Source organism: Tyto alba, unplaced genomic scaffold (genome assembly GCF_018691265.1).
Source record: "Tyto alba isolate M040663 unplaced genomic scaffold, T.alba_DEE_v4.0 Super-Scaffold_17, whole genome shotgun sequence".
NCBI classification, from domain to species: Eukaryota; Metazoa; Chordata; class Aves; order Strigiformes; family Tytonidae; genus Tyto; species Tyto alba.
Genome location: NW_024881279.1, coordinates 20,305,851 through 20,419,938, shown reverse-complemented (window position 1 = coordinate 20,419,938; position 114,088 = coordinate 20,305,851). Strand labels below are relative to the sequence as shown.

Genomic DNA, 114,088 nt, shown 5'->3' with positions numbered 1-114,088 from the left:
CAGTTCCCACCCCAAAAGTGCAAGCAATTTTTTTGGAACCAAGTGAAACGGTGTCAAAAAGCTCAAAGAAAGGGGTGCTACGGTACGCGACAGTCCTGGGGCTGGGCAGCTCTGGTGAGCCAGCCAGTTTAAAACATGGTTTCTTAAAAATTTGAGGTTGTTTTCTTAACAATCCAAAGCTGACACTCTCTAAACTTGAAAATATCCAACTGAATTGTATGAGCTGACATTTTTTTGTAGTTTTCACATGACAGGAAATTTTATTCTGTATTCAAGGCCAACTCCAGCCATACCAGGAGGGTTTATGTTACCGGCTTCACCTGCCGGTCCATGAAAAAAGCAACTGTGTGCTGTTTTCTTACACATAAGAAACGGCTCCTGCTTTTTGGGAGACCTGAGGAGCGGTGCAATGAGCCTGACGTGGATGAGCAGTGCTCTGTGAGCCGAAGATAAGAGGGTCTGAGGGGGGAGTGTGAAGGAAGGCGGTGATCCCGCGGGGTGCAGAGGGTCAGATGCTAAAGCACACTTCGAAATGGGATCTCCCGGCTCTCTAATCTTCAGGCCACAAAATCGCGTCGCGCTTTTATCGTGTAGGACGTGTCGGCTGAAGCAGCACAACCCGAGTGCTGCACGCGTGTCGCCGGGGCGGGTGAGCTGCAGCCCTGAGTCGCAAAACCCCGGCGCTGCAGCCGGCAGCCCCTCGCTGCCCACACCTGATTTTCAGCCTCTTCCTCCTTCTCCCTGGGTGGCGGCAGAATTGGGGCGTCTGGTTTTGGGAGGGGGTAAGAAACCTGCTGAATCTGCTCATTTTTTCCAGATCTTCAGAAAAATCATCACACCTAGTGTCACCCCCGTTTGGCTACAAAATATTTCTTTGAAGGAAGACTAAATGTTTTCATGCTTTGAGTGCAGTCATCCCTGCCCTAACAAGAATGTTTATTTATATCTTACTCCTACCAGCTGTAAATTCAATAATCATTGTTCCGGCAGGAGCATTTGAAATGGATCTGTCCTTGCTTTTCTCACGCTGTAACTCATTACTGGCCATTGAGTAACCTCTGATCCCTATCCAAAGAACCAAATAAACAATCATGAAATCCTAAGATGAAGGTTTTTGAGAGTAGACTATGTTAGGCTGGGGATTTTGGGAAGGCATCAGAAGTTTGGGAAATGGATACCCAGGGAGCTGCTGGAGGATTTGAGCAGCTAGCTCCTGCCAGCTCCGTAACAAATCCCAGAGATTGTGTTGTATTGCCACTATCTGTCTCTTTTTTTTTTCTTTTTTTTTTTTTTAAATCATCTGTCTGCAGCTTTGCTGGACCCGTGGGACTGGGGGCAGCGTCCTTGCCTGTGGATCTGGAGGAGCCTGTCTGGGAGGCACCCGCAGCCAGTCGCTTTTATCCTCGTCCCGTGGGTGTTTAACGTCAGGGGGGGAGCCCTGAAGTAAGGGACAAGCTGACAGGATGGCTGCCATCTGACTGCGCTAGTCAAGGCCTAAAAAGTTGCAGAAAACGGACGCAGGCTTAGAAATAATTCACTTTATTATACAGAAAAGACGTGGGGAGAAAAAAAAAATCAAATCTGATTCTAACTGGGAAATATTTCTCCACTGTGTCAGAGGCTGGAGGGAATGAGGGGGCGAATCCTTCCGTGGCCGCCCCCGTGGCGCTCGCCCGGTCCCGCCGGCAGTTCGCCCCCTCCGCGTGTCTCTGGGCGCAGAGGATCTCAGGTAAGCACGGGGCCCGCTGGAAAGTCTCTGCTGGCGGAGGGCTCACGCAGTGAACACCCAGTGAACACGGGCTTCGAATCATCACCGAGTTTCGGTTGGGGTTCCCAGCCCTTGGCGGTGGGTTGGGTTGGGGCTGCACCCCCGGGGCAGCCCCTCGCGGAGCGGACACGGTGACTTGGGTGCCCTCAGCTTTTGGGACAGTGCTGGTTTCGGGACCCGCGATACAAGCTTTCCAGGGTTTTTTTAAAACACGCGATTAACTTTTCCTTTGATATAGTGAGGAGGTGACATCAACCTCCATGAATTGCACAACGCGGGGGTAGCTCCGGTTTGTTGGCGCCAGGACTGTCCCGCTTCCCCCTCATCCTCATCCTCGCAGGAAAACTGGCAGAGCGAGTCCTCTCGGATGTGCTTCCACCTGAATAAGGTCATCATTAGCCCTTAATTATCAGCTTTGTCCCTGCTCTGCTGAGGTGCAGACGCGTGACACGGATCTGTCTGGCAAATGGCGACACACACACAGAGTTATCGATAGAGCGTCGCGTTAACCCGAATCGGGAGCGCAGGCCCAGAGACCTGCTCCTCAACTTACTGCACTCGTGAGGCTCACGTAGACATGGGAATACAGTGCTCGGCTTCCTTGGAATCCAGTGGGTTTGTATCTCAGCATAAGTTTATCAAAAGCCTGTTTTTTCATCCATCTTATTAGACCTTGCCTTGGACACATTGCTCGGTCTTCACAAGTCACGAGTTGCTCAGAAACTGTTTTGCTTTAACTTACAGATACACGGATCAATATCCCCTGCTCTTGCTTTTCTTGGTGATCTGCATTAACACTAAAAAATTAAGATTTTTTTTTTTTAGAGTGCTTTACTTAATTATTTTCAACATTCTCATCTTCCTTTCATATCACAGAAATTGTTTTTTCCACATGATTAAAAGCAGTCTGCAGGAACTCAAGTTCCCTCTGACAGCTCATGCCATGGTTTCAAAGACCCACGCCTGCTTCTCTAACATGCATCCATCATTGCGATGCATTAACCATTCAGACTGCCAGAATGAGACCACTCTTTCTTCAGATAAATGGAGGAATTTTTTCCTTTTTTTTCCCTTTTTTATCCTCTTTTATGTTTATTTCTCTTTTCCAGTGTCCCGGGCCATCCTTTCCATAGTCAGAAAACTAGCCTGACTGTACAGCTGTACTTTGGAAAGCGCCATGTAAAATGGTATTGTGCTGGTCAGCAAATCTCCTCCCTGCGTATATTTAGACTGAGACATGCTGATTTTTTACTTTGGTGTCACAAACAAATATCTGCTGCCTTGTTTGATCTCCTGAGCGAACATCTGATTACAGCAACAGCAAAAGCAAGCTGGATTTTGTCCCACCTTCTTCTCGGTGACACCTCTGTGAGCTCGCCGAGGTCGGTGGCGTTGCACAACGTGAAGGACGGGGTGCAGTTTGACCTGCGAGTCCTTTGTCACCGGTCGTGATGTGCAGGTGGAGAGGCCTCAGCCCGGCTGCCAGCCTGGGTGCCCAGGTTTGACGGGAAAAGCCCTCGGATGTTTTTTCACATGGAAATGAAGCGTGTGTGGGGTCAGCGGGCGCTTGCACAGCCCAAGCTGACATCAGCGCTGCTGTGCGAGCCTGGGCTTTGCAGTCCCAGTTAGAGGGATGTGGAGGCAACGATGTATTTATGTTCACTTTGGGCAGAAAAATGTAAATGGGGCAGCTTTCAGGGCACATCCCAGCCTCTGAGCAGCAGCAGTTGTTTGATAGGGAAGGAGACCTGCTGCTCTTGGTTTACATTTTTTAATGCTATGAAAAGAGTTTAGACCTCATGATAAATAGTCTCTTAAGCATTTTTGAGTGAATAAAATGCATTTCTGCTGACATAAATGTCCTGTAAAGCAGGTGTTGTCAATAAGAAAGGACTTTGCACCATTTCCACTTGTTCCTACGCCATTTCTTAACCATTTGGCAGAGATTTAGGCACCTAACGGAAAAAAATGCTTAGCATGAAGCTCCCGAGTCCATTTTCATCACAAGCACGGAGTCGCTAGTGCTGTGCTGTTACACCAGGTTGCTGCTTACGACATTTTTGCTTCCAGTTTCCAATGCCAGCCCATGCAGTTGGTCCCTTCTGTCTCACCTGCCGCGGCCCGCCCGCCCGCCCTCGTCACCCAGAGCACCTGAGCTTTCCGTGCCGCCCCCGCGGGCGGGTGCTTGGTGCCTCCCTGCCCCGCTGGCAGCGGAGGATGGTGGCACGAGCCGGACCCTCGAGGTTGAAAAAGCTGCTCGTCGCGAAGGGCTGTGGCTGGCTGATCCGAGTGTTTGCGTGTCTCCGTGCAAGCACAGCGCTTCTCGTCCCCAAGCTTTGGAATTCAGCCCTTCCTGTCTTCAGCTGCCCCAGACGGAAGGTTCCCTCTGTCAAGGACCACGTGTTAATCTCCCAAATGTTGTGCCTGCTGCCTGTCAGCAAATAGAAGTGGGAGCTGGCCCGCTGAGCAGCCGGAGTAGCAGTGCAAGCAGAAACAGGTATTCTGCCTAAAAGCACAGACACGACGGCCTGGCTGAGCGATGCCAGCACGGTAAATCCCGAGGCACACGTCTGCACAGAATGGGACTTACTAAATAAAAGCGTTTATTAAACAAACAGCAAAGCACGCAGAATCAGCACATGCTTCTGCATATCGTAATGCTTTCCTAATTAAGTAGTTTGCAGAAGCTGGTATTTTTCATGGGTCCTACTTTCATTCCTTAACATTACTTAAGAGAAAAAAAAACACTAGGACAAAATGACACCACTTAATCGTTTGGGAACTCTAAAAAACATCATACTAATGAGTGTCTGTGCATTTACTGCTTTATGAGGAAAAGGGTAAAAATAAAATACTGTTGGTGCTTTATTTTGTGCAATAAATGAAGCCCCAGTCTCCAAGCCGGGGTCCCTGCGGCCTGCCCTGGCCCATGGTGGCGAGGGCTCCTCCCTGTTGCACCTGGAGGTTTCTCACCTCCCAGAGCTCGTCCGGGGCCGCGACCCCTCTCGGGTTTTTAACTGTCAATTTGGGCAAAGCGGGAGGAGAAACTCGGCCAGAGGCGCTGCCACAGCCTGCAGCGAGGAGCTACGAAACCAGAGTATCATGCTTTATGAAACCGTTGCTCCTCATAAACCCCAAAATAAATGTTAGTGTGACACTGGCCAGTGCAGCGCCCGACTTCTAAACTCCTTTTGAGCTCCTTCTCCTTCCTCCCCCAGCGTTTCTACTCTTTAATGAAGCGCAGGGAGCCCCCCGGTGCGGCACGGCCAGGGCCCGGTTTCCTCTCCGGGTAAGCCGAAAGGGTTTGGGAGGCGTCTCCTTGTGCGCGCTCCGCAGCTGCCGCGGGGATCAGCAGGGACGGGCAGCCGGGTTTCACTCTCCCTCCCTCGGTCTGGGCGCAGAAGCGGGAGGAGAAGGCGACGCCAACTCCCGGTTCAGTACGGGGTTACCGAGTCCGGCTCGGATAAAACCCGTTTAATCGCCAGCGAGATAAAGTCGTCTGCTCCGGGCGGTCAGCCGGGCCTCCTCCCAGCGCTGCTGACCCACCGAGACCCTGCACCGAGCCCCGCGCTCCTTCCCCTTCCCCGAGCAGGCACCGGGCCGGTCCCTGCGCTCTTCGCGGCCGCCCCCGCTCCCGCGGAATCGCCGCTCCTTTCCGGGTCGCCCGCCATGGCGGCGGCTCCCAGCACCCCCCGCGCGGGCCGCCCCGGCAGCCAATGGCAGCGCGGTGCCGCTAGGGCCGCCGGGAGTTGTGGTCAAGCGCCGCGGCGGTGGGCGGTTCTTCTCCCCTTTCCGAGCGCCGTGACGCAGCGTGCGTGCGTCGGCGCGGCGGTGCGTGCGCGCGGCGGCGGCGGCGGGGCAGAGGGGGGGGGGGGCGGCCGGCGGCGGCGGGGCCTGGCGGGCGGGGCGGAGCGGAGCTGCCCGCCGCGATGGAGCCCGACTCGGTGATCGAGGACAAGACCATCGAGCTGATGGTGAGTGACCCCCGCGCCGCCGGCGGCCCCCTCCGCGCCTTCCCCCGATCCCTTCCCACACACAAGTCCCCGTCCCCCGCCCCCCCCACGCCGGTAGGCCCTGCCGCCGCGCCCGGGCCTGCGGGCCCCGCCGCCGCCGAGGTGAGTGGCGAGGCCGCCCGCGGCCCCGGCCCGCCCCGCTCCTCCTCACGGCGGGGCGGGGGGGGATCCGCTCCGTTCCTCCACCGCGCCCGCCCCGCCGTCTTCCCGGCGCAGGCCGGGGCGCGCCGAGCGCTTCAATTAATTAATAATAATAATAATAATAATAATAGGAATAAAACTAGCAACACGCCCCCCTCACCCGCCACATATGGCAGAGCCGGTCCTGGCAGGCGCGGAAAATCGCGCCCGGTGTTGCGGCCACGCTGTAAAAACCGAAACCGAAATGCCCCGGAGCGCAGCGGCGGCGCCGGGCTCGGGCTCTTGCCGCCCGAGGCCCCCCCGGGACCGCCCTGGGAGGCTGGCGGGCCTCGGGGGGAGGGGATTTAAACTTCCAGCGTGAGGGTTTGGGGCTTCTCGGGCAGCTCCCGGCCTCCTGGAGCGGCACCGGTGCCGCAGCTCCGGTCCGGCAAACCCGACATTAGCTAACTAGAACTAATTGGTGTATTTGTTGTACCCCCTCATTAACGCTTACGCCGCTAAATTCGGGTTCGTGGAGAGGCGGCCAGATGGAAGCAATAGAAAGAGAAGGTCTGGGTTTTGGGTGTTTTTTTTTGTTTGTTTGTTTGTTTGTTTTTGTTTTTTTTTTTGTTTGTTTTTGTTTTTTTTTAGCATCTAAGCAAATCTTAGAACTCTGTAGCTAAATATTAGGGGGTCCTAGTTTTACTGCCTTAGGGAGGAATAAAATTAAGTTAGGAGCCAAGAGACACTAATAATCAGTAAGTATCTTCTAATTTATTTGTCATAAGCGTAATCTGCTTTCACATACAAAATTTCATGCAATACTGCAGAATGGGATGGTAAAATGTAAAAAAAATAAGGCCCTCTGAAGGTGAGCTGGGTTCAGTGGAGACATGAAATGGGGTTTTTAGCCAGTAGAGTTCTTGCTAAACTACCTGATCTGGAAAATACAAACTTTCTTTGAGTGTTGTCTGCTCTCAAGAAGCAGAAATTAGAAAAAGGGGAAACACCCCCCCCCACCCCCCCCCCAAATCTTTGTGATTCTTTCTGTATTTGTCTCTGATCACTGAGGACAGCAGTTTAAAAGCTGTCCTTAGCGAGCCTCCTTTCCTGATCCCTATCGATTCGGTGATCTTGCACTTCACTGGGGGTGACATCAGAAGTGTTTCCGCGTTAGTAGACTGCAGCGTGGAGGATAACGGCTGGGGGCAGCTGTGCGGGTGTCCCTTACCAGACCAGTCGCCTACAGAAAAGATGTCTCCTAAATTTCTGAGGTGTAAAGTGAGTTCTAGTGGCTTTTTTTTTTTTTTCCTACCTGGAACTGAGGGTTACTAATACTCCTCAGCCTGGGGTTATGTGAGGTGCTATAACAGCATTTGAGGCTGGAAGGTATGTTTGCCTTGCTCAACTTTCCTGCTTGTCTTTTTGTAAATGCTCTCCATTTTTAGAAGTCTCTCCTATTTGGGGCCAGACTATTAGCAGGCAGAAGCAAATGTAACTTCTGCTGATAATTGTACACTCCATTTACAGTTGGACCTAGGAAATGTGCTAATTGCTGCAAATATCGATGGGGTTATTCAGATTTTTATTACATAGGAGATTTAAGAAACAAATTTTTCTTTCTTTTGCAAGAAATGAATAAGTATAAAAATTTAATAAGAAGAACGGTTAATTCTGTAGTCTCCAGTGGAAAATGGTACTCTGTAAAACATAGTTGGTAGTTGAATTTAATTTTAACCATAGTGAAGGCTTGCGTAGAAGCACTTGTGTTTGAGTGTAAACATTTCACTAAAATTGTTAAAGTAATTCCTGAATGAAGACACGGCTTGGAGGTTTTGCCTTCTTGTGTGTTGTAGAAGATAAGATTTGTTTAAATACACAAAGCAGAAGTATTGACTGAGTTTTCAGTCAGTGATTTCAGTTTTATATGCAAACTCTTGTATCAGTTGTTAGTGCTGGTGGCAAACATCCCTAAAATCCGGGGTCATCTTAGCATGTCAGACTCAGTGGGATGTTTTTTCTTTTGAAGGGTGTTATTTATTATTTACTAAAAGCAGGATGTTGAGTGCCTCCCTTTGATAGAGGAGATTGCTTTTGGTGTGCTTTGGGTACTCGATCACTTCCCTCCAATGCCAAAGATGAATCTATAGTAAATATAGGAGGAAATGTATGATGCAGAAGTTCTGAGGAGCAAATACATAATAATTCTGAGTGGCTGAGAAACAATAGATAACGTGTCAACACGTTAATTGCATGGAAGTTTTGGAACATGATGTTCTAGCCCTCGACCGTGCCTTTGCTGGATAGATCGTTTGCATTTATTTAAAGAAAAATCAGTCATGGAAATAATACTGTTCTATTTTTAAAGCTGGAATCTAAGAGAAATATTTTAAGGTTTTAGAGTGACAACTTCCATTTGTCATACGAAGTTTTAGTGAGTGTTCTGAAGTCACTATCTTTTAGGACAGTTTAAGGCCTTACAGATCTTGTTCTAGTTCTGTAAATCATGTAATCTAGCCATTTTAGTGGTGATGAACAATTGATTTAGTGATGACATTTTATGGCTTTCATTTGCAGATGGTATCTACCTCTACGGGCAAGATATCCGTTGCCTGTAGAGGTGATTTCGGGAGGCACGAGGCCTTAAAGTTTACCTCGTGTTGACTGTGGGAGGTCCAGATTTAGGCTAACAGCGCATCTGTGGGGTTGTTTAGATACCTTTGTACTTACGCTGTCGCAGTTAAATGCTTTGCGTGAGTGGGCAAACTATTAGAAAATGAGTAGTAAGGAAGTAATCCAGAACAGATGGATGGCTAGCCAAAATGATTGAAAGGGCTCTTTCTTCCTCTGGTTTTCATTCTCTCTGTGAAATTAGGTAACTAACCTTTTTGCTGTTTTAAAGAGCCAAAGAGTTTCTGAGTTGTGTATAAAATCTGTATTGTTCAGTCGCATCAAACCTGTTACATGCATTTGCCTTCAATACCTGCTTAAAAGCCTTGTGTTTTTCATTTTCTCAGGGGGCTTCACTGAACCGTACTTCTGTTTTACCAGCAGACTTTCAGCGTAGAGGGTAATTAGCTTCTTAGGGTCTACCAAAGTGGTTGTAAAAGAATACATAAGTACAACAAATACATTTTTTTTATGCAGGTTAAAAAGTTATGTATTTATGGGTTGAACTGTGTGCAGCATAAGATGTGGATAGTATAAAAACCCGAATATCTGTTGCTCCCAGGCTCCTGTACCCACCAGTCACCTATGGGACATGGTTACTGAAGAAGGAAGCCAACTGTGTGTAAATTCTCACACTTACTGAGCTGCTTCTCATCTGTCCACTGTGTCCTTGGTGCGCATGCTGTTCTCCAAACACAGATCCCCCTGCTACAGAGCTGGAAGTTTAAATTCTATATAACACTGCTCCGTAGTAGTAGCATGAAAGGTTTATGGAAAGTCCATGCCTAGGAATAAATCTGACAAGCGCTTGTTTACACTGTATTATCATTTGTATCTTAAAGTCATGTATATGGAAAATGTTCTTCCTAATATACTACTTCCACTGTCTAGAACGTGTCTCTCTGTCTCTCATAAAAGTGTCCAGTGTTTAAGTGCCTCTGTAAATAATAAATGAAGAACTATAATTGAATATCTTGCCAAAACTCTTTCAGTTTCTCCTGGCAGGACTTTGATGTGAGCTGAAGGTCTTCAAATTCAAAAGGTAACAATCTCAGAATGAAGTATTTCACATAGGCGTGCCTTGCCAGCAGCAACTACTTCTGTAAATCATGCCAGCAGTACCTGAAGTTCCTTGGGTTACTGCAACTGGAGATGGCTGTGCCCCCAAATTATTTAAAGCTTTACAGTGCAAAATAAATCTTATCATTCTCTTTGGAAACTAAAATACAGCTGCTGTATATATCTCAGTAGGGCTGTAACGTTCTGACTTTTTTCTTCCCTGTCTCAATCAGTGCAAGCCAAGCAGGCAGTTGCGTTTCTGTGAATTTTTTTCCACATGTTCTTAGAGGAATCCTTCAAACAGTTTAATTTTGTAGCCATAGAGATACAGATGGACTAGGCAATGATCATCTTTGCATCTGAAACAAAGGAAGTACTGTTCTAGCTAAAATGTGACTGGTTCTTAATCAAAGGCTGGGAGTAGATGGAGAAGTTATTAAGACGTTTGTAAAGCAGCATGTAAAGTAGTTGTGCTTGCTTCAGTAGGATAACAATCTATTTGCTTTGCAGTTACCTCTTTTTAATCTTCATTAGCTGAACTAGAAGAGTTGAGAGCTGCATGTCAGACACTAAAGTGTGCAGTCGGTGTCATGCTGGACAGTTTCATACATGGGGGGAAAAAATGAAATGGCTAGAACAGATATCTGGAGAGGTGGTGGTTAGGTGGCTGTTAGGAAGGCACAGGTGAGCCTTTGGGGCAGGGGATGCAAGATCAGGCTCTCAGAGTAACAGTCACATTTCAGAGTGCCTGTAAAAGGAAGGATGTAAATATAAAAAGAATAGATTGCTGTGACTTTGGCAGCAGTGCAGAAAATGGGAAGGAAGAGCTTAAGAAAATGAATTAGAGCAAGGCAGCTGCATTTCGAGCCAACAGAGTGATGATGAAATAAGGGAAGTGGACAAAGAAGTGTGGAAAGCTGTATCTTTTGGGAAGGGTTAGATGAAACAATAGAGTGATGGGGGAAGTGGGGTGGCAAAGGGAAGGAGGAGAATACGGAGATGCAGAAGAGAGATTATAAAGAAAACTCTCTGAAGTTTGTGGTCATTATGGCCATAGCCATCAGTTTATACAGGTGAAGGGAAACTGCAGATGCTCCAATTGTAGCACAAAGTCTGAAACTAAATTGCTTTTAATACTTAATAGAAAGAAGTTACAGTTTCTTGGGGGGCTGAATGCTGGTATTTCACCAAAGGCTTTTTAAATCTCATTTGACATTCGGAGACTTTTTTATTTTTTTTTTGCCTCACAGTGCAGCCAAATTTTCTAACATCACTAAATTTTCCAACCTTTGCAAGAATGCTGAGCAAGTAAGATGCAGCAGAGAAAGTTCCCTTGCTGCCTGAAACACGTGTATGGCTTCCTGTGTGCGTGAGCACCGCTGGGTAGTTTTCAGGGTGATGCGTTGCCTGTGAGCTCCGGCTTGGGACCAGGAGGTCTTGAATTGTGCTCGTAAATCCAGTGTCCAGGTTTCACTGTGGAATGAGATCACATCTCTGCAGGCACGCTGGTATGTGCACCAGCTGCCCTCTCTGAAGTGCTATTGGGTTGCTCCTTCAAAAAGTTGTAAAGCACATGTATGCCATTTCTGCTTTTCAGACTGTGCTGACTGTATCCCTTAGGCAGAGTTGTTGAATGTTGCTAAAAATCTGGGTCACTGATGAGCATTGCAAGCAGCAATGCTCATCAGCAAAACAAACTGCCTTGTTACAAGCTGTACCCTTAGAGAGACTTGGGAATGTTCTTTGAAGGATGGATGTACCTTTTCATTTCATGTGTGTTTTCTAAAACACCTTCGCTACTCGTTAAATCAACTTGATGTATGTCTTTTGATGCATTATGTCTTACTGCTGTGGAGTTTAGAGGTCACTTGCTTTGGCATTTTCAGTTTCATCTTCCTTTGCTGCTTTGAGTGCTTGTGCAGCAGTGTGCAAAGTGAGATTGCTGATGGGTTTGAAATGAAATGGATGTTGCAGCAAACATGCCAATGCGAGAAGAATGATGTGTGGGAGAGAATAAGAGACCATGGTTATAAGAGGACTGCTCTGTGAGAAGTATTTTTTTTGTTGCAAGGGAGAAAATAATTTGAAGGGAAATGTGAATATTTACTGAGTTGTTTAAACTAATGCTGATTAATAACAATACTTATGTTTCAGCTTTTTTCTCTGGCGATGTCTTCTTTATACTAATGCCACTGTTTATGTTGTTATATAATCTGATTTCTCGGTTTGACTTTCACGGTATTGCTAGTACTTCATTATACACAGAAAATCCACTTTTTCTGGAAAATCCCTTCCTTCCCCAGTTTATTGGTGTGTTTATGAGTTTGTGACATCTGACAGCCTACTCCGTTTTCCTGTACTACTTCCACACATTTCCCAGTATGAGTAGTGCACGACAGAGATCGGATAATGCAAAAATAACGCAATGCCATTTGTATTTTAACAAGAAAAAAGCGCTGACTCTTTCTGGAAACTTAATTTGCTTCTCATGCAGGCTAAATTAACAATGAGAGCGTTTGAAGGCATGTTGTTTCTTCATTGCTTTGTTAATCTACGTCCCCACAGGACTTGCATCCCTGTATTTCTAGCCCAGGAAATGAGCGTTTTAATTGGAAATCAAAGAGTGGTTTAGCTTTCTGGGCTTACTTTTTGTAAGAATACAGACAGAAATTTGTAAGATGTAGGTAGGTACCTACTTGCTAGGAATAGGGACTGGTATTCTTTCTGGATAAACTGGTAAAAAAAGCTTTTCAAGTCAACTTCTAGCCGTGGCAACACTACAAAATTCTGGTTCATTCATTAACTTAGAGGAGAAACACAGCTATATATTCGATGTTACGAGTTGTGGGGCTGAATTCTGAGTTCCATACTGTTGAGAAATTCCTGAATATGGAGTTTTGTTAACAAAAGTTGTGACAACTTGTGTTCTTTGCCTTTTTGTGAAGCACATGTTTGTATGTCAGGATGCCTCGCACAAAGATACCCTGCTCAAATCTTCTATCCTTTTCAGTCATGCCATTTCAAAGATTTCAGGCAAAAATACATAGAGCTTTTTGAAAATCTATACTCAGAATCTGTTTGCAAAAAAAAATAAGTTACAGCTTGTTTTTGATAGAGAATCTTTTAGACAATTCTATTTGGGCAGTGAAGGACTAGCCAGGGAAACTCGATACTCAGGCTGTCTCTATCATGCCAGTACTTACCAAGGCAAAAAAATCAGACCTGTGCTGTAACACTTGAAAATACTTTTAAGGAATGCCTTTACGGTGAAGCGTCTCTCCATCCAACACCCTGCTGGTTCTGTTGTGACTTAGCGAATCAGTACATTTATATAATTTTGATAGCTGGCTTCTTACTGAGCTATATTGTACTCTTAAAATTCTGAGTCATATGCCTTGACATTTTATCACTTTCCTTGGCAGCCTTAAAAATCATAGATTGGACATAGCATCAGGCTTACAGTGCTGCTTTGTCCTTGAAATGTTGGCCTATAATCGACTATGGCTTTACCAGTGGTAGAAAAGCAGAAAATTGCCCCACGATGAAGATGCTCCTTTCTTCGGGTAGCTCTGGACGGTTAGGAACGTGACTGTCCTCATCGGGACAGTTCTTGGCACAGCTGTGAGCAGTGGCAGCTTCTCCCACCCTTCTCCCAGCTGCTGGCGCGTTGAGACGCGGAGCGCAGTTGTGGAGGCTGCAGAACGCTCGGTTCAGCTCTGCGGAGGGGTTGGAGAGCAGGGGGGGGTGAGAGGCAGCGGTGGCACGTTCTTCTGTGGATATTGCAGCGTGATGTTCTAGAAGGTGTTGCTTTTGCTTCTGGCTGCTGGTAGGGGAAATTTTGTAGGCCATATTCAAACTTTTCGAAGATTGACCGAAGACTCACAGCCTGGTCTCTCTAGGATATACTTTGTTACACACATAGTATGGGCTTTCTGCAGACTCCATCTTCTCTTAGGTGTTACTGTTAAAGCTGCTTTAAATTAGTCGGGTATACTCAAAGCGTACTGCTGCAAGTACTGGATGAAGGCCTTTTATTGTCTTGTTTGGTAAGAGGTGACTTTTTCTTGCCTCAGGAGCAGCATGCCTTGGCTTACGCTGTTCTAGTTCTAGATTGTTTTCCAGAGACACGGTGATCCTGAAAATTCACTGAATTCAGTGCCGCTGTTCAGAGCGTAAGCATCTTGTAGGCTCCATCTTTGTGCTGCAGATACGTAAATCATGTCAGACCATTTTGAGTCTGGAAACTGGGAAATAATCTTTGCAATAAAACGCTTTAGAGCATGTATTTGGCAAATTAGGAGACCTGTATTGGGCTGTTTTGAAAACCTGTGTATTACCGTTTTTGGCAGCTCACGGAGCAGGCTTGTGAGGTGTAAGCTGGTGGTTGAAGCTTTAGCATTTGCTTCATTATTTGCATTGTAGTCTCTTCTCATCTTCCTTAATCTTGGCAAAGTGAGCTGTAGCCCCAAAACACTGGTTGTGCATTGGGTGATTTAGGGCAGGGGAAAGAGCAATTCCTTGTCCATAAATTCGTTTCTTTGTCTTAGATCCACCAATCCGATGACCCCACTAACGTAGTCGTTACTGGACTGGTAAGGTGCCTAGGCTGCCTTGTCTCTCTAACAGCATTAGGAGTACGTAATTGGGATTTCGTTCAAGAAAGAAGTAGATACACCAAGCTGAAGATGATTGGCTGCTCTCTTTTAACAGACAAGTCTGAGAAGGAAAACCCATTCGAATCCCCTTTCATTCTGGATTGGTGGATCTGAAGCCCAGAAACAAAGTTTCAGGTAAGAAGTCACCCTGTACTATATCTCGCTGCTTCTGCTTAGATGAGTTTGTCCGCAAATTCAGTATCTTGCTTTAACTGCTTAATGTCCCTGAAGTGTTAGAACACACCAGGTTAGCTGCTGAGCTTACAGTAAGAAAGGGCACATTCAGTAAATACACGTGCAGTTTATTAGGAAATTGCAAATCTACTGCAAAAAAACAGACCTAGGAACATAAGGTAAAATTGCCTTCTGCGGAGCTGGAAAGCAGTATCTACAGGTACGGGGGCACTAAGCAAATGGATTACATACAAATCCTGCTTCTGAAAGGAGAAAGCAGCTGTACCAATACCTTTGTTAAACTTCAGTTGAGTTCAGGAAAGTAATAGCTGTCTGCTCTGATTTCTAGCCACGTCCTCGGGTGAGTTCATCAGAAATGTAGAGAACTTGTCTAGTTGTTCGTAGTACAAATTCCAGTAGTTTTATCCTGCTGAAAAGCCATTCAAAATTCTGTTGTGGACAGCACTTGGAGTCAGCCTTTTAAATCCTCCATGAGATTTCAATATAAAGTTCTGTTCCTAGTTGTTTTCAAAGCATAGCTGAGGCAGTTGTACGGCACGGTTTTCAAGAGGAGCTCTACAGTTATAGCGGGGTTATTTCAGAGTTAGAGGAGTATGGTTGTAGTTTGAGTCACATTCATCTGAGATTTTGAGATGACTGTAAAAGGCTACAACATGTTATCTTAAAGCTAAGTTTGGAAGAAAGCGCGTTAGGAAGGAAAAGTGTGTGCCTTAGGAAGGAAAGCCAGGTCCCTGGCTGATAAGAAAATAAAGTTACGTGAGTTAAGTATCTGGTGTAAATGGGAGACCTGCACCTCTCCTAATGCCCAGCTTTATTGTTAGTTGGTGCTTTAATGAACTTGGCAACTTATTTCTGAAGTTAGTGTGAAGCAGTGCGCTTCAATTCCTTTTGATAGTAATAGCAATAACACTAAGTTGCTTGAGTGTTCTCTTGTAGGCAGCTATTAAAGTGAATGCTAAGGCCTCAATATTTAATCTACTGTAGAAGAAACTCTCGTAGGTGCTGTTGATCTCCTGTATTGTTTTAGCTCTGCGTTTGTTTTGCTGGCATAGTATTTTTTGCAAAAATTGTACTTTAACTGATGAATATATATATATATATATATAATGAATTATTTATGCACAGGGTACTGTTGTTTTCTGGTTTGATTTTTTGAGTACTTGAATTTTATTTGATTAGGGTAGAGAAGTCTTGGGCATGCCTTTTTAGTGTAATTCTTTAAAAATAAATCGGATGGAAAATCTAAGGGAAATACTTATTAACCTTAGTCTGACACATTTCTTGCAGTCTTGTCTAACATCAAATTGGATTTGTCCCGCAGGCCAATCAGACTCAGCTTGGAGTTAACACTGCAAAATAACATCAGGGTGTGCCTTTTTCTAAAATGAGAGAATGGGGAGGCAAAAGTGAACTTTGCATCTTTAATGATGAAAACTGAAAAGAGGAAATAATTTAAAATACTCTGAGGGGAGAAAAAAGAGGAAGCATAGATGTGTACTGCTGATTAAGATCCCTGTTGTTATGATATTTAATACTGCTTAACTTTTTGAAACATGAAATAGTCCTATCAATGGTAGTAATAAAGATAAATTGAACTCGAGTACAAGTATATGCAGATTGGAGGCTTAGTTCTTGCTCAAGGTTTGAATCTTACATTTCAAAAAGTAAAATGTAAGTCAGCTATCAAAGGCTATGTAAATACTGCTCTGCAGCATTTGATGTACAAACCCTGAATGTGAAGCTAGAATTTTATTAGGTGCTGAGCCCAGACTTCACAGGCATTTAAACTCCTCAAGTTAAAGTGCTTGCTGCCTTGTCTGTAATAGATTTTTAGATGGGGTTAATATTTTTAGATTGCGCTTGGCTTCATCCTTAAAAGCTTAATACAGAAGAGAGTCTACGACAACTTTTAACATCTTAGACAAATTTCAGCCGCATTTTTCTAAATGTTTAACTTACTCAATATTTCTACTATTTCAGTTGGCAGTGCTAGGTCTCTTTTTAGTGTTTCTCATTCTTTTTTTTTTTTTTTTTTTTTTTTTTCCCAGTTATGATTTACTGTGAGCAGGTGTGCTGCTGTCTGTAGATGTCAACACCTCTGTTCCTGTTGCATAAGAGCATAGGAAAGCCATTCTTGTTTTGAAATGGCCTTTTTTATGTAATTTAGAGTATGTTAGTGCAGAAGGAATATCACACTTTTGGAGTTTTGAAACTGCTGAAATTAGGATATATTTACATGAAGGAGCCAAGGTTTAATCCAAATACTTGAGTATTTTGGAAAATTTAGGTGGTTTCAGTTAACATTGAGTGACTGACATAAACGTATTAGATGTTCTTCCTAGTCTTTTGTATCTTCCTGGAAACAGGATACTGCATCTTATGAGTTTTATTCTGATGAATAAATTATGGAGTAAGATTGTTGTTATATTCAAATAAAGCATTTAATCTTTTCTCCACTGAACCCGTATTCCTTTTGTAGCATTCATTTTGTTGTAGCAAACACGTACTTTGATCTTCAGGAGCAGAGTGGGACTGCGTTATCGATCAGCCTTCTGTGAATTCATTGTCCTATCTAGAAGAGCGGTGTGGTAATGAGGAGAATTTATCTGATAAATTATTTTCCCTTTGTCTTGCTTTAATTTCCTGATTCCTCACATAGTATTTTTCCCCAAATGCAAGAAGCTTACATGCAGATCTTGAATGGCTGTTGGAAGGTTGTAACCTTGAGTGATTTTTAGTTTGAATGGCAATTATTTATCTAGATTTTTCTAATGGAAGTGTGACCTATTGGTTACCTATTTTTTTAGAATGATCTGATAGCAGTAAAGGAAATATCAAATACATTTCACGAGTTAAAATGCTACTCTGTGGATTTTTATTTTTGAGAAATACACTTTTGCATTTGTAGTTTATCGAATGACAAAAAAATGCAAGAGTAAATTACATCTCAGACAACTTTCTTGACCTGAGCATGTAGCTGTTCTTAAATCAAAGCAGAACACTGATATGCATATGTAACACTCCGTGGATTTTGGAAGTACATCGTACGAATGGTACTCAACCAGCCTTCCAAATCAGGTACTCAAGACTGGATGTGGGATTGCATTTTGGCCATGGAAAAGGTAGTGATGTGATGCCACCAATTCCAACGAACTTGTATGGAGCATGTAAATACACTGCATCTCTCAAGGGACAACTTGGTTTTGAAATGAGAATAGGAAGAGTACAAAGTACTGCTATTGATCTGATCTGAAGTGTTTCTTCGTTTTTGAGTACCTCAGCAAAGATTTTAAATGTACCAAAATGTGCAGCGTAGTGAATGTGTTACCATGCCAAGCCAGGCTGTCACTTGTGGAACACGCGTATTTGTGTTACATGCATGCCCCCACACTCTATTTCTGATTACGTATTCACGCTTAAGAGTATACTTTGACATTTTTACTTTTCCACCTCTTGCAAATATTCAGACTACTTGTTCCAATATCTAGTTGGTTCAACACTGTTCTGCTTGTCACTATTTTGAATTGATCACTTAAGGTAAAAACACCAGGTAAGATGTGGATGATATCCCAGCTACCAAAAGGGGATGGAGTTTGAGTAGTTGGCAACTATTCCCTGCCGAGTGTAAAATAATACTGAAGGCCTTGGTACAGTGTTACTGCTTTATATTTTTTATGTCTAATTGTAGTTAATGCCGATTTTTGATAAAGTAAGGTCTGAGCTTGATATTAAGTTTGACTTGGAAGCATATAGCTTTCATAGATGATCATACTGTCCTTAAGTCTAGGTTTCCTTTTCAGAATACCCCTTTTTGCAATATTAAATCTGAACTACTGGGGGAATGCATCTGTCATTCCCAGCCATAGAGAGGGTTTTAAGTAACAGCAGTTACCCCTTGAATTTATCAATATTAAGTGTTAATAGAGATAAAGAAGTATCAGTTCTGTTGGTCCAGGCCTAAATCAAGGTAAACTAAACAGTAAATTGCTAATGTTGAATAGCATGTGAGTTTCCTGTAGCTAAAAACCTGAAGAGAATTCAGAATGAAGGTTGAAGTTTTTTGGTTGTTATCTTTTTTTGCCAGCCTGAATCTCTGTTTGTAGCCCTGTGGACATCCAGAACATGAACTAACCTTACTGAGGTACTGGTTTGTCGTCACAAGAAGGTTGGGAAAAGCATTTCAGACTTTGGGATTCGTAAACTTGAAGGATTTGTTAGGTTCTTACGTTCAATTTCATTTTGCAATAAACTGCATGAAAAAGAAGTGGTTGCAGGAGGAGTGAATTAATATAATTAGTCATGCTCCTTGGAAAAAAAATAGAGTAAGCTAGCTCCTTCATTTGTTTTACTGTAATATTCTTTGAAATTCTGAAATACCTCCCCATGCCAGTCTTTTTTTGGACTCTGCCTAGAAACTGATTTTCAAAAGCAAAGATGTTTCTGCCTTAAGGACAGAATTTCCCAAACTGTAAACACACCAATAAATTTTGATTCCTTAAATTATCTTGTATAAATAAAATGAATGTAATGAAAAATTTGGAGATCATAATTTTAACACTTTATAAAACTTCCAGCAATAAGACTTGGTTATGTAAATGCTGCTGTTCTTAATTATGACATTGCAATATTTCCATCCCTGCATATCAAAGGTGTATTAATTCGATCAGAAACACAGGCTACAGTCCGTATTTGTTCCTTGAGGAAATTAGTGGGCTTTATAGGATAAACGGGTGATTTTTTTTTTTTTTTTTTTTTTTAAAGGGGTAAGAAAGCGTGAGGATTTCCGTGTGACATAACTCTTAATTTCAGATGCACCAAAATGAAAGGTTTCTGGACATGTTACAGTGCTTTTACAAAATTTGCTTTTACATATTTTACAAAATATCACTGCTGTACTCCTATGAGAAGTCCTGAGTGAATGAAAACTTTGGATTGTTCAGGGGCTGATAGGTTGGTGGCTTTTTTTGGTGCATCTATCCTAAAAGTTACCACCTACAAAGTTGATTTATTGGAAGAACACTGCTGTGTGCTTTACTATTAATATATGAAGTTCTTAGCATCTGACCTTTAAAGACGTTGAAGCATATTCCTTTTTTACTGATCCTGCTGAGAATTTATAGTTTTGAATGTAAATGCAAGCATTTGCATAGGTTTCTTAAATTTGAGATTTTAGATTGAAACCTAAATCTTGAATTGTAATTCCTGAGGCTGGACCACCAAAAGAGTTCTTCGTGTACAGAATTAAAATGAATCATGTATTAATCTTTCCAAACATAAGGCATCTAAAAGACCGGAATGAGGCTTTCTCTATTTGTCTTTATTCTTTGAGTATCACTCAGTCCTTGCCATGAAGCTGTAAAAGCCCCTCTTTCATCTGCTTGCTCCTCCCCTACAAGTAGTGTGTTCAGGTGAACACACAGCTATCTTAATGTGAGTTGATTAAAACTCTGCATTGCAAATCAGCTTGTCCCCTAAAATTTGAGGGTTGGCCTTATGTTAGGCTGTATGGTTCTGTTGTCTGCCAGTGGGATTGACACTGGTTTATATGTACATTTAATGCTATGCCCATTGGCCGGTGTCATTTTACCTTTCCCAGACTTTATTAAGCAGTGCTGTATCTCCCTGGGATCCTGATGAAAGGCAAGTGGGAAGTGAAGGCATAAATTCAGGCTCCTGTTACGTAAAAATTAAATCTTTAGTGTGCCATTATGCTTTTCTTTATGACAGTTCCTATGCAAGCAGGGTCAAGAAAGAACATGTCAGTGAAGCGCGCAAATATTTGCACATTCCTGTTTTAGTGTGAAGTAGAATGCAATATTTAATTTGTAGTGTTGTGCAATATCATTGCTACAACTCAGTGTCCAGTGATTTTTTTATAAATCCTTTTATTCAGGGTTTTGTAATACTATGGAAAGGTTTTTGTGTGGCTTAAACTTGACATGGAAATGTCCTCTGTGTTTAATGTATTTTGAACTAAATTTTAAAATTGCTCTCAAGTTACCCATATTTCTCTTTAAATTCTTAAAATTCAGCTTATTTAGAGTAGTTCCTTAAAGAAAATGTAGTCTAATAACCTAAACCGGTGATTTTTTTAGCTTATAATTTGTGGACTCCTGTAGGTGTAGATTCATTACACAGATGATATACACAGTTTTGTACACCCTACCTGAAAATCTTAGGAGAGAAGTTTCTTGTGTTTCTCGATCAATGACATTTACTAAGTGATGTGAGCAGAATTAAAATTTTTACAGGGCCTGTATGTTTAAAAATGCAAAATTTTATTTGGGCTTTAATAAATACCTGCAGCAGTGCACTGAATTTTGATGGTTCAGGGTTGTGGAAACACCAATCAGTTATTGTGCCAAATAAGATTAAATAATGGAACAGATCAGAAAGGAAATTTCTTGAATTATATACACTTGTTTTGAAGCAGAGCTGTAAATGGCCTATATAAAGCTTTGCATCTTCGTGATCGGTGGGTTTGAACAGAACATCCTACCTTTCTTTAAAAATATGAAAATATTTTTTTTGGTGTCTTGTTGAAATTAAGGTAGTTTCCCTAATGTCACTAGAGGACTATCTTAGAACAATTCTGGGAACTAAATTTAAAGTGTTTGTGTGAGTACTTGGCAAAGTAAATTATTGCACAGTAATTATAGATATACAGGATTAATTACTTGATAGATAAATGAAAAATCACATTTCTCTAAAGTTTAAATAAGAAACTTTGAATAATATAAACCTGTGATTTATTTTGATATTGAAGGAAGAATAATACAATATAGAATAAATATGTTTATTTTTACCTCTGTCCATAAGGTATATACACCCACTCATCACGACAAGTGCATAATACAGAACATCCATATGGAATGCTGGATAAGAGGAGAGAGAATTCCAGTGTGGTTTGGTGTTGCTAGGGTCGTTCTTCTCCTGGTTTTGCTTTAGTTTCTCTCCTTAACATGGAGATGAAAATATTAGGCTTTCTTTTGTTTTATTCATAAGCTATGAAACAAACAAAAAAACCTTTTAAACCTTTTCAGTTGCTCTGGGCTCCCTCCTTTCCCTCATTACTGGCACAAATCACTTTCCCTGAGTCTTCACCTGCAGTTATTCCACTTTCAACTTTGATCTGTGTGGGATTTTTCTTTTAAAGCTTTGGTGTTTGTCATAACTAAATTGGAAGCCTGTGTGAAAAATATTGAAAGCAAAGTCTGCGCCAAGTTTTAGAGCTGGGTTTATACACTGCTTGATAGTGAGGAATTGAATCCTTTTCCCTAACTTTATCGGATGGTTATGTAGTGTGTATACTGTTCTGTCCTTAAAAGGAACTGTGAAATAATATCATGGAGCTATAAAACGTCTGGGGAGTCTGTCTGCATCAATTTTCTTCAGCTTTAGAAAAGAAACATAAAAGATTTCCAAACTTTCCCTAAATTCTAGTGTCAGCCATGTCGAGTCTGGTAGTTGAGCTTGGTTCTTTCTGGCTTGGGTGGTGGTATGAATAATAAATGTAGTTAGGGTGTAATTTACCTTTAGGATATCCTCAACTGATAATACAATTGTTTTTCCCCAATAACCCATTTGATCAGGATACCATGCACCTTGAATAAGCAGAATTTGGTCTTGCAATATGAACTTAGCTAGGTGTTGTTCCTCTCTAAAAAATACTTTTTGGTCATTAGTGTCCCAGTACATAGACTGTAACCTCAGAAGTTACTGTCAGCTTTGCTGTTGGAATAAATAAGTGCAAATTGTTTGAGAAAGTTGAGGCAGTGTGGGGTGCCAATCCTTAATTACTGAAGCTCCTCCAGGTTGTATTCTAAAGACTTGCCACCCTAATGAAAAGCTCCTGCACTTCTGTTCCCCAAGGGTGACTGCCAAGGTAAAAACCTCGCAAGCAATTACGGCCAGGCCAGTTTGCTGAGTAAGGCACCTTCCCCCATTGCAGCAGAACTTCTTTTGTCGGTAGGCATGTGTGGATGCATTGCTGAACTGATGGACCCAAACTGTAACAACTCTGACACTACTGGTAGTAATTTAAAATGTTCAGCTGGGCACTAAAGCTAAGTGGTTGCAAATGAGGCAAATCAGCTCGTTATCCTTCATAGCACAGAGGGGTGGCTTATTTTCTGAAAAGGATCTTCAGTCGTTATTTTACCCTTGGCTGCTAACCTTGTGATTAATGTAGAAATAACATAGATAAGTACCCACGTTAACATACTAATGAGTTGCCTGCCTTGAGTGATTTGTTGTGGCATCTAACTGCTTCTTCTCTTCCTTCCTTTTTGTCACCCTGCAGTGTTCTGTGCCAAGGTCTTTGTGGCTAGGCTGCTCCAACCTGGTAGAGAGCATGTGCGCACTGAGATGCCTGCAGAGCATGCCCAGTGTCAGATGTCTCCAGGTGCCTTTCTTCTTTCTTGTTGTAAATGTTATGCGTATGCTGTTGAACATTTGTTAAACTCTCAGGACTCTGTTTAATCAAATTGTTAAGTCTGCTAAATGTTTTTTGTGCATCCTTTTCTGAAATCTTCTACTTAACTGCATTGTAGGAGTGAATCTTAAGAGGGCTTTCTGTACAGTAGGCTCTTGCGGGGGGTGGTGAGCTTTTGTGTTTTATTGCCTGTTTACTGAAGTTGTGATATAAGTAGCATAGTTGTGCATGTTGCCTGCTACGTTTTGCTTTGTCATTTAATTAAAAATAACACAGTGAGCTTTGCCATTTCTCTTAAATTGCAATGAACTGACTAGCCTGTAATTTTTGTGTGATTTAATTTAGAAAGGATAAGCTTTTTATTTTCTACTAAGCGTGATCCTAGTTATAGCTTTATATTACAGTCGTTGCACATTGTTTCAATGCAGGATAGTTAGCACAGAGTCCTGGAGCTCTTTGGGTTACTCTGTTAAGTCAGCTTCTTAACTTTTTAAAAGTGAAGAACCAAGGGATGGGGGGTTTACTCTGCATAGAAGACCACTGAATCTCAAGTTCTCTGTTGATTTTCTTCTGGTAAGCTGTTGAAGCTGAGCCTGTGTAATTTATAGATGGGGGAATTACTGCTGTTTCTTCACTGGTTTGGGAGGGATTGAAAACAATAAAAAGGGAGATTTTGATACCAGTTAACAATTTTGGACTCCCAGGGTACTTACCTTGGAAAGAAAATGAAGAACATTGTGTGGCACTTCCTAATGTGTTTCTGAATGTAACATTTTTAGCAGAACATAACTATTATTTAATATTAGTATCTTTTATAACATAATAGCATTATTCAGTGGTTCAGTCTTTCAAGTGTACAGAATGAATACTTATAATAAATTGTTCTTGTGATTGAAAACTTAAACAAATTGAGTTTTGTTTACAGTCAGTCCATTTGAGTTCAGACACCGGATAACATGAATACCTTACCTTAGAGAGTAACCATTTATTTCAAAACCTCTCCTCTTGCCTGCAAAATGTGGCCGCTTGAATTCCAGCAAATCTGAGTTTCAGAATTAAAACTTTCTTCAAAATTTCTGTTCATATACAAACATTTTTTTTTTTTCTGTTTGAATGCTCTATGTTTCCAATTTTAAAACACTATTCAGAGGGGGGAGAAAAAAACCCTGTGATCAAGATGAATGTATAGCTAGATAATAAATTTTTGTAGAAATTGGTACTGCCTCATGGCCGAATAATGGTTATAGTAGATGCTTATATTCATGACAGGTCAAAGACACAGAGGTTTGGTGTCTGTCTTGGGAATACTTACAAGCTAGTTCTAATAAAAGATCTTCCCACTCTCTTTCCCTGATCTCAGCATTCGCCCCCTCACTGGAAAGGTAAACCAAAACTTTTTTCATGGAAATTCTGAAAAATTTTCTCCTGCGACCCAACTTGTCAGTGGCCAAAGGGCATCTCAGAATTCTTCATCAAGCGATTATAGTTGTTTTTAAGCTGGATAGTGATGTTGGGAGTAGGTTGGATGGAGTCTGGTAGGACGGGCTGGTAATTGTTTCAAGGCTTGTTAACAAACCCTGGCAGGGGCTGTGAGCAGCGAGCCGAGACAAGGGCTGCTTTGCCGTCCGGAGGCTGTTCTTCCGTGCAGACCCAGGGCTGCAATCCTACACTTTCCTGCTTAATCTTTTTACCTCCTCTCTACCCGACTTCTGAATTTGTGACTATATTGAACAGTTTGAGAACTGTTTCAGCATAGGAGCAGTTTTGCTGTTAATAACTGTCTTTTAAATGGTAGGTGTAGATCTTGGTTTCATCGACTCCTAGCCTTGGGGAGGGCTAGCTGCTGGACCCCCACACAGTGAATTTCAGAAATGTTCATCAGGCTGAGGGGCTCCTTAACAAGCTCAGGTTCCCTGCTGCAGGCAAGTGCATTTCTGCAAATACCTGCTTTGGGGATTGCAAGGACACCTTCATGATGAATCTGAGAACTTTGACTGCCCCAAGTTTGTTATAAATCAGCTCTCTGGAAATATCCGTTAGCACATCATGACAAATAAACTGTTTTTTCCCCCAGCTGAACTTTTTATTAAAACAATATTGCAAACAGAAAAATCTGTTGATTCAGTTGAAATAATAGTAAACCTATTCATTATGAACATTTTTTTTCTTTCTGTTACAGTATCTATCAGTAGGTACATAGTAGTTAACTGTAAATTGAACAGGTGAAAGCTCAGACCGGGGTGGGCAGTAGATGAATTGATGCAGTATACATTGTATTGCAAACTTCTGTTGATAATATTGATTGCAGGATAAAATACCCAGCAGTTTGTTCATGAACCTACTGCTTTATACACAAGATTTTTGGAAACCTGTTATCACACAGATGTGGTGTCATATAATTAAAAACCATAGCTAATGCATCTGTTATGTCAGGTCATGTAATTTTGACAAATTTCTCAAACCTGTACTATTTTCAGGAATTGTTATGAATCTGTCAGCTTTCACAAAAAATTCCAGTTGAAGTACGAGTTAATGTGTAAGCTTTTTGTTCCATGTGCCTGTAGGAATTTAACAACTCCAGAACATTTTTAACTGTATAATAGTAACAGCTGACAGGGTTAACAAATTTTAGTAATAAAGTACATGACTTCAAGGACAACCACATTGTTCAAGCTGGTGGGATTGCTTTGAAGCTGTTGGGAGCTGAGTGTGTAGGAAGAAACAATTCTCTATCCAGCCTGCTGCACTTCAGGAGTTTCTGAGGAGGGATTTCACCAGGGTGTTTGGCCCCTCCGTGTGTTGCGGGGCTTGTGCTTTTCTGCTGGCTGCACTCTCCTTGTGGGTTGTTTGGGGAATTAGAGGGATAACCGTCCCAAGCTGAGACCTATGGGGTATGCTACTTGGTAAGGTTGTAGATAGAGCTTTGCTGATTTAAATTTTGTTCCAAAATAAAGGCTGTTTAAAATTATTATTATTAAAGTCTGATTTTTGTAGAACTGCAACCAGGAGTAAGAGGTTTTGAATCTTTTAGTAGCATCTGTGGGTGATACTTAAAAAAAAAAAAGGTTCTCCTTTCAGGCGTGTGACTCAATGACGCCTGAAGGGGAACTTGGAAGCGAAAGTGGCACCAGCTGCTTTCCCCATTTTTTATTTTTGGTACCATGGCTTGCCCTTCATTATTTCCTGAGCTATAAGCCCACATGTAAAAACAGGTAGGGCATATACACCATATCTTCTGTAGCACACATTCAACTAGCGTAACAAGGATTAATAAAAAGTTGGAAGAAGGGAAATACAGAAGCCCTTCCGGATACATCTCTGGTGATTCACAGAAGTTAGCTGTTATCTGTGTGTGTTGTATGTGTAATTAGTGAATGGAACAGAAAGAAGGGGAAAAAACTTAGTCTTAAATCTGAAGCCCTTTAGAATTTATTCAGGAAGCTCTTATTCAGCCTTAGTGCTTTTTCAAACATTTAGGCTTCAGGTATAATCCACCATTAGTCTAAAAAGAGAAAGCGGAGATTAGGTTTACTTTCGCCTTTCCATAATGTTGTTAGCAATCATAAAACCTAACTAGGCTCTTCTAAAATCAAGCTGTACTATTTAAGCAAATACCTCTGATGCCAGTGGATTGGGGTTAGTGTTCCAATTCTCCATGATTAGTTCGGTTCTATATTCTGTACTTTTTTTCATTCAGTAAAATACCTTCATAGTTCTTGAAGTTTACTGGAGAAATACCTACTTTCTGCATTCAGTGAGCTGTTTAGTGAGTCGGGGAGAGAGAGAGAGATAATTTCATAAAAAATATTTATTCCTGTTTGTGGTACATGAAGTTTGCTCTCATCTATTCTGATTTTCAGTGTAATTCATATTATTTGGAAATAAAGTCCTGGACACTTATTATCACTTGTTATTATTGCATTGAAAAATATATATTAAATGCCAGTTCATAATACTTGAAACTACTATAGATTCTGAAGCCTTATTTTTAACTACTTAATTATCTTTAATAATGTTTTTGTACCAAGGAGCTTACCTTTATGAACACACTTTGATTCAAATAGCTACTGTTTTCATCCTCTTTGATATGGATTTGACTGCAAGATTAAAAGCATACTGGTCTTTTATTTAGGTGTTTAGAGAAACAGGTTCTATTACCAGTTGTGTAATGCAACCATATGGATACATCACCTTCCATAGCTTCATCCTCATGAATCATTACAGTAGTTTTAAACATATTTTGTCATGCTGATTTGGGAAATAGCTCCAACGGCTCTGTCACGTGAAGAGAAACGTCCAGTGTTCATAGTGTTCATTCTGTAGGTAAACATCTCCAGTGTGAATTGAAGACTAATCATTAAGCAAGAGAAGATAAATACTCAAATGTCACTTTGAATTATTGCATAATGTAGAATGTGATGAAATAGTGCTTGGGGAATAAACTATTAGATCGATGTAATGAAATTAACCTAGGAACCAAATACTGCTCAACCAACTTTTTCTTCCTTGCATTCAATTATACTTTTACTTGACTTCTTTTCAAAGAGATCATCGTATCTCTCTTCTAAAACTCTACTTAGTTTTTTTTCTTGCTTTAGACACCCCCCACCCAACATGTTGGCTTTTTTCTACAGCTTTCCATTTATCGTTCTTAAAATTTTCAGCTTAATTATATGTAGTGTCCTGTTCTTCCTTATATGTTCACGCATGGGGTGTGTAGCTTGGAGGCTTTAACAGAGCATTGATTCGCTACAGGAATAATGAATTCTCTCTTCTAGTGTGATAAGCCGACTTGTTCATCCAGAGGCCAGATTTTACAATTCATGTAGTGGCTTTCTCAGGCTTGAAGCTACCCTGAGTCCTCCCAGCCCCTTTGCCCAGTGGTCTGTAGGCTTGCGATAGTGTGTGACACTTTGTCTGTTCTTTATCCTTGACTTCTGCACAATGGGATGTCCAGCTCTGTAGGTTTTATTTGATCTGCATTTTCGTTCTTACACCACGTGTCCTGGTGACGGACGAGCAGTAGGAAGGTGACATTGGCTTAGTTCTTGCCAGTGTCATTCCTGCTTATAGATTAAGACAGGAGCGTATTGATTTACTCTCCATAACTGCAAGCTGTCTTCACAAAAACGAGGTCTTAAAAGCCTTTTGAATTGGCCAATTCATAATTTATTACTGCTCAGAAGAACTTACTATTTGCCAGTGGCAAGTGGAGTTCTGGAGCATTAGGGTTTCAATATTTATTCCTTACAATAGCATTCCCTGCAAAGGAAATTATTTGTTAGCAATAAGGAATCTCAGTGCTATCACAGCTGAGCTGAGGCACAGAGAAGGAAGTTTATCTTTCTATTTATTGATAAGATACAATTAACTTGCTTAAGCTTCTGTTTGTTATTCTTTACTAATTTGGGGCTTCTGTTACTTGATGTTTCTATTCAGATACCAGAAGGAAGTAAAGCAAGGGAAACTAGTTGGAAAAAATTGTATTTGAAAACTTAAGAATTCTGATTTATTGACACGAAAACTTCATCCTTTTTTCACAGTACAAATTCAGACACAGACATGATGCAGTAGTCTTAAAATGACAATGAATTCAGTAGATGCATTCTTCTAAAACCCTTTCCTATGGTGCATGAAATCACAAATCGGAAAATGATGAATAACCTGTCACTGTGTAGTCTGCATCCTTTTGAAAATGTTATTCTTCTATGCAGCTGTTAAAATGAGTTGTCATAGCCAGACAACTGCTTTGCTGCTTCTGTTAGGTTTAAAGTAATTTTACAAATACTCCTTTGACATGTTTTCTGGTATTTTGCCTCAAAACAGTGGGGCTGTTACCATTTCTTTTTGGAAACAGTCCAACAGGTCCATTAAAAAGAAATGCATATTTGATTCCTTTTCTTTTAAGGAACAGAATGTTCTCTCTAATATCTGAAGTATTTGTACTTGTCTCTCTATTTTAAAAAGACTTCTTTGAGACAGAAAGCTTTAAAACTAAGCAGAGCATTGCAGGAGCAATTAAAGATACCCGTGCAGTAGGCCTGTTGCCGTTTTGTGCAGTGAGATGGCCTGAATTACCCAGTCTTCAGATCTGATGTACAAACGTCCAGTTTTCCCCCTGCTAATCAGCAGCAGTGCTTCCCAGTATTGTTATTTCTTCTAGCTGAGGCTGGAGTCTTCTCTCAAAATTAATAGCAGTTTGGGTTTTGCTTTCAGCAGTTTCTCATAATTTTCCTTTTTTTTCAGTTCTTAGTATGTGTGTGTTGCAGACTTGGGACTGAAGTGACAGCTCAATTTGGTGTTAGTTACATATATTGCAAGTATTTTGCAAAGGGTAACATTCCATTATACTTTTTTTTTTTTTTTTCCTTTTCCTCTTGTGCTCCAATGCTCGGCCACCATGGTGGTCTCTACCAGGCCACACTTCAGTATCCCAGTGTCTTTCTTGTAGTGGAGTGCCCAAAACTGGGGCCAGTACTCTGGGTTTGGTCTCATGAGAGCCTGGTGTGGCTCTGGCTGCAGTCTCTTACAGGGACAGCAGCTTCTTGTGCTGCTTCCTGATGGCGTGGCTGTGGCTCGTTGCTAGGTCTAGGCACCAATAGCATAAGTAAATGGAAAATGCAGGGATGGGGTTTTTTCCTGAGCGCAATTCATTATCTGAAGGAAAGTGTTATGATAAGCACTTTTTTCAGTCATCCTTTGTGTATCCGAGTGCTTTTAGTTTTATGACTTTAATTATTAACTAAGCCTGTTTTTTCTTAGGGGCAAGAAGAGAGACCTTCTCATTACTGAGTCAGTTCATTTTAAGTAGAAGAGAGTAGTTACTAGATTTCTTTAAACTTCTGCCAGTGAGCTAGTATTGACCTGTGAACTAGAGTTCTTCCTCTTTAGTTTCCTTAGCTGAGGAGCAGAAGTGTGTTCGCTGATGTCAGAAGACTAGTAAATGGAGTAAATATCTGTAAGTTTTGGTTCCTGATTCTCCCCAGAGATGATGTACATCAGTCGCTTGTAGCTGACTGTGGCTTCTGCCGGACGGGCCCGGCTGTATTCCTGCCGCTCTGTGGTAATCGTGCAGCAAATGGCGGCTGCGGGCTGGGAGGCGAGGGCAGCCAGCGAAACCGCTTTGCAGGTTGAGGTCGTCTGCCGCGGCCTCTCCGGCATGGGGCCGTTCAGTGCTGCCAACCACTGACCTTGGTGTTGGTGGGTAGAGGGGTTTTCTGGTATAAACAACGTCATACACACAAGTGGGTTTTTTCGGACTTTGTTTTGAGCAATTTTTAGAGAGCACTAAGGATCATACACTTCTTCACCAAGCTGCAAGCTTGCTTGAACAGAAGAGTGCCTCCTTCCTGGGGCCTGGTTCTCCTTCTGAACAGCTTTTCAAGTTATTTGACCTGGGACTGTTGGTTGGTGAGGAATTCTCTCACCTTTGTCTTTTCTTCAGAAGTTGCCAGTATTCAAAAGTTAGTAATTTACTTAATAATCTTTATGACAGAGATTAGGAGGGAGTGGTGATATGACTCTCTCTTGAGATATTTCACCAGGCTGCTGTCTGCTGCAGGAAGGAAATTCTGATATAAAAGAAGCAACACGAGCTTAGAAATCTGGTCCTTATTCCTTTGGGTGACTTGCCTGCCTTCTGCTAGTATTTCTCTCTTGTACCACTTAGAGATCACAATCTATTGTCTCTCAGACTGGGAAGACTATGTCCCTAAGGAGGCAAGTACATTTCTTAATGATGGATTTATGTATCAACACAAGGTATTAGACCGTGCCTCAGTAAATCCAGAGCCATTGCTTATAGCTGCAACAGATGAGCATAATTTCAAACATAAATTTATGTTCCTCAGAAAAGCTAACACAGTCACACTAAGCTTCCAATATATTTCACAAGTAGTGGGCAGGAGCTGTTATTCCTGATAACCTCTTGCAATGCATCTGTAGAAGACTATGTCTTTGAGTGGAGAGATGTTGTTACCCACATCTTTGTGTTTATGCATTCTCAACCTCCTTTAGAAAATCGGATTTTTTTTGCTCTCTGATCCTGTTACGGTGTAAAGAAACTTGTTACTTAATGTGCCTTGTTCTCTGCCTGCCCTCTAGTACTGCCGTGCTTATGCTGGGAGGTAGTGAAAGCTTTTTTAGGAGGGGAGAAGGAAATGCAAGACAGTCTATTCCAGGTACATTTGATACTGTCCTCTTCCTTGCAGGTGTTTGGTCTCTTTTCCATGGAAGAATTTTCAAGGCAACAGAAGAGTATAATCAAATATTTCCCACTAAGGTTCAAATCACATCTGTGCAGTGTCTTCACATAGCACTATCAGACTTCTTATCAGAAACATCAGTCATCAGCAGGAGGATTGGATCCCTTGCTTGTGGGCAGTTAAGCAGCAGTCTTGATACCAGTGTTAGTAATGAATTTGCCAATATTAATGGTTCCACTCTAACAGTCATCATCATAAGGACATTTATTCTTCCAGTGTGAAAAGTTCCTGGGGTGCTTAGCAGGCAGGCCATTCCTAGGTTTCCCTGGGCCTCCTTTATTTGCCATCCAGTGAGTTGTTCTGTAGGTCTTCAGGTCTGTGACATATGAGAGTCTTCACATGTATGGTTTGGTTTTTGTGATCCTTTGAAATGGTGGTAGAATCCACATAAATCAAAGGAGGCGTCAGGATCAAGGCTAGGACCAGCTGTCTACAAACCCAATAACAGGTTTGAGCAAATTTTACCGACACCTATTTGTCAAGTATGGAAGAAGCGGTACAGCAGAGAAAGAAGGAACTATAACCAAAACCTTTTGCTACTTTGCATAATATTTCTGTGGCAAAGTGGTCATGTTTGCAAAGTTCCACTATGGAAAGGTATTACTTAGTGGCACGGCATGGTCTCCCAGTGCTTTGGACAAGTGGATTTTACAGATACTTCAGAAGTTTGAGTTGACTTTGCTGCCCTAGGGAAATAATATAGGTCATCTCCATCCCAACCTTTTCATTTACTTTGTAAGTATTGAATTCTGTTCGGTGGCATTGCAGTAGTGTTTTTAGAAACTCTTGGCTATTGAAGCTGAACTCTTTGCTTTTTAATTCTTACATGTTTTTTGCATTCATTAAGTTCACACACAATTTTGATGCCATTATTAAGCCAGGCTTTAGGATGATCCAAACTATACTTTTAACATGGGGGTTTTTTGCATCTATTCTACTTTTTTATATTATTTTTGAATAAACAAACTGCTAAATATTTACTATAGAGTACATGAATGTAAACATCCTTGGTATGCCCATGGACCCTTCAACTGTGTTTTCTTGCATGTTATAACTGATAAATGTTGAATGCCATTGTAGTAAATGGACTAGGGTTGTAAGAGTTTAAATTTGATAGAAAATACAAAAAAGTTCTAAATGAAATAAAAAAAAAATGACTAATGAATAAAGATGGACTTTAAAGCTCTGAGTTATTCAGTAGCTAATAATTAAATACCCTATTTGAAAAATCACTTAAACAAGGATTATGTGAAGATATCTTTAAAGTTGTATATATGATTGCAGATTTTGAATGCACATTTGAACTTTGAAAATCATAGTACTTTTATCTGCTTTTGAAGATACTTGACCTAGAGAATTTATTCAAGGCGTATACCAAAAAAATATTTACCATAATGTTACAGGAATCCACATGCAGTTTTGTACACTTATTATCTGAAATGTAATTTGAAAGTCTCAAGTTGATATGTAAGAATGTGTTTTGGGAAAAAACTATAAGAATTAGATCAAATGCCTTTGAATTCAGTGCCTGAAGAGTAAAAATTCAGGATGTTTGCTCGTGTTTGTCATCACTCTACAGTAGAAACTTTCATATTGTCTTGTAGTATCTATTAAATTCTCTTTGAGCACTGCTAACTTTCAAGTTATCCATCAGTGCAGTTTGTCGGAAGCAAAAGCCCTTTCAGATTCGGGATCAGGCCACAGAAACCATAGCTGGCACGTTGCATAATGCTATCCTTTTGTTCAGAAGTAAAAGAAACATACAGCAGTTTTCCTGTTGAAGTTACATCAAACCCAACTGTCTTCAGGAAGTAAGAGGTGGTCGCTGGCATGTTGTGGTGATCACAGCTTTGATTTCAAGGCTTCATCGCACAATATGTTGGTTTCAGCTGTCCCCTGTCTTTTCGGTCTGCTGCCCCACCTTTCATTTACACCACTATGAGATGGTGTGCTGTAACGTAAAGTCAGTCACTGATGTGATGCAGATGAAAAATAATCTTCCAAAAAGAGGAACCCGAGACATCGGACAACTGTGCCTCCCATTCTCAAATCATTTTCTGTAGAGTCTTATAATGATGCGCTTTTTGTATTAATCAACTGTATCTTGAAGTTGTAGGGGGAGAAGTGGTGCTGGCCTTACAGGTCAGGAGCATTTAGACAGCCATTATATAAACCATGTGAAATCTAAATTATGCAATTTCACTCTCCTTTTAATACCTAGATAAAATCAGCAATCAAATGCAGAGTGTCTGGCTAACCCCCGGCAAGGCTGAGTGGATATTTGAAAAAATGATTTAGGTATTTTTTTACATCTTGTATTACTAAAGTCTTCTTTCTTTAGCTGAAGTTAGTCTGCAGCATTTTTAGAGATAAGGTTTTCTCCAGGTTTTTGATTGCTTGGATATCAACAATTACAAAAGCACACTGAAATTGTGTATTAGCAAAAGATTGTGTTTCAGACAATTAATGAGCGATTAGGATTTCCTGAATAGTTACAATGGATTGATACAGTTTCATGAGTTGCCAAATCTGGAATACATTGCCAGGCATCTTTGGGGGAAAAAAATGGAGTTATAACAACACAGGATTCTTTTTTGGAATAGCTGACTCGTTTTAGGCTGTAGCTTTATTGAACATTTCATTGTGGTGGCTGCTTTTTCTGTATATTTTTTTTGTGTACAAATACTTTATATCTTTCAAAAGACAAATAATTGAGGGTTACTGCAATTTTATTATTTCAGACTCCTGTGGTGGTTTAACCCAGCAGGCAGCTAAACATTGCACAGCCGCTCGCTTGCTCCCACCCCCCTGCCCTGCAGTGGGATGGGAGGAAAACTGGGGAAAAAAAATAATGGGTGAGTTGAGATAAAGATGGTTGAATAGGACAGAAAAGGAAGGTGAAATACTAATTAATAATAATTACTACTACTAGAATTAGAATATGGAAAACAAGTGGTGCACGATGCAGTTGCTCACCACACACCGACCGATGCCCAGCCAGTTCCCAAACAGCAGCCCCCAGCCAGCTTTCCCCGTAGTTTATATACTGAGCATGACATCTTATGGTATGGAATATCCCTTGGGTCAGTTGGGGTCAGCTGTCCTGTCTCTGTCCTCTCCCAGATTCTCGTGTCCCCCAGCCTACTTGCTGGTGAGGTGAGAAGCTGAAAAGTACTTGACTCTGTGTAAATGCTGCTTAGCAACTACTAAACCATCAATGTGTTACCAACATTATTCTCATCCTAAATCCAAAACGCAGCACTGTACCAGCTACTAGGAAGAAAATTAACTCTATACCAGCTGAAACCAGGACAAGTCCTCAGTGTTTTTGAGTAGCTATTTTGTAACTTTTATAGGAGAAATTTGTATAGAAACCACTTCAAAATCTGGTTTAAGTTTTGCTGATTCTCGGGGAAGAACAGAAACCAAAGAATGAGAATAAATTCTGATGTAGTTCTGGTGGCCAGGGAAAGCAAGAAGGGATGTAGAGGAAGAAGTGCCAGAATCTGGTCTTAGAAAAATTGGAGAAAATACATAAGGCATGCTTGGAGGGAAGTATTGAATGTTTAATTGAAGCTTATAGCCTCTTTTGGTTCTCCAGTCCTAGCGTGTTAGTATTTAATGCCAGTGGATTTGTGGCTGTGGGCTTGTAGTTGTTTGGAGTTGCTTATTTTTAAATTATTCTTCAGTTATGTGTGCTTTGATATGTGGTATTTGTGTTTGTGGCTCAGCCACTCTTCTCACGCTGGAAGAACATGTCTGCTGTTTCTCTTCCTTCTGTTCCATTTTATTGTTTTGCTCATGGATAGAGGGCTGCAGATTTTTTCTAGATCTTAGAGGAAGAAAAAGGTAATAAGCACCAACGTATGTGTTAAGCAGTAATGGATATGAGAAAAAAATTGGTTAGGTTTTGAAAAAATGGCTTAGTGATCTGGATATTTAACTGTCTGCAGTGTCCATATTTACGATGCCCATTAATGTCCTGTCCTTCATGAAGCTTTTTAGATACCTTTGTGTTGAGGGTTGTGCCTGGCTTCTGGCTGACACGTGGAGGTAACTAAATTTGGACAGAGCTGGTTTCACATGGAACCAGCAGCAGCAATCTGAACCTAAATTCCCTCTGGGAATCTAGGAATAACCCTTGAAGTATTTTAGCATTGCACCAGGCAGCCAAGTTGCAAATGTAGTTAATCTTAACATAGGCTAATATATTTTTGATGAATCTGAAGTCATCTAATTACTAGCTTAGCCTGAAATTTTCTTCTCAGATGTTACTTATCCTACATTTAATCTGAAATACTGCTAACGGGTTTATTAATTGTGTAGGGGGGAGTGGTACATTTTCTGTCTTGTTTACCCATGAACATAATGCAGAGAAGAATGTACAACTTACTGTACAATGCTGTGTACAAAAGCTGTGTGAAGTGTAATTTGATTTTTGGTTTGGTTTTTTTTTTTGTTTGTTTGTTTTTTTGCCTTGCACCTGAGTCAGGGTGTCCACGCAGTGCAAACACTTTTGGAAACAATATTCCATTTGAACTCGGCTGGTAGGAGGTACATGCAAACTGGTTCAGGGCTTTGAAATGTGAGTGCTAATGTAGAAATAGTGTGTTGTAGGGATGGATCAGTGAGCTCTAAAATGTCTTGGCTGCTTATGGAGTCCTTGAAGTCAGCTGGTGCTTGTGTGCTTAAATTCCTTGGTTAAAGTGGTTCTGATGGATGTACTAATTTGAGCAGTCAGAAGTGAAATGCAACTTTTAAAATAGTTTGTTTTCCTTTTACAAGTCCTATAAATGAATAGATGAGTGAATCTGTAGAGGTTTCTTTGCATCTGTTCTGGAAGGAAGAAAAGTTACTATAATATTGAGCCAGTATTTTCCCCTCAAGTTTAAATTTGTGTTTTGTTTTGTTTGTTTTTTTATATACTGGATGTAAAAGCTAAAGGGGCTCTTTACGAGGTATTGAGACAGTTCCTTAAGTAGTATTTACTACCTTATCTTTCCATTATAAGAAAACAAAACAAAAAAAGTTTTACATATCTAATCCAGTCCTCCTAACTGCCTAACAAAATCAGTTACTTAGGGTATAGTTGTAGATGCAAATGGTCTGAACAAATATGTAGCACAGGACAAGTGTCCATGATGCAGTAGACACTCTGAAAATGTGTTGCATTTACTTCAGTAGATTCAATGAGTTTGCTCTATAGGTAATACTGTTTGAAGTTTCCCTTGAGTCTTATGTCTACAGAGGAAAAACTGTTTTACTTTGTGATGGTTTAAGATTAGAAGTTAAAATAGGTTCTCCCTAAATAGGTTTATTTGGAAAATTAATTAGATGTTAGCAATATTGTTAGTGCAAACCCAATAATAGTAATTGTAGCTGAGCACTTGAGGTAACTTCTCTTAATTAAAAAGAAAACCAAAACAAAAGAAGAAACCCAGTACCTTGTTCATAGTGTATGTGTACCTTTCTACAACCAGTTTGTCATATTTCTGATGTTAACATTTTACTGTTAAACTTATTATTTGCAGGCAGAAAGGATTTCTCTTTTGGGGCAGTGGTAATCTGGAATTGTGAAAGTTAATTCCAAAATGTTTTAGGAAAGTGATTGTGACCATTTGCAGTGATATCAATGATAAGCCTGATGTCTGCTTTAGTATACTATTAAGTATTGAGATTTTTCTGCTCTGGGCAAGAATGTGGATTGCTAATGTACTGCACACGTCCAGTATCTGCCAAGAAAGGCCGAGACACCGTATAGTTAAAGGCATGAACTGAGACAGCTGAAACACAACGCTTGTAAGCTGAGGGCATAATTAAACTTCCTATTAGGCTGAGAAAGGGCTCAGGGTCCATCTGGTTAAAACTGGCTTTATTTTCTCATCTGAAGTAAAACATGATCGGTAAGCCTCAGGTGGAGCATTGCAGTAAGGCTTGCTGCCTGCCCCTTACTGCTGGATGCTTTTTCACAACCTAAGATTTTAAAATTATTATTATTGATTCAAATTTTTTCAACTACCAGCTTGAGCTGAGTAAGTAGGCACTGTGGAAAGTTACAGCAAGGCTTAATGTAGCCCCCAAACCTTGCCTAGCTGCATTTAAAACTGCGTTTGCCGTTTTTTTAGTAAGCTGATTCTGCATAAAACTGGTACTTTCTGTTTTGAGGGGCAGATGTAGAGAAAGTGATTAAAACATATATATATATACATATATATATATTTGGGACTCAACTTATTTATATTCAGCAAAATAGTTTGCATGATGTGCAAGTTTTGCAAGCCTTCATGGTTCAGTACTTGGAATGGTGCAGGGATGAGTCATCAAATTGCTACAATTACACAATTCAGTACTCATTGTCCTTGTAAATACAACATATTTATATAGGATGGATACAGCCAGTTTTTGATTACTGACTCTTTACTCCAGACATTCAGAAAATTAAATGAGAGTTAGGGTGTCTTTGAAACAGTTACAAAAGGAATATGTTAGACATGATCCCGCAATACCTGTTGAGGTAAGCATGCCCCTAAGAAGTAATAAGCTATTACATAGTTACCAAAAAAAAAAAAAAAAAAAAAAAAAAAAAAAAAAAAAAAAGAGGCACAGAGAACTTGAATTGGCTGCCAGATCAAAATCATCATCCCCATCTAATTTCAGAAACTATACCCATTGCTGTAAATACTAGATACCTCTTGGGATTGCAATAATTGTATTTTTTTCTGGTGGTGTCTATTTGCTGAGTGGAAATTCAGGCGTGCTAGAAAACAGCTGGTAATTTGGACAAAAGTAGCACTTTTTCGTTTTGTGTTACATCCTAAATTGTCTCCTAGTTTAATGAGTGAATAATTTTCTTTTTTTATAGTAATCATTATGAGAATCTGTATTACGCTATTTCTGAAGTTCTAAAAGCCAGCAGGGTGATTTTGCTGTTATGGTACTTACTTCATCAGCAGTTGTGCTTTGCAGGTTGGGCTATGAATTAACAAATCCGCTGCTCTGCCGGGTGGTTCCAGACCGCAGCCTGTGCATACAGCTGCCTACTAAAAGGCTCTGCCATCCCCAAAAGCTCCGTGGTGGAGTCAGAGCCTTTGCTTAGTGTTTCCTGGAGTTGGATCTGAATAGTAATTCTGAACTGCTGATCACTGTTGTGTATGATTTTTGTTTTAAGAACAAGTTATGTGGTTCAGTCCTCTGTGGACACAGCCCACGCTGATCTGACTTCTGAGATTAGCTTCATGTTAAATCAGACATCCTGAATATTAAGAGATACACAGTTAGGTATTTACAAAAAGTCATCAACTTAATTTTGTAATGAGGTTAAGGTGAAGAATGATACTTTAGAAGCAAATTTAAAATAGTTGTACTAATTGTCAGTCACTGAAGCATTAGTGCTTAAACAAGATAACGTATTTAGTACTTGCTTGTATTCTTTTGAACCTGCTTGGGAGCATTTAGGTGAAGAATGGCTTGAGATTTCTGTTCTCTGAGCAGAGACAGGAGCACTCGACTGTCGCTTTTGAGAGATTTACTGTTCTGGACAAAACTTCCTAAAAAATAAGCTCCTGAGAGGTGTCAAACCAGGTGCATAAAAGCATTAGATATATTTTCAAAACTTCACATCTGCAACTTGTGGTCAAACTATGGTGTTTGTTTTTTGCAACTAGAGGCACAAACTGGATAACTGTCTCTTGGTACAGAATTTACTTTATCTTCTTCTAAACTTTGTGGTGGTTAGTCAGAGGCCAAATAAAAATGATGCTTTTTTTTTCTGTATGAGGGTTTTTTTTCTAATTTTGCCTTCAGCTGTTGGATCTTGATACACTCTTTTAATATTTCGAGTATATTTTTGTTTGAACTTCCAGCAATAACTGCACTAAAATAAAACCTGGCAACTGGGAGAATAGCTAGCTAGGTAAGAAATGAAGCGTGTTGAGCTTAATTTGTGCAGATCCCTAGTGCTTACATAAATAGTTTATTTTAAGCTGAACCAAGCAGTTACTAATACAGATGTCAAATACAGACATGTCCATGGTCAGCAGAGTTAACTTTCAAGTTAGAATCATAGAATATCTCAAGTTGGAAGGAGTCAATAAGGATCATTGAGTCCAAATCCCTGTTCCTTGCAGGACTACCTAAAACTATATCAAATTTAACTTGATGAAAGTGCTTTATAGTGACTGTGGAAAATGGATTGAGTTTATCTGATGTTAAATATTTTCAGAAAGTCTTTATCTGGAAAATCATGTAACCATGGGCTCTATTTTCTACGTTCTCAAGGGACTTTTTTTTTTTTTTTTTTTTTTTTTTTTTAAATAAAGGTATGACTTGATTATCTCACTAAATTAAAAAAAAAAAAAAAAAACAAAACCAACCAACCTATTTTATTTTGTCACATAATTAATGGAGAAATATTGCAAGGAACCATGTTCCATAGTCAACCTGAGTGAGGTTAAACCTGTTTCTGGAGGTATGTTGTTGCTGGTGCTATCTTCTCTGTGAAGCCAAGCATCTTTATTGACCAGATTTTAATAACTATCCATACTTTCTTATGCCTGCTCTTTTGATATGGGAATCTTTCACATCGTTCCTCCGTATATAGTCTATGGCTATGCTTCTGAAGAAATGCTTTGAAGTGATGAATCTTTGCAATGGTTAGGATAAGCACGCTTTGTCACTGACCACCTATTTTCTGACCTGTCATTTGGAAGCACTATAGTATTTCTGCCTTTCTTTGCAGACAGGTATATACAGATTTTGAGGGATGAGATGAGCAAGGCATCTGGTCCTTGCCGTGAGAGTGCTGATTCACATCTTGTGCAGTTTAAGTTAGTGGTTCTCCAACTTCATTTTGTGTTTGTGCTAGGGTATATTTTTTATTAAGAGCCTCTCAGTAGTTAAGAAAATCTCCTCCTATCCCTGATCAAGTATCAAGGTGTTAATAGACACTTTTTAACAAGTTCCTGGATCAGAAAATGGTGACCATTACATCCTAAGGAGAAGCTTGCATTTGTTTTGACATCCTTTAAACCATTCAGGGCTTTCTGGCTACATTAAAAGCAGGAAGCCATGAGGGACACATGCTCATCGCTTTTAGATGGTGAAGGTGGTTACCCAGCTTTCTTCCTTGCTGATGTGGTCCAGTTGTCACACAGGATGGTGGATTCCTCTCCTCTGGGTGAATGTGTAATTAATACCTTCAGCAATCCTTGTGCTGGCAGAGCTGGTTTCAGAAGGCAATTTTGAGTATACAGAGCTCAGGCTTAATCTGCCGGGCTTGACTTCAAAATACCCAAGTATGTGTTAGTTATTTTTTATTGTTTCAACTTCTCTAAAGTCAGGTGTAGATGTGATTTGTTAAAGATGATCAAAGCCTGTTTAGCAGAACTGTTTTGATTAGTTTTGCTTATTTTGTAATTTTAACGGAAATTTCCTGGTGTCTTTTCCAGTGAGTGGGAATTTTGTCAAAAAATAGTTTTTTAAAGATTTACCTTGTTCTCTAACTCAGATGAGAATTACTGGTGTAGTCTCAAGGGTAGTGGGAAATAGAAGTTCTTGTTTTCTATCTCTTTCCCTGTTATTATAGCTGAAAATATGATAATTGAGGCTGCTATTCTTTTTTTTCAAGGTAGCACAGTTATTGCCTAGTTTTGTCCATCCATCCTTTGTATCCTGTGAATCCATTCTTTGGTAGGGAAGAGTTTCTCATCAAAGAAACTTGGCAATGTTGTCTGCCTTGCTAGGTACTACTCCTGCAGCTTGTGTGTCTTGGCCCAGTTCCCAGGATTACCACTATCACTTCTATAATTGCTCTCTCGATACTGGGAGTACAACTGGGTTAAAGAACAAAGCTGCACCGTGCTGTTTCTCTTCAGAGTCAATTAAGTGACTAAAGGCGCTCCCAAGTCCTGAAGCATGGTGCAAACCCAAGCATTACCTGCCTACAGCTAACAGAAGTCTGGTAGAAATCTGGTTAGCCCTGTACAGGTTTGTTAGATTTCTGCTATAAAAGATGCAGCTTTTTTTTTCATAGAAAGACTGAGGTGCTTTTGCACCTAGTGTCATACAACCATATATATGTGGAACTATTATGCTTGAGATGCCACTCTTAGTTGCTACCAGATATCTAATGATCTTAATGGAAACTGTAATTTATGAAGTTTTATAATACCTACAACATTTTTGCCTTTGGGGATCATTTATGGTGGTGTTTATTTTGGAAACTTTTAATAATATCCACAGGAAATGAGCTTTATGTAATTAGGCTTGTCAGTATCTCTTTCTTCCCATGTAACTTGAACCCGTTTGCCATGTTCACCTGCATCTCATAGAGATTCCAAAGACTTGTGTTGTTGTGGGGCAGAAAGACTAAAGAAAGCTTGAAATTACTGCAGAACTAGGTGAGGAATATGAGATGCAAATCTTCAGGAAACAAGCTTTTAAAACTCTACAGCTTGTAGAGCAACTTGTAAATTTTACTGCCATTGCTGGTTTTACAGTTAGTCAAAATACAGACAGAGGCTTTTCTCAGTGTAACTTTATTTCGTTGGGTTATAACAACTGTAAGGCAACGGCAAACATCTATGCTTAGACCCATTGTTACCACTTTGCTGCTGCTGCCATTCCCAGTAGGGGATGGAGAGCACTTATTCCAGGCTGACTAATTAAGGAGTGACAGCTGGTTGGAAATAATAATTCTACTTTTGCAAGAGCTGTGAGCAACTTAACAAGGATTTCTGGAAAAAAATGAACTTATAAACAGGATTAATTGATGATATTTAGAAGCTACGCTTCCACCGTGAGAAGCTGCTAGGCTCTTGTGGTTGGGTGGGTAAAAAATGAAGCCTGTTCTTTCGGCGTCTGCAAGTGCAGGTCAGTTGTACTGCAGGGGCTCACAGTCTTGCTGGGGTAACTGGAATGAGAGGTCAGTGTTTGCACCAGGTCTTGATGCTGTTCAGCAGCAGAGCTGCCAGGAAATGGAGTGGAGTCCTTGTTAATGCCACTTAAAGCTACTTGGGAAACCTGCGGAGGTGGCCACCACAGTAGCTTTATGCAAGAGGGTGGGTGGGGTACAGGTTGAGAGAAGGGAAGAGCATGTCAAAGGGAAGAGTTGAACTTGTAGATGCCTATCTTTTGTCTTGGCCAGGAGCTGGAAGCCTTCCTGAGCAAGGACTAGTGACACCAGCTGTTAGGAATTTGGGAATTCTTCTTTTGCCAAGTGCTGTGTATGCACAAGACCGATTAGAGTTGTCTCATTGCTTCTTCCAGACCACAGGACAGGATCCACCAGGTCATCTTTTAGTCTTCAGTTAGTAGGCTTAAGTGCTTTAGAGACACATTAGAGTCTGAGTTAGGATGTATGTGATCTGGGGAATGACCTCAAAAATTAAGTGTTTAAGACCAAGGTAGAGTGGATTTACTAGGAAGAGAAGATGTAATAGGGAAAAGAAGCTATATAAATGGGAGCAGAAAGGGAAAGAATGAAGGATTGAAACACTCAAGCTCTAAAATATAGTAAGAAAATGTGGAGTGAGTTTGGGATGGGATAAGAGAGAAAACTCAGTAAGATATCATTAATTTAAGGCAGCTGCCTACTTACTGGTTAAATACATAAATACAGTGTTAAATTTCAAGCCTAAAAATCAATCCGTGTAGTCTGGCCTTGGATTCATGGCCCAAATGTTGAGAGGACACAGAAGTGTGTCTTAGCAGCAGTTCTGTCTGTGCCAGGTTGCCCATCTGTGGATCTCAGACACTATCTTCTTAGCCGAGACCCTGCTCAGATGCTCTGAAGGAAGAGGAGCAAGTGGAGAGTGGCAGGAGAAATGCAGTCCTCCTGCTTTTCCCTTGTGTCGGTGGACGCACCAAGGATGTAGCATCTCCCTGAAACCTACTACTAAGTTTTCTTTACCTAGGCAGCAACAGAGACACAGTAGAATTGAGTAGGTGCACACCAAAGACAAAAACTTGCTGTGCAATCAATAGCTTAGTGTAGAAGCCTGATCATTTTGGTGACGTTTGTGTTCTTGCACACTTTGCTTTACGGTGCTGCGCTGCTATAGCTTTGTTATATGTTCCTAGCATGAAAAGATGTAACATTTATGAGACAGTTCTTAGCCTACATCCTGGAGAAAATGAGCAATGATCTCTGAGGTGTTTCCCAGTAAAGAAGCAGAAGAAAGCAATGATACAATCTTGCTGTGACCTACCGATGGAAAGCTAGGTTGGGGCTAAATTGATATAATGTGGGGTTTCTGCTGAATATGTTGACCCAAGCCATCCATGTTTGATATTCTCAATGAGAATTCTTGTTCCTTGCTCTTAGCTCACAGGACCAATGCATATATCTAGCCTTCAACTGCAAGAGCGGATGAGATGTTTCTTACTCATTTAAGGACATACTAATTGAATGCAGGCTTGACCACATATAATCACTGTAACAAGTATTTCTACACATTCAAATTTAAAATAAAATAAAATGGAAAAACCCCATACATAATTCCCTGGAGTCACGTTTGCTTTCCAGAATATTTTAACTGGTGTGGGCCAGTTGGGTACCAGTAAGTCTGTGGCTGATTTGTGCTCCCTCTTGTGGCACCGTGCGGTGGGAGAGCATCGTTCACACATCATTTGTACATCAGGGAGAGTGCTGGTTACGAACAGTGTGTAGTTATGAATAACTGGAATGACCCTCAAGAGACTATAATTTTGAAAATGTGGAAAGTGTGGTTTACTTACCTACAGTGTTAGTGTTCTGTCTATGTCCAGAAACACTAAAATACATGTATCTGTGGAGTGACACAAAACATTTACTGCCTTTGTCCATTTCTGGATTTCCCACTAGCCATCTCCTGGGCTTGTATTTGTCATTGTTATGTGTGTTGTAACCAGATAGACTTGAGTTTTTCCATCACCCAGTGGACATAGTTTTTATAATGTAATCTTTTGTCTGTGTGATGCATGTTTTGTCATATTCTGCAAGGCAGAAAAGAGTTGGAGGTAAACTTCAGAGAAAGCAATGTAGTCAGGCAGTGGAGGAAGGCTTTCCTATAAGGGTAATACTGTTAATTTTTAAAGTTTTCTGGTTTTGCTGTGGTACATTTCTTATGCAAGAAAGAGAAGGAGATGAAGCAGTCAACTCTTTTGAGGTGGAATTGTGTTTTGAATGGAGGTGGATGTAGTTGTTAAAGGGTTAATCCATAATCTGTGATGGCAAGAGTAAAGGAATTGTGTGACTTATTCCATCATGTGTTTTACTCGAGTGTGTTGTTCCTGTTTCTGCTGAGACAGCTGATGGAGGGGAAGAAGGCTGAAATAAATACAGTGTTTTAAGACATTCAGTTTTTCATGATAGCCCTCTGCCAGTTAGCTGGTGTCTCCTGGGCATGAATGGTGGGGAGGGCAGGGTTGGTGGGAAGCTAAATGAGCAGTAATTGCCTAGGTGTGGGGTACCAATGAGTAGGTAAAGATAGATGGTAGTTGTGGTATGGACAGCAAAAGGGAGCAGATAATTAAACAAACAAAAAAAAAACCCACACACAAAAAACCCCAAAAGTGAAGGCATGAGTGAAAAACTGAGGTGAGCCCTGAAAGATATATTTACAGCTGTATGTTTATAGAAATTGTTACATCTCTCATTTTTGAACAAAAGGGAAGAAAACAGTAGGGAGGAGCAGTTAGGATATGGGGAGAGCTCTAATTAAGTCAGGGTGAAGAAGGATGGTGACTGCCAAGGGTTATAGGACACGGACTGGGGCAGTGAGTTACAGAGGCGTTCTGCAGAGAACGGTCCCTCCTCCTTGTGGTAAGATAGAGCTGGGAAAAAGATCGTATTCTGTTGCATGTAAGTAGTATATAGTGATTTATTTATTTTTTTTTTCTCTATGTATGCAATTTAACTTTGGCAGAAAGTGCTAGTTGATTACTTTGACAGGTTTAATTACTTTGGCTTGAGTAGGATGAAAGTGAATTTATTTCCCAGTGAGAAAAGCGTTGAAAGGCTGCATGAAAACCTGTCAAAGGAAATTGAAGAGGGGTTGGGGAGTTATCTTTACAGTAAATGGAATTGATAAACATGTCAGTAAAAAGGGGAATTTATTTATAATACCCACGTTTTGTGGCCAGAAATCTTTGATAATTCCATTCACTGGGAAAATGAATTTTATCTGTTCAATTGATTTTCTTTTTCATAATGCTTGTAGAGCAAGGAATTGCCATAGAATAAAAAATTGAAGTCATAATTCTTTTTTTGCCTAGAACACGTCAGTAATGGAGGATCAGAATGAAGATGAGTCTCCAAAGAAAAATACCCTATGGCAGGTAGGGCTAACATTTGCGTATAAAGAGAGTTGGCATGATTTTTTATGATCCTGCTTTTCAGAAACTAAATCTTGGGTCTGCATAATCATCCTTGTATGTAGTTGACTGTATCATCCTAAAATTAGCCTTCAAGTGAAGGATGACGCTGCTGAATAATACTTGAGAAATTACTAGATCTTCTTAGATTTTGTAGTTTGTGGTGACCTTGAAAGGACAATACTGCATCAAAGGATACTTGGGAATACAGTTCAACCTTTCTGAGCATGTGACTGTCATTTAAAAGGAAAAATTTAACGCCTTCACATGGCAAGGAGTTGCAACCAGTTTGCTTTGAAGAAGTTTGGAAATATTTCAGAGAGCTGACAGTTGTTCCCCAGCAGCCCTCTTGGTTTTCTGAAGGGCTCAGAAGAGCCTGGCATCAATCTCTGGTTCTCTTTACTAATTAGCAGCAGGTGCTGGAGTGGTGTTCTTGTAGCATCCTTATTTGTAGCTAAAGCTCCCAGGATTTTGAATGCTGTTTTTATGTGGCTGTCTGAAACACTGACATGAGCTGTTTTTCAAAACCAAAACAAGACCTTGACTTCATGTAATTATCAGTTTTCATTTATGGACAAGCAGTTCAACACTGACATGAGGGTCTTTAATTTTTGTGTTAATTAAGTGTTAATACCCAACTTTGGTATGTCTCTAAATGTGTATTATTTTAACTGCTGGAACGTGTATAAATCATTTGTGGAGGCAGACTGCAATACACAGCAGAAGCAAACTGAAATATATAGCAGAAACCACTGGTTTAATCTGGAAAAGTTTGTTCTAGAAAGAATTAAGTTCCTTGCTGATTAAATGGTAAGAGGTGTAAGGGAATTGAAGTCTTTCAGTGTAAGTAGTAACTTACGGTTATGTTCAAAGTCCTTTCATTAATCTTTGTCTATGAAAGATGAAATTTATATGGTGTAACTCATAGCTTTAAGAATTATTTTTAGTGTTGTTGATTATTTCTTTGCACCTTCTCACATATTCTTCACTGAGAGAGTTCTTATAAAGTTGTTCCTATTGTTTGTATTTAAATATTGATATTCCTTTTCTAAAAACAGATAAGTAATGGAACTTCATCTGTGATTGTCTCAAGAAAAAGACCATCAGAAGGAAACTACGAAAAGGAAAAAGACTTGTGTATTAAATATTTTGACCAGTGGTCTGAATCAGATCAAGTTGAATTTGTGGAACACCTTATTTCACGAATGTGTCACTATCAGCATGGACATATTAACTCTTACTTGAAGCCCATGTTACAACGGGACTTCATCACTGCGTTACCAGGTAAACTAATATATATTTATTTTACAACAGGTGCATTTATAAATACTTTTTTTGCTTTTAATAGTTTGGGTGTATGCAAACTTTTTGGAACATCCTCCAGATTTAGATTGTTTCGTATATCTAAAGTGATGCTGCCTAGACAAAAGAAGGGCAGGAGGGTAGCTGAAGTCATTCACTTCTGTGATTAATTGAATTGGCCACTGGATGCCAGTGTTGTTCCATGTAAAAGTAGTTTGAGTAGCATATCCTGAATAATAGTTTGTGTTTAAATTGGAACTCCGTTGTTGCAAAAGTTTTTATCTCTGCAAGCTCTGGTCTGAATTCTTGTTTCATATGAACCCTGTAGGTGTAGAAAATACTATAGAGGTGTTTTCATCTGTGAAGTCCTTAGTACATTTAAGTTGTGTTCGAAGTTTCCTAAATCTTAAATAAGCTGCCTGCTTAGATGAGTGAACCTAGTTTGGTCTTGTTACTGACTCAAGAGCAACAGCACTTGTGGATTTTTATTGTAGTCCAGCCTTGATTCCTTCCTTCAGTTGTTCAGAACTCTCCTGCCACCTATTAGTGTTAAACCTGTATAAATAGTTTGAATATGAAATCTGTTCTTACACTTGCTATATGCATTTCTTAAAAAAACAAACCAGCAGTAATAACTAGGTATGTAGAATCTCTAGCTTTCGATCTCCTGGTAAGTTGTGTATATTTTTCCATGATTTTCTGGAAGGAATCATATGACTGGATTTTTGCTGCTGGGGAGAATGATTCATTCTATTCTTTGAAAGGTAAATGTGTGGACATTGTTTCCAGAGTGGGAAGTAAACATGAAATAAATGGTCAAAATGTTCTGTTTGCTACTGGCAGTAAAATAGCCCAGATTCACACCTGCAGTGAGTGAGTAGCCTGTGGATATTATCCCAAGAATGCCAAGACACAACAGTGAACGCTGAGGGTGAATAAGGAGGTGATACAAATCGTAAAAGGAATTGGAAATTGGTAATTTTTTGAGCACAGGGACCACTGAAGTAAAGTTCCTTTAAAGGTCGGTCGTATTACAAGCTCTGAAGCTTTTGTGGCCATTGGTGTGCTTAGGTGGTCTTGCGTGTATGGACTTTGCCAGTATCTGGGCAGAATGCTGCTCAGATGTTACGGGCTTCTGTTCCCTGTAATGCTGCTATATTTTTACAAAACCTGGAGGAATTCAACTTTTGGAGGTGATGGGGGCGATTTTGGCTCATGTGTCAAGCATGGTTGAAACGAGCTTCTTGGTAGTTGGCGAGGAACGAAGAACATGAGGTAGGACACAGGAAGTGATATGCAATTTCGTATGTGCTCTATTTTCTTAAAAAACAGGCTTAAAAATATGAAAGAGGGCTATGAAAGGAAGGGAGCGTCCTTCCCCCCCGCCCCCACCCTGAGTTTCATGGAAGTTATTTTATAGAAGACAGCTTGTCTGGCCACACACATAAAAATGTGCTCCTCATTTTGAGTGGAGAGCTATCTCCTCTAGGTAGTGTGGATGTTTCTTCCCAGCTTGTTTTGAAGATATTGAATATTGATTTCTCCAGGGAGTGTCTGGGATTAACTAAAAAATAAAGTGAAATAGACAGTCGTGGTGATCATGTGCAAGCATGAGCTTCATTTACAATTTTATTTTGTTTGCTTTTATACTTCAAGGCTGATATGGAGTTATACTGTTCTTTAACATTATAGATTTATTCCTAAGAAATTTTGGGGAGCTGCATAAACTGACACTTATTTACACCACGTTTGTATATATAGATATATGCTTATGTTTACAATTTCTGTTGTTTTTTAAGATGTAAATACTGGGTAACTGTTCCCTTACTCAGCCTTTCCTGAAGGTAGTGTGCTATGTGAAGAATGTCTGTATAAATTTACCCAAGAACTTAATCTGAGCTAATTGAAATCAGTCCCATGTTGGACTAACATCACAATAAAAGATAACACTAAAGTACTGTCTTTTAAAAGATAGTTTCACTTGTCTTAAGTAAAATTCATTTGTTTTAAACGGTAATAGTTTTTACTTGCTACAGTTCCTACTGATTTCACACCTGTGAGAATGCAAGAAAAATGGAAAAAGTTTGTGGTATCTGGCTTCCCTTCACTTCAGTGGAAAAAAGTGATAATTCTGGTGTGCTTTTCTGTAAGTGGTAGCAGAATGTTTAGTCTGCAGGGTCTGTTCTTACAAGTTGGGCTCTTTCCTTTGCTGCTAAACACCATTGGGGAGTATGGCTGACCACATATCAGCTATTGCAAGTCCCAGTGATCAGGGTGCCTGTACTCACTGTTCCTTCACATCTGCCAGTGCTGCTTCCTCTAACACGTCTGAAACAACTCTCAAAAGACAGTGGTGCATAATGGGCAGCATAATTGCAAGAATAACTTATGTCACCTCTGTGCTTGTGATTCTCTTAATTATTTTAAAGATGTTAATATTCCTTGCATGGTCTTATCCAAGTTGTGCCCTTTCCTTAAACAAATTACAACTTTGACCCTTGAGCACTACCTTGTCACCCTTGATCAAGAAGGAAAATCCCTTTCATATCTGTTTTGTGTGTTAAAAGTGTAAGAAAACTGTACACTGTGTCAGGCAAGTGAAACCCTGCCAAGCTTCTTTTGAAATTCGTTTCTAAAATAGTACAAGCCTGTGCAGTTGCATGATCTAAGTGACTGTTTAGTATCTAATGTTAGTCAGTTTTATAGAGCTGACATCCCATGTTTGGGTTTCATCTTCATACAAAGTGATATTTACACATTGAACTTTGAAATCCATGTGGATTTTAATTGCTTTAATTTGTTATTGAAATTGAACCAAACCTTCATCTGGTACCTCTAATCAACAGCAGCTGGAGTTTTTCACCATTTTCTATAAAACTGCAAAAGCTCTTGTAAGGGCCTAAAAGTTGGGAGTAATGTTTTTCCTCTAAAAGTGTACCAATAAATGCTAGATGTATTTTACTAAAGAAAATTCCTAGGTTTTAGTACCTATTTCAGAAACTGTTTATAAAACTAAATGCTCACTGTCTTTTAATGTAAAATAGGTATATGCAGCTGTTTCAGGCCTTAATGTGGCTTAAACTTAGGCCTACATGTTGTCTGAAATAATTATAATGGGCCTATCTAAGTATCTGTGCTTTGGACCTGTTTCTACTATGTTAATTAGTGAATATTTTACTTGATGTCTTTTTTAATGTGAACAGTTTAAATTTGTGAGCTTTTGCAAGCAGTAAAAATGTTAAGAATAGACTTGGTGGCAAAACAAAGCATTTGTGTATTTGTGCTCAGTATGCAGCTTTCAAGTCTCTGTGTATTCGTAGAAGACGAGATTGCCGTATTTCAACATCAGAAAACACTTGGGTTCTGACTTTGTAAAAGTCTGTTTTTAACCGTGACCAGTGTTATGCACAGTTGTGAAAATTATGCATCTTTATAATAAAGGGCTTCTGCCTGGTAATTTGCAGTTGATACTTAAACCCCAATGTAGTATTGGCTTCATAATGAACAGGTTGTGTGTGTTAGAAGTGTACAGTCCCAGATTGGTATGCATACGTGTGTAGATTATTGCTGGTGTGGAGATTTGGTAGCTGATTACAGTTAGCTTTTATTGAAAACGTTGGTTTAGTTCAATTAAACATTAATGAACATTTGGTACTAGAATTACACCACAAGCAAAAAAGCCTTGGGCTAGTGAAGTGAATAAAAACAAGCGTGAGCACTGATCACTCTGGTTTTTGTCTCTCCAAACATTTGGTCTGATAGTTCCATAAAACAATAGTTCCATAAAACGTCCTTCTGCAGATTGCAGTCAAGTCTAAATCTTGTTGAGAACATTCCTAACCTGTAGAAAACAAAAGTCATTTTAGGAAGGAAGATTTTTCTACGTTCTTTGAGTTTATTTGGGGAGTTACTCTCCTTAGGAACAGTGTTCTAGCCCTGTCTCTAAATGCTTGGTATGTATGTTACAGTGAAATGATTTTTTTTAAATACTGGATTTTGAGAAGGACCTTAGCCTGATATTTCTCAGTTCCTCACATGCCACAGAAAGCCACCAAACGTGGTGTAATACCCAGTCCCATTTGTGCTCTGGAGCACAGCCACTGTCACACAGTTCCCGAAGTGGAGAGGCTTTGGCCAGGGCCGCCGGGACCAGCTCTCCGGTGGCACGGTGAGGCGCGTACCCCTCTGCCTGAGGAGGTGGCATTAATGACCCCTGGTGCCTCTGCAGCCGTTTGCCAGCTCGCCACCCCTGCTTCAAATCTTCTTGTCGACAGCCAGAAATGGCAACATTGATCCCTCCAAGAAAGGCTTAGTTTTTTGGATGAGTTGTTGGTGATACCTTCATCGTACAGGTTGCTTTTCCAGACTTGAAGCGTGAGGTAGCTTTGGATCCAGATTTTCACAACTGTTTTTCAGAAGATTAGTTATTGCTCTTTCAAATACAGTTGTGTGAAAGACTGAACAGTTGCACAATGTTCCTGCTTTGTCATGTATCATTATTCTTAATCAGTTCTGCGCACTGGTATTTAATCTGGAGAAATATCTCTTTGAAAAATTGTATTTCACAAGGAAAAGAAAACTAAAAGTAGTTGAACATAAATTGATGAATGCACACATTGTATTACTCAGCCATCACATTAATTTCTAATTAAGAAATCGTAAAACCATGGACTTCAACTATCCTATGTTTATCTCATGCTAAAAGGTGTTAGGATAGAAAGCAAGCCCTGATGTGTGTTGTCTACCATCATGGCTGTGATCCAAATACCTTTTTTTTTATGGTCTCAAAATTGTCATCTAAATCAAATTCTTCTGAAACTACTTAAATGACATGTATGTTCTTAGTCTCACAAATGATTTAAAATATGACAGGGATTTTTAATAATAGAATACGCTGTGTGCTGCATATGAAGCTCCTAAAGTGTATGTTCTTGATTCAAAAAGACGTGCCTGCTATCGAAAAACAAGTAATGCAGCAGTCCTAAATCTGAAAGGAATTTCAAGTTTCACTCCCAAGCTGACATGTTCAGCATCTCCTGGAAGATGGTACAGGTATTTTAGAATAGGGGGAAAACCCCAAAACCACCACCACCAAAAAATGACAGAACGATGCACTTGTTGAGTTCAAAGGATGCTTTGCAGTGTAGCCTTTTTATGAGGTTGGTTATTGGTAACTTTACAGCTCCTTGGAGTTGTCATCTCTCTTTCAGGGGAGGATAATTATTTAGTTTGTTGCCAGGAGATGGCAGTAACAGATAAACTTCGAAAATATTTTTTTTGTGCATGGATATCATTTGAACAGCTTATGTTAGTCTGACACTTTCTTCCTTGGCAATTGTTCATTTCACATCTGACATGTTCATGATCTTTACATTTCAAAAATGGCTCAAAACTGTAAGCAGGGTGTTAGCAATATATTCAAGGGTCAGCATGGCTACTTTGTCCCATAACCTTTCTTAAAGTACATGGTTGAAATAACTGCAGAGTTATGGTTTGCTTTAGTGCTCTTTGTCCAAAAGCATTTAATTTTCTCTCATCTGAGGTTAGTATACATGTGGCGATGGTTTTACCAAATGATGCCAATTCGGCAAAATTACACTTCTCAACTTTGGAATGAGAAAAGCATCCAGTAGATGGGCACCTGTTCAGCATAGATCCTGTCATCCCATCTTTACTAGAGATAAACACTGGTGTTTTGACCACAGTGTGCATAAGGACAGGTGTTCCTTTGGCTGTACAGATGGTTTGTTTGATGAACTTAAACATCATTCATTTGCGCATTCACCTGCAATCTTTCAGGTGCATGAGTAAAGAATTTTACACCTTAAAAGTGCAGACATTGAAATATTTGCCTGTCATCAGTGTATCTTGTGCTCTCGGCTTTTCTGGAACGCAGGCGTAGCTGGAGTGTGTTTTTCTTCTAACAAAGGGGAATTAAGGTCATCTGCAAAGGTTAGTTTGTGTGCCGCTGTTCTTCCGCCACGCCACTGCTAATTAAAAATGCCTTTTGCACAAAAGGGACACGACAGCATCCTTGTGTCTCTGGGAGAGCTGGAAGCTGAAAGTCAGTGCACTTGTCATTCTGCCATATTTTGCAGAAACACCGTTGGCATCAAGGTGTTTTCTTCTCTTTTTAGTAATTTCTGGGTCTGCTGGTTTAACTGTAACGTAGGTGGTTCTAGCTTCTTCCAAGCTTTTCAGTCATTCATTTTTATGTTTAGTTAGTAACCTTGAAACATAGCAGCCTGATATTGGTTGAAGTGAATTATCAATTCTGTCATTTCTTAGCACTATAGTCTCATTTATTACCTAATGATTTGACTAACTATCCCTATATGAGGTAAATATTAATACACATTTAGCCCTGAACTGTGCTGGGAGGATAGTCAACGCATTAACTTAATACTCTTGAGAGGGAGGAGAGGGTGATCTGGGGTCAGGTGATGTATAATGGCTATTGAAAGAAAACTGGTGCAGTGAAATGGGAGCCTTAAACACCTTTTGTATAGGAACCTCAGTGTGCTGCTCTGCTAATGCAGAGTTTGCAATTATGGCTGTTAATTGTCATATCCTCTGCACTGTTTGCTTTGGGAGCTGAAATGCTTCATGTAGAAAGTTCTTCCTCTTCAAAACATAATGTGCTCTGTGCTGGGAAAAACTATATGTAGAGCACTGTGTTGGGTGATTACGGTGTGATAAATGTATTAAATGGTCACTTGCTCTGTAGAGGCTGATCTTATGTTGTTGAACATGACTATTTTGTACTGAAGTCTAAAATAACTGTTAGATATGTTCCTATGAGAACATGGTGTGTGCCCTGCTCATACCTGTAACCTTCAAAATCAGAGAAGTGCTTACTCAACAGACCTGTTTGTTTTCTTTATTTGTATCTAGCTGTGTCCTCCCCTTTATACAATGAATTAGTTTGTCTTCTTGATACCCAAGGATTCATGATTTTAAACTAACTCTTGAAAATGACCTTGCAATGATTGTATTTTCTGGAAAAACCTTGAGAACTGCTTCAAATCACATAACATCACAGTAAGATAAATATATCCTAAGTAAACAGTATTTAGAATCGCAAAGTTGTTATTTACTAGAAAGATTGGGAAGTGGCACACTGGAAGAGCACTTTTACAATGTATTTAAATGCCCTGGTATTTTCTTCAAAGTGCTCATGTAGGAGATGGTGCAGCTTAAAGCTGCTCTGAGACATGGTATTGTTAGGAGAGAATTTGCTGGTTTGGAAGTGGTCAGATTTGAGACCCACCAGTTGTTTGGACCTTGTTGCATTTCAGTTATTTGGTTATGTTGTTATGACTGGTATTGAAAAATTTGCATAAACTCAGTTTACATTGCTAGGAGCTTTCACCATTCTCTGAAGCCTTTTTATAGTTCTCTAAATTATGTAGAAGAAATGAACAAATGCTCTTCAACTACATATATTGGTTTCTCCTTTGTGTTGCTGTTCATTTTTGAAGGCCATGCCAAATTTAGTAGAGGACTATATGAACACACTTTCTTTAATTCTTTAAAAAATTAACAGTAGTTTCTTTTTCATTACTATTTGAAGCCTAAAGTAAGCTGTCATGAAATAAAGTGGAAAATTAAAAAGGTTGTCATCTCCTAGTTTGAAAGATATTTTTTTTCATGCTTGGCCAACTGGCATATGTTATTCATGAAAATGGAAGCTCTTCTAGATCTCTGATTTAGTGAAGTTTTGGGGAAAGCAAAATTGCAGGTCCTTTGAAACAAGTAACAGACTTAATAGTGATTTTTTTTTTTTTTTTTTTGTGGAACCAGTGACACTAGTTGAAATATGAACAAGAAAAGTTTGATTGCTATTTTAAATTTAGTGTGAATGTATTATCAAAGTGGTTTCTATGTATGTACCTTTACTCAACAACAGTCACGTTTTTAAATCAAACACCATCAGCAGGAGACCAGATCTAGGCAAAGACCATAAGCAAACGCATGCAGTGTTCCACCTGTTTTATTTCTTGATAGATCTGTGGTGGCAGCTTACTGTATTCATCATCTTTATTGATGTGCTTATTCTTTCTATCAGCTTCAGCTTAAGTACCGAGTGCTTTTGGATAAGTATTAACTGGTATTTATGAATTAAGATATTGCAGCATGTTCTTTCATAGCTGTGGATCCATGGGTAGGACCCCAGTTCTGATATATTTGAACTGCTAGTGTGATGAGTGCATTTACGATTTAAATCTAACCCTACCATGATATAAAAGGACCACAGGGGTTAATAAGCTGCTTCTGGTAGCTGGGATCTTCATGATGAAAGTCAGTGTTTCCTTGGTCCACGAGTACTGCTTGTTGACCAACACGCCTGATGCTGCAGGTGAAATGAGAGCATGAGAGTCGCCCAGGTAGATGTTTCTTGGATGTTTAAGTGCTGCCAAAGGGCTTTCATTTGGAGTAATGTTGTTTTACTTGGCAGTTCTCTTCTGGTATATTGCTGAACTCATTCTCCCACCCAGTAAGACTAGGGTTGTCAAATCAGCAGTACGCAAACTCACACCTCGCTCCCTTGCCATGGAAGGTAGCGCGCCCTGAGGGTGGGAGAGCAGCAGATGCGGGAATGATGCTAAGGTAATATCTGTTCTTATGGCTGTTGTAAATACATTGAGAAATCTTTGTGCAGCTAAACTAAATTTACTTTGCACTGGAATCTATGGGTGCAGAAGCCAAACTGTCACCTCTCATTATTTGAGAGTTGACTCCTGCTGATCCTGAGGTTTCTTAGCTGATTCTCATACTGGAAACAACTGCATCCACTGGCCCCCAAATCAGCGCTGTATTGAATGTTATGTTCTGATTTACTCAGCTTGAACTTGCTTCAAAAAACTTGTCCCTCTTGAATTTTTGCCTAGCTGAAGAGAAGCCTCAAAACCCCCAGCTTCTGTTATAAGTCATTCAGTAGTAATTTCCCTAAGTATGGAATCTAGCGGTGGTCAACCATGAATTGGAATAACTGCCTTGGATGTTAAAGCACCATTTGTAATTAATGAATTATTGTCATTCTCATTGATTTCACCTCCATACACCAGGCTGCAGGGCATGGTATCTCTGGCATATGCTCTACCACCAGAGTTCCGAACAAAATTCAGGAGTGGATTTGGCACCTGCAGGTTACAGAAAACACTTAAGTAGAAAAGATATCCTTCCATTTGATGCAAGGAAGTTTTTGCAGGACCTTTGCTCATGCTTCTGCTGGACATGACTCTGTTCCTGTGGAGTCATGTCTTGCTAGGAAAGGAGGAAAGTGTTAAAGATGTTTCGCTGTAACAGCTTGGATTCATTTGTGACTAGTGCTTGTACATATGATAATTTAATTATCACCTTGCTCCAGTGCCCTAAAGCAGTGTTGGCTTTCTCTGAATGTATTGCAAAACTTGTTTAGTAGTTTTCTGTGAAGTCATTGACGTTTTGATTGCCTTTATTTCTTTGTAGAGCAAGGCTTAGATCACATAGCAGAAAACATCCTTTCCTATCTTGATGCCAGATCACTCTGTGCGGCAGAGCTGGTATGTAAGGAATGGCAGAGAGTCATCTCTGAGGGAATGCTATGGAAAAAATTGATTGAAAGAATGGTACGCACAGATCCGCTATGGAAGGGACTGTCAGAAAGAAGGGGTTGGTAAGTACCTTGACAATAACTAAACTCACTTTTTACAGTGTTCTCCTTTACAAATTTCCCTAATCACGAGCTCTGCCAAAAAGTAAGTTTATAGTAAATTGGTATCACTGAGATTCTTATCTCTGCTATGGACTAGTGTGGGTAGCTGTGGCGAAAGCTGCCAGCTCCCATTTCTACTTTGGCTTTGGTTCCTGTCTTTTTGTGCACCAGTGTCTTTCAACGCTTTCTTGCGGTAAGTCTGTCTGCAAATTTGTAATTTCTGTTTTGTAGGGAGAACTAACAATTAGCTCACAAAAAACTAGCAACAATATGTTTTGAAGGGCTTTTTCTTGCATGAAGTATTTCCAGTTAATTTTTTTTTTTTTTTTGCTTAAAGTGTAAAATAAATGATTGAGCTGCAGAAGCCTCTCTCTGAGAAACCATTTGTGTCTGTGGCAATGGAGTTTTTCTATCCTCTACCAAGTATCTGAAGAGATGAGGTGTTCTGCTTTAGAAAGCTGTTTTTCTGTGCTCTCTAGTGGCATGCCTAAGAAAATGCAAGGCATATTGTAAAGAGCGAGAGGATGACACCCTGCTGGCTAAAAGCCTTACAAAGGAGTGAACCCTAATTTGGAAATCCATAAGGAAAACACCTGTTCTCTTTTTAGCCTTGGACATTTTAAATACAGCTGTCAAATTGTAAAGTCACAAGGGTTGTAACAGCAGTACTAAAAATTCTTACAAGTATTCTGTGAGAATATGTCATAAGGTTTTGTTCTGTGCAGATTCTGAATTCCTTTAAAGTTTGGATTCTTTGTGGTACACTGAAAAATATGTTTCTGGTTCTTTCTAGGGATCAGTACCTGTTTAAAAACAGACCAACAGATGGCCCCCCAAATTCATTTTACAGGTCCTTATACCCAAAGATAATACAGGATATAGAGGTATGTTTTCTGATATATATCATCTTCAGGAGAAATGATGTTGCATGTTGGTAGTGTTTCAAAGCTGGTGCATGTTGGAGCATTGAAGCATATCATATATATCTGTATCACTACTACTTTGTGAACTCTGGCTCTTCAGACAATATAAAAAACACCCTCAGCAACTTACTGCTACAGGACGTGCAGTAACTTTAAGTGTTAGCTCCACCCTTTTTGCATTTGAAGATTTTTGGAGTTCTTCTGGGACTACGGATTTTAATAAAATAGCTGTTTTAGGACACACTACTCCAAGACAATTCCACATATTGGTAAACGTTCTAATGTATTGGTTACATTTACTTAGGTGATCTGAGGGTTAGTGCCTTAAACACCAATCATTTAAAACATTGCTCATTTAGTAACGTATTACTTCTAAAGTGGTGACTGTTGCAAAACAGCTTCCTTCACTATGTGCGATTTTCCCCCTCCAGTGGTTTGATGAGAACAACGGTCAGTCCTGCAATGATAAACCCTGGTAAAGAAACTGCAGAAATTACTGGTTTTTTTCTTCAGTATAAAATGTTGCTTATCTTGCTTAAGATTTACAAAGTTGGGCTCACTTGCTCATTTTAAAATGTTTCTGATAAATCAGGATCATCTTAGTATTCTGTCGACTGGCAGAAAATCTGTCTGTTTTCTGTGTACCCAACCACAAAACTCCTAAGTTATGCCACAGACTGTAATGGATTTATTTCAACCACGTGATGGATGTGAAATTATTGGTCTGAAATTCATTAGTGGGGAAACACATGTTTTGCTGTTTAAGACAGATGTGAACTAATGGAATCATTCTGCTATGGCAAATGTGAATTTGTGTTGCTTGGCACTCAGTAAACAAAATTATTCAGAGCTCTTAACCTATCTGTAAAATATATCTGCTGGAAAACATACTCCAGCTTTCAAATATTTTTTTTTTATAACCCTTGCTACACAATTTATAAGCATTTAAAGATAAAGAACTAAGCATGAAATTTAGCCTAGGCAAAATAAGATCAAACTTGATATTTACTTGTGAGCTGAATGGTACACATTTTATTATATGAAGGGAGATGTCTTCTCCCTGTAAGGAATGACAGAGTGATATTGCAATAAGAAGCCCATAGGATTAAGGAGAACGCTTAACATGACATTTTCTAGCTTTCTGCAAAATTCTGGCATAGTTCAGTAAAGTAAAATGGGAAAAAAGCAATGTGAAAACCTTTGTGTAGAACACTGGAAGAGTTCAGCATTATTGTAACTCACACTTTAAAGTTATTCTTCTGAAACTCACTTGTTTATGCAAAGTGGAACGTTTGTGAAGGAATTCTTATTATGCAAGATGGCAACATTCCTTAAGGGTGTTCTGAGGACTTTCTGAGGCCTTTTGAACTGTCACAGTCTGCTATTTAATACTTTGATTCTTTAGTTGCTGTAGATTTGCTAGTATGATGCACAGAAATTAAGCTTCTGAATTGGACAGTTCTTGCTAGTATGAAACAAGTAGGAAAACCCTCAAACCCTCATGCTTCTCTCATCACCAATATCAATATTAAATGTAAAAAATTTTCAGTCCCTGAGTAGCTGGGAGCGGGGAAAGGGTGTGGTACTATAAATATATTTTACTAATGAGCATGTTTCTTAAAAAACCTAAATTTCATTCTATTAACAATAAATATATTAGGAGAAAAATTTGCACTGCATGGCCTGGAAGGTAAGGGCTTACGCGTTCAAAATGGATAGCAAATGCATTGGTGTTTGGAAGTCAAGAAACACAGATTTATAATGCTCTTTTGAACCCTAATTTTCTTTCACAGTTTCAACTCGTATAATGAAAAATAAAAATTTATAATGCTCAAGTGGATGATGTGATAAATGTAGAATATGCGGAGTAAGGGGTTATCTGGTGGCAAGCTTTGAGATGGAGCTGGAACGGTATAGTGTGCTGTATGAAAAATGTGCCATGCCACTAGTATTTAAAAATAGTAATGTGAGTAATGAGCGTGGGAAAAGAGTTGTCTTTTCTGTGGTGTACAAAGAGTAAACTGTAAGCTGTTGCCATAGTTTCTGCCCATTCCACACTGCCTGGCAATCCAGCTACTTTTACATACGATTTCCGTAGTTTCTATCTAATGCTTGTAACCTTAACGATGTTAAATATTATGGGAGTGTGCAGGGAACTCCTGTGTGTCCCACACTCAGATGGAGGGAGGCAAGAATAGAGAAGCACAATTAGGGCTGTTCAGGAAAAATCTGCAGTTCTGTACTTGCCATTCCATGCTCATGTCTATAAACTTATGAAAAACCTTTGGTTGTTGGTGGTTGTCAATCACTTGGGGGAGAATTTAAGGTATTGGCAACTAACCTCAATGCTGTCCATGGCCCATGGATACTCGGGTAGAGCAGTGAAGCTGAAAGGAGCCAGGGCCTGTCAGCTGTGCACTCTTGCCTCTGAACTTCACGTTAGCAAAAGTTAAGTGTAAGCTTCTGTTTGCCCCAATTCAGGGAACAAATGCGTCTTTGTCTGATGAAGTCTCTCTCTGAACACTGATGGCTACTTCCAGGATCATCAGTGCTCAGTTTATACAGGCAGCACCTTCCCCATTCCTGGTTCTTCGAAGCTACTGAACTGGAGGGGGAAGGCAGGAGGACGTGGGTATTGTGCCACATCAAATTTTTTCCCTGTTTACATATTTCCTTCAAGCCTTCTGAAATATCTCTGTTTTCCAGGTTTCCAGCCTGGAGTGGGGTTAGTGTTTCTGCTAATAGTTGAGGGTCTGATAATTCTTCCATTTCCAAAAGTCCATTACAATTTTTCTGATAAATCATCCTTTAAAGCACCTTTCACAAATTGCTTCCCTAAAGGGCTGTCAAAAGAAGCTTTTATCTCTGCTAAAAAATGCAGGTGGTGGGTAACAATAACAACAAAATTTATCTATAAGATTAGGAGTACTTCTTAACTTTTTTCCTCCCCTTATTCTGTTTTTAAGCCTAAAGTTATGTTTTCCCTCAGTTTCATGCTTTTCCCATTCCTTCATTTTTCAAAGCAATGTGCAGAAGCTCTTAAATGAGACTTCCATCTTAGCTGTGATGAAGAATTTTGTACCTCTGAATAACAAAATGTTTTTTCTTCAAATATTTGCCTGGACCTCTAATATGATCTTCCTGTTTCTGTCAGAGGGTCAGAGTTTAGGGATCTAGTGATGAGCCAAAGGCTACCATATTAGCATTTATATAATTATGTAAGTATTATTATAAGACATTTATCTTGTGTCTAAAGGACTTGATTTTTTTAATACAATATAATACATTTGATGTAACACAGAAACCTTGCCATTCACTATTTTACCTGTGGAGCACAAAGATTAACCAAATTCTGCTAGACTGTTTCTCATTATAAGAGTTATTAATTTACTGCAGCTGGTACTAAATTGGGTTGTGGGTAGAGATAAGCTTAAAGGTCTTTCTCCTTCGGATTGACTGACAGAATTTGTAAAGTAATCCAAAACCTGAATTAACAATTGGAAAGAAAAATGAGGAATGATAAATAGCAAATTTGAATTCTTTCCCTTGGGCTCTATTTGCATTTTGGGTTAAAAGTCCATGCAACCACAAAGCATTGTTAGCTGCAAGGTAATACAGGCAATGCTTTGGCAAAGTGAGGTTCCCTTGCCTCTCTGAAAACTTATTAGTGCTAATATCTGTTTATTTCATGCCAAACACATTTTAGGAACATAATGTCACTTCTGAAATCATTGGATTTGAAAATAAGAGGACATTTAGAGATCTGAAACCAAATTCTTGGAAAGAGGTGGTTACTCTCTACCTCCACTGTGAAGCCAAATATTTAATTAGGTTTCATTTCACAAGAGGTGGTCCAGTAATTTTAAACTTCTCCAAGTCAGATGTTGAATTGCCAAGCTTCTTTAGGAGCTTTTTTAAGGGGAAAACCTGCTTTGGGGCTTATCCTAGAAAACTGAACCTGGATTTGCAAGACCTTGTTTACGGAGATGATCTGGTTGGTGCGGGGGATCCTGTGCCCGGGTGCAGTCCCAGAGCGCTGTGGGGAAGGTCAGCTGTTTTAATGGGACTGTGTTAGTCGGCACATTGCCAGGATGGGAAGTTTAATACTGCTGATTCCAGAACCCCAAGTCCCTGGATTTTTTCCATATTATTTGTGAAGCTTGGCCAACTATTCTGTTTTCCCCTCAGGATTAGCACAAGTATCTATTTCTTGTGATGGGCTGAGAAGACTTATTTCATAAATGTTCCCCTTATCTTCAGGCACATGGCAGGTGCCCTCATCTTGTTTCTATGGAGACTTAGGTCCACCTAATTAAGGTGAGAATTAAAATGTGATTACACTGAAGTCTTTAGGGAAATGTGGCACCAGGCCATCAGATAAACGCCATGTGTTCTTCTGAATTTTGAAAAAGTTCAGATTTTAGGATTGGAACTGAAATTTTAAAGCATTGAGAAAATTTGAAAAGGGGAAAATGTCAGTTTTCACCCTAAGACACTGCCAGCATTGGGAGATCTTTACTTGTGAAAGTTGCAGTGTATAATTTCGGAGGGAAATGGGTTTGTTTAGTGCTGTTCGAATTAGGGTGCTGGAGAAATTTTATGTGTGTGTGTGTGTGTGTGTGTGTGTAGAACCTGGTCAGCATTATATGCCTAGAAATCTTTTCAGCCAGACTTGGAAGTCTGTACTCCACAGGCACTTTCCAAAAGGCATTTCTTAAAATTGAAACTGCCTGAGGAAAGGAGAGACTTTTGAGCAGCAAGGACAAATTTCTTGGGGTGCACAGCACAGATTTCAGCTCTCACACCTGAAAAGGGCAGAAAACTTCTTCCAGATGCCCCTAGCATGGGACAGATCCCTGGCTTGGCTTTTCTGTTCATTTTGCCCATGTCACACCTACTTTTTTACACAGATGGGCACCTAAGACTGCTGGTTTTCTTCTGCAGATTTGAGAAAGGGATTTGTTGTTCTTGTTTGAGTACTTTGAATGCCCCTATGCTCTTAATAGGGGCTGATAACTACCTCTTTAAATAGAACTTTGTATTTTTATGGTGTTGTGCATAAACTTAGTTATCGTCTCCGGTGGAATATAAAAGGTGCAATAATCTTGTTTTTCAGAAGCATTGTTCTCTGTCAGGTGTTGTGTCTAGTCCAGATGCATGTGTCATTGAAGTGCCTCAGAGGACTGCTCTGTTTTCATTGCTGTTGGCTTGTATTTTTAAAATTTCCTCTCTAGATCAGGAAGTTGACAGCAGTACTTCTCCTCTATTGTTCTGGTGTAAGCAGGAGTCCATTTAAAGTTAGTTTATTTTGATGTTGCACCTGTAACTGGAAGCTTGAAATTTTACTTTTAAGTGTGTTAGACCTAGTTGGTGGAAATGGGAATCTTTCAAGAGAAAACCAGCAAGACCCATCAGTGGGTGTCACTGTGATCATTACAGCTGCAGAGATGAGAAAGGTTTTCTTCATCAGACACTGCCCTATAATCTCTTTTGGGATCTTGTGCTTTGTGGCTGCGTTTGCAGAGGTGCTTGGTAGAGAAGACAGAGCTTTCAAGCAAGAGCAACTGCTTTGTTCATCTGCATCCTCCTGTTACAGGTTCTCCTGAGTAGGAGTTAAGAGGATTTCTTACTCTCTGGGGAAACAGAACAACAGTACCGGTCAAATGAAAGATTGGCTAGCACAGCATCCAGTAACAGCTGCACGAGGCAGAGCACGGGGACGTGATGCAGCTCTGCTTCGTTTATGTGGGAGTCATCAAAGTCTCTCATGTCCTGCCTCTGCGGTGTGTTCTGTCTCCCTCGACAAGTCGGGCACTACCACCATCCTGGGCAGTAAGAAAGTCCTAATGCAGAATTACCATTCTTTAGATCTGAAATTTCAGTTTATGCTGCCCTTTTTATCTGATTTGTCTAAGCTTTCTCTGGTGTATAACACCACTTCGACCCTCAGAGAGCATGCTGTCTTTTCTTCATGCTTGATAAAATGATCAGTGTTATACTGTCAGCTTTCTCCCACGGTGATTTCCTCTATTCCTTGTGTTTCAGTGGCCTTTAATACAGTTTCTGCAAGTCTTCTCCTCTTCCTCTGTAAGACATTAGCATATTCCACTGTCCAGATTTGTCTCACTCAGCATCGTAAGTTTGTGCTGTTCTTTTTAAATGTGGCTTTAAGAAGGGTTCAGCAAAGCTGCAGCAAGACTTGGGAATAGTATTGCTTGGTGGACCTTTGAGTAGCTTCATACATATTGGATCAATCCCATGCAGAAAGAGACAACACTTCATCAATTTATATTGTCCACATTTGGATCTTATCTAAGCAGCTGTAAACATTTGGAACTTAATTTTTAAGTCTCAAATTCTGCCAAGAAATCATGATTTAATTGTAACACTTGCTAGGAAAAGCTTCCCATTCCTTTTTTCCCTAGAGTTCTTTAGGTTTTTGTACTTCACTGTGTATGGATTTTCTTCTGTCTTGGAGTGCATAATAGAAATGACATTTACCCAAACTGATCTGAAAGCCTCTGTAGTGTTCAGTGGCTCTCAGTAGTACACTCCTAGCTTTTTGGCCTCACTTTAACTTCAGACTGCTCTTCAAAATATATCTTGAGTATCCTGTGATTTTTATAAATCAAGCCAGAAGCCCACTTTTCAGTTACTGGGAGCTTTTTTCCCTTTTTTATTTTGGTGAAAGTGGGCCTTTCTGCTTGTATTAAACAAATGCACACTAAACTTTAAATACATACATACAGATGTATAAAAATTAGCGTATGTTATATGTTAGTGGGATATAGTGAATCCCTATTTCTCTATTTGTTAGGCTTTCTTCAGTTATTCTTCCTGAAGGTGGTTTTTATTATTACTTGACATTTCTGTTTGCATGAAATGAGGTAAATACCAAAAATCAGTTGATTGCTGGTTTGAATTAATCTTTGCCTAGGCTTACTTCCTTGCATTTGTTTACTATGTTACTGTTTACTATCTCTTCCCATGTAGCATGGCAACAGTTTCTTTCATGTAACTTTTTTGTTTTCTTCTGGACTTTCACTTAGCTTTAATTGTGAATAATCTAACATATGAAGAATTTTTGGTAGTGAAAAGCACAGATTCTTTTGATGAGCAGTCATGCCTGCATTTTCAGATCAGTAGTGTATAAATAAGCAGTTCTTATATGAGGGACACAGTGTCATGCAGCTCCCAGTTGCATAGCTTCTGCCTTCTATATTTCAAAGCATTTTGAGAGTAAAATCCAAATCCATTACTCTTCTGAGCCCTGCAGTGTAACATGAATCATGTTGGTTCAGCTTTTTCGTTGAACAGGCGAAGAGAATTAATAAGGAAAGGCAGTATGCTTAATGGTAAAAGTAGGATAAGAAATGGCAAGATGCGATGGTGGGTGGTTTGCAGCACTTGGTGTTCTCTCTTCTAATAGCAGTGCCAGCTTGTGTTCAAGATGTTGGTATGGACATCAGTATACCCTGGCTGCTCACTTCCAAAGACGTGTTTAGTGGCTCAGATGACACTGTGCTCTAGTCTTAGTGAGTGTGTAGTTAGGTATACTGCGCCTGCAGCCAGAACTCTTCAGCTACTCCATTGAGATGTAAACTCTGTAGACCTTACTGACCACATAATTTAGTGTTTATCACTCGCATTATGCAGCTGGTCTGAGGAGGAGGTGTTTTATGAAGGGGATGTTGGATACAGTGCAAGTACATTTTCTGCCATACTGCTTTGACGCATGGACTTTATTGCTGTCCATGTATAATACCTGCCCCAGTGCTGATCCAGTTCCTGTGGTCTGTGAGTTTTCGGTTGTCTTTGCTGCTACATGCCCACCACCAGCACTCCACAGTGGTTTATAGAAGTGATGACACTCGCAAGAAAGATGGTGATGCTCTTCACATGCAGGGGTTTTGTCATTCTGTGGGCTGCTTTGGACGGAGGCTTTGCTGCTGGCATGTTTTGTCACCTGTTGCTGCGAGGCAGTCAGCCCCGTGCGGTCAGAAATCTGGTGGTTTATGCTATTGTGGTAATGACAGGACTGCTAGCGCTCTGCACATTCCTCTTGAGGACCAGTTCAAGCCTTCTAGGTAATAAGCATCACGTAGCCTTTCTTTCTCAGGTTGATATGGAACCTACAAAAGCTCTGTGGCCCTCGCTCTCTTAGCAGCGGCTTGGAGACCCAACAGGGAGTTCCAGACTGAAGCCAGGATCTAGGGAATCCTTCTTCGAGACCTTGATGCTGTTTTTCCCCCTAATGGCTGTAGCATCTTCAGAGGGTCCAAGAGGGGAAAGACCTGAAAGAGGCAGGGACCCTGGCGCCAGGGCCAAGCTGTCATTTTGGTTTTGCTTATCAAACCCTCTTAACTTCATAATGAACAAAATATTAAGCCCTCTCTACCCTGATAACATAAATTCATTTGCTTCTGCCTTTCCTCTGCCACAGTCATGAGGAGTTTTCTGTTCTCTAGCATGTGAAGAACAAGGGTTTGAATTTTAACTGCCCCTGGTATAAATGCTTAATGCTGTAGGAGAAATCCCTACATACGTAACAAATGTGTTACGTTCTTTTTTTTTTTTCTGACCCCTTTATTCTGCAGGAGAATTGTGTGTTCAGAGGGAATTGAAACTCCTTAGTTTACAAGATTAAGGTAAACCTACTTACTCTACAATAACAGTCACAAGGACAAAAATGCAATTTTTAGCCAAGGAGCTGAACACAGTGTACATTATCAAATGGGGAAAAAACCCTCTTCCTGGTAGATTATCCTTAACACTTCCAGTTAATGTTCCAACTGTTGATCCAGATGAATTGCATCTTTTTTTACTGTGCATCTTTGTACCAGCGAACATATTCTGGCATGGTCAAGGCTTGGCTATACCTCTACATCTTGGACTATTTTCTATGTGTACTTTTCTCTCTAAATGCCTTTTTTTAAATCCATTTATACATTTCTTCAGCTGCCAAATGGCTCTCCTGCTGTGGCAGATGCTTTGGCTTTGTGCTTGGTCTTTATCCCTTGTATGTCCAGATTTTGTTGGTTATACAACATTTGTCAGCTACTTGCTGCTATTGCTCTAGTGAGCTTTTAGATAAGTGTGAGAAACTTTTTTCATGTATGTGAACTAAGGAGGTAGTGTTCTGCATCAGCTTGCTTTTAATTGTGAAACTCAGGTTTAGAGGCAGTTACCTTGGAGACTTTGAGTGGAAACTCTAGAAAATACAGTAGTGGGTGTTACATATATTGGTATTAAGTTTGGTACCATAAATATGCAAATAAACCGTGGGTCCCTTCGTCCTTGACTCCCTAATGCTTTTAACAGTCCATAAACCACAGCAATTTCTCCCTCCCCTTTGTCCATGCATGCCTACCTGCTTGGCGTATACGCAGTTTATTAAGATATCTCCTGGAAGGAGGCTGCAGATGAAGACTTTTACTAACTGCACTATTCAGTAACAACCAGAAATGTCCTATAGCAAGAAGCTTTAATGTGGTTGCCAGTATTGTATTAAACATGTTCCTCTTCGGAGGGTCCTCCAGGTTGCCCACCCACTCAGCCGTATTTAGTCATCTAAAATAATGTTATTTCTCTATACGTCCACATCTGTTTTCACTCTATTGCCAATTGAAATGCTGCTGTATATTCTGTGTGTATTGTGGCTACTTTCCCAGCATATTGAAAATTTACGCAGTGTAAGGGGATTTTACAAGTTCTCAAAAAACATGAAGTATTTTCCCACAGTAGCCACACCATATAATGTCTAAATGAAATGACATCTATTCACAGAATTAAAATGTGCACCTGCGTATGACTTACTGCTTTATTGTGCCTTCACATAGATATAAATAATACTTTAGTTTCTCTTATTTGAGGCCAACGTTTTCTTATAGGGAGCTTATTAAATTGCTTCCTATAATGAACTTCTAAGAATTAAGTTAGCTAGCGTTCTGAATGTCTGGTGAGCAAATTATAATGACTGCTGTTTTGTTTAGGAAACTGTTACAAGCAAAATTTCTGATTTGTGGTGTTCTTAATGTATTCTGTAGCTATCGGTAATCACTGTTGCAGGAAGCTGAGGTGTGAAAGTGCTTAAATGGTGTTTGAGCAGTCGGCAGCTAGAGTAATTCGGCGCGTGTTACATACAACTGCTTATTTCAGATCTTTCCAAGAACTCTGCTTTAGGGAAACTCCCTTAAGACTTCTTGGAATTGAGTGTCTCGACATACATGGTTTCTAAAACCACTTAAAATGGCCAAGTCAAATCTGTGATGCTTTATCTCCTATGCCTTCATTGTTAGTACTGCATTTTAAAATAGCTTGCCCTTGTATCTGTAATTATGTTGGTTCAAGCTACTGATGTCTAAAATCCTCTCCTGTTTCCGAGGGTCACCTCTGTAGCAGCAAAGGAGTTAATGAGTTGCAGTTTGGCTCTCAGATGATAAATCTTCAGCTAAAGCTTGAGAATTGTCTGTCCTTCTTCCTCAAAACCTCTGTCCCATGCTGATCAAGTAGCATAATGAGCGGTCTGCTACCTTCAAGGCAGGAGTCCAAGGCTGGACCCAGCACAGTGTCAGATTTGAATGTTTGAAGCCCAGTTTCCAGTCTGACAATCCGCAATGCACTAGCTGGCCAGAAAAGCTGATCCCCAACTGACAGATGACTTGCTATCTTAATTTCATTAGCTTCCCCACCAAATTGGAAGAGAATGAGAGGGGATGAATGACCTGTCAGCATGTTCCTCTAGAAGCATCTCTTAGTACTTATGATTTAGATAAATTCCTGTGGGTGCAGCAGGTTTGTGTTATGACTATGTATAACTCTCTCCAAATTGCATAACGGGAGACAGTTGATGGGGCAAATGCGTGGAATACAAAGGGGTAGGTTAATTTTCCTTTGGAGCAGACGTGTTTTCCTAGAATTGGGATGTCATAGGCACGCTGCACTTTTGTCTTTAATAAGCATTTCAGTTACTTTTCCAGCCTTGGAGGAGCTGCAGAGTTGCCTGCTGTTGCTTTGAACGTTAGGATTTGGTTACAAATATGCTTTTCCAAACAAACTGGCAGTCGATCAGCTTCTCCCTGGGTTTCCATATGGTATTTGGGGAGGATCCCAGGGAAGTAACTAAATAAATGGCCTGTTCTGGTGCCTATACTGGAAGACAGAAAGCATCCAAGCCTGTCTGAGTACTGCAGGTGTTGGCCTGGAGTTCTGCACATCGATTCTCTTATGATTGTTGTGACGAACTTTCTGTCTAAAATCCCACATTTCTTTGAAACCGGTGTTGGTTGTCTTACAAGGAGTAAAGCTGTTTAAAACATGGAAATCATCCTGGTTCTGCTATGAAATAGTTTGCAGCTTTTAAAGGTGTGTCAGATCTCTTTTCTTAAAATTATCTCTGAGAATGAAAATGTTGAGAATTATACTCCCTCAGATTTTAAGGGGGGGTCGAGGAGGGGAATAAGTTTGGATTATTTGAAATCTTATAGTCCCTGTTCAGTTCTGGTTCTTATCAGGCTTTAAGGTGCTTAGAAGAGGCTTTCATACCGTAAAATCCTTTTTGAGGATGGGTAATGGCGTTTGGCAGGTGAAATGACTGGGTAGGGGAAGTAAGGATCCAAGCACTCCCACCACCTCCCTGTTGGACACAGCAGTTCTGTAATGCCTGTTACTCTGGTGAGGCTGAACGTGGCACCAGAGGAGCTCCTGGTTTAATCTTTGCTGCTCATGTCAGGTGGTCGTGTAAATATGGGGGAGAACTGAATTGTTAACGAAATGTACCTCTCTAATAGCTCCGTTGGAAAGTCTCATTAAGGTTAGTTATCCATAATTTTCACCACTAAACACAGCTTTTGTCATGACAAATTGTAAAAGTCCTAATTCTAATTCATTGTGTTTTGTGTATTTTTATTAGAGGAGAAAAGATATGTTTAAGTTTTATATACTTGAAATTTAAGGATGACGTATGTAAAAGCACGAAGATTGCTGTGTATGTGTTGGAGTAGCCGTGCTCAAGCGTGCAGCCTTGTACCTAACTCCTGATTGTTTCCCCTCTTGTCAGACTATAGAATCAAACTGGCGATGTGGGCGACACAATTTGCAAAGGATTCAGTGCCGCTCTGAAAACAGCAAAGGTGTCTACTGTTTACAGTATGATGATGAAAAGATTATCAGTGGCCTACGAGATAACTCCATTAAGGTAAACACTTTTTTCAGTCTTTTCCCTACAGCTAAGTGGCTAATTCTGCCTTGGAAAGCTAGCTGCTTGTGTTTCCTTGATTTCTCTCATCTCTTGACTGGGGACGGTATTTATCTGTGCAGGGCTTACTTATGAGGATAGGAGGTCTTCAGTAGTCTGGCAGAGTTCTCACCCACACTTTGCTCTGGAAACTTTGGGGACTGCCAGCCAGAGATCAGTACTACTGACCACAAAGAAATGTTTGTGAAATCAGAGTTCACATAACACGAATGAGGACTGCGTGTGCCTTAGCTGTGTCTTTTGTCCTCGCTAGTAGTTTGCTTTCATGCTAATTGTCTGTGGCATTTCCTTTTGCAAAATAGGCTTTTATCTTTTCATGATCATTGGTTATTTCACTGTTCTGTCAAAAACTTGCATCAAGACTACCTTAAGCTAAAAAGGAGGACAAGCCCACTGGTTGGACAGGCTAACTGCCCACAGATTCTTCCTGCTATCTCTACTTTTCTTCCTTCACAGTTGCAGCAATGTTGCAAGTCTTGGATCCATGTTCTTGATCTTGATAAGCCACCATACTTCTTGTTTTTAACAGATTTGGGACAAAACAAGCTTGGAATGTTTGAAAGTATTAACGGGACATACTGGCTCGGTTCTTTGTCTGCAGTATGATGAAAGAGTCATTGTAACTGGATCTTCAGATTCTACAGTGAGGTCTGTGTTAAGTTTTTGCACGAATGTCATTTCAGTATCAGGGAATATTTATGGTAATCTCTGAATATCAGAAAATATCCCTAATATGAATGTGATACTATTATTTCAAAAATAAGATACTCATACTTGGCAAAGCATCACATTCAGTACATTTTTTTTTTCCCCAAATCTCTCATTTTTTTAGTGTTAAGAATTTTGAAGGATTATGACCTGAGTGATTCAAGGCGCATATCCTGAAGTTGTAGAATGGCCAATGCCCAACTATACAATAATGATGTCTTCATTTAGGGTTTGTTGTACTGCCTTCTGACATCTCTTGATAATGAAAGGGTATCTGGTATATGTTGAACACTTCTCTGACTGCAATTTTGATGATACTGAGTTTAAATTATTGTATGAATTCAATGATTGGCAGGTGTCCAATATAAAAACACTCAGGAACAGGTCAGTGGAAGGGGCCCTCTGTCCTCCTGGTGTCTTACATTGATATACCAATGTCAATCTCTATAAAACTTTCCAAAAGTTAAGAGCTGATCTTAACACCCTTCAGGTCCTATAAGTAGTGATTTTACACTTCATGTAAGCTAGTAGGCAGCCCTGGAGGATGCTACATCCCAGTTGCTACTGACATGTGCAAAATCTGAGTGAATGGTGTAAAACTGAAAAAAAAAAAACATATTGGATAGTATTTGTTTTGGTCTGCTCCATCAGTTTATACATCTTGACGATCTTTAGTCATCCTGGAAGAGTTGTAGAATTGTTAAGCAGCTCTTTCTCTTAGCTGTGGTTCCAGCTTAGACTTTTCCTGGCCTCATTGTTCACTGCTGTTAATTAGTGCTTGTGAGTCTGAAATGTGAATTTGGGTACTTCCCCAGCACCCATCTTCCTGCCTTCTCCAAGCCCGAAGGGATGTTAAACCACCAGAGAGCACTCTGCTAGAGATAGTAGCATACTTGTGCATGTTTATGCTTTGTACCATGCATAGCCATTGTCCTTCATTTGGAATGAAATTGTTTTCTTTTGCAGAGTTTGGGATGTAAATACAGGTGAAGTTCTGAACACCTTGATTCATCACAACGAGGCAGTGCTTCATTTGAGGTTCAGTAATGGTTTAATGGTGACGTGCTCGAAGGACAGATCAATTGCCGTTTGGGATATGGCATCACCTACTGACATCACCCTGCGTCGTGTCTTAGTTGGCCATCGTGCTGCCGTTAACGTGGTAGACTTCGATGACAAGTATATTGTGTCAGCATCAGGTGACAGGACCATTAAAGTAAGTTGGCAGAGCCCTAATTTAGGCCTGCGTGCCTACCAAGCTAGAAAAGTTTCTGAGCGTTCTTCAACTCTGAACAGCCAAGGTGTTCGTAAGCTGTTCTGTGCCTTTTCCTTTACCCTTCAGCTAGCTGCTTCCTCTTGCTAGCTGTTAATGTCTTTATGCGCATAACTAGGCTCATAACATTTTTGTGGCTTCTGTCATACAATTGCAAAGAAGTAAAGCCCATTCGCTGTTTGAACTCTAGTCTCAAGATCAGTTTGTTTGTTAAATGTGGCATGTTTTGTGCCTTTTCCCAAGAGGTATTTTTTTATTTCAACTGGCAGTCCTGTTCCAGACGTGAAATTTATCAGCAGTTGCCTTTCCTCACTGTGTCTTCCCAGCAGCTCAACCAGACTTTGCCATGTTTGAAGAATTAAGAGGCGGTATTTGAAGACTGTTACATACCAGAAGATTTGAGTTACCCAGAGTGTATTAATATAACAAAGGCGTTTCTACCCTTCCCTCTCTAGAACCAGAGCGATCTTAGATTGTGCCAAAAAGCTCTTGGCAATTTAATGTCCAAATATCTGCCAGAGATCCTGCTGCACTCGGTGTTGGAAAATGAGCCACTGGATACTCTATGTTACAACTTCAATTACAGTTCGTTAAAAATGGGCAAAGTCAACTGAATCATTTAACGTTAAGAAAGAAGCAGCCACCAAACTTTTATAGGCCATGGGTTTGGCCTCCTCTTACTAGTAGATTGCTAACAATTTCTTTGGTAAAAAAAACATGGGGTTTTTGTGTATGTGATTAACTTCTACTTTTAAAAATGATTACTGACTTACCAAGATTCAAGTGTAATCAAGTTTTTAAAACCCTTTGGGGCGGTCGCTACCACCTGAAAATATTTTATATACACCCCTTGGCCTCCAACTTTTCTCATTGACTCAGTGTGCAGTAGCAGTGCTTGTGGCTCCTGGCACTGGTAGGTCCCCATAGCACCATTATTCCATTAATGCCAGGTACCCACTCTGTGCCCCAAAAATACTGTGCGAGTTTTCGTTTCACTGTCCAGCAACGGTCAGCCTCAGACCTATTCTGTTTATGAATTCATAATGGTTTCTATTGAAATTCAAAAACCTTGTTTGGATGTAATTCTCAGAGGAGCATTTATCTTGTGTTTCACAGGTCTGGAGTACAAGTACATGCGAGTTTGTTCGTACTCTGAATGGGCACAAGCGGGGCATTGCATGCCTCCAGTACAGGGATCGACTAGTTGTCAGTGGATCTTCAGACAATACCATTAGGTGGGTGCCCTCGAGCTGCTTATCAGTGTGTAACTGTGTACATTTCCATGTGTGAAAATAGGATTTCCCCTGACCTTTGATGCTGTTCTGCACTGCTGGATGTGCAAAACATCCTTGGTATGTCTTGCTGTTGGAACAGATGATGGATGAATGAACCTTAACTCAGTGTAAGAGTAAATATATCACATCCCCGTGAAAAAGTGGGACACTGAGGTTTATGTCAAAGGTAACCAAAACTTATCTATTGCTATAATTTATCACCTTGTCTTCTGCTTGGAGAGATGAGGAAGACATTGGTCTCTGGTTTTCTTAATTACTTCTGAACTGCTAATCATTGGTTTATGCAGAATAGAAAAAAAGTATATTAAAGTTTTCCAAGGTAGCTAAGCACCTTTACTTGTGCGTAATTTTAAATGACCAAATTAATTTTGATACACTGCAGCTGCAATGCAAACTTATCTCTGAATCGCATGCAAGGAACGTCTCATGGTTCTCATGCCTGAAGCAAATTATGTGATGTCTCCCACAGAAAACCATTGAGTAGCATGCTTAAATCACTGCGTGTGAGGCTGCGGGACAGTGTTCAACCTGAAGTACTCAAAGACTTTCTCCTCTATTCTCTTCAGGCTATGGGACATCGAATGCGGTGCCTGTTTAAGAGTATTAGAAGGCCACGAAGAACTGGTGCGATGCATCAGGTTCGATAATAAGAGGATTGTTAGTGGAGCCTACGATGGGTATGTTTTTTTTTTGCCTTTCTTAGCAAAGCATTTTCAGAAAGACATTGTGTCTTGTGTTCCCTCGTGTAAGGGTTCTCTTCTGATTTCACTAATGGATCAGTATTTAACTGAATGGCTTCTTGAGCATTTCGGCGCAGCAGGCTGCAGTTTTAAGTAGCCAAGAAACTGCCCTCTTGGTGCTCTTTAACACACTCCTAAACTGTGTTATCACTCAAGTTTGACTTTCCGTAGAAAGTCAACTTCTGTTTGGCTGCAGAGACATCCTTTGTTTCTTCTCTCGGGATTTGCTCCATGCCAGGTCCTGTGTGCTTCGAGTAGCTTAAGCTTTCCATTTTTATAAGACAGCAGCAGTGAAAATGTTTATTGCGAGTGTGAATACATCTTGTGGGGCTCTCAGAAGTCTTGAGTGACCATTTCTGTCGGGTTGAGGGCAAGACCCTTAGCACTTCTGACTTGCTCAGTATTTTCAGTGTAGTGGATTCACGGCAGCTAACATCCATGTCCAAATTCTCCACTTCTTTCTCTGCCTGATCTATACTTCAAGTGAACAGTAGAGTTACTGAAAGCAATTCTTGAAGTGTGTGTGTCTCTAGCCTTTTATTTAGGTTTAGTGTCTCACTGGGGCTGACAGTCCCAGCTTAGTTCCCACTGCAACTTTGCACCGCGTCAGTAGTGCTGTGAACTTTCAAGATCTCCCGCAGTCCCAGGATGGCTTGTGCATACACAGTCCATTTGTCTTTCATAGAACCAACCCACTTGGTCAGTCTCAAAGACATCGCTGTATTTGCTGCTAAGAACAAATACAAAGCTACCTGTGTGTTACGAGACTTAGCACTAGTATTTTAGTGAAAATAGATTCTAACATTTTGGCTGATCCTGATGAATAGCTGTAGTGAAAATCTGGCATGCTTTCCATTGCTTTCAATGTTTCTTCTATGCTTGTACTTGAAACAATGCTTTCATAATGACCTTCTTATTTTACTTTATAGCAAAATTAAAGTTTGGGACTTGCAAGCTGCTCTTGACCCTCGTGCCCCAGCAAGTACATTATGCTTGCGTACGTTAGTGGTATGTAAAATTAATTCATCTGGGGTTATCTGAAATCTTTTATTTGTAAGTCGGTAGCATTTTATTACATTATAGTGGGATAGGTGAGAACTTCAGGATGTTTTATAAAGCCTAGGCTGCTGCTTATTCTAAGAATAAAGAAAAATTTATGTATTGTTATATCCTGAATGGTTTGCATCTGAGCCTAAAAGAAAGATCAAGTTTTTCTAGTTTGAGATTCTTGAATACCCTGAAAAAGAAATCAGCATGAGACTGTATCAAATCATTCTAGTTATTGGTGTTTTTCCCTAATATCATTGTAGAGCTGCCTTTAAATTTCCTCTTATTAAAAAGGGAGGAGTAATCTTATGAGCCTTTCTCAAACCTTTCTCCATAACCCTTCAGTTTGGAAGGAAGAGGTGAAGAGGGAAGGGAGATGGAGTCAAACGGATTACCACAGGAACTCTAATCACTTCAGGGGACTATCTGATTTAAGGCTATTACTTATTACACTTTTCTTATGAGGGTTTTGGTTTATGACAGTAGACTTAATTAAAACTAGATTGGGGAGATGAGTTCATTGCTCTTTTCACTGAAATGTGTGTGAAATTTTACTTCAGGAGTAGTTTGACAAGCTAGTAGCAGCCCAGAGTTGTTGACTATATGTGATGGCAGCTGGCTTATTCAGCATGCGCTTGGCCTTTCCAGCACCTAAAGAAGTACTTACATGGCCAGCAAGGCTTCTAATTTTTCTTCCTATTCAGTGGTACTTGCAGGGAAATGAGGTTTAACTAGTCTTTTATTCCACATGAATGCGGTGTATTTAGTTTTACTGAAAAAGTCAATTCTTTCCCATCTGTGGGTATACTGTAGCTCAGGTTATAGTTTGGAGATCAGTCTGACAGCTTTGGTTAGTTCTCTAATAAAGCGAGCGTACTGAATTTAAATTTATTAAAAATGAATAAGCCAGGACAAGGAGGAGAACCTTTTCTGGGCCTCTGAGTGCTATTTTGAGATTGCTTGAAAGAGCTGACGGAGCACGTATTCCCCCACCTCCCTGTCTTATGGCAGCATTTGAACACGGTCGTCTTGACTAGTAAGTGAGCCGTAATGATCCTTTCAGCAGCGTGTCCTAGGTGAAGCTGCGTTGTGGTGTGCTAGGGCTATACAAAAATGGGGTTAGCAGCAGTGTTGAATGCAAATGTTACATCAGAGAAGGAGCCCAGGCACATTGTCAGTGGCGGCCCATCTTCTAAATTGTTGCTTCTTGATTGATAGGCTGCTTTTGTCTTTAATAATCTCAGCCTCTCTGACGGGCCCCTCCCGGGGAGGCTCAGGGTTTACAAGCGCTGGATTTAGAAGCCATGTGTTTTGCTGAAAAAGGCTTATATAAAAAAAATCAGCTTTTCTTAAATTTGAGCGTAATTATAGCTAAGGGTTTCTTAACCAGGACACCAGGGTTTGAATGCACCCTTCTGTGTCTAGATACATGTGTGAGTACAAATGTAATGAAACGTTACCCTTTTCTTGCCTTGCTAACTGGTTTTGTGTTGCTCACAGGAACATTCAGGACGTGTCTTTAGACTCCAGTTTGATGAATTTCAGATCATTAGTAGTTCCCATGACGATACAATTCTGATTTGGGATTTCTTAAACGTGCCACCCAGTGCCCAGAATGAGACCCGCTCTCCATCTAGAACATACACTTACATCTCCAGATAACAGTCTGCACTTTACTACCCTCAGAAGGTAAGTCTCTCTGTTTTTCTTGGATGAATTATAAATATTTGAAATTATCACGCTGCAGGTTGGCTTAGTTTAAACCACAAGCTGATATTTTCCTTAAGAAATAAAACCTATTTATGCCACTTCTTTCACTATCTAGTCTTTGTATGGTCATGCTTCAGCTTATAAAACTTGTCATGTTATCTTACCCCCTTCTGTAATCCCTCCTGTTTCTAATTGGGCACTTCAGGTTTTCTATGGAAAGCTATTATGTATTCACAGCATTCTTGGAAATTGAGGAGATCTGGTGTATCGCACAGGTGTTCCAGATACCCTGTGAAATCAGAGCCTTTCAGAGCTCTCAATGCCTCTGCTCACTGTGTGAGGCTTTGTAATGAGCATCGTAATGCATGTCTAATAAACTGAACGCGTGTATGACCTTTGGACAAAAGCTCATCAGAAATGAGTGGTTCTGTGATAACCACAAATAGTAGGGAAGGCTTTCAGAACTAAAAATTACATCACGTTAGGCAGCATGACAACTCAGAGCTGTCAGAAATGGTGCGCGTGAACTTTGCCTGTTTTGTTTCCATTTTTCTGTAAGTCAGCTTCGTTTAGTTCTCAAAGCCCAGTGGGTAAAAGCTCCGCTGTAGAGCTGTTTGTTAGGACAGTGGATTCTTTTCCTTATGTCATCTATATTGCTGCCGACACTTGCACTTGAAACTATAAATAGCTGTGAATGCTGGGACTTGGAAGCACAGAAACTGCCTTACCAAAGCAGAGCAGTCGCCCCTTTCTGCAGTGCCCCGTCTCTGCCAGTGCTGAGACTGGATACTTCCAAGGAAGTGGAGACACCGCAGCAAGGGGAGTTAGGAGTGACATTGCCCCAACAGGAAGAATTTATTTTAAGTAGATAATTAATAGTTGTGGGAAAAACTTTCCCCGTCTTCATGTAAGCATGGATTTTCATTATCTATCTGCATGTGCTTACCCCTGCTGCGGCCGTGAGTTCCTCAGGTTTTCCACTCTTTCTGTAGAATCTCTGCTGCTGGCTAGGAAATACCTTCCCTTGTGAACACTTTGTTTCTCTGAGATTCTGGTTCTTAAAAATTAGGTTTCTTTCACCTGTAGGCATTCCTCAGGAAAGCGCTGGCTGCCATTCCTACTACCTGAACTCCTGCTCATTTTAAAAAAAGCCAAGGCAACAGCCTCTCTGGATATGACACTTGGATCTGTTGGCTTGTTGTGTCTCACAGAGGGTCAAAGCAACTGGCTGGCCATTGCTAGGCTGAGTTGCCTGTCTTTCTGAACCTGTAATTACTTAATATAATTAGGCCCATGATGAAGGAAGGAGTCTTAGTTATGATGATGAGCTAGTGTGCAGAATCAGCTGTTAATGGAAGAAAAGATAAAAAGCCACATTTTAAGAACACTGCTGAAAGGGTAGTTTAGTAAAACTCATGGACTTCCTTATCTTGCCTGCAGTAGGACATCAGAAGTCTGAAAAGGCTAAACTGCTAAACTTAATGTTTGTACAGGGTGGGGAAGTGACTAAAGATAAATCCTGAAGCTACCCAGAGTGCCAGGTCCTCCAGCGCTGTTTATCTGTGACTTCCACTTCAAAATTACTGTGTGTAATCCAGGATGACATAGTTGCATCCCTGTGGAAAGCTGGATGCTGTCACTGATGGTAATGTCCCAAGGGAGTTTGTCTTGCTCCTTTTAAGACAGAGATACTGCTATTGGCTTCTGTGCCACCTGGTCCATAGCTGAGTGAACTTCTGCTGTGGAAACTCCAAGGCTTGTTGAAGTTGAATGGCTTTCCCTCTCCGTGGAAAACTCTTTTTCCTCCTTTCTGAGTAATTCTATTTCTTTTCCTCGCCTTTCCAGGCAAACAGAATAGGCTGTGTGAGAAGACTACAGTAGTTTTAGGAACAATCCATATCTATCTTCCAGTTCGTACACCAGTGCTTCCTTCTGTTAATTTATGAGATAATGAGAGATTGACAGGGTGTTTTTTGTTGTTGGTTTTGAAATAACAGAAGTATGTTTGGCAGGCTTCTTTTATTAGTTTTGATTCATGGAAAAGCTATACATAGCGTGTCTTAAGCACAAAAGAAATTAGGACTTGAATAAAATTTATATCAATTCGCTTGACCAGCAATATGCTGGTGTCTGTCTTTCCTCTCTTGCCACATGTGGCCCACAAGACCCACTGTCATTGAGATTTGTCAGTGAAATATGAAATGCCTTTGGCAGTGTGTTCTTCCGTTCGAATTCTGCACACTTGACAGTTTTGCACAGCTTATGTCTGACTTGTCCCATGACACACAACTGAAACCACGCAGGCCTCCATATCCTGGGAGTTGTTGGTGTTGGTAATGACAGTCCCTTAATAATTATTTCCTCTATAGGAGAGATGCTGTGATGTCACTTTTTGACGGGTTTGCCTGACTTCAGAATCCAAAAAACATAAATCTACATAAAATTACGGTCAAACAGCTAATATTTCAGTATGACATTTAATGAAACAGTTTTATATGCTTTCAAACATTATAGTTTTCTGAATTTTGAAGCAGCCCTGTACACTTTTTTACAAGGCTTGCAATGTTATGTCTTTTCAAAGCGGATCATTTTTGACAGTCCTGGCAGTTGGCTGCGAGAGTTTTATTGCTTTCTGTTGAATTCCTGTTGTTTATTGTAACATGATAAAAATTGTTACCATATGATAGTCTAATATCCTTATATTAAGCACTAGGCCTTGGGCTGGGGGGAGGGAAGTCAAGGGGAAGTGCCTAAAGATGTTTTAACCTTTCATGGGAGTTTCATATCAGAAGAGGATAGTTCTCCATAGTCCGTAGAAATGGTTTTGGGAAGTGGCAGGTAAAATCAAAGTTCAGATTTAATTACACTAAGAAGTTGCAGTGTCTCCAAGGAGTCATGCGATTGGAAAAAGTAACCGAAATATAAAAATACTTGAGTTTTTGGTCTGTTTCCTTAAAAACTCATGTATTACTGCAACAGAACTTGCATTCCGTGCAAAACTTGCTCCTCTGCAGTGTGGAGAAGAAAGAAACGTTTTTCTACTGTTGTACACAGGTCACTGTTTCAGTAAATAGTGTTCGGCTCGTAGCGAGAGTAGCCAGCGGTTCACCTCCAGTCCCATGGAGGGCTTTTGATTCTTATTACGTGGATGAAAACTATAGGCCAAGCTAGAGGTGACCCCCCCAGGGACTAGTGCCATTGAGAACCTGAATTCAGAGCATGTTCTACAAGGGAGGCGACGGCCTGTGGAGGTGCCCCTCTCCTCCAAGGAAGGAGATCTAGCACAGGGGGAAGGATTTAAGGGCGAGCACCCCCTTAACGCGTCACATAAGCGTGCGCTCCTCGCAGGTATTTCACTCGCTTAGCTTCAACCCAAAGCGCAAAAGATGGTGTGGGCCTAACCTCTTCCAGATGTCTCCAGATGCTGCTTTTTTGTTATTTGCATCTTCTGCCAGTTCAGCTTGTCTTTTGTCTTTTTCAGGGTTTCACAGTCTTGAACTACTGGATATTTGGCTACTACATGCCTGAAGATGTTGATTGACAACTAAAGTCAGAATTGGTTCTAGATGCTGTGTAGATGCAAAGCAGCACAATTCTATATCTAAATTTCTTAATCTTTCCTGCTCTCAGTGGTCGGTCGTCTTTGAATTTACTGCAGATTCACTGACTTCGAGTAGATGAATTTCAGAAGCCTATCCTTCCCTGCAATGAGAAATCCAAAGCTTCACATGTAAATTGTCCGTAGAAACTGAACTCTGATGGCTTGTTTTTCAGAAATAAAAAGTCAAGAAAGGACTTGGCCTAATTTATATTGCTTTGCACTTTTGTCTGACTTTAAAGAAAAAAACATTCTCCGATGAAATTTGGGTGCCAAACACATACCCAGAATGTACAGAGCTTTGCTTTCAAAGTCACCATTGTCCTTTAGACTTTACTCTCATGACAGATTCAGAGCCTGTTTTGTTTGATAGGAGTGTATGTTGGACTCTTAGAAATGTTTCTGAATCGCTCAGTAATGTTTTTGGATTACAGTTTACTTGTTTCTGCACCAATAATTTCTTTTAAATTAAAGATTACCTGTAATTCAGGCTAGGTTACCTAAACTAGTGTATAGCACTGTCTTTTCCTTTTAACTGTGCTCTGTACTACAGCCGTCCTACGCTTCCTAATGTTTGGTATAGTAAAACCTTTCCACGTGTGCTTGCCTCATTTCAAATACTGTATAAGCATGTAGATATAATGTACATAGCAGCGTAACCTCCGGGTGCTAGGAGTCAGGATTTCCTGACACTACACACTAATACAAAATGTGGTAGCACTTGGCAGCAGGATGTTCTAACTACTGGCACTGTAGGGGTTAATATGAGTTACTTAGACGTTTTCTCTGCAAAAGGAGGTTTTCAGTATTCATTAGGATTTTTTTAATGGGAACTACATATTTTAAAATGTAATTTCTAAACTTTTTAAAAATTAAAAAGTGTTTAATTTATGTTCTGTATCTTATATTTTTGTGCCGCAGTATTTACAGATGTCTTTCTTTTAGCACCAGTAGGTCCTCGCGAACGCCTGCTGATGTCCTCCTTTAGCATTAGTTTGCCTGCTCAATGGAGAAGCTGCCATGGGCCAAAGTTAAATTTATTTATGTTTGATTTGTAACACTTCCTTACGGTGGAGGGGAGGTCCCCTCAAGTCAGTGCTCTGGTTACCATGCTGATTGATTACCGCGCTCGTTTCCCTTTCCGTAGCTTTCCGCCATGACCACCTTGCGATGTCCTGGCCATGGTTCCTCTTCATTAACATGTCCTCATTAGGAACTCTCAGCAGTTTCTTCGTCCGCTGTCACAGTCTCCTGTCTAATTTATGTGATCATAACAAACGCTCCTGCATTTTTCTTACGTCCCAGTAAGACACGGATAAATGCAAACGTGAATATTTTATCTGCGTTAGCCATGTGTGACTACGCCTGTCGGTGGCTTTTCTTTAATGCTTCAGTCTCGCTGAGCGTGAAATCTGCCTGTTTTCCTGGGGAAGACGCGTGCTGGCGCAGCAATGTATTGTCATTCCTTTGATCGTTTGTACGTCGTGTGTGTGGGTTTTTTTGTTTTGTTTTGGTTTTTTTTTTTTTTTTTGTTTTGTTTTTTTTGTTTGTCCTCTGGCAGCACTTCCTCGGGTTTGCATTTTCCCCTTTTACAACCAGAAAAGCTGGGGGATGGCCGATTGCCGAGGGATCGGGGCAGCCGTGCCTGGGCGCATCGTTTCTGTGTCAAGTGAATTCAGAGAAAAGGCGTTCGTCGGGGCGCTACCAGACCGTCACAGAAGTGTGACTTCAGGTTTTCTCCTCTTCACCCTTCACACTGAGAGAGGTGTTGGGATCAGTGTTTAAGTTAAACTCCCATTTACGTGTTACTACAACAATATTTATTTCATCGAGATGACCGAATGTGGTGAAGTACAGAAGATTAAAACCACGCTCCTAAGCGTCCATAAGATCACTTTTTGGTAAGCTTGACAGTAGTTCGTGAAAGTGTCTTACTTTACCCTTCTCATCTAATAGCTTTAATATTAAACTGTTTAAAAAGAAAAATCTCTCGCAGCCCTGAAGAAAAAAGGTATTTGTTTCCGAAGAATGGAGTCCTTTTTTTTAAAAAAATGCATGTGTAAGATTTAAATTCATGTTTTTTCCTTGGGAGATAATGGTATTTGAACATGCAGTCTAAACTTCTTTGTGCTTTGTGTAACATAGCAGTGGACTTTTGTGATTGGCACCCAAGGAACTTGACTCCTGGGATTAATGGTAGTGATCCTGGCTGCGCTCTGGACTTTGTTTGCTAACCATAATTGAGCAACTGTACATTACTGCTACATTAATGTTTCAAAGCACTGGGATAGTCTAATTCTAACTTGTAATTATGTTTGCCAATTATCTGTTTGGAAAGTTGATGTATGAACAGCTTCTTGAAACTGTTAAATTGTACAGATATCGTTCATGATCTAAAGCTTTGTACTGTGGAATGTGCTTAATAAAAAAAAAAAAATTTGAACCTCATTTGTCAAATAAATGGAGAAGTAACGGCGTCCACCCAAGCGTCGGCATCACGCGTTGGTGGAGGCCAGCTCAGCGCGCGTCGCGCTCTCGGAGCTCGTGCTGGGCGCCGGTGCCAGACCCGGCGGGTGCCCTGGCCCGGGCGCTGCCGTCCCGGGGTGGTTTCTTACCCTTTATTACAGCGCGCGCCTGGGGAGGACGCGGTGGAAAACAGAGCTGGGCTGGTTCGCCCGCCTCAGAGCCACTTCGCCCCTCCGCTTTGCCGCAGCGCCTCCGTGCCACGCGGCAGTAGAAGCATCACAAGAAGATTTTTTTTTTTTTTCTTGCTTTATCAAAAATGCAGATATAAATTTTTAAATCTTGCCCATTTCCTTAGTAGCTAAAGCAATGTTCATGCTCTGAGCCCTGTGCAGAGAAAGGGTCTTCCAGTGCTACCTCCGCCTCAAGAAAAGCTTTTTTCCTGGATTTTCCTTAGCTAATGTGCAATGACTAGTTGAGAATAAGTGATTCAAAGATTTTTGTCTTCGCTCTCTCTCCTCTGGTCTTCTGCCGGTACTTTTATTTGTGGGTTAAGTTCTCTTTTAAACTATTTAGGAAGGTGCTGCTGCATGGTTAATGAGCTGCTCCAGTGCAATTCTGAACAATCTGAGCAGAAGTGATTGATGGTGCAGATCCTCTGCTGCTGCCTGGGGCCGTTAGCACGGGGGCACTGGCCAGGACCTTGCTGGCTTGTCGAGGTCCAGGTGTGAGATCAGTGGCGGGTGAAAACGTCGTGTTAAATCATGGCGCTTCAGCCATCTCGGGGAGGGGGGTTGAGACGGCTTTGTACGCCAACGGTGGGGCTCACCAGTGATCTTCTCTTGAAAGTGTTATTTTTGGTACGGTGTATGTTAGAAGCACTAACTTGAAATGTTTGTAAAGGTGCTGTAAACTGTGCTAAGAACATGAACAAAGTTCTGGCTAAATACTAGCAAATTCGGGCTTCAAAAATGTCTCTCTAATGTAGATTCCAAGAATAAAAATCACTTTTTATTCTTGGCCCGCTCTGGACATGTGACAAAATTACACGACAGTGGATGATACTTTTCAAAGCAATGTTACTGCTGCACTTCAGCCAGAGGAAAGCAAGTTAAATCTCATGTTGTCGTGGTCTGAGCCTGGTCGGCAGCCAACCACCATGCAGCAGCTCTCTCTCCTTTCCCTTCCAGCAGTAAGAAGGGACAGAGAGCCAGGCTTGGGGTTCGAGATAGGACTGGGATGGGGAAAAAAATCCCCCCTTTTATGATCACGAGCAAAAGGCAGACTCGTTAGGGGAAGAAAAAAAGAACATACATTTATTACAGACACTAACAACACATAACAGAGTAGGACAGTGAGAAGCATTGCCACATCTTGAGAACACCTTCCCCCCACCCCTCCCTTCTTCCCGGGCTCAGTTTTGCTCCCGATATCTCTACCTCCTCCCCCAGTGGCGCAGGGGCAGGGAATGGGGGGTGCAGTCAGTGCTGCCACTTCCTTCATCTTCGGTGAGGGGAGTGTCCAAAACTTGTTCCCCCTGCTCCATCGTGGTCCCCCTCTCACAGGAGACAGTCCTCCACAAACTTTCTCCAACATGAGTCCCTCCCACGGGCCACAGCGTTCCCCACACTGCTCCGTCATGGGTCTGACTGGATTCCCTCCCACGGCTGCAGCCCTTCCCGAGCTGCTCCGGTGTGGGACTCCCCCGCATGCTGCAATCCTCCCAGCACTGAATTACAGCAGCAGGGCTGCCTTTTCCCATGAGACTCTGGCCTTCTTTGGGCACAGCACCTTGATCATTCCAAGCAGAAGCCATAGGCCATAAACCAGTGTCAGCTCCACCGTAGATCTCCATGGGTGGCAGGGGGGGGCCGCCCTGCCATCTCACCACAGGATACAGGGGGGTCTCTGCTCCGGCACACCTCCCCCCTCCTTTCTTCCTCCGTCCCTCCACTGACCTTGGTGTTCACGCAGCTGCAGCAACTCCTCCACACCAGTCCAACTGCCCATCACCACGTCCCTTCTTAAATACGTTATCGCAGAGGTGCAGCTGATGGGCTCAGTTTTCAAACAGAAGTGGAGCTGACTTGGAGCTGGGGGAGCTTCGAGAAGCTTCTCACAGGGGGCCGCCCCGATAGCCCCCTCCCCTGCCACCAAAAAACTCCACCACTCACTCAACCCAGGACACATGTATTTTCTGCTAGAAGTGTATTCTAAAAAATGAAGCCTCACTGAACTATTTTAAAGGGGTTGTGAATGTCTCGCTGTTATCCAAATATGCCATAAAAGCTCTGTGATATATCTGCTCAAATCTGGAGTGTAAACTTTGAGGTCAAACTTTAAAATTCCAGCTTACCTGGGTGGCCTTCGGTTTGGGTTGTTTTGTTGGGTTTTTTCCTTGCAGTCGTGGCCTATTTAAGAGTCATCTGTTCATTCCCACCGGAGAACTTCACAGTGGAGTTGTGGAGGCACCTCTGGGCCGGGTGCTCCCACCCGTCCTGGTGTGGTTTGGGGCCCCTTTTGTCTCTCCCCTCTCGCCCCAGCTTGGCAGTGTTACGCAGGCCTGGGCGCGAGGGTTGGGGTTACCCCGCTTGCTGCTTCGCTGTGTGCTGTTACCTGCTGCTCTCTGGGGGGGGCACGGGGGAGGGGGGGGGCAGACCCCAGGCTGCTGCTGCTCCTAACTGCTGCTCGCTTTGGGTAACCGGGTGACGGGAAAGGGCTTGTGCTCAGCCATGAAGTGACGGGGCGTGCGAGGTCCCCCCGTGCCCCGTGTTGGGTGGGAGCGATATTCTCACTGCCCCGGGTCACTGTCCTGATCTGTGCTGTGTGTTGGTTTATCTTCCGGGCAGCTTCGGCACCACTGTGGGCATTGTTTCTCAAGAGGATAGGAGGGGACGAGCGCTCGACAGAAAACTACAAATGATTTTTGTGAGATGCTTTTAAAACTCGTATTTGAAGATACGCTGAAGTGGGGCTGGGCTGTTGTGCTTGAGCTGGGACTCCTGGCGAGGTTCGGTGTTGGTGGCTCCCCTGGCTCTGGTTTTCCAACCGGAGTGTGGTTCCCCAGCCTCATTTGTCACCCTAAGGAGGAGGCTGCCCCTCTGTCACTGCTGGGACTGGTTGCTATCGTGTGTCTGTGTGCGCAGGGAAGTCACTCTTGGCTTTTCCACCGTGCCAGCACTGTGAGTAACAGCTTCGCAGCGGAGGAAGTCTCCTCTTAAATCTGACTTGGCTCAGCCTGGGCTGGCTGTCGAGGTCGGAGCTGTGTTGATGAGCTTAATTGGGTGCAAACACACTTCAGTCAAATTAATCAACACAAAGGGTTGAAGAGCTGCAACTTTCTGAGCCTGGGGGCTGGTGTGGGTCAAGGCAGAGCCTGGGAGCAGCTGGGGGGGATGGAGATGCTCGGTGTGACTGCTCCTGGGAAGGGCAGAGCAGGAGCTGAGCAGGGGGGTGTGATGTGGTGCTGGTGCTCCCTGCTGCTGAGCTGAGCCAGGTAACTCCCGAGTCCGAGGGTTTTTCAGGTTCCACAGCACAGTTTGCAGCCGCGAGCTGGCTGCGCGCCATGGCCAGGGCTGTGCCGCAGGCAGCGGGTGCCCTCACTCAGACCCAGCAAAGCCCTTTTCCTACCCCCCTGCCCGGGGGATGGTGCTGGGGACATGTCCCGTCCCCGCACCCGGCTCGGCCCCGATCATTTGACAGCGGGGAAGAGCACCGAGCACCGGCGCCCCGAGTCCAGGGCTGCGTCGAGAGGGGCCGGGCTGCGGGGCACCGCGTGGGGATGTTCTTGTTCTGCGCCCCCGAACCCACCCCGGCCGCGGATTGCAGAGGCCGTGTGCCAGGGGATGCTCAGGTCTTAATTACCGAGATAAGAAAGGTGATTGATAGATTAAAAGATAACAGCAAACCAGGTACCCATCGCAGAGGGCGGGTGCTGAGCAGGGCAGTTGGCCCCTCGGCCGAGGACGGGCAGCGGCGGGGGGATGCGGCGCTGAAACCCCAGCCAAGGGCACGGCGGGGTTTGGGGAGCAGCGAGGGGACACGGTGGGCGTCCTCCAAAAGCCGTGGCTCAACGTGGCCCAGCTCCTAGAAGCAATCGCAGGTCTGTCACTTGTACAGGTCACAGGAGGAAAGCTTTAGAAATTGTTCTGGGGATCAGGTGGAAACAATCGTTTTGGTGCTCAGGGCGAGGGTAGCTCAGGGCAGGCAGTGTGTCCCCTCCTGCCAGGCTCACAAACCGGAGCTGCTGGGGGGCAAAACTTTGCTTTACCTTCAACCCCTTCCTGATGAGGTGGTGTGTGGGTGCTGGCTGCTAGCCAGGACCTAAACAGGCCAGGGGGTGGCAGCGGGAAGGCTGGTGCTGAGCGCTTGCACACTCATGACGTGCTCTGTGGGCTCAGGAGGCTATAAGGGACCCAGACCTGTGACCAGCTGGTTTGCAGCACTCTGGTCCAGCAAAGGCTTTGGTGTCCCCGTGGTTTGAGCTGCTTTCCAAGCATGGGTGCTTTCTGCTGCCCACACGGGGCTGGAAATCGTGCCAGGTACCATCCTGCCACGGCCCCTTTCCCCATCTGCCCAGCGAGCAGGAGCTTTCCTGCCTCTTTTCCAAGGGATGTCCCTTCTGTCCCCGTGGGTTGGGGTTTTGTTCTGTCTTGCCAAGCTTCTTCACCCCCAAAATCCACCCTTGCCTTGTGCCTTGGCCATGCCTTCCTCCCCAACACAGCTCTACCTCCTCCCCAGCACCCTCTCGCACCTTCAAACAGCAAAACAACGGGGCCAAGCTCTGCCGCGATCCGCTGGGGACGGTGGCAGGGCTGTGCCTCTCCAGCGGGCACAGCTCAGAGGTGGTGGGTCCCTGCTCTTGGCACCCACCCCCTCACCTGGGCCCGGGGGTGCTGCCAGCCCGGCCGGTGCCCCCGCCTGCGGGAGGCAGCCGCTGCTCTCCCCTGCCAGGAGCTGCTCGGCTGCAACGCGGAGCCGCTGCTCGCACGAGTCAAAAGCCCCCGGGGAGGATCAGAAACAGCAACTCGCCCTTCTGGAGGAGCACGAGGGGTGCATATTTTTGGAGGTTTATTCCTGGTCCTTGCTGGAAAGGCTCCACGAGCAGCAGCGGCCGCACGTGCCAGCAGGAGGAGGAGAAGATGGATGGGGGCGAGCGCCCACTCCGGGGAGACGTTTCCCCTCCGGAGGTGGAGAACAAGCTGCGAAATGTTCCCGCTGCGTGTTTATGGATCCACCGGGCAGATGGCCGTTGCTCGGCTCCGACACGCTCCTGTGAGGAGTGTCAGTGTGGGACAGGCTTCCCTCGCCCCCGGCAGCGCCAACAGGGCCAGAAACTGCCCCAGCCTCTGCTCGCCAGGGCTGTGAGGCAGCCCCTGGCTGGGTGGCCCCTTTTATTTCTTTCCTCTGGAGACAGGTTTTGGGCTGGAGTAGAAACAGCTTTCCTTGTCTGAATTTAAAGAATCGCAAATTCATCTTTTCCTTGGCACAGGCCAGTGCAAATAGTGAGATGCGTTTGTATCTCTTGACTACTTTTTTCCCCACAGTTGAAAATTTTGTATTTTCCTTTCCTCCTTTTTTTCCCTTTGAAGGAGCCCTTTGAAGGTTTTATTTTTAATTTCCGAACACATCACGCTGAAAAGGAGAGCTTGCTTTTTTCTTTCTGTATGTCTTCCACCAAGATGGGCTGGCACTTCCATGTTGGAGGAGCGGGTAAGCCAGGGGCTTTGGCTTTGCCAGATGAGCCTCTTGGCTAGGAGGGGAATTGGCAAAGAGGTGATGCCTGCTCGTTCGGCTGGATCTTGGGGTGCCCATGGGGCCACCTCGGTAGCAAAGGCGGCTCCTGAGCTGGCGCATCCCTCCAGCAGAGCCTGCACCAAAAGAAAAGGTGCCTCTTCCACAGCCAAAGCTTTGCCTCGAAGAGAAAAGACCAAAGGTAAAGCGAGGCACCAGGCTTTGGGCAGCTCTTTGGGGCGGGCGGAGAAGGGAGGGCTCTGTTTGTCCCGGCTGCTGGCGGGTCACGGCTCTGGCTGCACGGCCACGGGGTCCTGGTTTGAGCCCAGAGGGCAACTGAGCACCGGCAGCCGCTCGCCCAACCCCTTCAACAAAAGGCTCGGGGATGGAGAGAAGGACAGGGAGGGGCGACTCACCCTCGGGGCCAGGGGAAAAAGAGACACTTGTTAGGGAAGAAAAAGAACATCAATTTAATTTAAACACCACCACCACTTAATTTTCCAATCAAGCAGAGCAGGACAGTGAGAAACACAAGCACATCTTAAAAACACCTTCCCCCTGCCCCTCCCTTCTTCCCCGGCTCAGCTTCGCTCCTGATCTCTTTCCCCCCCGAGCAGCACAGGGGGGTTGTGCTCGGCCATGGCATGTTTTTCTGGGTTCTCTCCCCTACTGCCACCAGATTTACCTTCTCTATGTTGAGTTAAGTGTATTCTTTCACCTGGCATCCTTGTGTTTCTTGTTCGAAACATGAGCTTCTCTCGAGCATCTCTGGGAAGCAGGTATTGAGCGGTGGGATGCCCGGCGCCCAGCCGAGGGCCCTGGGTTTTCCCCAGGCGGTGGTCGGCCCCAGGGCTGATGGAGCCTCCTCAGACTCGAGGCGTTGGGACGCTCCGAGCAGCAGCACTTTGAAACAGCAGCAGGAGCTTCGCGGGTCTCGAACGGAGCTGGCTGCTGGCTTCCCCCAGCCCTCGGTGGCAAGACGTGCCTGCTCCCATTTGGGAATCGGCGAGTACTCCCTTGTGCCAGTTCATTAAATCTTGCAAATGGCAATGTTTTGGAAGGATGGGTGTGTTCATGATTTAAAAAAAAAAAAAAAAAAAAAAAAAAAGAAAGAAAAAAGGTTGGAGCAATTCTGTTTCTTAAGGTTCCGTGAGCACATGTGCTTGTTTATTTTTCGAATGAGCGAGCTGGTACTGACAAGAGGTGGGAAAGAAGCTGCTGTGAACACTCACACTTTGTTTTTTCAGGGACAGAACAGTCTGCTTAAGAAGTCCGACGTGGCTGTTAGTTCTGTGATGCAATTTCTTTGGGGAGCGCTGCGGTGAGCAGCCGCTGGGCTTGTTCTCCTCCTCTCTAGCTCTCGGCAGAGTGAATCCCTGCAGCGGTTACCGCCGGGCAAGCAGCCGCTGGGGCTTGGACTGGGAGCTTTAAAGGGATTTGCCTCTGGGCTGTTGGTTGCCTTCTCCGGGCAAGGGCTGATGCATGCCACGTCGGTCACCACGCTGCAGAAACTGAGCTGTTGGGCTGAGCTCCATCTTCCCTGCAGCCATGGGAAGATGCTCCTCCAGTCGCCACCCGACCCTTCCTGTGCTCCCCACAGTGCTCACTTGTTTCCTGCAGGTAATAGGGACAAAAGGTCACCAAAGGATTCAAAATGACATCATCTGGGATTTTTCTCTCATTGTTTTTTTAATAGCTTTACTGGAATTAATCTGTTGTTAAGGAAATTAACTTACAGGAAATACGTTTCTCTTAATATGGTTGGCGAAATCCTTGCGTCTTCTGTAAAAAAAAAAAAAAAAAAAAGGCAATCAAAAACTGTAGAGAGATTTCAGAATTTGAATCTTTCAGCTGGAATGAAATCCTGAAATCCTGGGACTGGTGGAGCCACTGCTGCCCTCGTGCAACTCCTTGTGCTGCACCTTTCAGCCTAGTCCTGAGAGAGACTGAGTTTCCCACGGGAGCCACCTGCTTAATGTGGAAAGCAAGTTACAGCGCTGAGTTGTCAGCACTTTGCCAAGAGAGCGAGTCCAGATTCATGCCCTCGGCATCTGTATTTTTACAGCACCAACCACAATATCCCATTGGATGAAGATCAAGGCCTTAGTCCTTATTTTCAAGCTAACGGTCTGGGCTATGGATTTCTGACCGCCAAAAAGCTTCCAGCCTGAATTAAACAAGAGGGCATCGCTGGCAGTGTGGCTGGGTAGAGCACGTCCGTGCAGGACACGGCCCTTCCTCTGCGCTGCCCCGAGAGCCGGGGGGATGCCAGGAGCAGAGGGATGTCGTGGGCACTGCTCCACCCTTCCCAGGTGCCACGGGGCGCCTCAGGACCAACTTCTCCTGAAGAAAGACCGTAGGTACAATGTAAAAAATTAATTCAGGGAAGATCCCCTTCTCCACCCCACCCCAACAGAGCTTTTCCTAAAATCCCAGGCCAGACTCAATCTACAGGAACGCAGCTCTCCCTTGAACACGCTGCTCCGCTGGAAGAGGTGGAGAGAAAACACACCGTGCGCCCGACACAAGCCGCGTTCGAAACAGGCTGTGATCCCCACTGCAGTTCAAAGCCCACCCTGGGGGATGCTAAAATCGCATTGCGGTCGCTCTGTTGTGGCTCGAGGGGTTTTTCCTCGTGATGCAGGCCCAGCCTGCCGAGCAAAGCGCCGTGCTCTGTGTCCCCGGCAGGTTTTACGGCCGCCCCGCGCACCGCCGGGCTCCGTGTTGCTGCGGCCTCGCCGTGCCACTGCTCTGCAGTGCGGGGGGATGGAGCGTTCAATCACTTTTCCAAGCTCCAGCTTTTCCCTGGATGCTTTAAAAGCATTTGTGCTCTGCTCTGTGGTACTGAAACAGCACACGAGCTGGTTGTTAATCACTTACATACCAGGTAGAAACACTGCTATGAGAAGCAGCATCTTCACGATAGTGCGGTATGCCTTCTACAGAAATGCTTTTTATTCTCCAGTAAAGTTTTTTATTGTCAGGAAGCCAGAATTCAGGGCATAAGATGACAGCAATCAACAGTAATTAGCCATATCTATAGCTAACAACCTCTTTGAAGACCTAGTCGAGGCTGAATTCCAGGTACTGTAGCAGGTTGAAGGACTTACTTGAATCTAGAGCTCTGTTGATTTAGGTGTTTGAGGCTCATTCAGTTTTCCAGGGTGTTTCCACTATCAGTAAATATGTGGTATGTGCCCACCAAAAGCTGTTAGCACCGGCTGAAATAGTTAATTTTTAGCCTTGCCCTTTCATTTTAGCATTTAGATTTTTTTTTTTTTTTGAATACTCTAAATAGTAATTCAGCAAGTCAAAATTGCAACTGAACCAGAGAGAGATTTCACTGAATTTTCAATGTGGTTTATGCATCTCTGCACAGCATAATTGGCTGTATCCAATTAGGCATTAGAAACGAACACCTTTTGTCTTCTCTTTGATAATGACTTAACGCTGCTCCGCTGCCTTGCCTGAGCTCCATCAGCGCTGTGGGAACAGGATTTATTTACGGCTGCAGCTGGAAAGGTTTGGAGTTCGACCACCCTCTCTCCCTGTATCATCTTTCCTACCGTCTGATCGCGGCTGTAAAGCCGGAGCAGCCCTCGTGCTCGGGTAATCCAGCCGTGTCAGAGGAATGCAGGTTCTTCTTGTCTGTGGGATTTCTGGTATCAGCGCAACGAAGCTTCTCGCCAGCAGATGAACGCGAGGATCCTGCAGGTCTTTCCTGTCTAAACACGGCGTCGCTGATGAGTTTTGCATGTGTCTGCACTCTTCACCCCGCGGCGTGCTTGTCGGCATTGCGGCGGCTCCTCGGAGGTGGCGTGGGGGGAATTGATTGAGAAAAGGCGCTTGGAGTGCTCGACACATGCACCGTTGTCTCCAATCCCCCGGGCTGGTTTGGCAAGCGGTAGGCAAAGACATCCCGTCGGCTCCTCCCCAGCCCTCGTAGGCATCCGTTTATCTCGGCACATGCTCCTGGCCAGCTCGCAAACCCTTGTCACGCTTTGCAGCAGATGCCACGAGGCTCAAGCTGTGAAAGGAAAAATCCAAACCACCAGCATTTGGATTGAAACGCCAACATTTCCCTCTTGAACGGGGTTGCGCTGAGTGAGGAAGAGAGGCGCGGGGAAGTGGCCAGGGTGCCCTTGCCCCAAACCTCTGTTTCCCCTTGGGAGAGAGACAAAATGCCGCGCCGGTTTTGGATGTGGACCCTCGGTTTTAGAGCTCAAGGCAGGCGTGGATGGGCGGGTAGGCCTTGGTGCACGGCCTCTCCTGTCCCAGTTGTGCCCATTTCTTAGAGAAACCAGTGCGGGTCTTGCTCGGCACCTCCTGGATGAAGGCGGCAATGGATGAGCACAGTGACTGGCGGAGGGGGCAGCCCCTTCCCTTGTGAGCTAAATCTAATCTGCAGGGCACCCATTCGGTGGTCCCAGGGCATCCGAGGCAGGGATGGATGTACGACAGCAGGACCCTAAGGTTCAGAGCTCCAGCACTGGCGTGGCTGTGCCCATCCAGGCTGAGGACACCGGCTTTGTGAGCGTGGGGCTCACAGCCCTCGTGGAGCCTGTCCGCCATGGGGACCTCATTTCAAATGCTGGGCATCAGCTGTAGCTACTTTGACGGCAAGGTATAAGACCTGCTTACACCGTGCTGTTGGGGTCTATTTTCTTTTCAGAAAGAAGTGAGCTGTTGTGCTTAGCGAGGGAAGGGTGGAGAGAGCTGCTGCCTCCTGGAATGATGGCGCCGGTGACAGAGGCGACAGCAAAGAGTTGAAAATGCTGTCCCCGGGCTCTGCGTTAGAGCTTGGGCTCTGGGCTGCGTGGAGCTGAACCGGCACTTCTGCCTTGCCCCATCTGCTCACACCTTACCGGGGAAATGGAAGTCAGCAGAAGCGGGTGGAGGGATGGCAGAGAGGGAAGGGACTTTCAGCCCTCCTCGGCCCTACCATTTTGGGCTCCAGGACCTGGTACCTCTTGGCTGGGGTAGCCCACTCGGGCACAGGGCAGGAGAGAGGCCACGCTCTGTGGTGTACAACCCGTGGGAGCCTCGGCCGTGTCCTCAGGGAGGAGGTAACCCCTGGATGGACAAGCTGTGTTCCGCTGCGGGCCAAGGGCAGAGCTGTGGTGTGTCGAGCCACGGCGGGCAGCAGCCCGTGCAGGGCAGGCGGAGCTGTGCCTCTCCCCGGGAGAGCCGATGCGGGAGGTGGTCCACGGGAGGCTGAGCCATCACACCCACCCCGGCCTGGCTGTGATGATGGGAAGCGGCCGAGCACCAAACCCTCCCCTGGGATCAGCATCTGCCCGCACGTGGCACGCGTGACGCTCCGTGAGCCCAGCAGCGACCACGTGCTGCCGTGAGCACCCAGCTGGGAGGGCTACAAATGAAAGACGAAGGGAGGAGGAACGAGATGAAGAGTCACAGGAGGGCGGTGAGGGGATGAGCCTCCTCTTCAGCGATGGCTGCTGCCCGTGCCTGGCCGATGGACGTGCTTCAGCAGCGCGGTTCAGACCCAACGCCGGGCGTCCCGCGAGCCACCCGAGCGCAGCCGCCTCCCTATCGCCGGTCCAGAGAGACCCTGTCAAGGACAGATGATGCTTTGCTCGCTAATCGCATTTCAGGACATATAATCCTTACTTCACACTTTTTCCCAGACAATATCTTTCCATATAATCTTAATGATTCCTGCTGCAATAACAAATAGGCAGCCCTGAGAATAACTTCACACTTAATTGCTCGTGCCAAGAATCTCACCACTTGGCCCTTCTTTGGGTGTTTTCCCTCCAATCCATCTGCACAAACAGAAGTGGGCCAGTTCTGTGCCTCAGGAATGAGGAGATAAAAAGGCAATAATTTATTTTTCCACCAAAGCTAGAAGTATTTTATAGAATTTGCTAAAGTTTTTGTTTCAGGAAATTTCATCATGTCTCCAGGAAAAAAAAGCGCCTAATTGGCCTCAGATTTTCTAGCTCCCTTTTCATTTTTGTAATATGAGGAGGTCTAGGTCATCTCAAGGTCACTGCAGTTAGTGTTGCTTTAGTGCACCTCTGTGGATACCTCGTTTCTGAAGCAGTTTTTCCTTTAAAAACAGCCCTAGCCTGCTGCTGTAACAGCCACTTTCTTTGGCAACCATTTGCATTCCTTTAGCATATGGAAATATTTTTTAAAACACATACCAATGTATGTTGCTTATAGGTGAAACTCTCCATCAGAAACAGAGCAAATGCTCCTAAGCTATTTGAATGTTGTCGTAAAAAAAAAGAGAATAAATCCCCCAGCTTTTAACAGAAAGCTGCCATTTCCCATTATCTAGACTGGAATCTTAGTTAATGTAAAAATAAAATGCTGGTGGTTATCAAATTAATAAAAATGTTTTGCTTGGGAAAAATTTAATTTTACCACCCTCCCAAGACTTCCTGCTGTCTTGACGTGTTGGTTTACATAGCTTCAGCTGGTGAGTTCATTCCAGCCTGGGTTTAGCTTGATTTTTGTGATCTATCTCAGAAAAGCTGTGCGTTCCAATTCTTTTACCTTAGAAAAAACTGTTACGTGGTATCTTGAAAATGGAGCAAATACTGAGTCTGTATGAACTGTAGAAACAGAGGTTTTAAACCGAAAAAATATGTGTGTGTACCTGAATGACCAGCTTTTCCTGAACAGATAAGGCCAAAAAAAGGATGGGAGAAAGGAGGCAGTACCCCTGGCCACTGAGAAAGAGCTGTGGCACAGAGGAAAAGAGCAGCTTACGTTTTGGATCAAGTCTGTGGCCGGATCAGTGCATTGCACTAAGCTCTGTGCCAGCGCTGCCTACAGCAAGGCTCTCCTTTGGATGGGATCATCCTCATCAGATTTAAAGCAAAGCTGATTCATTCTACATGTTGCCTCCACATTGTCTCCATCTGGTTCTGTCTCTTCATGCTGCTGGTGTCAAAAACTGGCAAAAAGATTGCAAATTCACAAGCGAAGGGCCCAAATGCAATCGAAAATTGGAGGGGAGAGCCTGGGCGGGCATGGTGAGGGAGAAGACGCTGCCGCAAAGAGGTGCTTCCTGATCCCATGCCCAACACGATCTTTTCAATTTCCTAGTAATGCTGAGGAAGGACGAACTGCCTGGCTCTGGGAGAGAAGAGGCGATCGGAGAGGACCGGGCAGCGTGCTCCTTGGAGATCTGCCACAGCAACAGCCACGGTGAGTCTTCTCGAGCGCCGGAGCAGCTCGGGGGAAATACAGACCGGCTCAAGGAGCGGGGCACGGCGGCGGGCAGCTGCCTAGTAACTGGGTTAGCTTTTTGACATAAATCTGACACATTTATGGGGCCAGCTGCTGGACTGAGGGGCTGGGAAAGGACCTTAGAAGATGGTGATGCTATGTCAGGGAGTTTAATTATCATCAAGATTTGGAAGAAGGTTGGCATGGAAGTGGTTGTGTTCCCATGGGAGATTTTTTAATTTTTTTTCTTAGGCAAACACGTGATAAAGCAGAGTGCCAGGCTGAATCCAGGTACTGAAGTATCTGTTTATTTATTTGGTTAAAAAAAGAAAAAAGGAGAGCCTGCACCGCAGATCGAATTTCTTGCTGGAGATGCACTGGTCCTCACTTCTTCCCAGCACTGATTTTGGGTCACACCTGGCAGTCTCTCTGGAAATGTGACAAAGGCACAGGTTTGGGTGGGGGTGAGTGTCTGTTGCTCATCTTGGAAAAAATATTGCGTTTTTGCTAGCAGCATCCTTGCTGCTCTGTGAAAAGCTACTGTGTGCCCACTGCCAGTGAGACCTTAAGAGAAAGCTGCGCTGGCCTGGAAGGCAGGAGAGGTCAAACTTTGCTTTGCTAAAGCTCACATTTCAGCAAACGGAAAGGCCATAAATGCCTGCACTGGTTGCCTTGACAGGGGTTGGAAAGAAAATTGGAATGGAGGGAGAAAATCATATATTCAGGGCAAGAGCAGCAATGAAAGCAATACCAAAATTAGCCCTGCATGACCAGCAAGGCAAACAGTGATGCTGAAAAATGAATTAACTTTTCCTTCAAAGCCACGCTTACAGGGCCTGGTTCGCTGCAGAGACAGACTGCAGCAGGCGCTGGGTGAGCAGATGCTCGAGCTAATTTGCACAGCGTGACGAGCATGATAATGCTGTCACATGCAGGCATGCGCTCGCTCACGTGCCCTCCTCAGAGCGCCTCGCGCTTTGAAGTTACTCCGGGAGGTGTCAGTGGGCAGAACATGGGCCTTTCTGAGCAGAGAGGGCAGGGGAAATACGCATCCTCTTCTATTTCTGTAAGAGAAATATTCTTCGTCCTTGTACTGGGCAAGAAAATAGACAAGGTGCCCTCCTGAGTGTTCCTCTCGCTGTATTTGCTGGGATGCATACAGTGCCTAAACATGGATGTTTGCAGGTTTGAGTCTTCATATACAAACTGTTTTTTTTTCTGGTACCATATCTGTCTTTTCTGTACTGTGCCTTCTGCATATTTACATACCTGAGGTCTTTTTACTTTGCATAATCCTCAGGGAAAATATTAAGCCTGCAGGAATTTGCACTAGAAATGTTGCATTTTGGATACGATGGGGCCCTGTTTAACACACTCGCAGGCTGTAAAGGTGTGGACAAAATGCCCCAAATTGCTCAGTGACATTTTGTTGCAATGACAAGCAATACCATCAAACAAACACAACAAAGATAGATTGCTTGTTTGTTTGTTTGTTTTCCTCTGTGGCTGTTTTGGAGGGCATAGTTATTTTGCATGGATGCTAGAGGGAAAGGGGACATAAATACTGTGTTTGTCTAATTAACCTCAGAGCAGCCTAATTTCTTAGAAACAATACCTCAGAGGAGACTTAGAGCAGAACTTCCTTATTCTTTTCTCTTTTCTGTGTCGTATTTTGCTTGTTTTCCAGTTGCTGTTAATCTGAAATGTACCCGTGACAGTAACAGTGGGTTTGGGTTCTCCATGTGCTTTGGTAGCTCTCCGCAGGTGAAAGCCTTTTACTAAATCTGGCTTTGTCAGATTATTTCCTTGGTATAAACTCTGCCACGACACCGTTTCGGACGGCAGACGCAGCGGTGGGGTAAATATCCCAGCCAGGAGAGAGGGCTGGAGCTTGGGGTCGAGTTCTTGAGCGGCGAGCGTGCGTGTGGGCAGCCTCCCCTCCTTTGGGGCTGCGGGCACCCGTCCAGTTCAGATACTCATCCGCTTGTTCGTGACTTTACATGAATCATTTCACTCGGCCACAACAGGACCTTGATCCTGCTTAGGGGCCCTTACTCCACAGCCATATACAAAGGAAAATTTTGTAGCTATTATTCCAGGGCTTAAGTTCTCTCTCGCACGACCAGACACATGGCCTAATATCTGTTGGCAAGCTGGGAATACAAAATGAAACACCATTATATATGATCTATTTACAGCTGTATATGTGCTGGTGCTGATCCATCTGTGTTTCAGGCCACGTGCCGCTTGGGGTGTAGTGGGAGAGAAGCCCATTTAGAAAACAAGTTTGCAGAGCAACACATTTCTACTGATGGTCTTGGATAAGATCTCTTGCCCTCAAGGTTTCATTTTTCTCCTGCATCTGATGACCACTGTGAGACAATAGCAAGCCTGAAGCCAGGTTATTAGCTTTGAATTGATAGTTCCAACAGAGTTCAACCCTCATTCAGGGACCAAGTCGGATGGCTGGGTTTTCGGAAGGGCTCTGTACATCTGGTATCACATACTTTTGAAAACCTGAGCCATGTATGGGGCTGAACTTATGCAAAGCTTTTGAGAATTGTGCCCCACTTGTGGTTGCAGAGAGGTCTGAATCCTGCATGACGATGAAGTCTGGTGTTCTTCCAGGTGGTATGGGACCCTCGTACCCAGCTGGTTTTCTGGTGGGCTTATGGTGGTTTCTTCGCACCTTCTGCTTCATCCTTACCGTGTTTTGCCATATTAGGCAAATAATAGAACTGGCAAAGATGCCCGTAACAAATACCAGATTTTTTTTCTGTTGACGAGTTTCCTGCAAATACCCATTTCTAAGAGTCTGCTAGTCAGAACTGGCTGAACACTCCATACAAATGTATTTCGCTTTGCAGAGTGTTGGTGAATTATTTGCCGTGACTAGCCTTTGGCTATTTACTGTGAGTTATGCAGAGTGAGTGATTAATCATGTACGTTGAGTGCTTTTGTTTTGTTTTGCTTTTTCACTCCATGACCGGATAACTGAAACAAGAGGAGTGAAATGAGGAAATTCAAGTTGCCACATAAAGACTTCCAGCGTGAAAGCTGGAGCCAACACACATTCATGTGAGAGCTGGCGAGACTTTTACTTCTTCCACTACCTCTATGACATTTTGGCAATTCCTGAGTCCATTGCTGAGCTTTTAATTTGTCCCATGTGACACAATCCAAATATGCTGGGCCATGCTCCTTCTCGGTTACTGCAGTGATAGAACAGGCATCCAGATGATATTCCTCTTTAAGGAAAATCAATATTTTTTTGTGCAGGAACTTCACGGACTGGATATGTGTCCTTTTTGCTCAGCCAGTGCTGCGGTGTGGTGTGAGAAGAGCACCAGCATTCGTGTGAACAACAGGGCCTTCAGAGGTCAAGGTAAATGGGGACACAACCCTAGGGCAAGTTTTATTTTAGCTTATTCTGAGATAGTTCAAGGTCACCTGTGCCAAACCAGTGGCTTTAATGCTCCATCTCTGAGGAGAGTTCAGCACAAATCCAGCCTGATTCCCAATAATAAGATCCCCTGTGGGAGGAGGATCACATCGATTAGGAATTGTATGTGGTGGCGTATGGGCTGACTGCGGGCGAACTCTTCTTGGCTGAGACCCTCTGCTCGTCCCTGTCGCGTACAGGCTGGTGCCTGCTCTGCTTTGGCTGACTTTGGAGTAAGCAAAGTGGCTTGTCAAACAGGAAACTGTGGGCACTAGTTTGAACTGAAATGTTATTTGTGCACACAGTATGAAAACTACAGCTTTAAAGCACGTGGTGCAGTGACCTCAAGCCCACAGCTGGGTAAAACTAGCAGACACATACAGCTGAAGTTGCTATTGCTCTCTTTGGATTTATATTCCCTGTACATCGGATTTTATTACTTATGTGTATACCTGTTTGTTATGTAGCTCCTTCTTAGCAGCATCCCAGAACCTATTTCTTGTAAATAGCTTGTGAGTACCTTCAAAAAGAACCTCTTCCAAATGTATACCGTCCAACTTTGCCTGGGGATAAAGATTCCCTGTCTCCTGGAATAGATGGGCTGGGTTTTTTGTTCTCATTTTAAATTCATAAGCAAAGATTTTGAAAAATATCATATGATTTTGGAAATCATAGTGGTTGAAGATTAATTTAGAGGCATTGTTGAACTACTTTGCAACCCAGGTATTGAGTTTCAAGCAGCTCGAATCATACTCCAGAATAAAAATACTTAAAATGATTAGTTGTTTTTGAAATTTTTACTTGTGATACATTCTATTACCTTCTTATACTTTGACTCACAGAATGAAAACCACATTCAAGAGCAACTGTAATCCCTGGGCAGCAAGGGCAGCAGGTACAAAACAGAAGAGAGAAAAAGGCAATCAGTGCTTTGGCAGGCCTGGAACACATGCAAGGCAAAGAGAGAGTTAGAAAAGGAGCAGAGAAGCTGGCACATGCAAGTTCATTTAATCGCCCTGGTATCTTTTCAGGTACTTTCAAGTCAATTTATACCTTGGTCTTTGACCATGTTTTTAGCCTGGGTTAGTTTGTTGCACGCCTTCATTGCACAGTTGTTAATTGTCTGTGGGTTTGGTTTATGCTTCCTTCTTTCTAGCACTTGTAATGCTCTGTCTTGACTTTTGAGAGGTCAGAAAGATTTGGACTACTTGTCTGGGTCGTTTCCTTGATAGAGAGGAAGAGTGGAGTCTATTTTCAAAATCTCTCCTGTTCGTAAGTTATTTACACCCTTGGACAGGATTTTGATGACAAAGCTGATGCTAAAAGCAGGTGCAGATCTATTTTCAGAGCTGCAGCAAGATCAGCACTGTCTCTCAGCACCTCCAGCCAACAGCAGTCGATTCTCTGCCCAGATCATCCCATGACACTGCGATTCGGAGTCCTAACTCTTCCCCAGCACAAAATGGGGCCCCACGGTAGAGAACATGAGCTTGGCACGCAACTTGGAAATGATTTCTCTCCCATACATTCAGCCACCTGGCTCAGCTGTCGATTAAGTAGGTTGTTCTCCTCACTTATTTTTGGTGCCAGTACAGTTGGGGTTGTCCGGCTGACAGAGGGAACGAAGGTGTCCGTATTTGCTTTATGCATTTGACAGGAGTGGCTAGCACGGGGGCATCTCCCCAAACCCCACATCTCCCCTCTCCCCAGAGAAGCCGCTCGCTCACTCGTGAAGCTCATGGGAGCGCAGGTACGTCACACAAGTGTCCTGTCCCTGCAGCACACCTCCTTGGGAGCTGTCAAAGAAAGCTGCCTTCAAACTTTTACAGGGAAATGAAAAGCTGTGTATAATGTCGAAGGAAGCAGAAAGTATTAGATTTCACTTCAAAACGAAATAAAACCTCATAGGTTGCTGATATCTTTTTGGCTAGTACTGCTCCAGTGCTTTATCATGATGGCTTACGCACATCCATTGCCGTTGTTACACCTGATATGAACAAGAATACAAGCTTTTCTTTTGGGAAACGGGCTTGCTTTGTTAACTTGCCTTCTCCCTTTTGGCTTGGCTGTGAAAAATCATGCACGCAAAAATAAGATCTTTTAAACTTCCTTTTGTTGCCTGAAATAGGGAGTTCAGTGGTAATGCTGATGAAATGGGAGGGGCAAATAGCTGCGAAAATATACTGTGACTATTTTAAGCAGCTGGTGCAACGTGATTGTTTACCAGGGTGAACAATTTTATAGTGCTTTAGTTTCTCCAGTTTGGCCCCAAAGACAACCAGAAATAGAGCAAAATATTAAATTATAGATGTATTCTTAAGGTAAGGATAAAGAATAAAACTGGCAAGATGAAATCTGGCACCTCCAAGAAGTATATCCTATCCCTTGTCTAATTCCAGTGATTTGTGCGAAGCAAGGTTCCTTATGTTGGGGATTGCACAACTTTTGTGGTGTTACATGCAATTACCTTTTACTGCCTAGACAAACTGTCAGAGCATTAACCTGAGGTTTTCCATGTAATGTTCCAGATGCATGTCCCCCTTGAAAAGGCCCATAATTCAGCTTATTTATAGCTGAATAAAAAACAATGCCTCCAAATAGAAGTCAAAGTTCAGAGGGATTGGCTAGTACAGCATTTTAAAGCCTAGTTCTCAGCAGGTTATAGGGCTGGAGAGAGGCCATAATAGGATATTGAAATGTTTTTCTTTTTCAGACTTGGCAATAAATTCCTTGACATCCCGTTATAATTTTATGAGCTGGTTGAGATTGTCGTATTGCATTAGCTCCTGACAAGCCTCCATGCGGGGAGGAGCACAAGCCTGCGTCGGCGGTTCACCTACGTGCCGTGCCAGAGGTAAGCGCGTGGGTTTGTGACTCATCTACCTGTGTGGAAGAAGGTAACTGAAGCAACCTACAAACTGTCCAACTGGGGTGGTATTTTAGTGCCATGAGGGGCTATCTCAGACCCTTTGAACAATCCGGTCTGAATCTTGACTGCCAGTGCCTGTTCACACATGGAAACACGGGTGTGGAAGCCAAAAGCAAAGGCATGAATGTGTGAGCAGGCGCTCGCTGTCCAGGCTGCGCCAGTTGTCCCGCGTGCGGACTAATGCCACGTGGTATCGCAGCCCATGGTGAGCTGTAAACAGGCCCACTGCAACATCTCACCCGTGTGAACTGATTTTGCATCTGTTTGGTTAAAAAAGCACTAGCAGTCCACCTCCCGTGCCTTCTCTGGGTGTTTTATGTGCTGCTTCCCTTCATGCAAAGTAAACAAGTAAATGGACTGAAGGGAGTTTTCTGTGTGGTAGTTATATACATAACAAAAATGCACGTACGACCTGTCATCTGTTTCTTTTTCCCAATGAACTGCAAAATCAACACACACAAATATGTTTATATGAACAGGCCAGAAAAACAGCTGGTTCATCAAATCAAAAGGGGCATGCTTGGCTCTGCTAGGCCAAGTGTTCAACTGGATCCCATGTATTTATAAAGTGAGAAAGTAGAGCATATTTGAAAATGCAGGTGTATAAATATTTCTGCCAGACCTGTTGGAGTATTTGAAGTCTCCCTGAAGCCGCTGCTCTGACTCACCACTTCCCCGCACGCGGGGAACGCTGTCCCGTGGGCTGCAGCCGCCCGGACCCCTGCTGCCGTGCCCCGGGGGGGGCTTTGCCCCAGCAGCCCTGGAGGGCACCCCCAGGCCTGACCTCCCCCTGGCCTGGGGGAGCACGGTGGAGGTGGGCCAAGTGGAGGCCGGGGTGGAAGCTTCGCCCCGGGTGGAAGCAGTAGGGTGGCTCTGTGGAGGTGCTCCGGGCAGATGTGGAGCTGACCGCTTGTTTCCTTGGCCTGCCATCCGTGGAAGAAGGCTGCAGCTTAACTGCCAGCATGGAAAAACCGTCTCAGTTCTTAAGTCTGAACTTCAAAGGCGGTCATTATATTTAATGTTACAAACCCCCTAATAATCCCGAGGAGGGAGAGCAGAGCAACAACGTTGGCACGCTGACACAAACTGCAGACGCAGTGCAAATATTATATTAGATACTTCCCAGCTATGACTTCCTCTGGGGTGCTGTCACTGCTGCACATGGAAAAGTAAATCCTTTCATAATAAAACACATGCATGCACGTATACACACACACGCATGCCCAGGCACACACCTGCACAGCCATAACCCGAGAGCTGCGTAACGCAGGCTATCGCAGCAAAGCTCATGTAAGATCTCTGTCCCTTATAGAGCAATCCTGTGGTTTATCTAAGCTGCAGCCAGCCAACACAGGCTAACATGCTTATACAAAATAAGCTTTCCAATATTTCACCTCCTTATCTGTGTGTAGCTAGAGTGTCCACAACTAAATAAAACAATTACTAATAGCTTTTTCTCTGTTTTTTTTTTGTTGTTGTTGTTGTTTGTTTGTTTGTTTGTTTTTTGTTTTGTTTTGTTTTTTTTTGTTTTGTTTTGTTTTATTTTTGAACAGACCTTCTATGTTGAAAGCTTGACCAAGCAATGAAGAACTTTTTGAGCCAAAGGAACAGAAAGAAGTATAAGATCTATGGTAGAATTTGAGATCACAACAATTTTTAATAGCCTGAAGCTCCAAAGAATTTGAAATCACAGTAATGTTTAATAGCCCGAAGCTCCAAAGCCAGTTGAGCTCTGTCAGACAAGCAGAATTCAATGAACATCTGGCAATTTTTGTGCCCAACTGAATTTTTCAGGCAAGCTCAGAGAGGAAGAAAGGGAACCCACAAGTTGGTTGTAACATTAATGCTATTCCACAGTTAACAAAAAACATTTTCAGCTACAAAGCTGATGATAAACTTTTATGCCAGCACTAGAAGAGTTAAATTTACCAAACTTTGGTGTCAGTTTTACTTCAGAAGCCCTGTGAGCATTCCCTGTCTCTACCAGTTTGGTGACTGAACTATTTCAATCCCATTATTTAAAGGACAATCTTGACTTTTCTTTGGTATTCCTGAGAGTAAAATTAAGGCTGCATGCAAGTGTGTCCTGGCTGAAGGCCTGAGAAGGAGCATCAGCTCTGAAAAAAAATAACGTTGAAAACATGATCTTGCTTTATGGAAAACTGTGGCACAACTCCTCCTTCTTTCAAAAGGAGCTGGGCTGTGCCTGTGGGCATTTAGGCTATATGGTCTGTAAACTGTCTTAGACTGAACACTGATTTAGTAATTTGAGAATGTTGTTTCTTTTAGTTCGTGGTGAAGGAGCTCCTTAGTGCAAACAATGAGATAGTTTAGCTGGGATAAAGTAAGTCATGAATTTTACCTTACTTGTTATAAATGTGAGCTGAAGAAATCACCCATGGGTGTTATACTATTAGAATTTCCTATCTTTGACTTTGGTTTTGTTTTATTATTATATTTTTCTAATTTTGGTAAACTCTATAGAATAGTTCATCCAGCTTCCACTGACTCTCAACAATGGCATAATAAAACCCCAATCTGGATCCGTTCCCAGAAGTCCTGCCAGTCGTGCCTCTCCCTCGCTCATCATGACGCTGATGAAAGCCACTAGATGTCACTACCCTATTGCACTAATAAAGTTAAAATAATATTTTTCTGGCAATAAATGTCCTGACTCATAAGGAAGTTGGGTTATAAAAGCTGTGGATAGTTTGGATTCCTTCCAGTTAAAAAACAAAACAAAACTTCTTTCTTTCTTATTTTTTTTTTTTTTTACTAAAAATATTGGATCCAAGTTCAAAACAGTCATTTAACAAATAACATTGACTTGTATTTTAAAAGGAAAAATACTTTGAAGTTAATACCAAGTAAAGAAACATGGTCTGTGGCTCTGCGAACTGAGATGATGGGAAAAAATTATATCTGAAAGTCTACAGTGCTAAAGACGAGGCTTGACTAAATGCAGGGTTGGGGACATTCAGGAATACTCATATTCTCTTGCTCAACCAGAAAGCAAGGCAAAAGGCCAGTGAAATAATAGTAATAGCAGTAATAATATTGTATATTTATATGGTGCCTTTCATCTCCCAGGTTTCCACGCTGCAGTGTCTAGCTGACTGCAGATACAATAATCACTTCACTCACCACCGAGCAGGAACCACCCTTGGCAAGGCCATGGCAGCTGTCAAACAGCACATTAGGAGTCGCTGCTCCAATTCTAAAGATCTTGAGGGCATTTTTGAAGCAGGTAAAGTGTATTTTAATGGGCCAGCTCTGCATTTGTCCATACTGCTGGGGCCCATTCAAGTTCTCTCATATGTTTCTCTCTAACGGAGGGGGAGGGTGTTTTGGCTTTGTTTTGTTTGTTTTAAGACTTTGGTTATTGAAAAATTGGTAGGTGAGCTCAGCTTTTTAACCCTTCCTGGGAAGAAATTTAACGTGTCTCAAGTGTCCACCTGATTATCCCTTACTGTTAACTAACTGAATCCTTATGCTTTTCTTTTGATGTCACCTAGGCAAGAACCAGACAGATCTGAATTACACTATTGCAGGTAATGAACATGCTGAACTCTTGCTGGTGGAAGATGCAGAGAATGTCCTAAATTCTAACAAGAGAGTGCTGAGTGGAGGTAGGGTCCCCCTTCTTTATCTAGGGCAGCTCTTTTTCAAAGATGACGAATGCAAGGTTCTTTTGGGATGGGAAGGGAGGGGTATTTTTGCCCCATATGAATCCTTTGCATTTCGTCTACCAGTAAGTGATCTGAACATCTTCATGCAGTTTGGTAACCAGCATTTTGGTATGGATGTGAGAGCACATCTTCGGAGGGCAGCCATTTTTGTCAGTGCAGGAGCCTGTCTCCACTCGTTCTTGGCTTTTCTATCACAGTAGAATTAGCTGAAGTTACCGGCGTTTTACAGAGGAGCCTTTTCCACTCTGAGGAACCTCAGTGCAGCTGCAGCCAGGAGTAGAGCCCCATCCCTGAGCATCGTGCTGCACAACATGAGGGGATCTCATGGAGCTCTTGCTTACAGTGAACATAGCTACTCTGTGAGTCCTTGCCCAGGAAGATGGAGGAGAACCATTCTGTCCTACTGGGTACATGTGATCACTGAGGGAAAGCAATTAGGTTCCCTGTCAGGACCTAATGAGTCCTAATTGAGTAGTTCTAGTCTGTGTCCTCTGAGGTGGGCTCTGGTGTAAAACAAGTGTAAACTGTGCTCTCGCTTTTGTCCACATAGGAGGAGCTAGTTAACTGACCTGGAACTAGCGTCAAAGGTAGGTGAGATGCTTTTCGAGGTGGCTGGAGCTGGGCTGGACACAATGTTTGAAAAGAAGCTCACTACACATCATTTTTGCAGGGAAAGTGCCGACTGTGTGCCTGTCCTTCTCCAGTGATACATCTGTTTTAATGTCAGTTAGGATAACTTAAGTGGATAAATCTATGGTTTGGAAAGCACTTTAAGACTAATGGGTCTATATCACTGTAGGTTTCTATTAAATACCTGGTATCCAGCAAAAAACTCATCCAAAGACATTCACAGACACAAACTGTAAGTAAAACTGGAGGAAAAACTAACTGGCCTCTCTCCTGATGGGTAGTACTATAGAGTTTGTATGTTCTAGGTCTAGGTAAACTCCCAGATGGAGAAGGAATGAGATGGAGAAACAAGGCAAAGGCAAGAATAACTCACTTCCCTGGATCAAGTTACCGACAAAGGCATGAAAGCCTCAGCCTGCAGTATAAATTATGACCTATCAACTCAACCAGAGTCATAATAAGGGAGGAATCAGATGAGTAAGGCAATAGGGGAAAAGCAAATACTGTGAGTAATGGCAACAAGAGGTTAGTTCCCTAGAAGTTGTCTAACCACATTAGATAGCACAGCTTAGTGACTGAGTCTGGGCCCAGTGTCTAGAGAATAAATCAAATGGGTTTTTTGTTGTTGATAAAACATTTTCTCCACAGCAGATGGATTTAATATTTCCTGGATCCATACTGTTCAAGACTTGGAGTGGGGATGCTTTTCCAGGATTACATTATTGATGGCTTCGTTTCCAAGGGATGCAAACTCAGAGAGTGCTCCTAGGACTTGTTGCTATAAACTGTTAAGTGAGGATTTTGTCTTTCTCTTCTTTGTTTCCTCCCTCTGTTTGTTGACTTAAGGGTTTGCTCCTGATCCACTTCACTCCTCTGGGACCAGTTAGTTCCTCCAACTCTTACTTCTACGTTCTTCTCTCCCCTTCTCCTCCTTCACTGTCCCTTCCACACCTCTCAGCTGGCCAGCTTGCAGGGACTAGCTTAGATTTTGCTAGGCTGACAGTGGCAGCAGGCAGTGCTGGTGTCAGTGTACCACTGAGCTCCCCCTCACTCAGTGTGCCAGGTCCTCTCCTCTCCAACTAGCTCCCGAGTTCCTCTTTGTCCAGAGCAGGATAAATGGTGGAGCATTCCCAAAGTGCAATGCAAGAGTGACTCGAGCATGATGTTCTCTTGGCTGAATGCCAAAGCTGAGGTGTGTACCATCTCCTGTGACACAGGTTGTTATTCTTTTAAAGTGATGAAACCTTCAAGGGCATTTTTCTGAAAGGTATCTCCCAAAATAAGCCTCTTTAAACTAGGTCCTGGGCATAAATATATCCAGCTGGTGCATAAATACATGCAGCTGACATGTAAATTCAAAGGTATCAAGTGGTACATTGCCAGCTTCCTCAGCTGAGTTGTGCAATCTGACCAGGGCTCTTGAATGTAAAAGATGTAACGCATCTGGGCTAACTTGCCACCAAAATGCTTTTTCACATATGAATTTTCATTCTGTCATATCTTATCTTTCAGCTTTGTCAGATGGTACTGGATTTGCAACAGACTCGAGCAGCATAACCTTCCCATCCTCTAAATATATTGTGCGGAGCTCTCCCTTTCGTACTGGCAGGCTGTCAATTTGGTCTTCTTGTTGACCACTTTACACTCTTACCAAACCTGAAATTCAGACTGTCTAGCTCCAAGAAGGTTGTTTGACAAGTCTAGATGGAGATGTATAGTAGACCAGGCACTACAGAGAAATCTAGCAGATAGATAGACAAAATTTTAGTCCCCAGGGGACAATGCATGGCTGGCTGTGTGGATGAGAGCTACACTACTCTCCCAAAGAAAAGTGCACCATACCCACTACAACGAGCTCTTATTTGGCAAGCAGTTATTTGAAATGGCAGGAGGACTGAGGCCAGCTTTGAATGTGAAGAAAAAACCTTTCCAAAATGGTCCATGACCGGCTGTAAATCCTTCAAAGCCCATTTTGACATATGAAATATACTGTCTGCTTATAAGTCAAGAGGAGAGCAACTTCAGTATAGATCAAGTACCTAATAGTTGCTGTAGGACTGCCCCCCTACTGAGCCAGTTTGGATTCCATTTTTTTCATCAAAAATATATATACAATTAAGAATCAAGTTTTTCCTCCCAGGCTTTTTGCTGTCCTTCAACTATATGAAGAGGGGTCACTTGAGTAACAGAAAAATTTAGCTGTTAGTGATTAGTGGTTTGTTTTGTTTTGATTTGTTTTTTAACTAATTCATTAAGGATAGCTGAATTTAATTTCTTACTCAGCCTGTAAATCCTTCCTCTTTGTCCATCTCTAGCCCACTTCCTCTTACTTCAGCGCTTCCTGCAAGGTATATGTAGTGCTCACAAGACAGTGTTATTCCACAATGACTAAGTTGTCCTGAAGTGTGTTATGGTTTAATAACAACAGGAATTAGGTTTGCTGCTACCAAAACCATTTTATTATGACACATCCAAAGACATAAAACCCTCTTGTGCAATAATAAGGGAAAAAACTCTTTCCATCCACTTGTACAAAAGAAGCCTCAAGAGATTAGTACTATAATAAGAAGAAAACAAACATGATTCAGTTTAGAAAAATTTAGCTGTCTAAAGGAAACTGCAAGTACTTAATCAGACAGAGAGGTTTGAGAGGCAGTATTATTGGACATGACCTGTGAGCTATAGGGAGACAGCAAATCAGATATTAAATAGGTAATTGGTCTTTTTGCTGAGTTGGCACTGTCATCATGGGATTTGGGATGTTGTGCTTAGTTGTGTGTGTCCCAGCTGGATGGAAGATATGAGTGAGTTGGTTGGGATTAAGTAGCCATGAAAATAATCAAGTGAGGGATGCAAAAAATTTTGGGGAAATAATTAAAAAGAAAGCACATATTGAGAGTTTGACTGAGTGATGGCACAAGGAAAGGTGAAGGAGTTCAAATATATGAAAGCCCTAAGTGGGAAGAGGAACCACACAATGAAACACATGAGATGGGACCTTAAGGGTAAGAGGAAAGAAAATTTTAGGTTGACTAGCAAGAGAGGACTCTTAAAACTCATAACAGCTACCCATCCTTTCATTTTGTTTAAAATAAGTACATGAAAGTACTTGAAAATACCAGATTAAACAGCTTGAATAACTTTGGGCAGGAATGGGAAGAAGGGCTAAGAAAGGAAAAATTAGGTCAGTCTTTTGCATCTCTAATTTCAAGGCTGATTCAGTCTCATCTCACTAATGTACGTTTGGGTTATCTTGTTCAAACTTCAGTGGATCAAAATGTTGGGTCCAGTCTAGTGAGGCTTAGCTGAGTTCTCTCCTAGAAGTGCTGTGACCTTTTTAACGGGGGCAGATAAGGGGTGGTTGCCTTTGGAAAGCTTCCTATTTACTCAAAAGTTTGAAACAGAGAGTATAACCTCCTCTCCCCATCAGTCCTTCCAGTCTTCCAGCTGTACCTTCAGGGCTACTGCTGATATTGAGTTAAGGTTACTGTAGTTAACCAAAGCAAAATTGCAATGTACAGTTACAAGCGTGAGCACAGTGTTTCTTCTGTTTTGGCACTGCATCCACTCTGCCTAGATATCAGAGATGAAAAGACAATCTAAAGTTACATATTATTGATAATAAAAAGGTTATGGAATCTTTTCAGACCTTACAGTGAAAGGTTCACTTTGGTTCACATCTTATTTTCTCCAGCCTAATTGTGCAGCTTTCTGTATTACACTGGATATCAGATAAAAAATAAAAATTCTAATACTTGAGAAGTTTTCTGGTTGGTTATGACCTCTGTTTCACCTGAGTAGGAGCTACAGAGATATACAACTGAAAGTTTTCAAGAGCCTACGGTGCACGGGAACTGAGCCACATGACCTGCAAGTCTCCTGTTCGGTGGCTTTCGTACAGGCCGACAGCGAAGCAGACGGGAAGTGAGAGTTCACTGAGAAACAACACATCCTCATCGGTGCGCCGAGATGCAGGATGCCAACCTGAATTCCTGACATATTAGCATTTGAGCCATAGGCAACTGCCAATGGCTCTCTGGCCAAGCCAGGCCAAACAAAAAGTTCCTCTTGAATGTTAAAATTAGAAATAAGATATTACTCAGTTGGACTTCACAATAATAGCAGTTGCTCTCACTTGCTTGGAATCGTTCTAACAGGTTTAGGACTGACTCTCTCCCCTCCTTTCCGGAGGCTGCATGGACATAACCCTGTTTTGACCTGTCGCGACTCTCTTCTAATGCAGTTGTTGTAGTGTTACGCAGTGCAGAGTTTGTAACTATGAAACGGCAATGCCTTGTTTTATTGGACCTTGTAAGAAACAAGAGGTAGCTTTGGTTTTGCTTAAAAGCCTTTTAATAGTGCTTTGATGATGCACTGAACTTCTCAGGCAGTTGTGTCTATTACTTGTATCTGTTTGGAGACAGGGATGAAAAGAAAGGGGACGAGGAGCCTGGGGGAAACCAATCGACAGAGCTTAGTGTCCTGTGGAGTTGTCTAGTGTCACAAATAAATGACTTAGACAAGAGTACATCCTGAAGTTTAATATTGTTTCTAGCACAAAAAGGCTCTCTGCTCCATAACTCTCATCAGCACAATGAAAATCACCTCTGTCCTCACATGCAGGACTTGGAGAAGAGACGGACAGATGGGCAGGCACACGCCCACAGAGCGCCTGGTGCCTTGTTTTGTTTCCTCGCTCTACCTTGGTTTTGGAGTTCTTTGTTTCTCTAGCATTGGTTACCACTTACCTAACACGACAGGTCTTTGATATAGAAGGCATGAGGCTCTGCAGCTTGAAATAAATAGCCAGCCTTGAAGCTGAGGCTATAATGACTTTGTGTTGCAGATGGACTTGTCCCAGTGGGAGAACTGCGACATGCACCAAAAGCAAAATTTGTTCTTCCAGCGTTCAAGTCTTTTAGTACAGATTAATAAAAAAAAAGGGTGGTGCATCCCAGCAGAGCTTGATTTCTCTGTCACTGTGGAACAATGAGCAGTTAAAGCTACATTATCATCTGAACCTGGCTTGGCTGGGGCTCTCTGCAGCTGCAGCTTTGAGAGCAACGTTAGAACTGGCTCTACTAGATACGACTGCAGTGGGAGTTTATGGGGTGGGGAGGGGTGATTGTTAACTTGAATTGCATACTTCTGGGTTATTTTTTCTTTTATTATTGGTAATGAAATGTTCTTTTCTTGCTAAAACTTAGGACCGCCCCAGTCAGCAGCATGGGTGTGTAGCGGGGACTGTGCTGCCTGCCCACTGTGCTAATAGCTCTCTCATGTCATGGTTGGCATGCTTCTGTGCATGCACGATCATCAGTTTTTTGCCATTGGGTGAGACTTCTACATCAAAGAGGTCTATAAGCAGAACCTCCAATGTGTTTGAGGTTTGCCCATCACTGCATGATACTTCCCAAGAGCATATTTCCTCATTAAAAAGTAGCCAGACTTGTTCCTGACTGCATTATGGTTAGTTTTGATCCAAGGCTGCCTCCAGAACCAATGGGAGTGTGCTCTTGGAAAGTACTATACAGAGATGGGGAAACCTCAAACATTTTGGAGGTTCAGTTTGGAAACCTCTTTGGTTTGGAAGTCCACCAAAAGCATGTCATGAGATGGTTAGAAGGCTGGGTGGGGTTTACATCTGAGGATAGAGTGCAAAAGTGAGAATTGTTTAGCTTGGAAGAAGAAAGGGTCGGAGAGTATGTGAGTGAGGTGTTTAAGAAAGATACCATGAAAACTAATCCACTCTTCAAATTAACATTGCTCCCTAATATGAGAGCAAGGGGTCAGTTTGCAAAAATGAAACGGAAAATATTTTAGTATGGATTATTTTACTAGACTATTTAGAAGTCCTGATCTTCAAAGGCTGTAGACAAGCCACTGGTACAAACAGCACAATTTAGCGGAAGTGGCATTGATTTTGAGACTTTGCTGTGTGACTCAAAGCAAAGTTTTCTCTTCTCTATATGCCTCCCTGTCTCCTCTGTATGTCTTGCTTGTGAAGATAATAATTAAATTAGAGTGGAGAATCGATCCTAATTGGGTGTTTTTAAAGCAGTTCACTCAACAGGGCTTCAATCCTGGTGGTATACTTTCCACTTTTCATCAGTATCTGTTGTAGCACAGGTTTTTGTGTAGCTTTGATAGAAACAGTTGGGCCAGTCCTTGGATTGTTTAGGCACTTAATGATGACACTGGGTGTCTCACTGGATTTTTGAAAATACCTATACAACAAAATCCTGTTAGGAATCCAGTATGCAGCTGCTTTTGAAAAGTCTGCCAGCTAGGTGTTTTCATCCCAAGAGTTTACATACAAAGAATTCTGTTCATCTTCCACTGTGGCTACGTATACCAGCTCCACCTCCTCCTAAGGGTACCTTGTGGTGGTAGACATGTCAATCTGTAAGATGCCTAGATAGTAGAAAAGAAATAAAGCTTAGAAAGATTTCATTCTGGACAAAATTAGGAGAGAAATCTTCCCAGTTCTGGAGAGTGGCTCTTCATCCAGACCCTACAGACTAGTGATGGCATGACAGTTTACTCCAAGAACATTTCTGGATAAAGTACCTCGCTGCTGAGTGCCTTGCCTGTCCATTTATCAAAGTCCCCCTTTTCTTCTCTTCAGAAAGCTCATGATTGTACTTAAATAATAGGAAGGGAATGTATGAACAATTAAATGTAAATTTTAAATGTAAAACATAGATGACAGTATATAATACAAATACAAAAAGAAGCTGAAAATACAAATTAAACTGAATAGACTGGGGTTGAGGGGTTAGTCCCTGAAGCAGCAGTGGGAAACAAGCTGAAACTGAAGAAAATAAACAAACCAAAGTTTGTCTGTCTCCACTGGGGTGGTGGACAAAACAAAGCAGTGTAAATGGGCAGTTTTGTGATGTCTACAGCTTGGGACTATTAATTACGGTCCAGATCTTCAGTGAGCTCTTCAGCAGTAGGGGTGGGGTAGAAGGGGAGGAGAATTTTGTGCGAGTATCAGATTCTCTTAGGGGTAAGAAGTAGGGGTTTATGAGAGGCTGTATTCTTAATCACTTTTCCCTCTATCTTCCAGCCTGGAGCTGCTTGTCCATCTGTGACCTGGGTGAGGCAGGGGAAGTAGTCACCACCAGCATGGAGAGGACAGTGCCAGGCAGTAATCTGCTCAGCTGGCACTGCAAACTCTATTTGGCCGACCCTGCTGAGAAGCCTCCAGTGGCTCATGAAGATAATATTGCTATCACCTGGAGATGTTTCTCTTACCAATTATCAAGCCCCTATTAGAATTTGAGGACCTAGAGCAGGGCTTCAGAACTGCAGTTGACAGAAAAATGCAGAGGCACTTGGCTTATCAGAAAAGGAAGCAGTAGGGACAGTTCTAAAGTCTCCAAGGGTTGAATAGCACTGCACATGGATAATGGGTACAACAGCTGATCCCTTCCCTGGAACAGGTAGGAGCTGTGATTTCCTGAGATAGAGTTAATGTAAAGCCCCTGTGATTAATGTAACTCACCACTGGATGTCATTGTTTCTCTATAGGAAAGCGTCAGCGACGCTTTTATTTGGCAGTAAAATTGTTTTTATTGTCTTTTTTTTTTTTTTTTTTTTTTTTCTCCCCCAAATAAAGAGTCTCACATATGGGATATTCAGGTGTTTGGCACCTTTTCCACTTGGCTACAGCAAGCTCAGGAACCAGATTACACTTCTTATTTTCCTAGGGTGGGGAAGGTTTACAGCCTTGTGATGAATATGGTCTATCCTCAAACTTGCAGCTATCAGGCCAAATCGTCAGCTGGTGTAAATTGTACTGCTCTGTTGAGTCAAAGAAGCAATGCCAATTTAAACAGGCTGAGGATCTAGCCCATTATGCCTGCTTCTTTCAAGTCCCACTTAACTACAGCCAATCCTTCCTGCTTCCTCATG

General features: G+C 42.3%; 1 protein-coding gene across 5 annotated transcripts; it reads left to right on the top strand.

The window, feature by feature from the left end:
- The first annotated feature begins 5,632 nt into the window (after window positions 1-5,632).
- On the top strand, window positions 5,633-82,522 carry FBXW11 (F-box and WD repeat domain containing 11). Of its 5 annotated transcripts, XM_042790154.1 has the most exons (16): window positions 5,633-5,742; window positions 14,341-14,420; window positions 16,960-17,068; window positions 22,783-22,884; window positions 45,432-45,494; window positions 46,589-46,814; window positions 56,304-56,490; window positions 57,323-57,413; window positions 69,511-69,648; window positions 70,238-70,356; window positions 71,383-71,632; window positions 72,806-72,924; window positions 73,551-73,661; window positions 74,654-74,732; window positions 76,272-76,460; window positions 79,963-82,522. In XM_042790154.1, exons 4-15 carry the CDS (start codon window positions 22,834-22,836, stop codon window positions 76,431-76,433), a joined length of 1,596 nt encoding a protein of 531 aa, XP_042646088.1. In that variant the 5' UTR covers window positions 5,633-5,742; window positions 14,341-14,420; window positions 16,960-17,068; window positions 22,783-22,833; the 3' UTR covers window positions 76,434-76,460; window positions 79,963-82,522. The 5 variants fall into 5 exon arrangements, with proteins under 5 accessions (XP_042646088.1, XP_042646089.1, XP_042646090.1 ...); XM_042790155.1 differs by lacking the exon at window positions 16,960-17,068; XM_042790156.1 differs by lacking the exons at window positions 16,960-17,068; window positions 22,783-22,884.
- Window positions 82,523-114,088: the final 31,566 nt, after the last annotated feature.

Coding starts and splice junctions, on each gene's coding strand:
- FBXW11 (XM_032992727.2), top strand. CDS start 5,698: ATGGAGCCCGACTCGGTGATCGAGGACAAGACCATCGAGCTGATG. Junction 22,885..45,431: donor CCAGTGTCAGATGTCTCCAG/GTGCCTTTCTTC, acceptor TTTTTTGCCTAG/AACACGTCAGTAATGGAGGA. Junction 56,491..57,322: donor CTGTCAGAAAGAAGGGGTTG/GTAAGTACCTTG, acceptor GGTTCTTTCTAG/GGATCAGTACCTGTTTAAAA.